This window comes from Danio rerio, chromosome 7, assembly GCF_049306965.1.
Source record: "Danio rerio strain Tuebingen ecotype United States chromosome 7, GRCz12tu, whole genome shotgun sequence".
NCBI lineage: Eukaryota > Metazoa > Chordata > Actinopteri > Cypriniformes > Danionidae > Danio > Danio rerio.
The window spans coordinates 3,069,929-3,198,101 of record NC_133182.1 but is presented as its reverse complement, the minus strand read 5'-3'; the positions used below and the strand labels follow the sequence as shown (position 1 = coordinate 3,198,101).

At 38.6% G+C, this 128,173-nt stretch overlaps 3 protein-coding genes and 1 long non-coding RNA gene across 21 annotated transcripts; 3 read left to right on the top strand and 1 right to left on the bottom strand.

Annotated features, from left to right (window-relative positions):
- The first annotated feature begins 10,319 nt into the window (after nt 1–10,319).
- On the top strand, nt 10,320–17,715 carry si:ch211-285c6.6. The gene is made up of 5 exons (XR_011016225.2): nt 10,320–10,421; nt 11,775–11,944; nt 13,896–13,990; nt 15,217–15,280; nt 16,602–17,715. It is a non-coding gene; the product is annotated as a si:ch211-285c6.6 (long non-coding RNA).
- An 8,223-nt stretch (nt 17,716–25,938) lies between these two features.
- Nucleotides 25,939–122,730, bottom strand: si:ch211-285c6.2. Of its 18 annotated transcripts, none has more exons than XM_073907853.1 (12): nt 92,981–93,047; nt 40,322–40,416; nt 37,638–37,719; nt 35,958–36,092; nt 35,778–35,847; nt 35,563–35,666; nt 34,270–34,353; nt 32,134–32,186; nt 31,953–32,039; nt 31,810–31,864; nt 28,366–28,554; nt 25,939–27,046 (listed from the first exon to the last, which is right to left on the bottom strand). In XM_073907853.1, the coding sequence occupies exons 4-12, from the start codon at nt 36,078–36,080 to the stop codon at nt 26,072–26,074; spliced, it is 1,740 nt and encodes a 579-aa protein (XP_073763954.1). In that variant the 5' UTR covers nt 36,081–36,092; nt 37,638–37,719; nt 40,322–40,416; nt 92,981–93,047; the 3' UTR covers nt 25,939–26,071. The 18 variants fall into 18 exon arrangements, 14 of the variants coding, with proteins under 14 accessions (XP_073763954.1, XP_073763955.1, XP_073763960.1 ...); XM_073907854.1 differs by lacking the exon at nt 92,981–93,047 and adding an exon at nt 40,567–40,653; XM_073907859.1 differs by lacking the exon at nt 92,981–93,047 and adding an exon at nt 40,540–40,594 and having other exon boundaries at nt 40,327–40,448.
- si:ch211-285c6.1 lies at nt 50,533–53,481 on the top strand. The gene is made up of 2 exons (XM_679860.8): nt 50,533–50,783; nt 51,157–53,481. The coding sequence occupies exons 1-2, from the start codon at nt 50,608–50,610 to the stop codon at nt 52,745–52,747; spliced, it is 1,767 nt and encodes a 588-aa protein (XP_684952.3). The 5' UTR covers nt 50,533–50,607; the 3' UTR covers nt 52,748–53,481.
- Nucleotides 98,543–105,343, top strand: si:ch211-285c6.4. Its single transcript, XM_021477654.3, has 3 exons — nt 98,543–98,958; nt 99,886–99,950; nt 103,531–105,343. Exons 2-3 carry the CDS (start codon nt 99,934–99,936, stop codon nt 105,149–105,151), a joined length of 1,638 nt encoding a protein of 545 aa, XP_021333329.1. The 5' UTR covers nt 98,543–98,958; nt 99,886–99,933; the 3' UTR covers nt 105,152–105,343.
- Nucleotides 122,731–128,173: the final 5,443 nt, after the last annotated feature.

Here is a 128,173-nt window from a genome sequence, read left to right as displayed (position 1 = left end):
GGCTCCAAACCACACAGTGATGCAGCTGATCATGATGCTCTCAATAGTGCCTCTGTAGAAGGTGTACATGATTGGGGCTGGTGCTCTTGCTCTTTTAAGTTTGCGGAGGAAGTAGAGACGCTGCTGTGATTTTTTGGCAAGTGCAGTGGAGTTTTTAGTCCAGGAGAGATCCTCAGTGATGTGAATACCAAGGAACTTGGTGCTGCTCATACACTCCACACACGCACCATTGATGGTCAGAGGAGGATTCAGAGTGTGCGCTTTCCTGAAGTCTACAACAATCTCCGTTGTCTTCTCTACATTCAGAAAGAGATTGTTGTCTGTTCACCACTCGGCCAGACGGCTCACCTCGCTTCTGTAGTTTGTCTCATTGCTTTTGTTGATGAGACCCACCACAGTTGTGTCATCCGCAAACTTGATAAAAAGATTGGAGTTGTGAGATGGTGCACAGTCATGAGTCAGCAAAGTGAGGACACCTGTTCAAATTAATCAAGCTGTTCAAGACTACTAGAAACTATTAAGTGTGTGTGTGTGTGTGTGTGTGTTAGAGCTAAACTGTACAGAGCTGTGGCCCTCCAGGAATTGAGTTTGAGACTCTTGCTTTTAAACGGTGAAGGTTCTGTGGGCATGCTCTATAAACTCTGATCTTCAGAAGAAGTTCATTGATTGGCTGGGCCATACTAGGAGCTTCATTTTCTTTTTCCAAAACCAGTTGAGTCGTTTTTGCTGTAATTGGGATCTTTGTCTAATTGAAATCACCATCTTGGTTTCATCCTAATTGAAGCAGATTTTTATCATTACTTTCTGTGTACATTTTACCATTCGTTCTTCCTTCAAATGAGGGACACCTGCAGCTTCTCAATGATGGACGTCCAGCATTCTCCAGCTCTGCACAAGAGATTTGGCCAGAGGAGAAATGATCATGCCTAACTGATCCTGGTTTCTCTCTGCATTTTTTCCTATACTTTCGTCAATTGGTGAAGTTCGTTCCTCATTACTGGCTGGCTTGGTTTGGAGCTTGTGGAGCTTCACATCATTAGATTAAATTGCTCATTGCTCACAACCAATGATCTGGGGCCTCATGTATCAACGCTGCGTACGCACAAAAACTTTGCGTACGCCAAGTTTCACGCTCAGAATTGCTCACGTTTGGATTTACTAACAATGAACTGAACGTGGGAATGTGCGCAGGTTCACGGCAGCTTTCTGGCTGGCGTACGCACATTTTTTGTGCGTGTCTGTTTTATTTCCATTGGCGACTCCTAGAGGCAGTTGTGTTAAATTGCACTCTACAAAGTGTCTGAGCCTTGCAATGGCAGCTGTATGAGACGGGTTCATATAGTAGGTATGTAAGATTTCCATACCATACAGTTGACCAGCCAAACATTAAAGCACAATTTGCAGCGGTCGCCTGTTTTCCCAATGTAATCTGAGCGATCTACCGCACACACATTGCTATAAAGACACTATCTGAAGATGAATTTGCATGCGTGAATCAGAAACATTTCCATTCAATAAATGTGCAAATAAAATATGATGCACAAACTTAATAATGATTCATACTTGTCTTTCTCGTGATAAATAGTTGGCAAAATCTGATATGTAGCGGGGAAAAAAAGAAGAAAAAGTTCATCAGACTCTGGATTCGAGCCGAGTTTATGCTCGAACGTGTCAGTACATGATCACATGCTTCTTATGAGGTGCGCCACTGACACTGTTAAGGGTACTACAACATTTTTCAGTTATAAACCACACTATTTCTTTTTTAAATGCACTCAGTGCGATGTTCAGACCCAACTGTGTTAACCGTATCAGCTAAACTCTCCCACTCGGGGGAGGAGGCAGGGAGGGGTTTTGTGCTCGTGCATGTTGCGCTCAGTTTCACGTTCATTCGGATGTACAAAAGAATATGCGTGAGATTCGGCGTACGCAGTGTTTCATACATCTGAATTTTTTTCTGCGTACCCACATTTACAGCTTTGTGCGTACGCAATGTTTTAGTAAGATTTCCACGCAAGTCTTCGTACATGAGGCCCCTGGTACGCAGGAAAAAAATTTTCAATTAATCGGATAAAAAAAGCCAAGAAAAGCATTTATTTACAACCCTTTATTCAAAAAAGCTCATCTCTGAGATGTTAGAATAATAATAATAATAATAAAATAATAAACTAACTAGTTTTGTCCTGTTTTCAATCTAAGTATCTAAATGTTTTTAAATGAAGATACATTCTAGACACATGAAATAGCATAAGAAGTCACTTAACCTCAAAATTAAGTGATAGTTTGCTTAAAACAAGCCAAATTATTTGCCAATGGGGTAAGAAAAATGATCTTAATAAGATATAATCTGAAACAGAAGTTTTCAGCATCACTTCATTTTCTCATGCCATTTTTCTTGTCTGGTCTTGATGGAAGAATTTTAGATATTTTCGATGCTCATCGATGCGAGCTCTCTCTGCCTCAGCGCATATTGTGACTGCTTAAACAGAGCAGTGCTCGTAATATCGAGCAAAAAAAAAGAAAAAGACAGCTGTGAAACATAGCCTGCTTTGTCTTTTGTAGGGAACACAGTTTAGATCTTTTTAGGGCAAGAGGTTTTTGAGTTAATGCCGTTTATCACTGAATGTGTCAGGAATAACGAAAACAAAACCAACTTAACCCCGCTGTCTTTCTCTGGCTCAGCGCCAAACACAAAACACCAGCATCAGGGACTTTACGGTTCTCACTTCAAAATGGAACAAAAGTAAGATTCTGTATTGATTCTTCCGCATCATCCCTGTCTTTTTGAGGCGCTGAACTCTGTATTAGTGCGCGAAAGAGGGAGAGGGGCCTTGTTTACTCCGCTCCGCACTGAACTAAAGTGTTCTTTTTTTAATCAAATGTCTCTGTGTCGCACGACACAACGAATCGGTAATGAAATTCATTGCCAATGCTTTTAGTAATCGATTTTAATTGATTTAATCGATTGGTTGTTGCAGCCCTAATGTTAAGATTTCCACAAGTTCTGATTGGACCCTTTTTGTTTCCTTTTGTTTCTCAAGGATCTCAACAAGGGACATCAGTATGGTTTCTTTTTTTGTGTGGATAGCAATACCAATAAATGAATTGATTAATTAACTTAACTCGCCTAGAATCTGCTCATCAAATCAAGACCCAAACTATGTGCAATATGTTTATGCACAACAGTGAAGAGTGTGAACGGTCGGCGTTGAATCCTGCTTTTTAGTTATTGCTAAAGTATTCCATCTCTCCTGTCAGTCAAATACTGTAGGCCTCATCTACAAAGTGAAAATGTTGAAAAGCTGTATTTTTCATCAGAACAAGAAACATGAACATCATGCGCAAAAGATAGTCCTGTTTTATCATAAATCATATGTTTTGTCTATTTGTATCTTTTTGCATTGAAAATTTTATTATTTATTATTGAATTGAAATGTGTTTTAGAATGTTAAAATGCTTTCCCCTTCAGGATCGTTCTGTACATTAAGCAGTCAGGTGACATTAGTGATGATGTTATATAACTAGATGCAATGAATATGATTACTTTAATTTTTTTAATTATTATTTTCATTATGCAATTTTGTTACTGTTCATTAACATTATTGTTCTGACTAATCAGCTGTTTCTCTGAAGCTTTGGATTAGGATAGAATAGAATAGAGTTGGATTGAACAATTTAACTAGATATCACTTATGATTATAAAAAGCCATCTTAGAGTCTTTGATGAAGCAGAAACAGATGAAAAGGTCAGTCAAAATCTCAATGGGTCAACTGTGGCTTCCATTATTCACTGTTTTCAACATTATGTAATTTTTTTATGAAATCTAAAAGTTTTTATGTATGTGACTTTTCCATCAAATACATCATTAAAGCCACAAACGAACTGACATAGTCATGATTACCTAATGTTCTGATCATCTGTATAGCTTTAATAAATGTTGTCTGTCTGGATGAGCTACATAGCAAACGCTAAAAACAAACACACACACACACACACACACACACACACACACACACACACACCTCATGTCCACATTTCATAGATGACATTCCAGATTATAAAATAGGAGTCTTACTGCTTGCACAAAGCATCACTTAGCATAGAACGCATAAGAAATTAGGCCACAGATTCTGTCTGCCATCTAGCCTAATCTTTATTGACTGCAGCAGAATATGTTTGCTTTCTCAGCATCAGCTATGAGATGGTTATAATTCTGAAGTTCAGCTAAAGAAAAAAACATTTCAAAATAATTGCATTATTTTATAGGAAGGAATTCATATTTTTCATGCAAATATTTTTCAGATCATTTTTATTTCTGTTATGAAAAGTTGAAACTGTCAGCATCATTTCTGTAGAATAAGGTGGTACTGCAGATGCTTCTACAACTGAGTAGACTGCTATTATATGCGTTATTTCTGTCACCTAATTATTCTCAATTGAAGTAAAGTAAGCCAAGTTCTGGCCTGAAAAATAAAAAAAATCAAATAATCCCTACTAAGTCAGAAGACAGAAGACTTGTGGTATGATCAAACTCCAAACGTTAAAATTCACAAATCAAAACTTTTCTTTTTATTGGATTCACTTCTATTTATTATGCTAAACCAAAATGTAAAGACAAATAGTACTGCACAAATGAAGTACAGAATCAACAATACTCAGTGTTTCAGCCAAAGGTGTCATGACTTGTAAGCGTTGAGGTAATAACAGTCTCATTATCCTCTTTAGTCTTTTATACTCATGTTGATGTTGTTTTTGTTATTGTAATTCCACAAATAATGTCCTGAACTCCAGTAAACTCAACCACAATGGTTGCTATCCACTTAAAGGGATAGTTCACTCAAAAATGAAAATTTATTCATTATCTATGCACCCTCAAGTGGATATAACCTTTGTGTTTTTAAGATGTATAAATCTCAAAGCTTTGAGTTTCTTCTGTTAAACACTGAAAATGATATTTTGAAGAACGCTGAACATATAACCATTGACTGTTCTAGTATTTGTATTTCCTACTATGAAAGTCAATTGTTACTTGTTTTCACCTTTGTCAAAGTATCTTCTAAAATCTTTAAAACTCATAAAGCTTTGAAATCAGAAAAGTAATGGGTGAGAAAATGATGACAGAATTTTTAGTTTTGCTGTCAACTTGCTGTGGAAGCACGTATTCTACACTGAACACACACTTCAGTGTGATGGCAGTCCAGGGTTCACTTTACCTCCTCGGGTAGTCATATAGTTAAATGACTAACAGTACTGTACATCTCTGCCCACGCAATAAGGCATTTCTTAGAAACAAAACCAGTATATTGTAATCATTATATCATATTTGTTATCCAAACACTGTGTGTAAAATTATCCAAAGTAAGTAAATAAAGAAGCATGACAAATGCATTTCCTAAACAGTATAGGTCAAATGCAGAGAAAAAAAAAGAAAAGCGTATGTATCATATGTAATCTATAAAAACCTAAAAAACTAAAAAAACAAAACTTTGAGCTATATTCTAGCTCTAAAATGGGTGGCTAACCTGTTTCTGGAGAGCCACCTTCCTGCACCTGAACTAATAAATTAGGACCTGAACACCACGTGATAATTAGGCAGGTGTGTTTGATATGGGTTGCAACTGAAATTTGCAGGAAGGTGGCTCTCCAGGAACAGGGTTGGCCACCCCTGACCTAAAACATTTATACATTTCGGTTTTGTCAAGGTGCATCATCATGATTTCACATGTTGTTTTTTGTTTTTCTGATTTCTTCCAGGGTTTCTTCTAAATCAGAAATAACTTTCCTCATTTTGACGATGAATTCTCCAGCTTTTGACTTCATCTCACTTTCATTTATTTGGCCTTGTTTTCCTGCAAGTTTGTTCATGTCATCGAGTGCCTTGTCATCTTCGAGAAAAGACAGAATGTCAATCACAAGTCCAATCCCAGCAAAAATTCCTGAAAGAGTTGTAGTCAGTGGCACAGTCTTTGACATTTGCGCCGCCACTTCAACAATGTCTTGTATTCGTATAAGACGTATTAATTCACTGCTACTGGTACAAAGTTTACTTAATAAGCTGTAGTCATTCTCTGATTGATCAAAGTTTCTCAATACATTTTTAGACCATTGATTAAGTTTTTGTAGTTCGTCAGTTAAAGCAGGGGTTCCCAAACTTTTCAGGCCGCGACCCCCAAAATGACAATGCCAGTGAGTCGCGACCCCCAATATACTCTGAGGTGGTTATAAATACAGAAACATTGCATGCAATGGCGCACACACACCAATGGACCCAAGTCCATTCAGGCTTCTTTTAATTTTTTTAATGTATGAGAGCTGGAAATGGGCCACAAAGTTTAACCGGGTGTTATGAAATCTGCTGCATCTGACGCTATTGCTGTGTCTTTAATACAATGTAATTACCCCAGGGGTTGCAATCCAATAGAAGTAGTATAAGCTACTATAGTAACTATATATGGTATAAACAACTATTTTTTTCTCTTCAGAAGGTTATGAATAAAATATGGTAATTCTTATGGTTTAATAAAAATAGATAGATTTTTGGAAACCACCAGGCGACCCCCCTTCATTGTCCCGCGACCCCTTGGGGGGTCCCGACCCCCACTTTGAGAACCATTGAGTTAAAGGACTGATTATTAACTTAAACTTCTTCAGTTCTTCTTCCATGGTTTTTCTTAATGCTCTTTGCTATAGTATTTTCTTCACGTGAAACATTCCACCACCAACAGCTCCACCTGTAGACACAGCTAGTCCTGCTACTGAGAGAGTAACAGAAGCCCCCAGAGTAAACGGAGCTAAAGCACTTCCTGCAATCACAATGGCTCCTCCAGCGATTCCTACTATTGCTCCAAGTCGAGAGCCTTTAGTAGCACTTCTGAAGTCTTCTTCAAACGTATTCATGATTTCATGCAGTTTGTCTATGGACCGCTGCAGTTCAGCATAATGTTGATCATAAAGAGAAATAAATTCCTCTTTGAGACGAATAAATTCAGATCTAGAGGAATAAAATTGTTAATATTGTACAATTTATAATAATAAAATTTTTACAAAATTATTGGTTACTTTATTAAAATTAGTTAAAGGTGTAGTAGGTGATTATCTTAAGAAGCATTTGTTGATTTGTTGAAGACAAGTGCGCCTTATGTCACTAGGAAATACTGAATCAGCTGGTCTATTGTGCACGTTGCTGTCCATGTTCTTATAATTGTAATATCTAACAACATTGTAATATTCAAGATTTGTAAAGTCATACGGCCCTGGAAAACTTAAAACAGCAACCACAAGTCTGACCTCCATTATTAAAAGTTATCCATAACTGACAACACAAACACTGCAAACACCTCAGCAGAAACTCCGCCTCTGCTTTCATTTGATTGAAGAATGAAGGGTTATGATCCCACACAGATCTATTGGGTCTAATATCATTTCAAGTCTTTGTTTCTTTTAAAATCAGAGAATTATCATCAGTCCTCACCACAAATTATTCAACTTCCAAAAATGCCACAAAGGAGTGGTATTCCTGCAGTAAACTCAATATCACTGTATATCATCTGACATTTTTTTATTTATTTGAAACATTCATTAATGTATAAAATGAACAGAATTGATAAACTCACAAACTAAGAATAACTCTTTAGATACAGTTCTACTCCCTCTGCAAAAGTTATTTTTCATAAAAGGTTATGAAAGATGTACAAACCATTACCATTGGCAAAGCCATTCTAGAACTGTTGATTACTTATTAAATCAGGTTATTTTTAATTATCCCCTTGACTTCAGTAGTACCATATTGTTGATATATATATATATATATATATATATATATATATATATATATATATATATATATATATATATATATATAGAGAGAGAGAGAGAGAGAGAGAGAGAGAGACAGATAGATAGATAGATAGATAGATAGATAGATAGATAGATAGATAGATAGATAGATAGATAGATAGATAGATAGATGGATAGATAGATAGATAGATAGATAGATAGATAGATAGATAGATAGATGGATAGATAGATAGATAGATAGATAGATAGATAGATAGATAGATAGATAGATAGATAGATAGATAGATAGATAGATATCATCCAGCATGCACCAACATCTTTTGAGATATGTAGTATGTCTGTCTAGATTCAGTGAAATCAAAATGTGCTCAGTGCCAAGTGACTAACGTGTCAAGTAAACGACTTTCAACATATAATTATGACAAATTAATAAAACATATTAATAATAAAAGAACTGATTAAAAGAATTATACACTGTACACTGTAAAAGAAATCTTGCAGCTTATATTTTATTAAATCAAATTACATTTAATTTACTCATTTCAACTTAAATCAGTTGAACAGACAAAAAAGTGTTAAGTTAAACTTTGTGTTACTTAAAAAATGTTTAAATCGGATTAACTTAATAAAATAAGTTAAAGCAGCATAAACAACTTTTGTTGTCATCACTGTCATATATATATATATATATATATATATATATATATATATATATATATATTTTCAGTGTATATTAGTACTTTTTCTACCTGTATGCATGTTGTGTTTTTCATATTCTTTGAACAATTTAATAGCATAACTGTAAAAATAATTACATGCACGGAATAATACTTTTCTGCTATGCATGAATTTATGATGATTTCTGTGTGTAATTTTGTTCACAATGGACAAGTTTATTTATGTAGCACATTTCATACACAGTGGCAAGAAACAAAGAAATAAAAACAAATAATAACAGTGATTAAAAACATTATAAAATAATGAAAAAAAGAAAGACATATTTGTGATCTGTGGGCTGTAGCTCAGTGCTCATTTAGTAACAGCACAGCTAAATGAATGTGTTTTCAGTCTTGATGTGAATGTGAATGGAACACATTGAATAACGTTTGTTGTATTGTCTGCATTTAAGTACTGTGCTCTGGTTTCCCCCACAGTCCAAAGACATGTGGTACAGGTGAATTGTAAAAAAGTAAAAGTAAAAATGTCCGTAGTGCATGAATGAATGTGAGAGTGCATGCTTGTTTTCCAGGACTGGGTTGTGGCTTGAAGGGCATCTGCTGTGTAAAACATATGCTGGAATAGCTGGCGGTTCATTCCACTGTGGCTACCCCTGATGAATAAGGGACTAAGCCGAATAGAAAATGAATGAATGACATTGGATTTGTATGATTGTGTTACCCATTATAATCTGTTTTCTACTGCACACAGACATCTTCAAATGGAGAAAAACAAAACCTTTATAAACCCAAGAGAAGCTTGAGAAACACTTTACAATATGGGTGCACTAATATGAGTAAATGAGGAACTCGTGAAGAGCTAAATCATTTATTATTCAACACTGCATGAGCAACGAATTAACATTGTTTTATACATTTAGTAATCTGTTAGTAGGTAAATGAGTATACATAAAAATACTGAATAATAAACAGTTTCAGCAAATTGATTTTTGTTTTTTATTTACACCCTTTATTTACATATTTTTCTTTTTAGATTTATATAGTTTCGTTTTTTATGTCTGTAATTTAATATTTTTATTTAAGTTATTTATTTATTTTAGTACACTTGTTCCAGTTATGTTATATATTTAATATTAATAAAACATAGTGCTAATATTTATATTTCAAAACAAAACAACCTAACAGAAAAAAGGAGTCAGTAACACTTTAGTTTAGGTCACAATGCATGATATTAACTATTGGCTTATTACCTGCCTATTTATATATTAAGATATTAACTGTTCTTTTGTAGTTATAAAGTATAACCTTTTCTGCATCTCTAATTCAACCAAAACCTAAACCCAGCTCTCTACTACCTAACTATTATTGAGTAGCTAATTTATAGTGTGTTAAGCTAGTGGTGTATGTTAAAGGTTTGTTAATATAAATTGTCAAAAAACTAAAGTCTTGCCAAGAATTTTTCTGTTGCCTATATATCCCACACTCCATCAGTAGGTGGCAGTATGTGCACCAAAAGCAGGTTTGTCAACCACCAGGAAAAGTCAAAGAAGAAGGTAGACAGGAAAGCAGTTTTTTTGTTGCAGCAGGTTTTGTTCTACATTTGCTTTTGTTGCTCGTTAATTTGTGTTGTCTCTGGATAATAACACAACCACAAATGTTGATGCTTCTGGATTTGAGACAGTTCAGCTGTTTGACTTGAGTCTATCTGCTGTACCTGTCTGCTTGTGTACGGCATGCACTAAATTCCAGGGGTTTCATTACCACGACGTAAAATGGGCGTGGCTCGGTCGGTGTTTGGGAAACGCCCCCTTAAAAAAAAAAACAATACTGAGAGGTCACCGATCATGCGCAGTACAGGTTCTTTTTTAGCGCGGTCATTTCAAACAGGATGATTATGGATAAAGAACCTACCGCGGTGGATAACGAAGGAAAAAACAATCATACAGGTTATTTTTTTGTTGTTATAATGTTATATTTTAAAGATTTCATTAGCAAGAACAGCTGCCCTAGTTTTAATCCGTTTTACTCCGTTTTACTGTCTCTGGGCTTTTGTACTTCCATTTTAAACCAAATAATAATGGTTGTGGTAAGATTAACCGTGTTTTTGTAGTTTAAAATATGGTATTCAGTCATGTTTAAACAAATAAATACCACATTTTCTGTAATAAATCGTGGTTAATTTTTCTTTCTCGATCTTAGTTAATTAACATAACTCATATTTATTTTCTATTTTTATTTAAAGTCATCATACACAAAACACCTGGGATCAGGACAGGTATCTGATGTCAACTAATATAAAAGTGATCATACATGTAACCCCTGGGATCAGGACAGGTATCTGATGTTAATGTATATAATATAAAAGTGATCATACATGAAACCCCTGGGATCAGGACAGGTATCTGATGTTACTGTATATAATATAAAAGTGATCATACATGAAACCCCTGAGATCAGGACAGGTATCTGATGTTACTGTATATAAAAGTGATCATACATGAAACCCCTGGGATCAGGACAGGTATTTGATGTTACTGTATATAAAAGTGATCATACATGAAACCCCTGGGATCAGGACAGGTATCTGATGTTAATATATATAAAAGTGATCATACATGAAACCCCTGGGATCAGGACAGGTATCTGATGTTAATGTATATAAAAGTGATCATACATGAAACCCCTGGGATCAGGACAGGTATCTGATGTTAATGTATATAATATAAAAGTGATCATACATGAAACCCCTGGGATCAGGACAGGTATCTGATGTTACTGTATATAAAAGTGATCATACATGAAACCCCTGAGATCAGGACAGGTATCTGATGTTACTGTATGTAATATAAAAGTGATCATACATGAAACCCCTGGGATCAGGACAGGTATCTGATGTTAATGTATATAATATAAAAGTGATCATACATGAAACACCTGGGATCAGGTCAGGTATCTGATGTTAACTAATATAAAAGTAATTATACATGAAACCCCTGGCATCAGGACAGGTATCTGATGCTACTGTATATGATATATAAAGTATTTGACACAAAAGCTGTAGGATCGGGACAGGTATCTTAAGTTATAACAGTATTAATGTAATCTAAGAGGTATCTTAAGTTAATTTGTTTAATATAACATACACTGACTTCACATGAAACACCTGCGATCAGGACAGCTATTTAGTACTGCATATAAAAGGCATTTGACACGAAACCCCTGCGAATACGTACAGGTATCTGAATCTAACGGCTGTTTTCACAATCTGCGCATGATCCGTGACCTATGCAAATTCACAGATAGGCCACGCCCACTCGATGACGTAGTAGCGGTTACGCTGTACTGAAACCCCTGGAAAAAAGTGCCTGCCGCTTGTGTACCTGCTCGACTGCCTGCATGCCTTTGCACCATGACGGAAACAGGTATCAATCATTGCTAACACAGCACTGCTAACTAAAGAAGGGTTGAGGTAAGAGTGATTTGTTATATTGATAAATAAGTTTTTACATATCTTACAGCCATTTCTGAATTTGCAAATGTGTGTACATGCTTTTGTGTTCACATAGAATGAGTTTTTCTTTCCGGAAAATAAAGCTGCACTGTTTCCTGTGAGGGTTGGGTTTAGGGAAACAATATGGAGACTGCTAAATGAACGAATATGCATACATAAAACCAACTTTGACTCTATGTATGGTAATAGTGTTTGTACTAGACATGGTACAATAACCAATTTCAAGGTTTAACATGGTTTGGAAAAGTCAAGGTTTTAAACGTAAGATTTTTATGTGTTTTTCTTTATTTTTATTTTTTTATAAATAAATCTGTGCTTTATAAAGTAATGAAGACAGCAGAAGTCATTGATTTATTTTATATAATATATGGGGTAGGGGGAGTTTTTGTTTATTACCCAAACATTTAAAAACAACTTACTGTACCGCAACAATTACAATATGGTGAAACAGTGATGTTTTTATCCATGGCTCTCTTACTGTAAGAAACTTTCACTGGCACATGCCTAGATTCTACCATATAATAACATTGGAAATCTGTTCCCACAATTCACAAAAACAAAAGTGTTTCTGAGGGGTTTAAGGGCAGGAGGAGTTTGTTCTGGTCACTGTTTCATTAATATTTTATTTAAATATGCTTGTATATATGTGCAGTTGAAGTCAGAATTATTAGCCCCCTTGAATTATTTTTTACTCCCAATTTCTGTTTAACGGAGAGCAGATTTTTTTTCAGCACATTTCTAGACATTATAGTTTGTTCTGTAGACCATTGAAAAATTAGATGGCTAAAAGGGGCTCATAATATTGACCTTAAATGGTGCTTAAAAAATTAAAAACTGCTTTTGTTTTGGCTGAAATAAAACAAATAAGACTTTCTCCAGAAGAAAAAAAAATATTATCAGACATACTGTGAAAAATTCCTTGCCCTGTTAAACATCATTTGGGAAATATTTTAAAAAAGACACAAAAAAATATATATCAAAGGGGGTTAATAATTCTGACTTCAACTGTATTTATAAATCATTTAATAATTGTAAACAAAAGCACAATTATTTTGAAATTATCTAAAACCCTGAATATTACCTTTGGTCATTTAACATTTTCTAGAAATACAGCAGATGAACATGCCACGTTTTCACTAAATCGAAAGCATCAGACTTGCAAGGACTCATGCAAATGATGCCCTCAGGGTTGTTTGTTCTCCAGGATCTACTGGAGTAAGTAAATAGTTGTGAGCACAATAGTGACGTGCTGACAGGAGGCCTGACCATCAGGTTTTATGTGACAAACAGACAAAATGTTGCCTGTGATGTCATTCAAACTTTGTTTTACTAGTGTGTTATAAATTTGAATGCTTGATTCTTATTGATGAGCATTCTACACACTGATGAGCATCAACACGCAGTTAATGAAGCCGTTTCGGCAGGTTTTGAGCACTTTACAGCTTCATATCACTACGCTGAATGATTTCACAGTCAGCTATTCCTTGCTTTTAATCAGTTATTTGCTTTCATTTTGAGCCTTTGTGGAGAAACCAGACTATTAAGGACAGTTTTGACTGTTTTCTTATAGTACAACATAATAAATGGGATGGCTCATTCATTATTTTATTTATTTATATATTTTTATTCATGCTCTACTTGTTTCAGACCAGAATGAGTTTCTTTCCTCTGCTGAATGCACAAGATATTTCACACTTAACACAGTTAAAATGAGCAAAAAGACAAAGTAAAAAGAAATTCAAGCATAGTCATGTGATTTAAGTTTAAGCCAAAAGAAACTAAAACTAACTAACTAACTAACTAACTAACTAACTAACTAACTAACTAACTAAAACTAACTAACTAAATAATATAATTTTTTTTTTCCAAATAATAATAATTTAATGTCAGATTGTTGTACTGTTGACAGGTTATGAGAAGCTTAAAGAAGACTGACTGATGCCCAGTGTAAGCCCCATTGACACTGCACTGTGGGGTTCAGGTCAATTAATACACACATTACAGGTAAAAATTTGATTCAGATAAATAAACTTTTTGTAAACAGACTTGTCAACCAGCCATCTAGCCTTTATATGAGAGACTTATTTATTTATTTATTTTTATTTATTGTTGTATTATATGAAATTCAATGATCATAGTGTGACTTATCAATAATTCTAACATAAAATGTTGATGTAGATTACATTCTTTTGTGCAAACATTAAATTTGATGTGTGCATACACTGTATTTTTTCTAATTTTTTCCAGTATTTGCAATAATTTAATGTGCCAACACTCAAATCTGTGTTCTCTGGTAATGTGGGATAGAGGGAATAAGCAGTCAAACCTACTTTGTTCATCTTTAAACATATTTGAGGGACTTGGAGCCAGCCAGCCAGTTAGTTCAATCTTTTATGGCAGTTTTACTGACATTTGCCCAGTACTGTTTTACTTTAACCAACAGTTTCTACTAGAACAATTCCAACCTTTCCTAGCATAACAAATAAATTGTGCTTCTAAAAATGAATTATTAAAGAAGAGATGTTTAAAATAGGTAGTCAATTTGTTAAGGAAGCAAGATATAATATAATATAATATAATATAATATAATATAATATAATATAATATAATAATAGTAATTATAATATAATATAATATAATATAATAAAAGTAATTATAATATAATATAATATAATATAATAAAAGTAATTATAATATAATATAATATAATATAATACAATAATAGTACTTATAATATAATATAATAAAAGTAATTATAATATAATATAATATAATAAAAGTAATTATAATATAATATAATAATAGTAATTATAATATAATATAATAATAGTAATTATAATATAATATAATATAATATAATATAATAATAGTACTTATAATATAATATAATAAAAGTAATTATAATATAATATAATATAATAAAAGTAATTATAATATAATATAATATAATATAATATAATATAATATAATATAATATAATATAATAATTATAATATAATATAATAAAAGTAATTATAATATAATATAATATAATAAAAGTAATTATAATATAATATAATCAAATGATCTTCAGCTTGCTGTTATGGAACCAATTTAAGCGTGGACGTTTAGTTCGGCTCATTGAAGTCGGGTTTTCAACTTTAATCTCCGCTTTCTTAACCACTTTTATGAATCAGCCCCCAGGAGTGATACACACATAATAAGTAAAACTTGTGTTGTTTTAATAACAGCAACAATGGCTTCACCTAGACCCCGCCGTCGACGCAACAGCATGGACCTACCAACAAACCTGTCGTGAGAGATTCATTTAGATTCATTTCATTAAATTGTTGTTTCTCAAGAGTTGTCAGGAAATTAGATGACATTATTTGAGTGAGTGTTTAAGTGTTTAACACAATTTTATACACACACTCACAGGCCACTTTATTACGTACACCTTACTAGGACCGGGTTGGACGTTCTTTTGCCTTCAGAACTGCCTTAATCCTTGTGGCAGAGATTCAACAAGCTACTGGTAATATTCCTCGTAGATTTTGCTCCATATTGACATGATAGCATCACACAGTTGCTGCAGATTTGTCGGCTGCGGATCCATGATGCCAATCTCCCCTTCCACCACATCCCAAAGCTGCTCTATTGGATTGAGCTCTGGGGACTGTGGAGGCCATTTGAGTACAGTGAACTCATTGTCATGTTCAAGAAACCAGTCTGAGATGATTGAGCTTCATGACAGGCTGTTATCCTGCTGGAAGTAGCCATCAGAAGATGAAGACACTGTGCTCATAAAGGGATGGACCAGCATGAACCATTGAAAGGCAGGATGATCCATGCTTTCATGTTGTTGAGGCCAAATTCTGACCATCTGAATGTGTCAGCAGAAATGGAGACTCATCAGAGCAGCAACGTTTCTCCAATCTTCTATTGTCCAGTTTTGGTGAGTCTGTGTGAATTGTAGCCTCAGTTTCCTGTTCTTAGCTGACAGGAGCGGCACCCGGTGTGGTCTTCTGCTGCTGTAGCCCATCCGCCTCAAGGTTGGACGTGTTGTGTGTTCAGAGATGCTCTTCAGCAGACCTCGGTTGTAACGAGTGCTTATTTGAGTTACTGTTGCCTTTCTATTAGCTGGAACCAGTCTGGCCATTCTCCTCTGACCTCGTTCAACAAGGCATTTGCGCCCACAGAACTGCCGCTCACTGGATATTTCCTCTTTGTCTGAGCATTCTCTGTAATCCCTAGAGATGGTTGTGCGCGAAAATCCCAGTAGATCAGCAGTTTCTGAAATACTCAGAGCAGCCCGTCTGGCAGCAACAACCATGCCACGATCAAAGTCTTATAAATCCCCTTTCTCCCCCACTCTGATGCTCGCTTTGAACTGCAGCAGATCCTCTTGACCATGTCGACATGCCTAAATGCATTGAGCTGCTGTGCTGTCATGTGATTGGCTGAAAATTGCGCTAATGAGCAGTTGGGCAGGTGTACATAATAAAGTGGCCGGTGTGTGTGTGTGTATGTATAAACAGTAATGATTGTATAAGTATAGAAATGTTCACATAAAAATAATAAATGCTGTATAAAATTGTATAGTGTAAGAATCTCAAATGTTTTTTTTTTCTTTTAGATCTGATCTTGTTCATCTCAATGAGGAATTGAATAGACTTAATAAGGACATTTCTCCTCAGTGTGATCAACATATGAAAAATGTCCTCGATCACATCGACCAGTTTAAAAATGATAGCAGAATTTTTATTAATGCCTTTAAAGGAGGAGCAGTAGCAGGAATAATTGCATTTGTGCTATCAATTTCATCTTTATTTTTAAATGATGACGATGATTCTGTCATGGCTATCGCAGCAGGAGCAGCTCTGACTGTAGTTTCTGGATTATTAGTTGTTTTTGGGAAATTCCAGAAAAAAAGGAAAGTGAAAAACTTAAAACGAGTCATTGAAGAGGAACTGAAGGAATTTCAGGATAAAATTACACCTCTTATTGACATTCTGGAAACAATGTGTCAGCGCACTGAGGAAATAATGAGTGAACTCTTGCTAAAATACCAGAAAGCCCAGGTATTACGTGAACGTCTTGCCTTCTTTGATAAAATGCGCCTCTTTCAGGAAGTGGACTTCAGTAAAGAGGGAGACCAGATGTCTAAAATGAAGCATTTGTCTGGAAACCTTTCACATATGATCGCCAAGGTTACCTCTGTGTCTGATATCATCAAAGAGATCACAGAAGAACGCAGGAGGCAATATGACAAACCCGTCGATGCCACTTATAAAGAAGTAAATGTAAGGGACATTAAGAAACAAACAGAGCAAATGATTAATGAAATGAAGAAGACTATTTGTCAGCTGAGAAATATAGTGAAAGAAAGCTCAAAAATAACTGACAGAATGTAAACTATTTGAATTCTACCTGACCTTTATTTTATCTCCCTGATCGAGGACAACCAGCAACTATCATATTATATAAAATAATTACATTTTCTCGCTTTATAAAGAAAAGTGGATATACTTTGTTAAATGCTGAAATCCAGATGTAAATTGATGTTGAATATTATGTGTAAACATAAGTAAACATTCACAAAATGTACTAGGGAAAAAACAAGTATTCAACACGTCACCATTTTTCTCAGAAAACATTTTTCTAATTGTGATGTTGACTTGAAAAATTTCCCGGATGTCGATAATAACCAAAGAAATCCACATGTGCAAAAAAAAAAAAAAAAAAACAGATCGAATTAGTTTACAAATGAAGTTGTGTGTAATAAAGTGAAATGACAGATAGAAGTATTGAATGCATTAAGAAAGGGAGATGTAGTTCGACAGTGAAAGCCTAGACAGCTGCTGAAATCTCTCAGTAGTTCCTCAGCTACCCTCTGCCCTTCCTTAGTGTGAAGATCAGCTGCTTCAGTCCAACATCTACATTAGCAGGAGGATGAAGATGAAACCAGAGTGGACATTTCAGCAAGACGATGATCCAAAACACAGCCAAGGAGACAATCAGATGCTTTCAGGGAAAGAAAATCAAGCTGTAGAATGGCCCAGCCGATCACCTGAACCTAATCCAATGGAAAACACAAAGTAAAGATCAAATTCGAAAGACTGAACCCAAAGAACCATCAAGATTTTGACACTCTGTTAAAGTCTGTGAGAAACTCACACCTGAGCAATGCATGCGACTTCATTCTCCACATGAGAGGCGTCTTTAAGCTGCCGTCATTAAAAAAAAAAAGCATTTCATATAAAGTATTCAACACATTTTAGTAGTTTTTAATGTGTTTTTAGTACTTTTTCTCCTTGTCATACCATTCTTATTACACACAACTCACTGTTCAGATTTGTTTTGTTTTTATGTTTGTATTATTTGGGTTTTTACCAAAATCTGCTTCAATTTCATGTCAACAGCTCCTCTAGGAATATTAATCCCCGGACAAAACATGACAATGTGTTCAATACTTATTTCCCCCACTGTAAGCTAAAAATGAAAACATTATTTAAAATGAACAGTTATAGGATCAACCCCTATAAACATATAATGCTAAAAATATGCACAGTTTAAGTTTGAAAAATAGTTTATGGTTGTATGCAAACTTACGGCAGTGTTCTGTATTGCATAGATGGGTGTAACATTTGACTACTGAATGAGTCAAATATAAGTATTACATTCTACTATTACAAACACATTTCAATGCTTGTGTAGTTTGTTAAACTGAATTTATAATTCAACGAAAAATGTGAATTTACAATGTGTCATTTCAAAAACATCTCTGGACATACATCTCTACGTAACTGTATTTCTTGATCTGGGTCATTAACATTTTAATTTAAAACAACACTTTCTATCTCCGTTGATCACTGATATGCATTTAAATTGAGTGCATTGCCTGAGTTTGTCTGTCGCTGTCTTTATTCATTTCTGTTCAGAACTGTATGCTATATTGAAACATGGACGTTAATAGTTTAACTGATTGGCTTAGCATCTTTTTATTGTTGTTTTGTTAAATATTCCTGTTCAATAAATGCTTTTTTTCTGTAATATTAGCATTTAATAAAAGTATTTTGTATAACAGCACAGTCTTTGTATGCATAAGTGATTTAGACTCCTCCTTACGTTGTTCCACCATAAGATGGAGACAGAGACTAATGAGTGTCTTGCAAAGACTTTCATATTGAAAGAAAGCAAAGATGAGAACTAGCAGTGTCCTGAACTAGTAGAAACAGACATCACTTAACAGACCTGTTAACTGATGACGATTACTTCAGATTAAAGTGATGAGTTTGACTTGAATGAATTCAGAATATTCTTGCGTAATATTGCAGTGTTTGCTTTTCCTTGGTGTTTATGGGTTTACTGTTGGTGAATTCCCTAATATGGTAGAGCTGTGTTTATGCTAATGTGATGTTGTTTTAAAACTTCATTTTAGAATGAAAACACTTCTCATAATGGCATTTTCCCTGTGTTTCAAAGCAACAATCACTGTCAACACAATAAAACTTTACATTTTTTCACATGACCTTTCAATCACACTGGGAATACGTTCAGAAGTGCTTATTATTGTCATCTTTCTAAAGTGTAACGGTCATAGGAGAGGAGCTTGAAGAGTCAGATAATGGCATGCAATAGTACAGAAGAGACAATCAAGGAGCAATTGTGGATAGATACGCCTCCATTTTTAAAATTGTCTACTTTGGTCTGTCTGAATTGAACATGTCAACCCACCTTTATATGTTTTAATCTGGGTCCTTCTAAATGTTACCAATCTATTCATCTATATTCCTGTTTAAATGTTTTTGCCTTGTTTTTCTTGAAATTTCAATCAAACATCTAAATATTTGTGGACCCAATAGTTTATTTTTGCATTGAAGTTACTGAGTTAGGTACAATTATTTGTCTTCAAGAGAACCATGTTCATTAAGATCTGTGTTTCTGATGTAAAGTTAATGTTTATTTATGAAATATGTAGAGAAAAAAAAAAACTAAATAAAAAATATCCACAATATGCATACATATTTATAACTATGGGCGCCACCATTAATTTCAGTGATGTCACTGTAAAGCACAGGTCATACTGAAAGAGCTGACAGGTGGAGACAGATGTAGTATAAGCCATACAGTACATATAAAACTAAAGCTGTACCATCAGTGTTTCTATAGAGTCTGAATTAGAGGTCTGCATTCCCGCGGGCGCCGCGGGACCCGGACAGATTTCTGCGGCGCAGGAATAAATTTCCGAATTAATCGCAGGAGCGGTCATTAACGGGTTTAATGTGGGATGGGAGCGGGCTGTCTAGCAATATCACGGATATTGCTATGCGAATGAGAGAGAGAGAGCTTTGCCTGTGTGTGTGTGTGTGTGTGTGTGTGTGTGTGTGTGTGTGTGTGTGTGTGTGTGTGTGTGTGTGTGTGTGTGTGTGTGTGTGTTTGTGTTTGTGTTTGTGTTTGTGTTTTAGTGCGCGCACGCGTGAATGAGAGAGAGAGAGCTTTGCCAGATAGCAAAATACACTTGGGCCGGTTCCGGCTAGATTCTCACCTGTCGGAGACTTACCACTCGGCCCGGCTCCGGCTGCCGGACTCACTGCCCGATTCCGGACCGAATCAATCGGGCCAGATGCGGCGGCCCGGAGCTGGTGCGACTCAGTATTTATATACCTTTATATAAAACCTTTTGGTATTACATTGGTACTTGATACTGTACATGGTATTACAACCCTTTGACTTGAAATAACAGCAAACGCCTGTGTGTCTGCTTGGTGCTTGTGTGTGTGTTAGTGCGTGCGCGTATGAGAGAGACAGCTTTGTCTGTGTGTGTGTGCTTGGTGCTGTGTGTGTGTGTGTTTATACAGACAGCTTGGCTGTCTGGACTGTATAGCTGGGTGATTTTCGGTTTTGTTCTCCCCCCGCTCTTTAGCGGGATCGGGTGCGGCGGGCAGAAAACGGGGCGGGTTGGGCAGCGGGACAACAAATTCTTAATATAAGCGGGAGCGGTCGGGTTCGGGCTAAAACCTAGCGGGTGTGGGCGGGAGCGGGATTCAAAATTTAGTCCCGCGCAGATCTCTAGTCTGAATGCTCTCCATATTGAGGGAAATTTGTTGTGCTTCTTTATTTTGTTGTTTTTTTAGTTACCAGCCACCACCAGCATGTCAGATGATTTTCACCATATTTTGACATTCATGTTAGTTCAAAATATTTTTTGATATGAATCTATGAGATTATTATATATCAGAATAGTGAAAGTGTATGCCAGGGTACTGAAAAGGAGGATGCAGCCGATAGTTTAATCTAGGATCCAGGAGGAACAATGTTGTTTTTGTCCAGGCCGTGATACACTGCACCAGCTCTATATCCTCAGCAGGGTGCTCGAGGGTTCATGGGAGTATGCCCAACCAGTCCACATGTGTTTTGTGGATTTGGAGAAGGCATTCGATCATGTCTCTCATGGCACTTTGTGTAGGGTGCTCTGGGACTATAAAGTCAGAGGCGCTCTGTTAAGGGTCGTCTCGTCCCTGTATGAACAAAGTAGGAGTTTGGTTCGCATTGCCGACAATAAGTCAGACTTGTTTTCAGAGCAAGTTGGACTCCAGCAAGGCTGCCCTTTGTCACCAATTTTGTTCATGATTTTTATGGACCGAATTTCAAAGCATTGGGCTGGAGGGGGTCCTGTTCGGGGACCACAGGATTTCATCTCTGTTCTTCACAGACAATGTTGTTCTGTTGGTTTTCTTTAAACATTGAACTGCAGCATGCACTGAGGTGGTTTGCTGCCGAGAGTTTCACGGCTGGCATCAGAATCAACACCTCCAAGTCCAAGGCCGGAAACGGTGGTTTGCCATCTGCAGGTTGGGGGAAGCCCTTATCCCAGGTGGACGAGTTCAAGTGTCTCTGGGTTTTGTTCATGAGTGAGGGAAGGATGGAACATGAGAGTGACAGACGGATTAGTGCAGCGGCATCAGTAATGTGGTTGATGTACCTGTCCGGTGTGGTGAAGAAGGAGCTGAGCTGAAAGGCAAAGCTCTCGATTTACCGGTCAATCTACGTTCCTACTCTCACCTATGATCATGAGCTATGCTCATATAATATATAATTTCAAGCTTTGGGTCTTGACCGAAAGTTCAAAATCTTGGATACATGCGGCCATACGAGTTTAAATCGAGGAGCTCTGTCATCCAAGAGGAGCTCGGAGTAGAGCTGCTGCTTCTCCACATCCTGAGAAGTAAGCTGAGGTGGCTCAAGCATCTGTTTTGGACGCCTACCTTGGGAGGTGTACCAGGCATGTCGCACCAGGAGGAAGCCTCAGAGAGGACGCTGGAGAGACTTTGTCTCTTGGCTGGCCTGGGAATGCCTTGGGATCCCCCAGGAGGAGCTGGAGGAGCTGACTGGGGAGAGGGAAGTCTGGAGTTCTCTCCTAAGACTGTTGCTTTTGCAAACCAGCCCCAAAAAAGCAGTTGAAAGTGAATGAATGAATGAATGAATGAATGAACAGAGTCTCTGCTTTTAAACACAAAAAGTATTTTATTCTGTCTTCATGTGCTTTATGATGTGTTTTATCATCACTTAAATGCAAAAAGGTTTAATCAAAAATTTTATCTGAATTGTGTTTAAAACAGCTTTTTTAGCAATTTTTTATGATCCTACAATGTACATTTTTATTTTGCAATTAATCATTTATCTTACTTACAATATTGACAATTAACAAAAATGCTGTTTCCCTAATAGCAGTTAGACTTTAAAAGGAAAAATCATTCTCTCTCTCTCTCTCTCTCTCTCTCTCTCTCTCTCTCTCTCTCTCTCAATCAACTCTTTAAATCCGAACAATGAAATGTTATAGAATTTAATAACGCACTGCTAATGGAAAGACAAAAAAACTTGTGTGTCGGGATGTGTGTGTGTGTGTGTGTGGTCCTTTACTGACAGCCACCTGTGTGTATCTTGTCGGAAAATATGTTGAAAGTCCTACATGATGGAAATAGTTTGATTGCTGTGTTTACTTCAGTAATGCCACTAATATCTGCACTCCACATGTCCTAATTTAATTTTTGTTCAGTTCAGTTCAGTTATGACTTGAGTCGGATCAAGGTAATCAAAAATGGCTGTTTACATGGTGACTCTTAATCAGAGTACTGTTTAAGCATTTTCTGTATGTATATACATCAAAAGCAAGTATCACTGTTTGGAGCTTATATAGGCCTACAGCTCAAAATTGATGTTTAACTGAATAAACAGTTAGTAAGCACAAGCACATCTTATTGAACATCATTTATTTTCATTACCAATTATCATATCAGAACAGTTTCTCAAGCAGTTTGTGATGCATTTTGGAATCAGGAGATAAGCCCCTGGTCTAATGCGACACCTGGCTTGAGAAACCCGTTCTCAAAGACTTATTATTTGGTTAGCACACATATAATGAATGCCTTCAGTAGAATTCAAATGGGACGTTTTATTCTTCATCAATTACGAGATTAATCTAGATTTTTAAAAAAATGAATCTATGTCCACCTGTAAAAAATGGCCGTGATTTCAACGGTAAAGAAACTGTAAAAATGCTACAGTAAAAATCCGTAACCTGGTTAACGGTATGTTTCCTTAATATATACGCTGAATAACCGTAACCTGACTTTCCCAGAATTCCCTGCATGGCACATCACTTTATATGCTTTTTTTTGACATTACTATGGATCTTTTTAGTTGTTTCCTCATCTGCTATGTACATTAGAGATTTATGGTACATCTAATGTTGATAAACAATGTTTATTTCTTGACTTTAATTTTATGCGTGTTACCATACTGGTGTTTAGTAGCTGTGAGAATGAAAATGAGCATCTTCTATACACCGATATATATTTCTGCTTGTGGGAAAAGTTGTTTGTGATGAGCGTTGGTTCACTATCTATCTTTCTCATCTCCACCAGAAAATGGCTGTTAATGTGTGTAACTGTGTAACGAAAGATGTGTAGATTTTGCTAATTCAACATATAGACATATAACATCTATAAATTAATGAAATACAGTAGTTTACTGTAAAAATGAGAAATTACTATTACAGCTTGTGCCGTATTTTTAACGGTAAAATACTGGCAACCACAGCTGCTGTTTTTTTACCGTAAATTTTACGGATTTATTTTTTACATTAGTTACCTTTAGCACCGGTACCATTGTAACCAGTATGTATTGGACCGAATCAGCATATGAATAATTTTGGTGCCACTGATGCTGTGACAAGGACGTAAGAAGCATCCAGGGGTGCATTAAAGGCATATATAGGTACGCATTGTCACACCATCTCTAAACATTTAATTCTAAAAAAACAATGAGGAATACGGACAGGTGATGTCAGACGTTTATCCTTGTTGCTTAGCAAGCAGTGCAGCACATTCGGTGAGAGAGAGCAATTCTATTCAGATCAACACGCATGATCGCGTTCATCAAAAGCATATTTTACAAGCAAGGATTCTGACACAATAAGACGTTTTACAAAAGTTCTGTGTAAGGGGGAAACACGTCAAACTTAATGACACATTTGAGGGCTCATTGAATCACCTTGAAGACAGAAGAATGCACCATCTCTAAAAGCTTGCAACATCTTCTGGCACTTTTAATGAGTACGTACATGGACACCAATGCACCGATTTTAATATGATTAAGTCAATACTAAAGATTACCTTAAAGGACCACAGTCGACTGCTTTGCAAAATATAAGGTTTATTTTTATTTAATGTGCGGTATCAGATTCCATTAAAAGAGCCAGTCCTTACTTAATGCTTGCATTAAATACCTGTTTGTCATGGGGGCATGAATGAAATATTCCTGAATGAAAGTAAAACTGTCTAAAAATCACAATTAAACACCTGAAATTACATAAACTCTGGAGGAAACATGAATATCGTCGTTAAGCAATGACAGTAATCGATCTATGTACTATAACATGTAAGACGGGATCATGAAAGGAACATTCAAAAAGCAGCTAATTTAAACGCCTTAATCATATTATTGATTTATTCAGATTAAAGCAAATTATTTGATTACTGATAACCATGTAAACATAGTCACAAGCCCCAACCCTAGAAAAAAAAGGAGTTCAGTATTTTGATGACAGCCTTTCCACAGGATAGTAATAAACGAATGTAATGTCATGATGCTAATCTTGAATTCATGCTAACCAACAAATGATCAAAGGAAAAAAATTAATGCTATTTAAATATATAAAATATGAACTGATGTTTACTTTAAACAGTAATTATATTGTTCAATTAAAAGGATTTTTTAAACAATTTTGTCAATTTTTTTTTTTTTTTTTAGAGTCATCCACCATAATTTTGTGGCGGTTCAGGCATCCTTTTGCCACCAGTACCGTTTTAAAAGTACCAATTTAGCACCTATATTGAAATAACCCCAAACGATATATATATATATTCTTCTCTGTTTTTGCTATTTATTGAAACATAAATAAATAATAACATTATATTATAAGTGAAATGAGCAAAATTTCCCCTCTCACATAAAATCACTGAGATATTGGACGTACAGCAATAGAAATGCTTTGTTTCTTTTTGAAATGTTTTGCCCTGAGAACTGGTGACTAGCAACTACTTTCATCTCGAAAGACATTTATATTCACATAGAACTGTTGCCCCACAGCAAGGTCACAGGTTTGAGTCTCAACTGGGCGGTTGACATTTGTGTGTGGAGTTTGCATGTTATCCCTGTGTTGGCGTTGGTTTCCTCCGGGTGTTCTGGTTTCCCCCACAGTCCCAAATTATGTGCTATAGGTAAATTGGATGAACTTAATTGGCTGTAGCGTGTGAGTGTGTGTGTAAATGTGAGAGTGTAGGATGTTACCCAGTATGATGCTGGATTGTAGCTGGAAGGGCATTTACTGTGTAAACACATGCCAGAGTAGTTGGCCGTTCATTACGCTGTGGCAACCCCTGATAAATTAGGGACTAAGCCAAAAGATAGTGAGGGAGTGAAAGTACACATTTTAATAGTTCTTGCTTTCCGGGACAACAAACTCACAATATTGGCATTGCTAGTATTATGCAGTAAATGTGATCTACGGGAAGCTAAAAGCCCAAGATACATGGTAACCCTTTACTGAAAGGACAGGCGACTCCTGTTCATCATCATCATCAGCTCATCATCATCATCATATGAGTTTGGTATTTTTGGTTGTAGTTCTTGCAGCTCTTCTCTTAATTCATCAAGAATGTTGCTCAGCTCTTTCTCTGTCTCCCTTATTGTTTTCACAAATTTCATAATCTCAGTCCGCAGCTCTTGCTCTTTTTTCTTTGTGTTTGTCAGATTCTTTGTCTTGCTCTGTTCAGACGTGTCATTAGTTGTCTCTGGGCTTTGACCTCTATTTGATGCTGCATTTTCTGGTTCTTGTTGAGTCTCACTTGAAGCTGTATCTTGGCGGAGGTCGTGAATTTCTTTGGCGTCGAGAGCAATAAAGAAGACGTCAACAGCTATGAACAGTCCAGATAAAACTCCAGTAGCCACTTCAGCTACACGAGCAACTCTTGCAGTCTGAGCTGCAACTTTCCCAACTGATGCGACTTCAACTAAACGGGCAAGCTCTGAGATTCCTGCCAGTCCTCGTCCAAGTCGAGCTCCACTTGCCAAAGTCTGTTTATCACTGTTTTCAGACTGTGCATTTGACTGTGGTTGATCGCTTTCAGGAAACTCTTTTAGTTTGGTGCCAACTGCTATCTGGATGTTTTGGATGCAGCAGCTTGTGGACGTAATTTTTTCTTGTATCATTGTTATTAGCATTTTGACATTTTGTCGGTTTGAACGCTGATTAACTATCTTTGTCACATTGCTCACTCCAGCTGTTACTCCACCAGCAGTTGCTACGCCGACTCCCACTCCTGTCACTATCAGAGATGCTCCGAGTGTGAATGGAGTCAAAATAAGTCCCACCACAGATAATATACCTCCAACCAGTCCTATCACTCCTCCTGCAAGACTGCCGACTGTTGTGTTGAAGTGGATCTTTTCTAAGTCATTAGCCAGTGTTCTCAGTTCATCTAGACTTTTATTAAGCTCTTCTATAGTTTGTTTGCTCTGAAAAAAAAAATAAAAATATAAAATTAACATGCATTTGGTAAAATCAGTGCTAGTGTCTAAAAATGTATCCTCTCGTTTAAAAACAATAATAATGATTTTAATAATAATAATTTTGTACTCATTCATTTATTCATTCATTAATTTTCTTTTCGACTCAGTCCCTTTATTAATCTGGGGTTGCCACAGTGGAATAAACCGCCAACTTATCCAGCAAATGTTTTACGCAGCAGATGTCCTTTCAGCTGCAACCCATCACTGGGAAACATCCATGCACATTCATTCTCACACAAACACACACACACACACACACACACACACACACACACACACACACACACACAATGGTCAATTTTAACATACTCAATTCACCTGTACCACATGTCTTTGGGCTTGTGGGGAAAACGGAGCACCTGAAGGAACCCAAACAGAAATGCGAACTGACCCAGCCGAGGGTTGAACCAGCAACGTTCTTTTCTGTGAGACGAACATGCTACCCACTGCGCCACAACATCACCATAATTTTGTACTTCATAACCTAAATCAGCGCTCTGCACATTTCATGATTCTTTTACCGCTAAACAGGTTTTTTTTTTCATTCAACTGTAAGACCGCCGGTCCTACACCACCCAACCCGCTCCGAGCTGAAATCGAACCGGCGACCTTCCGCATGGGAGTTGGTTGCTCTACCAAGGAGGCTTAAGACCATGGCCTCTAGCGTCTGTCGCGAGAGCACCTTTAGAGGTCAGAGGAGTGAGGTTTATCTGCACAGCACTTACTAGCTGGCCTCTGTCACACTCACCCCCCTAAACCTCACTCCCATCCAGGTCACGGCACCAATGTAACCCCGCCGGTCCTACGCCACCCAACCCGACTCCCTTGCGGAAGGTTGCCCGTTCGATACCAGCTTGGAGCAGGTTGGGTGGCGTAGGACCGGTGGGGTCACACAAACATAAATGTCCAAAGTCGTCATCATCACAGGTTATTCTGCCATGATTCAGTTTGAAAGAAACATATTCAATTCAAAGTGGTAAAGATGTGACTATGCACATCTCATGATTATGTTTACATAACTCTTCACACTTCTGCTTCCACTGCAAACTGTGTTTTTTTTTTGTAATGAAGTATCCTACAAGTTCAAGCAGATAGTGAGCAGAATAGGGAACACTATGTAGGGAACATAAACAAGGGTTCTTCTAGCTCTCCTGCTTTCTAAATTAGATGTGTTAAACAAGCGAGATATGCAGAATATGCAGAGCGGTGGGTTGTGAATACTAGGATTGAGAACCACTGATCTAAACATTAGTAATCAGATTTACCATTTTGTTAAGGTGTTTGATGATAAAAGGCCTCTTTAGGATCTCACTGACAGACGGACGGTCCGCTGGCCTAACCTGAAGGGTGTCTTTTATCAGCTCATGCAGATCCTCAGAGAAGTTCTCAGGAAGATGTTCATAGGAGCTTCTGCGTATCTTTTTAACAATCTCATCTGAGTTTCTTGATGAAAACTAGAATGAATGAAAATACGCAGTTTGTAGGACTTTAAAACAATGACTTGTGAATTCTTGCAAAACAAACAAACAACCATGGATCTCACTATGAGTTAAAACAAAAAACTCGGTATTAATTGCTGGTCAGCCTTGTCTCCTGTCCAAAGATTGTAGGTTGTCTGCATCCCTCGGGGTCAGAACCTACACTGCTGCGGGCCAGGCTGCTTCCGTCTTGCATGCTATGGGGACGTACCAGTGCTACCATCAGGTGCATGTGTTGGCCCAGCTGCACGAGGGGATTGCTCCTCACCAAAGATGCCTGTCTGCAACTCCAAGACCTGCTCTGACCTGCTCTGCCCCCCAGCCCGCTCCACAAGTGGCAGCATCGAAAACCTCGCAGACGACCAGCGACCCTGCCCCAGGGTGTTTCTAAGTCCGGTAAATGGACCACAAATCGTTGCTGAGACGGGCAACTTTGAGAAGAGTAGGCTTGCTCATTCCTCGGTAGACGACCGGGGACATCTATATCATTACAAAACCAGGCTGCTGGCTTTAATAAAAGAGCAGTGCCTTTTTTTTTCTCCAGGTGTGACAGCCCGAACACTGCCAGCATTGGACACAAGGCCTTCCAGCTCGCAGAATCAGTGCTCTTTGCAACACCTCCCGAGATGAGCGCTTCCATCTCGTGCTGCCCCACCGCTGGTGCATCAGCGATTGTCCCGAATGATGTCACTCACAGTCAGACTTAGCTATGAGATTCAGTTCACTAAACGGACCCTCAAGTTCACAGGTTTCTATTTATCAGTTTCAACCCTGTGTCCGCCCCTGTCTTGCGCAAGTAGATTGCTGTCCTCCTGGCGAAGGATGCAATCGAGCCGGTACATGAACTTGAATTACATGAGGGCATGCCTCTCCTGAGAGCGTGAAGAGCTGATGCTAACCTGTCTAAGATAGTTTGACAGGAAAACTGTGGTCCCACTGAAATTATTCCAGAGTCTCCTGGGGCATATGGTATCCATAGCTGCGATCACGGCACTCAGATTGCTCCATATGAGATAGATTCAGGATTGGCTTTATGTTCGGGTCCCCAGATGCACATGGCACGCAGGCACACACTGGGTGGAGAACAGCATGGCGATGGGGGTGTATTTCACCCGCATGCATCGCTGCATGTCTCAGCTCACTCGCCGTCTGGTTCTCTGGAGTCATATGCGGCAAAAATTGGTGCATGTCATACAACATACCCGCAAGTTCAATCATGAAGTCTATTTGCTCTCATGGCAGCTTAGACAGCTGGGAGAATAAAGGCTCCACCCTGGTTCTGTTCAGTTGATATAAACGCACTTCTGAGAAGTCAAGGTCAACCTATTTGCATCTTTCAAGTCCACCCATTGCCAGTGGTTTTACTCCCCTTCTGCACCAATGCACTGGCCCATAGCTGACCCCAGGTCATGCACAAATGCGTATTTTCCTCAGTGAGCCTACTCGCACAGACACTGTGCAAGGTTAGAAAGGACGAGGAGCAGGTCTTGTAATTTGTACCTCTCTGGCCCAACTGGACCTGGATATCAGAACTCTCTCTCCTTGCGACTGCCCCTCCCTGGCAGATCCTTTTGAGGAAGAACCTTCTCTCCCAGGGATAGGGCACCATTTGACTCCTGCACCCAGATAGATGGAGCACGGATTTGCAGAGAGATTTGTTCAAATCACTTAACTCAGTATCCTTGAGATTTCTGTCCCTGAAGACAGCTCTGCTGGTTGCGTTGGCATCATTCAAGAGGGTCTGGGACCTGGAGGCATTTTCGGCCAGTGATTTGTGCCTACAGTTTAGGCCAACCTACTTTCACGTTATTCTGAGACCCCGGCCTGGATATGTGCACAAGGTTCCTGCCTCACCCTTTAGAGACCAGGTAGTGAACCTGCAAGTGCTGCCCATGGAGGAGGCAGACCCAGCCCTATCTTTGCGGTGTCCTTTTCATGCTCTGCAATTTTTATGTGCACCGCACTCAAAATTGCAGATCTTCTGAGCAGCTCTTTGTCAGTTATGGTGGTCGACAGAAGAGAAGTGGCATATCCAAACGGAGTTTGACCCAGTGGATAGTGGATGCCATCATTCTCGCTTATCAGTGCCAGGGTGAGCCGCGTCCCCCGGGGGTGACAGTGCACTCTACAAGGAGTGTCACCTTCTATTGGGCATTAGCACGCAGCACCTTTCTAACAGACGTCTGTAGAGCTTTGGGCTGGGTGACACCTAACACATTTGGGAGATTTTATGATCTTTGAGTGGCACCAGTTTCCTCAGGTGTGCTGAATAACCCCAGTGAATAAGGAAACTCAGTTTGGGTTAAAAAAAAAAACCTTTCTGTGCCTTTCTCTCTAACACAGAGATGCATGCGCTTTTCTTACTCTGCTCAACTGAGTTCCCCACCTGACTCAGTGGTGGTGTGATCCCATATCTTTCACTCAGCCACTGTGTAGTCCCCTCTTCTCATGCGAGCTCATGTCTTCTCTCCCCGCTAACCATCTCTCATATGTGTACTCCCCCTTGCCAGAGATAAGCCCATATGTCTTCTGCCACCAGGTCTCCCCATCTGGGTAGCAACTGGCTTCCGCACCGTCCTGCCACTTCGGGATAGGTATGCTTTGCCAACATATTGTTGTATACCATTAATTGTTTTGTATGTCAGATTTATGTGCCCTCCAGAAACTTGCGCCCTGTGAATGAACGTCGCCTCGTGGTTCCATCCCAAAGAGGGAAGAATTCACTTTCCCAAACTCTCGTGCTCTCCTTCCTAATCTGCAATTGCCTCTCTGGCTCCACCGCTAACTGTACTCAAAAAAAAAAAAAAAAAAAAAAAAAAACTTTACTAATGCTTTGCTTCTTATACTTTACACACCTGAAACTTGCCTACAGCACTTCTTCATTGTTGCTCTTATAGTTGTGTAAATTGCTTCCTTGTCCTCATTTGTAAGTCGCTTTGGATAAAAGCGTCTGCTAAATGACTAAATGTAAATGTATGTAAAGGTAAGTTAGGGCCTGGGGACACGTTGGAGGGCTGCTTCTTTGGTGATGATGGTGCACTCACGCTGGAGCCTGGCAAACTTATAAAAAAAAGTGGCAAGGTTTAACCACTCTGGCGTTGTCCATATATTTCCACATAGTGGATGTTTTCATGCTATGTTCCTTCATCACTGTGGTTGCACCTTAGCTGACGGGTATAGTTCTTATATAAATAACAAACATAAAATAAAAAATAAATAAATAAATCTTACAGCCCTCCTTAGTGTGCACATCTCATTTATAACACATCCCAACCTCCAGATTTCACTGCAAAGGAAAATAAACATTTATAAAAAAATTTTTGATTGGAATAAAAAAATATACATCAGTTAAACAACGGGATCTAGTTTATTACCTTTTCTTATTATAAGATTTGCCACTTAATATCTCAGGTGCAACATTTGCAAGAGATTCAGATTCTGCTGTTGGTGCATCAGTGAACCTGATAGAAAGAAATACATGATATAGCAGGTTCATCATGTGGAAAAGATAAATTATAGTTTGAACTAAAGATAACAGAATCTGGATTTCAGTACTTTTTATCAAACTCTCCCAAACGAATGGTCCCACATGCAGTGAATAATAAGCTCTGCCATAAGAAAACACACACATTTGATAAATACTGGGAATGTAGAGGATTACAAAACCACTTCAATTCTTATGTGACAAAATCTGAAAGAATACTTCAGGAAAACGATTTTGATTATGACAGATAACTTTCATCAGCACTTGATCCCATATATATATATATATATATATATATATATATATATATATATATATATATATATATATATATGTGTGTGTGTGTGTGTGTGTGTGTGTGTGTATTTATATTAGTGCTTTTAATCGATTTAAAAAAATAACTAATTAATCACACTTTTTTTAAAAATGAATCGCGATTAATCACATTTAAAAGACTGAAACTTGTAATTTTGTTGATTCAAATGTAAAATTAATGTAAACGCAAGACAAAAACTATTTAAATCCATAATATAATTGTTTATTTGAATTTTTGTTTAACTTGTAACACAGATTTATTTATGTAAACAACATACCCACAATAAACCATCAAGATCCTGCTTGACAGCCATATTTATTACAGAAATCAAAACACAGGCCTGTTAATGCCATTTGAATTTTAAACAATCAATGCCAATAAAGAAAACATTGATTTCCATGTTGGATTCTAAGTGGACTGCAAAAAAATGCCAAAATACAGGAATTGCAGATATGGAAATTGGAAAACAATAATAATAATAAAGTACTGAATACAAACAAATGCACTCATTTTAAAGTTTTATTGCTGTGAGTTGAGAACATTTATTATAAAGTAGAAACAATTTTGCTTAGAGGGAATGCAAGACAAATTGTGAGTCTGCATATAATCTCACTGAGCGAGCAGTGTACTGAGAGCACGCAAGAGAATCTGTGAGTGAGCAGTGCATATTTTTAGAGAGCGTGAGAAAATTTGCACATGAGCAGCGTGTATTTGAGAGCTCACAATCAGTTTTGTCCACAGAGGAAATCGGAGCACGGGCATTATATTGTGGAAGCTGTTTATCATGCTCACTTTGTGCATGACAGTTTTGTGTTGTAAATCACTTGAATTTAAAGTGATAGAAATAATGCCAACAATAATAATAAAAAAAAAACATCTGCATTTTATCATGGCATTGGAGTTTACATATAGGCCTGTTGTGTCTAATATGAATACAGCCAAGCTATTCACAGATATTAACAGATATTGAATTGAATATTACCAGATAATTACTTTACCTCTACCATACTTTTAACAGACTTAGATCAGTTGTGATTCTGGCTCTTATCTTTTCCTGCATTGTCTTGTGCATTCACGTTGCCAATAATATACTGTATTGTTAGTAGCCTGGATAGGTCACAGTCATTCTGCTACATCATCTCTCTTTCTACTGGATGTAAAATTCTCTGCAGTACATTTTAGAGTCATTTTAGAATGTAAAGTGAAATGGAGTTGCTGTTTAATGTAGCTATAGTAAATCAGACTAATTCAAAGTAGCGTCGCTGCACAAACAAATGCTATGAATGCATGCTACACTTCCGACAGTACAGTTTATTTTCTTTTCCTTATAATGCACAGAGTTTTGAGGTAAGGGACATTTTCATTTGCCATTCACTAACAGTCCGACAGCCTCATCCAGTTCATCAAACTCCGTCTTAAAATCGAAAGCAGAATAAAGCAGTCTCCTCATAAAGCCGGCGTATCAGCGCACTGTTACATTGAAAACATGATTCGATTCTGATTGGTTCTCGGGATATAGCGGCTTTTTGCTGTCAAAGGCAGGTGGCGTTTAGCTGTTTTTGCCAACAAAATTATTTCTGAATGTGCTGACGCTGCGATTTAGATTATTTGAAGCAAATCTATTTGTTGATTGTGTACTTTGTTCCTAAAGCATTCACTCAATGCCATTATTTCAGTTTTGGCGGAAATGGCGTTTAGCAGCTTTTGCATCTGAACTCTTCATATATATATATATATATATATATATATATATATATATATATAATTTTTTTTTTTTTTAGATATGTTTTAATATTGTTTTATTTGGTTGTGTAGAAGGATTTTTCATGACCATTTCACTGTTAGAATTAGTATTGAAAGGCAAGAAGCATGAACTGAGTTTGTTTTGTACTTTGGGCTGCAGGTCTTTATGTAGGATCTGTTGATCATGCAGGTATTTTAAAGCCATACAGATCTGCACAGTCCAGTCCAAAATCTGAAAATAGATGAAATGTGAATTTAGTTTCTGACATGCAACTTCAGCATCAGGAAACATACAGATAAAGTATCTATCTATCTATCTATCTATCTATCTATCTATCTATCTATCTATCTATCTATCTATCTATCTATCTATCTATCTATCTATCATCTATCTATCTATCTATCTATCTATCTATCTATCTATCTATCATCTATCTATCTATCTATCTATCTATCTATCTATCTATCTATCTATCTATCTATCTATCTATCTATCTAAATGGTAGTCCTCTGAAAAGTAGGGCTTGATGATAAGTATGGCCTGTGTAAGAGAGGCTTGGGTAGTAAATAATATTGTCAGTGGCCTGAATGGAAAACAGAACGAGTAAATAATGAATGTGATTTGATGCAAGTGTTAAAAAACTTGCAACCTCCTCTTTCCTCACACAAAGCAACCAGTGTAACTTGTGCGTTCGGTTCTCTTTGTAATAGACTTAAAAAATAAAAATAAAATCCTTGTGCGATTCTTGCACTCCTTTGCAGATAATTTTATCTTTAAAATGTTTAATTTTCTTACTTTATGATGAAAATGCTTTAATAAGAGATTAAATCTCCATATACAGTTGAAGTCAGAATTATTAATCCCCATTTTATTTTGGCCAGAATAAAAGCAGTTTTTATTTCTTTATGAACCATTTTAAGGTCAATATTATTAGCCCCTTTAAGCTATTTTTGTTTTCGATAGTCTACAGAACAAATCATCGCTATACAATAATTTGCCTAGTTACCCTAATTACCCTAGTTAAGCCTTTAAATGTCACTTTAAGCTGTATAGAAGTGTCTTGAAGAATATTTAGTCTAATATTATTTACTGTCATCATGGCAAAAATAAAATAAATTAGTTATTAGAAATGAGTTATTAAAACTATTATATGTAGAAATGTGTTAAAGAAATATGCTCTCCGTTAAAAAAAAAAATTGGGGAAAAAAAAATAAATAAGGGGCGAATAATTCTGACTTCAACTGTATGTATGGTTAACTGGGGATCATGGGTCCTTTAACCTGGACAGAAGTGAGCACAACGGTCACACATCTGTCAAATGCACAATGCAAAGGAAAAACACATTCTGCGTGAACTGCCCCTTATAGTGCACTAGGACTGCCATGGGTGGATGAACGTTACCTACCTTTAAATATTTTCAATTTTACAACCATTCTGTACCTCTTTCTCAGAAAATTGTCCTGCTGTCTGTGTTTTGTGTTTTATTTTCTCAGCGAGATCTTCAGCCTCAAAGTAGTCCAGTACTAGATATATACAGTCACCATCTAAAGAGGATTCATCCATTACTGTATTTTACATCATTAACACAATCAAACTGTGTGCAAATGTCTACAGCTGACCTAAAACATATTAAAATAGTATGAATGTTTTGGTACCTCTGATGATCTCCTTGTGATGGACGATGTGTGGATGATTAAGATGCAGCAGAAAGTTCACATCCTTTTCCTGAACACAGACAGACATAAAGTATATCAGAGTTTATTTCTTTACAATAAAAGTACACTTCTGGTTTGCATAATGTAACTCCATGTCCAGTTTGCAAATTCATCCCTCACCTGTCCAGCTCTGAGCTTTTTAACCGCAAACTGATCACCACTTTCATTTTTCGCCAGGATCTTCTCATCGTTACTCTTTACTAATGTGTAGCCAGGGTTTGAGGTTGACTGTTTGTTGCCCATGTTAGAGTTCTTCTGTCAGGTAAAGTTGGAGAGAGCTTTACATGTGTGTGTATTTGGTACATGTATGTGTGGAGACCAATTGTTCATCCCACATGAAAAATAGTATTGTAATTGCATGTAAACACATGGGAACCTATCATACATCTGTCAAAATATTGCGTCAGGCACGACACAAGTGTTTTTCAAAAAGTTTAGCTAACACATGTATCCTTTTCACATCTTGTTTAAATTGCAAATGCATGTATGCACCATAGGTGTGCTGGTGTAAAAAAAAATAGTGTGTTAAGGCACATTGTTGGCATGTTAGTGTTTTGAGGCAAATGAAATAGACCACACCATTGACTAACAAAAAGCTTCTCTAAAGTTTTTTTTTTTTTTTTTTCAAAATTTACAAATTACACACACAGGGATGCACAGCAGCACACAGATATCTTAAAAATTCATTTTTATTTTTAAATTATAAAAGATTATTATTTTCTTCATTAAAAAAAAAAAAAAAAAAAAAAAAAAACCTCAACCTTCTCCTCCTCCTCACGGGGCCTTGGTGAATCCGGCTCTGGTGTAGCCAGTTTATTTATTTACTGTCACAACCCTAGATTTAGTAGTACCTATTTACGAGGCTAGAGGACACTGCAAATAGACTTTATTTATTTGGTTGAACCTCCACGTCCCATGTTCCTTTAATTGTATATGGATTTCAGGTGTTCTCATTTGCCTTTGTTTTGCTTCTCTATTATGTCACTCCTGCCCCTCTTTTTTGTTTCATGCCAGTTCAAATATTTTTAGAGTTTTGCTTTGTGTTTTTCGAGAATTACGTTTTGTTTGTTTTCACGTGGATTTCTAATTTAAGTTTTATAAAGTCAGCAATTGGTTCCTTTAGTAATTTTACCTGTTCTACAACAGTTTATTTATGCTGATTTACATTTGTTTATTGTTGTATTCCCTGCGTAAAATACATGCCATAGTAGTTGATTGTTCATTCCCCTGTGGTGATCCTAGATTCTGTAGGACTATAGGGTATATTAGACTACAATACACCACAGTTTACCATAGTAAAAACTAAGGTCACACTTTATTTTGATGGTCTGTTTGTTGAATATAAGTTACATTGCGACTAATTCTCATTAAATTATAAGTAGACTGTTAGGTTAGGGTTAGTGTAAGTTGACATGTACTTGTAAAGTTTATTATAGTCAGTTAAATGTCTGTTGAAGGAGCAGAATCAGCAGATATTAAGCAAACAGTCTACTAATACTCAAATAAACCCTTCAACATAAAGTGTTCCCAAAACTAGTACACTAGGTAGTATACTAGGTAAAGTACACTACAGTGTTTTAGGTTCACTAGTTAATAATACAGTATGCTATAGCATTCATTAACACAGAGTTAATGTAAATATTCTAATATATTTTCAGTATGCTACACTTTGCTATAGTTAATAACACTTATTAATATAAAATACTATAGTATTTATTTCACATGGGGGACATTAAGTCATTTTTTTACTATTAATTAATCTCACCATGTGGAAGACAAATGGAAAGAAAAGCTTTTCACCTGAGAAACGTCTGATAATTCCACTTCACAGGAGACGTGTGAGATGTTTTATTCATGTGATGTTTTCACATGAAGCACATGCCTGTAAGAGTCAGAGAGTCTGGCTTATTATTACAATAACTGCCTTTAATTTACACATCACTGTTAAATTTTGAACCTGGATGGAAATATAAAAGTTGTGTAAATATGCAAATGAAAATGAAACTGAATTTATTAATTGACTTTGTCACTGTCACCTAAATTCACCTCCACACAACTCTCAGAAAGATGAAGATCTGTGTTTATCTCTGAAGCTCAGTTTGTTTAGTTAGTGATGTTGGAGAGAAAAAGAAACTGCTATGCTCTATTTATAATCAGCAAATAATCCTGATCAGGACATACAGAACGAGGAGAACTAGGACTTCTTTCCAAAGTGTATTGGATATTTATCTAAAAATAGCATAACATTAGACAACATCTCCCCACCAAGTTCTTAGCACTTTGGTACGGCCACCCGAAACACTCATAGTAGTTCCGACATCTCACTGATCCTGGATCCACTGATCCATGTACTGATAAAGTTCCTGTCGAGCTTTGACAAAGTCCCACACATCAATAGACTTGTCTAATTCTTTTCTGAATACAATGCGTGTCTTCCTCATTTTTTTTTTTTTGCTACAGTGTTTGTGGGCGGGGCCACAGGTTTAAATTTTCCCGAGTTTGCATGTGCAACAACTGGGTGGAGCTTAAGTTTCATATTGACGTCACACCGAAACGGCTAAGGACTCGTTATCAAGACGATTCATTTGAACCATTATGAGTCAACTCTTTTATAGATGAATCAATAGTTTTAAACACTGTCCACTTACAGATTTAGGCCTCAGCTGGATATTTTACTTCACTTAGAGCTGTGTTACACACTACATGGAAGGTCATTCTCAAAAACCCATAATAGGGGCTCTGTAAATATGTACATGTACACAAAATAACCAGTCACTGTTTATTTAGAAATGCTAACATTAGCTCTAGCATTGAAAAAGCTCTATTTGAAAGATGCACAAATAAAAATAATCCACCTGTTACTTATGCCTTAATCAAAACTGCTTATACCACAGCCTGTAACCTTAAAAAAAAACTAGCAAAAAAATTGTCAATAAGAATCTAAATTATGAAATACATGTAATACAAAATAGACAATTTTAGATAGAAATATGTTATAGTTATAGTAAATGAAACAAAATATGAAAAATAGTTCAAATAAATATTAGCTATACAAACACACACACACACACACACACACACACACACACACACACACACACACACACAGAGAGAAAACATAGAAGTGTGTCTAATAAAGTGATTGGTGCATAAGGAGAGCAAAGAGTGTACTCTACTGGTGGTTTGTCAAGCCCACTCACCTGCATTGAATACACTCAGATCTACACAATATAAGACTAAGGTGTGTGCATTCACCCTACATAAACATGACCTTGATCCCAGTGAGTCAGAAGACACTCAGTAGATAAATATTTCTATGTTAACAATAGTCTTCAGAGCTTTGACTCAAGTGAGGCAGAAAATCTTTTTGTGTTTGAAAATTTGCTTGTGTTTTGAGGCCTGTTACTGCACACATTTCAGATTATGAGTAAGGAAGATTATTAATTGATTCATTTTCTTAGTCCCTTTAGTAATCTGGGGTTAGTCCGATTATTATTCTGGGGTTGCCACAGCGGAATGAACCGCCAACTTATCCAGCATATGTTTTACGCAGTGGATGTCCTTCCAGCTGCAACCCATTATCCAAACACACTCATTCACACTCATGAACTACGGACAATTTAACTCACCCAATTCATCTATACCACATGTTTTTGGACTGTGGGGGAAACTGGAGCACCCACGCAAACACGGGTAAAACATGCAAACTCCACACAGAAATGCCAACTGACCCAGCCGAGGCTCGAACCTGTGACCTACTTGCTGTGAGGCGATTATGCAACCCACTGCCCCACTGGTTATTTTACTTTTTTTATTTTGTGAAATCTTCCCTTTTTAAGAATTTAACACTGCCCAAACACAAACTAACTCCTAGATAACAATTTACATATAAACTGATTTATTAATGCACAATGTTGTAAAAAATCGTCTGACATACTAAGATAAAAAAAAGAAATGCTATTAGTCAAATGCTACAGTCAAACAACTCAGTGAAGAAATGTCAATAATATCTGAAACACTAACAGATTCTAACGTTGGCCATCAGCAACAGTGAGCGTCAAAGAAAAGTCTAATAATCAGCATTTTTCTACTTCAAACTTTTGTTGAGCACTCATGTTTATATGTATAATTTTGTTTATAGGTTTTGTAAAGGCTTTGCTTTTAGCCAAATTGTATGAACAGATCAGTGTTCAGCATTAAGCAGATACAATGATACGACACACTATAATAAATCACATCAAAGCAACAAACACATTACAATCAATATATTGTTACTGCTTGTTCAAGCTAATTATTTTAAATTAGCTGAGAAACAGTTCTTGAGGTTTTATAGCGACAACTTTGTTGTTTTTGTTCAATCAACTTAATTGTAAACACCATGTCTGGTTTCAGTTTCACTTACGCTGGCTTATTCAGATACAACTTACTACAACTTGCTGCAAACTGTACAAATGCGCATTTGTATCCTATTAACATGGATCCACCTTACCTGTAGTCTTGATTGAGGGTCTTGATAGTTTTACATCTTAATAAACGATGTGATGAAACTTAAAGTCCTGTAAACATTATAATCTATACACTGAAACGGAGAAACTTACAGCAACACAGACACTAAATTAAACATAAAAATGAACAGAAACAGGCCATTTGATTTAGTGTTAAAATATTTGCAGATCTCCAAATTAAAGATAAAGAGCTCTACCTCATTTAAAGCACACCGACAGCTCACTTTCAGTACCTCACTTCAATCCTCTTCCTCATTCCTTCTGTCTTTGTCGTTCTCCAGAACAGGTTAGACAGGAATTGCTGTGTGCAAGATGTGTGCATAGACTCTAAAGGTAATACACCTGCTCTGGTGTGTCTCTCACAGTTTTATTTCTGTGTATTATTTCTGAATGTTATGTATCATGAGTGTTTGTTGGGGTCTGCGAGGATAGGTGTGTCTGTTTAGCTTTTGCTCTAGCAGAATATGCATGGATCAGCTGATTTAATCAGCACACTTTAGCCAGATTTGCTGGGTATTCAGTCGGTTCCGTTTTATGTTTTTCACTACTCTGGTTTTCTCTCAAGTCAAGTTTGTTTGGTGACATGCTCATTGCCCAACCCAGGCTCATTGTGGAAACGTAGTCCCGCGGCTGAAGTTTTCGATTTTGCGAATCTGCGAGAGGCCGCTGTTGTGCGCTTTTTCACACCTCAGACGCTTCTCGCGAGTGCGGTTCACGCCCGTTTTGTTCTCGCGTGAACCCACCAGAGGCCACTGTCCGACTGACCGGATGATTGACTGCGCGACCGGCCAATCGGCTGACCCGCCCGCTCGCTTCCCTAAACCCGAGCAACCGTTTACAAAAGCCATCCAAAAAATAAAAGCCCAGTTTTTTTTTTTTTTTTTTACCGCGTTTTCGGATTTCACCACGTTCTCACTGTTACGAAACTCATTCACTTAATTTTTGGGATTCTGTTTTTGTCTGATTGCTGGAACTGCTCTTCACCCGACTCGAAACCGGTCGCTGTGGTCAACTCCTCTCTACATCTCGAGCGTGGCGACGTACACGATGAGCTGAGTGGACAAACGGGTTGCAGCGGGAAAGCCCTCCACAAGGAGTTAAGCGGTCGGCCGGCAAGCGTGAAAGGAAATAGCGTCACACCGTCCTGCAGCGTTCGCTTGAAAAGAATAAATGCAGCCGTACGTACCTCCCGGGACGTATTCCGCTGTCTCCAGAAACGTCAGCGGGACTACGTTTTCAGAATGAGCTTGGGTTGTCATTGGCTGATGAAGAGCACTTTTTATTTGGACATTGTGCTATTGTCTCTGGCTTAAGCTGTGGTCATACTAGAGTTTGATAATGCAAAATTCTGTCAAGATTAATAGTCATTAAAAAAAGCGAGCCATTGCTCCATGTTTTAAATTTCTGTCCAGAGAGGTCGTGTTTTGATCCTCGATTGGTCTGATGCAGTCAAGTGATGCGATTTCACAGGACAGTTTAACAAGCTTGAACTTTGCACTGCAGCAACCTGCGAAACTTAACGCATGACCCTGCGGTTCCAGTCTAACACATTCGCGTGCGTATGAATGGGAGTCTATGGGAAGAAAAGTCCAGTGTGTTCGCAGCTTTACTGCATTTTTTTTCAACTCAAGGGGAGAATCTAAAGGTCTTGTAAAGGCTTTGCTTTTTAGCAAAATTTTATGGACAGATCTGATTTATCTGTGATATGTGATACTACATGCACTACAATAAATCACATCAAAGCTACATACAAACACATTTGCCTAAATCTAATCTAAATGTAGATTTGAAATGTAGTAAATGTTTATTTTTAACAAACAAAATTAATTATTTATAGGCTAATTGATGTCTGTGCGTACAAGGTTTCCTCATCCACGAGAGCGAAAGTGAATGTTAATAATTTATCTCTCATTTTCGCGCTGCAAATGCTCTGTTTAGCTGTTTTCTTGCTAGTGAAATGCTCAGTTTTTCCACTTACACTTACTTTGTCATGTAAATAGTAAATGCATCATGGCGTGAGCAACTGACACTTAAAGGGAATGGGAGATGAGACTCAGAGTCTGATTGACTCTGACTCTGGTTTATTCTCAAAACACACCAATAACTCGTTAAGAAAATAAGATCAACCCTTTTTGATCATGGCGCAAAGCAGATTTTTCCGTCCTTATATTAGCAAAAGTGGATTCTGACATGCCCTGAATGTGTTTTGTATATATATATGTGTATGTGTGTATATATTTATTTTTTTAAACTGTGCTGTCGCTGCTTAATTATGCCTACAACGGTACTGTATTTCAATACTTGTCATTCTGGAAGTACTTGGTGAAAAAAGTTTGAGAACCACTGACATAGATTATATAAGATTCTTAAATTCTGCAACAGTTTCCAGGGTCTGATATTGATAAAAAACTGATTAAAATAATACTGTACATTTTTTTTTTATTTCAAAATGTCTTCTATTTTATTTTCTTCAACAGTATTTTAGTGGACATTTTAAATGTCAAAAAATAAGTTAAAAGGTGTTATGATTATGTAAAAGTTGGACATTTTATCAGTTTATTTCTTGTTGCTTGTGAACAGAAGTTTTGTTTGTGTAGTGCTTTGTTGATTGAGCTGCAGGTACTTCTCACGAAATTAAACACTCAATGTTTGATCATCATATGATCAGGATGTAAACCAGGATCTCTTAATTTTTCTATTGACTGTCTTTGGTTTCATTTTTCTTATGCTACGTGTTCTGTGGGAATTTCGCCAATGAAACACAATTGACAGCCAAAATGTCAAAATATCTTTACACAGTATTATTAATGATTAATTAAAATGCTGCCTTTTCAGGGCTCAAGGATGCTTGACTATATTAAACTACATACAACCAATTTGTCACACACACACTACCAGAGCAAAAGCCAATGCATGTAGCATTTACCTCAAGTTGTTCAAACTAACAACTCCACAACAAAGAACACATAGTGCAACAATATAAAGAAAACTTAGAAACCATGATTAATTTCAGCAAAAGATTTGACATTGAATACAAAATTAAAAGTAAGGATTAAGTAAAGTAAAAGAAAGACACACAAATGCACAACACAACACATAAAAAAGAAAGTAGTGATTTCCAAATTTACTTGACAACTTGAACACAAAATATTTGACGTTGTGTCTTTTCAACTTTATTTTATTTGTGAATATACTTACTTTCCTATCATTCAGATCTGCAACACATTCCAGACAAAATAATGATGCGATTCGAGACAGGTGATGTCAACAGATGATTTTAATTATGATTTGGAAAAAAAGCAGCACCCAAGTAAGGTCTAGTCCTTTAAGAGCAAAAATGGGCAGAGGATTGCCAGTTTGACAACAAATACATGAGAAAATGATTGAAACATTGTTCCTCAAAGAAAGATAGGAAGACATTTAGATATTTCACCTTCAACAGTACAGATCATCATTAAAGGTTCAAGGAATCTGGAGGACAAGCTCATTCTGGAAACGTAGCCCCGCGGACGTTTCTGGAAGCCGCGATTTACGTGGCCGGAGGTATGTACGGCCGCATTTAGTTTTTTTCGAGCGAACGCTACGGGGCGGTGGGGCGCCGCTCCACTCCGCTCCTCCTCTTCGCGCTCACCGGCCGACGGCTCGCCTCCGAGTGGAAAGCTTTCCCGATACAACCAGTTTGTCCGCTTAGCTCAAAGTGTTGCGTTGGCGGAGCGGAGGCCCCGGAGGAGGAGGAGCTGGCCGCGAGGACGACGACCGGGATCGAGTCGGGGGAACAGCGGTTCCAGAAATCAGGTAAGATGAAAAACAGAATACGAAAAATAAGGGCGAGAATGTGGCGTGATCCGAAAACGCGGTTGAAATCGAAGATGAGGGCTTTTGCTTTTTTTTTTCTGGACGGCTTTTGCAAACCGTCGCTTGGGTTTAGGGAAGGAGGAGGAAGAGGAGGGCGGTCGGGTCGGCCGATGCGGCGGCTTTTCATGCGAGAACAGAGCGGGTGCGAACGGCGCGTGCTCCTGTGGATCCACGAAAACAAAACCCGCTCGAATATGTACCTCCCAGGACGTATCTTGCGGTCCGCAGAAATGTCCGCGGGGCTACGTTTCTACAATGAGCCCGGGTTGGGAATTTCAGTGTGTAAAGGACAAGAGCAAAAGCCTAAGCTGAATAACCATGATCTCCGATCCCTCAGGCAGCGCTGCATCTAGAATCCTCATTCATCTATAAGGCCCCGTTTACACTGCCAGCTAAATGTGACCGAATTTTGCTCATATGTGACACTAATCGGAGAAGTCCTATGACCGTGTGAACACGGAGAAAAAAAACACATGCATTTGGATATTCAGAGATCGGTTTCATATGTGGAAATAAATCGGATATATATCGGAAATGTGATAATGCGACTGTCATGTAAACAGGCAGATCAGATTTATTGAAGCATTTCGTTCTGTAAATCATTCAACTTGCGACGTGCAAGTTGCTTCTCCGCGGTTTAATGACATAAAAGAAAGTGTGTTTGGAGATGCCGATGCGGTAAACAACAACAACAACAGAGGAAACACAGAGGAGAAAAGGGGTCAGTCGCCACAATTTGCTCCCACCAGACCTGAGATCTCTCTCGTACCCACACATTCCTCTGAAAGGAGGAGGACATGATACAGCGTATAAACCATTGGCACAAGCTGCGATGACGACCCTTTCCTACCTTTCATACCGCCTAAAATTCATTTTAAAGTTGGGCGAACTCCGTGTTGTAACTTTTGCTTTTTGCCGCTATTAATACACGCACTGCAGGCTACATATAGAACAACTTTATTTTCTCTCCAACAACACCAGTGCGAACACAGGCAAAGGCTACATCTTCAACTACACACACATCAGGGCCATACCATTAAATAAACTGCATGGGGGTAAATCTTGACTGAACCATTTACTGCTTATAGTACACTTTGCATATTTCATGCTAGGACCCGCCTTTATACATGCGCGACATCGTAAATTGTATGGCAAGTGTAAACACATGAATTGGATTTGGGTCACAATTAAAAGAACGTGTAAATGGACAGGCAACAAAATCAGATATAGGCAACAAATCGGAATTGGGCATCAAGACCTGACAGTGGCCTAAGTGATATCACCACATGGGCTCGGGACTACTGCGGCAAACCTTTGTCAAGTACCACAATATGTAGTTACATCCACAATAGCTAGTTAAAACTGTACTGTGCCAAAGAAGCCATATGTTAACAGTGTCCAGAAGTGCTATTGACTTTTTTTAGCCTCAGGGGCATCTGGAATGGACCATCACACAGTGAAAATGTGTACTGTACTCAGATTAATCAGTATTTCAGTTATTTTTTGGGAGAATTAAAACATCGTGTGCACCGGACAAAAGAAGAAAAGGATCATGACTGTTATCAGAAACAAGTCCAAAAGCCAGGATCTGTCAAGGTATGGGGTTGTGTTAGTGCCCTGCAAAGGTAACTTGTACTTCTGTGATGCACCAAAAGTACAGAGATTTTTGAGCACAATGTGCTGCTTTCAAGAAGACATCTTCTATTTATTTTAACAAGAAAATGCAAAAGCATATTCTGCACACATCATGAAGTCCTGACTGAGGAGGAAGAGGATACAGGCACTGGACTGGCCTGCCTGAAGTCTCCACCTGTCTCCAATAGAGAATGTGACATCATTTTGAAGCTCAAAATGTGACAACAAAATGCAACTGTTGTCCACCATAAGACTTGTTTACAGGAAAAATAGGACGAAATGACTCCTGAGACATTTTATTACTTGGCGTCTTCAGTCCCTTGTGTTGTGAAAAGTATTGGAAACATTACAAAGTGGTAAATGCTTTACTCTTCCAACTGTTTTGAAATGTATTGCAAGAACCAAAATTGGAATGTGTTTTTTTTTTTTTTATAAACAAATTCATGAAAAAAATCATTAAATAATGTTTGTTGTATTGTCTGCACTGAAATACAAGTCAAAGTTGTAATGTAGAAATATTTTTTATTTGCATTTTCCCTAATGTCCCAACTTTTTCTGAGGGGTTGTAGACAACATCTAGGCACAGTAAGTAGTTTAGATCACTCCAGGGGGCTATTTCATAAAAGTGGTTTAAAAAAGCAGGGATCAAAGCCTGACTTCAATGAGCTGAACTAAACGTCCAAACTTAAAATTGTTTTATAACAGCAAGTTGAAGATCATTTGATCTAACTAATCTGAGTTCAGTTTAAATAATCTAGATAACTGCTCGTGCACGTTACTGTTGCGTTTTTTTTTTTTTTTTTTTTTTAATATTAAGTGACTACAAAGTTGTAATCATTATCAAGAGGTTAAGTGAATTAAAATGGCAGGCATCAGATTACGGCAGGTGAATGTTAACATTACTTTGATTGGGCTTGAACTTAAGACTTAGCCTGAGAGTTATCCTGCCCCAGACCGGGCTAATTTCCCAGCATAATTTGCCAGAGTAACTGAGTTTGAACTTTCGGAAATTTGATTTATGGAACTGAATCTGCCATTAATAAACCTGACTTACCTAAATAAGCCTGGCTTTTTCTCTAAGCCTGTTTTATGGAGCAGCCCCCTGCTCACTATATATTTTTGTTTGCAGCAGCTTGTTGACTTGATTTGTTATTGATTTCTGTGCTTGCTTGAATCTGTTTATATCCTCATTTTGGTTCAGTTTTGTTGTGATACATTGTCTGTCTTCACTTTTATTTACACTGTGTTGTAAGTTTGTTCTTACCTGTGTAAAGACTGGTAGGTCAGTAGGTCACAGGACATGTATTTCAACACATAGGACTTCAAATGTCTAGAAATACACTTGGGAAGGGGGTGAGCACCAACCTCTGTATTTTTGTTTGTGTGGATAGTTGATAGTTATTGTAGTTTAGGTAAGACGAGTTGTACATTGAAGATTTATTTTTCACATTTTTGTTAATTATACTAGATTAGAGGGGATTTGATATTAGTAAGTGGTTTGGATTGTTTCTTTGCTTTAGCGCCACCCATAACCAGTCTTTCTGGTTAGTTTTAGTTGTGATTTGTAAATGTTGTAAATAGCTCACTCACTGCTTTACTTATCACCACTTGTAATAAATTACTTTATTTGCACAGCAATTCTTGTTTAGTCGTTACTTTGAGTACAATTTTCCTTGAGTGTTTGTTTGAACCAGATCCTTGGTCAAGTGTGCAACCCCACTCCTCTACTCTAGACTGCCCAGTGGTTGTAACCGCTTACTAAATTCATGCACCAGGAGAGCCCAAATGTGGTGCGTTAGCTCGTCAAGATGTGTGCCTAATATATTCAACCGTCTACCTTAATCATAATCAAGATCTATCAAATTTTGACTATACATTAATTTCAAGATATCTCTTAAACTAAACTGAATGAAAGAGCTGTACAAATTATGATATGTGGTTGTATGTTATTGTCAATCTCCACCAGCTCCTTCGATGAGTGTTGTTGCCAGCTTGCAAACCTGGGGGCTATTCCATAAACCAAGCTTTCAGAAAAAGCCAGGCTTACTTTGGTAAGTCAGGTTTATTAATGGCGGATTCTGTTTCATAAATCAAATTTACGATAGTTAAAATTTAGTTACCATGGCAACTTATGCTGGGACCTAGCCTGGTCCGGGGCAGGATAACTCTCAGGCTAAGTCTTTAGGTCAAGCCTAATCAATGTAATGTTAACATTCACCTGCCATATTCTGATGCCATAATAATTCACTTAACCTCTTAATAATGATTAAAACTTTATCGTCACTTAATAGCAAAAAAAAAAAACTATATATATATATATATATATATATATATATATATATATATATATATATATATATTACAAACTTTGCATTGGTACTGAATAATCTAATGTATATACACAAATATATTATTGTAAAGCATTCTGTAGAAAATATTAATTTAAAAGAGAAATCTGTGATGGGTGTTCTTAGCTCTCTCTCTCGCTCTCTCGATATATATATATATATATATATATATATATATATCATACATTTTTTTTCGGCTTAGTGCCTTTATTAATCTGGGGTTCCCACAGCGCAATGAACGGCCAACTTATACAGCATATGATTTATGCAGTGGACGCCTTCACTGGGAAACATCTATGCACACTCATTCACCTTCCTACACTATGGCCAATTTAGCTTATTCAGTTCATCTATAGCGCATACCTCATGTCTTTGGATTTGGGGGAAAACGGAGCACGTGAAGAAAACCGTCGTCACGAGCACGGGGGTAAGAAAGACCAAAGAGAGGTAAGAAAGACTATTTAAAGAAGAAGACTAGATTTCTTAAATAATGACTTTAAAGCTATAAAATGAGTGGGATAATCAGGAGATGATCCGTGCTGAGCAGCAGCGTCACTTTAATGTAAAGATATTTTCCAACGGGCTGCGGGAAATAAGTGGCAAAGGGAAAGCAACGATTTGCAGCAGATTCCGGAGCAAATTCAAAAAACCCACCGCTTGTGCGTGCACGGCTCTTTGTTTATCTTAAACCTATGTGCTTACATTTAGAACATTTTGTAAGTTACAGTGAGCCTGCAATGCATTAAAACTTGCAAGCAACAATTGGCAGTAAGCGCAAATCTCTCTCTCACGCACATGCGCTGTCAATCACAATTACTATGTATAATAACAAATATTAAATTTCATGTTAATAGGTCTAAATAATAGCCTATATTTAAAAAATATATTGCTACTAATGTACCCTATTGTACAATCTGCAGTTTCGCGGCTCACTCGCTGTGAACCGCTGTGTCTCATTTCAGAGCTCTTTCAGTTCTCGAAGTTGCCATGGTTGCACACAACATCATCGATGTATCTTTGCTCGACTTTTAAGGTTTCACGACAGAAATGTGCACGAGCAGTTATCTGGATTATTTAAACTAACCTCAGACTAGTCAGATCAAATGATCTTCAACTTGTAGTTATGGAACCAATTTAAGTGTGGACGTTTAGTTTGGCTCGTTGAAGTCAGGCTTTTGACTTTAATCCCTGTTTTTCTTAACCACTTTTATGAAATAGCCCCCTGGTCAGACAGACTCAGTGGGTTGCTCGCCATCTGTGGCAGGCTCTGAAAGGTGATGGTTGGGTGGTCTCTTGTCTGGAGTGGCAATTGTGAGTCTGTAGAACAAATAGAGAACAGGGATCCATGCTTGCCAGTGTCCATTTAAAAAAAGAATCACTGGCATGTAGATTGCACTGGGGTCAAGAACAGTCTTGTGGGATTCTCGAGCATGATCTTATCCTGCTCCTGCAAAAAGGAAATCGGAGCAGGAGGTAGGGTTCATGACTGATCAGGGATGCAAGTATAAAACTCTGGGAACAACATGGAAGACAAACACCACAAGAAGAAGAAGTTGCAGAGAATTTACCTGCCCTATTTCAGAACAGTGATGGAGTTTGAGAAGTCGATGCTGTGTGTTTTGTAAATAAAGCGTCTCAGAATCTTTTTCCTGACAGACAAAACTACATTATAAGGTCAGTTCTATCTTTGTTTTGGAAAGACATTGTGAACAACATTGTGTTTTTAATCACACACACTAAAAATGTCCTAATGGTGCCATTGATAAAGCTCAAATACCCTGCAGACAAGACAGAAGTCTCATGCGTGTTCAGGCATTTGAGTGACAAAAATTAGGCACAAAACTAGTACATAATGATTCTTTCCACAACAGTACCATAGATCACATTGAGTGGAACGCCTTTGGCCCTCTATGATCAACATTCCCCACCCCTTCTCTAAAAATTGGGTGCTTTGCAAGGTTATCGAGTCATCTCTCATTTAAATAAAATGCCTCCTGATTGGCTTCTGCGTTCAGACACACTTAAACATCCATGATTGTCTGCATTACTCAATCCTGCAAAACTAGTTGAAAATAGAAACCTTTGGCACTCATAAAAAATATACACAAGTATAGACTGCAGATTGTACTCCAGAAAGGCTAGTTTACTAATATGCAATGCATTTTTACTCGTGCACCAGCATTTTTGACAACACTGAACACATACAAGTAACATATATTTTTTATTATTTTATTAAGAAAGCTTCCATTTTATTATATACCATTTTATATATATATATATATATATATATATATATATATATATATATATATATATATATATATATAGAGAGAGAGAGAGAGAGAGAGAGAGAGAGAGAGAGCAGTTTTTCATATCCATTAGTTGCAAGATGGGATAAACCCACAGACATGTTGGCATTGATGTTTTATGACAGTTTGTTCAGGCAAAATGAAAACACCTTTGACTGGGAGGGACTTGAGACAGGTTGGCTTGTTTGTTAAACCAGTATTTCTGTCAGTGCACGCAGATGTTCCGGCTAGAAGCAGATTGAAGGTTTGCTGTGAGGTGGACAGGGTCAATCAAACAGTCATCATGAATTCACGGTAAGTTTGTGCTTTTTACAGGAGATAATTTTTACAAAAGTGATAATCATTAGTTCTGCGGGCTTAACCCCTGTTTCACCTTATGAATAATATATGTTTGATGACCTTTTAAATTTGCCTTCTACTGTCTTTGATGGAGTAAAAAACTATGGCAAACATTTGCCAATCTTTAAATTTTTATATATTACACAATGCTGTTATTCTCTGTTTAGATAAACATAGCATAACAGGATTGTGTGAAATATTATGTAATATATTATTAAATATTATGCCTTAATTGATAAATGTATTGTGCATTTTTATAACTTTGCTCATGGTACAAATGAAAGTGTTAAATTCTGACATAAATATTGAGAGCTTCTTTATGTTACAGAAAGCCACGTTATTTCCCACGCTGGTCAACTTTAATCGATCAAGGTCCTCCAAAACGATTCCTTTTACAAACAGAGAGGAAAATACTTGATGATAATGGGAAAGTCAGAAAATGGTGTTATGGAACAAAAGACACCAGTAAACAAAACAAAATCCTTCTGCTGGTGGGAGAGACCGGTGCTGGAAAGACAACACTCATCAACTCTTTCATCAACTACCTAATGGGAGTGAAGTTTGAGGATGAAATATGGAATGAAATCACAGAAGAAGCAGTCAGAGATCAGTCAGAATCCCAAACCTCTGAAATCACCATGTACGAGGTCTTTCCTGTAGAGAGTGCAATTTCTGTCACCATCATTGATACTCCAGGTTACGGAGACACTAGAGGACTGGAGAAAGATCTGGAAGTTGCTGAAAATTTATCTGCTCTGTTTCAGAGCAATGATGGAGTTCGAGAAATTGATGCTGTGTGTTTTGTGATTCAAGCATCAAAGAATCGTCTCTCAGACAGACAACACTACATTATCAGCTCAATTCTGTCTCTGTTTGGGAAAGACATTGTGAACAACATTGTGTTTTTAATCACACACTCTGATGGTCTTCCTCCTAAAAATGTCCTCGGTGCCATTAATAAAGCTAAAATCCCCTGCAGACGAGACAGAGAAGGCCAACCTGTTCATTTCATATTCAACAATAATCAAGCTGATGCTCGTCAAACTAAAGAACGTTACATTCGTGCTCAAAGAGACGCCTGGGAAGACAGTATGAATGGTATAAAACGCTTTCTTCGGTCTCTGGATGAAAAGAACAGAAAAAGTTTAGAGTTGACTTCATATGTCTTGATTGAGCGCATTCAGTTTGAAGCATTTATCTGCAACTTGCAGCTGAGAATTCAGGAGAAAGAGCTGAAGAAGGCTGAGAAACTTCAGATTCAGGAGGCAATGAAACAGAACAAGGAAAAGATTGAACAGTGTAAAAACTTCTCCATTAAAGTCCGAAAGACAGCCAAAAAGAAGGTTCCCATTGAGCATGCATCATGGAAAAACAGAAAGGCGACAACCTGCACGGTCTGTGAGGAGAACTGCCATGAGTTTGACTGCTGGTGGGTTTCTGGTCCCAAGAAATGTGAAGTCATGAAAGATGACTACTGCACTGTGTGCACAGGGAAGTGCCACTACACTAAACACGTCAAAGAAAACAAGAAATATGTTATTACCACTTCAAACTATGTCTTAGAGTTTGATGAATTTACAAAGGAATATAAAAAAGCCCAAGACCAGACAAAGAGGTTTTCAATTATAATGGAAGATCTTGACAAAGAGCTGAAAGAGATTGAAGACCAAAAATTAATATTACTGTTCAATGCTTACAAGACCCTCAAGCATCTGTCTCAGATCGCTCTAAAACCAGACTCTGCCTTCACCCTCCAGCATCTGGACTTCTTCATCCCCAGAGTGAGGGAGGCTGGGAAAGAAGACTGGGTTCGGGAACTGGAGGAGATGCGGAGAATGGCAGTAGCTGAAGAAGCCAATAAAGACGCTCTGAGTTACCTGAAAGCTGGACTCACAAAACTCTTCATCAATGGGAATTGAACAAGCAGACAAGTCAACAAATGAAATAGTAAAAAAAAAGACTGCCTACAGTGAGAATGCAGGTGGCATTCTGTAATACAGTAATCTGCTTTAACGTTATTTAAATGGTAATTCACTTCAGTAACATCTGCTTATAAAGTGCTAGACTGAATAAATACAGGGGTAACTGGTGGTTGATTTAACATAAACGTGTGCATCTGTAAACACTGAACTGTTAATTTGTGTTGCTGTTGCTTGAACATTTCTACATTGTATCTTCATTAAGTGCTGGTACATAGGCCAGCAAACTTTCAGCTAATTTAATCATAAAGTAAACATAAAAATAAATTAAACTATTGGAAAATATAATGTGTGTGTGTGTGTGTGGCTACAGAGAATGCGTGAGTGAATGGATATGACCACACACAATGCTGCAATACTGTGCAGCACAGCACAACAGGGTCTAACACAAGAAAGGCATGACCAGCAGGGGGCAGTTATCTAACATAATGAACACATATACTGTCGTAGCCAGAGTATGCGAGCAGAAGCCGAGAGGTGTGATGCTCCGCTAAACATTCGTCGTTTATCGTGCGAACCACCCAAAGCAAGCACTCCATAAACAACCTGCTCACGCTCACCAGTAAAATTTCTCTAATAGGCTAAATCTTAAATTATTTTTTGGAACTAAAAATCTTAAATAACTGTCTGAAATTAAAGCGTGTCAATAAAATAAGTTTCTGTTTCAAAGCAGCATTCTTCCTTGTGCTTTTTTTTTCCGTACAGTTTTTTTAAAGGGCACCTATGGTGAAAAATCTACCTTTCAAGTTATTTGGACAAACAAATGTGTATATATAGTGTATAGACCATCATATTGGGGTGATACAAACACACCCAGTCCTTTTTTTCAATTTAACAACATAATAACGGTGGACCAATTAGAGCAGTTTTCAGACCAACCGCAACTTCACGTAGGAGTATGAATTGATTGACAGCTACGCGCATTAACATGTTCCGGCAGTCGCATGTATATGTCAACAAGACCAGGCAGACATACGCAAAGCAACCGGGAATAAAAGGTCTGTTCCCTAAAGGGAACGAGACGCTGCGTCTCTTCAGGAGACACAGTGGGATACAATCCCTCTCTTATAACCTCCTGAAGCACAGGTGAAATCAATCCAATTTAATTGGCAGGACCGTGTGTGACGTCAGACCGGGAGGTATAAAAGCAGCAAGGAAGCATACAACTTCAGCTTTTTCTCTCTTCACTCAGACGCATGAGTCTTTTTCCTCCTACTTACAATTACTGAAAACGCACTACATTAAAACAATGACTCACTCGCGCACACACACGCTCTCTTTTTGCATCACTATTAAAAATAATAGGCTATTAGAGAAATATAATTTAAATCCTGCGGTGTCCTTTTGTAATCAGAGATCAGGACACGCAAGATTTATGTGTGTGCGCAGTGCCTTTGACCATGAGCAAGTACAATCAGTCCTCGAGAGGGGTGTTTGTGCTCATTTTAAAAAGCCCTGGTCGAGTGCTGTGAAAGTGTTTCCTGCGGCTCATTCCCGCTTGCGCTGCGGCCGAGCGGCGCGTGATTTCGCGGAGAATCAGCTCGATCTGAAGGGTAAGAAGGAGACAAAACTCGAGGGTTTTCTTCTTCTTTTTGTTCTCCAGATCGGCATCCTTTCAGCGCAAGCCGGACGCCTGCTACGGCTGCCTTTCTTCTCGCACTGTGGGATTACGGCTTCGCCTCTGCCTCCGAGGGAGTTGAGAGTATGGAAGGCCGTTGGGACCAAAATGGTTGTTCCCCCCATTATGCCCCGAATATGATTATAAATATAAGGGGTCTAATTTTTAATGAGTACCTGCACAGGGAAGTATTAACCAGAAGCAGGTCTCACATTGTTTGTATGATTAGCCATTTATTCAGCTATGGCTTGCTTAGATTACTCTGTTGCAGAGTGAGGCTTCATATCAAGGAAGTTATCATCTGCAAAGACTGCTTTGCCATCAATGCCGGTGAAAATAATAACATCGGCTCTGATTGGTAAAGTGTATGTGGCAATAGGTCAACTGGCCAGTTGTTCATATACTCTGTAATTATACAATCATACCAAATAGACCGTCCGAAGGACGCCATTGGGAAGGGGGAGGCCTGTTATCGTTCAAAAGGAATTGCTTCGGGCTTTAAATCTGTCTCTCTGTGCCATAAAAATTGATGTTCACAGGGATATTTGTGGCCAAATCCGTCCGATATCAAGAAAGAGGACAAATGTCTCTTCCTTGACGCCCCTATTTTGCCCGCTGGTTCATTAGAGAATCTGTTGAGTGGGCAGAGGGGGGTGGGGCTCCTACGGGAGCTTTCTTCCCTAAGAAACCGTTCTTCTGGGGCGGCTAGGTGGGACCAGCCACAAGCCAGTTATCCGCTCAGCATTGTGTGGGGCAAGAGAGTGCGTTGCATCCATTCAGCCCCCAAAAACAACTGGGGTGGGAAGCAGCGCTCTCAGGAGACAAAGTCTGTCTTGTACTATGGTCAAGAACCACTGTCGTGAAACGAGCATCGTCTCAGAAGTTCTAGTATTAGGAAATTCTTCGGCAGCCCCTGCGAGGAGCAAGGGCTGCCTTATCATGCCCCACAGGGGGTCCATCCGCCAACCCTCCCACCACTGGTGCCTCAGGGTGCGGAGAGATTTCCCCTATATTAGGCACCAGATTCAGCAAAGTTCAGCAGGTCGACCTGGAGACATGAGAAGAGACCAAACTGTAGTTAGAATGGTTTATTCTGCAAGCCTGACAACACAGGATGGACAGGGATATTTATACACAGGGGCTGATAGCAGAAAGGCACTCCAAATATGGGCTAGTCATACAGCATTTTGTCTTAACATGAATCAGCATATTTCATATCTGAGCATAGTGGAATTTTCCAGCGTGGGTGAAGCTGCGAAATGAAACCAGACCATGGTCTCATATTTCTAACACCTGCAAGACTGAAACCAGACCATGGCCTCATATTTCTGACATATACACACATATACACAAAACCACAAGCACTTCTGCACGTAGCTGCAAGCACACTAAAAAGAGGACAATATGTTCTCTCAGTCCCCTCTTTTAGGCCAAAGGCCTAACGCAGAGGAATCTATCATATCGTTGACCCATCATACTGTCCATTGTAGCATAAACACGATTCATCAAACATTGTAAGAGAAAAGGGCCACAGCAACAAATCAACAAAAGAATAATACATACAGGAATCATCATAGTGAGAAAAGGAGTCACCCAGCCGAACAGACCCATCATCCAACCCCAAGTTGTGTCGGGAACATAATCTGAAGTCATGGCAGTTTTTAACCCTTGGAGAGTAGACATAGCAGTACTCATTTACATACCTCCCCCTGGGATGCTGTTAAGAGATCTAGAGCCATTCTATTTTGCAAAACCATGGTACGGAGATTACCCAGCTCCTTATTCTGGGCCTCATTAATTATTTTTTTTGAGGCATTCAGAAATAGGCCCATGCGATAGTCCAGGGTCTCGATTCTTAGTAGAGCTTTTCCCACACCTATTTGCGGAAATAGAGCCAATACCATTTTGTTACCAGTGGTCCATAATTTGAAATCCTCGGGCACGTCAGTACCCCATGCAGAGTCATGGGGCTTCATTTCAGGGACACTGCGTTTAACTCTTTGCTGCGCTGACAGGACCTGGGCTGTCACAATAAAAGTGTGATCAGTCACATGCACAGGGGCACACTGCCCCGTCCAGTTGGCCGGTAGGGACATGTAGGCGTTTTTCCCACACAACCACCACCCACCCTGGACCACATAAGTGCCGTTTGAGGGTCCTGAGATGTCGACTGGGGCCCCCTCTCCCGAGGAGGCAATTTGTTGACAGTTAACAGTGCTTCCCATGAAATGAGAGCCCATGGTCTGGTTATAACACACAGGGTGTGTAATAGAGTGGTTAATAAAAAACCTTGTGGCTAATAGGTGAGGGTTTAGCGTGGCCAAATTTTACCCAAAATAGAGCATCACATGTACCATTTCTAATGCCAATCCGGTATGGATCGTAGTCATCGACAATTATATATGGGTCCTGGTACCCTGATCCTGCAAAACTGGCAAAACATTTAGCAGAGGTCTTATTCATGGGTTTGGCATAAAGAGGGGTTTGTTTGGCTGAATGAGGCATAACAGAACATACATAACAACCAGATACATTTTATGACCTAGCTAAAACATTCACATATTGATACCACATATTATTTCAATAGGATTGTCAGCCCCATCCTCTGCCCATCCAAATTCATGATCATGTGTCCAGCGTTTCAGCCTGGCTGCATTAGCTTGAGCAACAAGAAAGAGAAACAGTCCCAATGTCCATAGCCACTTCATGCTGATCCTTTTAGTAGTTATGCTGCGTGGAGGTGCTAGCTGATGTGGGGGCCCCCGAAGTATCTGTAAAACAAAGAGAGTCTGCAGACAGATTATCATAGTACAAAACTTATACATTTTTATTATTCAATAGGTGCTCGTTTTATCCTGGTTGCATGGATCCACTGTGGAGAAGAGGAGGTTAAAACGGCGGTTCTGGTTACAGCCACGACATCCGTCGGGGGGCCAAATTTGGGGTCCCCCAGTTCTGTGCTCATTTTATTGAACTGTCTAATCATTACTTTGTCACCAACCTTAAATGGGTGTGTTGGGTCTACCGGCATCGGGGCTGAACCAGAATGTATGTTAGTCCAGTATGCATGCAATGTTGTTAGTAGCTGTTGTGCACATTCACTCATATGAATATCCAAAGAACCGTCACCCAGTGTGGTACCCCTTTGCCTCCATGGTGAGGGAAAGGGTCGTCCCATCACAGTCTCATAAGGAGAGAGACTGTGAAGACTTTTGTGAGGAGACATCCTCATGTCTGCTAAAACGAGAGGTAGCAAGGCGAGCCAATTTGAGTGCCCTGCATGTTACATAGCCTTTCTTAATTTGTCCTTAATAGTCCTATTAGTTCGTTCTATTATGCCAGATGATTGTGGATGACAGGGAATATGTAGCTGCCAATTAATTTGGAGTTCTTTAGCTAGATTTTGTATTACTTTCGCAGTAAATGAGGTTCCCTTATCTGAGTCTATGGCACATGGTATACCGTATCTTGGAATGATTTCTCTTGTCAAACATCTGACAACTATATTAGCATCTTCTTTACTGCATGGGAAGGCTTCAACCCATTTTGAAAATTTGTCCACAAAAACCAGTAAATATTTATTGGGACCCCTCTTTGGCAGATGTGTGAAATCTACCTGCCATTCCTGAAAAGGTGTTTCAGGAAGGGGCAATTGTTGATGTTTAGCTTGAGGTTTAGTGATATTATTTTGAGCACATATCAGACATCTATCTAGCGTGTTATTAACATGATGTTGTAAATTATTAATGCATAAAAAGGAACTCATTGTGTCTATTAACTCATTGTGTCTATTACCTCATTGTGTCTATTACCCCTCTTCGGCCGCGGTGTGTAACACCGTGAAACTCGCGGACGAGAAAAGGTGCACAGGATGATGGCAGGCATAAACGGCCTTTGCCATCTAGCATTATTCCATTAGGATCAGTCGTGGCGTCACATTCAGACCAGTAAGTATGGTACTAAGTATTTAGTAAGCTGCTGTTTTAGATGTGTCAGGAGCTCCTCCTGATCATCTTTCCACGCGAGGCGTGTTTTTATACGAGTACGTGTCTTTTTATCATCTGTTTCTTCCTTAACAGTTTCTGTTTGTACTATATCAAGCTTGGGATCAAGAGCAGGTATTTTTTCTATTATTTCGTCATCGTCATAGGACAAACCCATTTTGATTTGAAGGATAAATCGATAACCTGCCCCAATTAGTTGGCAGTGACGCGAACTGCGCAACAGCATGTCTACAAATTGCAGTGGTTTGTCCACTTCTGGTAAAAGAGATATGAGATCTTTAAGAACAGAGGGTGAAGGCGGAATTATCTCTATCCCTCGTGGTTTAGCAACCCACACGGCAGCCACATTAGAAGCTGAAGTAGTGCCCTCCGTGCTGTCGGAGGGGAGTCTGGTTTAGTTTTAATCATTTCTGTCAGGGACGGATAAACAGAAGATATTATAGGGGGAGCGCTAGCAGCAGAGCATGAAACTGCAGGCTGAGGCCCCGTATAAGGGGGTGGTGACGTCATAGTTGTCTTAGCAGCTGCGAGAGAACCCCTCTTATCTGCCTCACGGGCAGTATTGCTTCTGCTTTTGGGTTTGGGGACAGATTTCAAAACGGTTTTAGGTGTGAAAATGCCCTTTTTATCTCTCCATATAGAGCTCATTGTACACCATGTGTCATATCCATTCATCATATACTGATCATCCCATTCTGGATCCCCATATCAATTTGTAAGCTAACTGAAGGAAACCTGGGTCAAATGTTCCTTCCCTAGGAAAGTCTCTCCATTGAGATTGTCCCTCTGTCCACCCAGCTAAATTGGACAGCCAGGGTTCAGTGTAAAATCCCCACCCACATCTATCCATCCATTGCTTTGGACTCTCACTGGGTTCTGGTTTTGGATATCCTTGTCCCATATTGCTGAAGCTGGTGCGTAATACTTATTTACTAAAATTTATTAAACCCCTGATTTGTGGAACCCAAATTTAATCGGGTACAACAACACAAATCCTTCTGTGCAATTTACTGTTTGAAGTAAACTTGACAGGCTATCAAGTGTCAAATTAATAAATTTCCCTGATTTGTGGAACCCAAATTTAATCGGGTACGACGACACAAATCCTTCTGTGCAATTTACTGTGGAAAGTAAACTTGACAGGATGTTCTGTGCTCTAGAACACAGACCTCTCTTGCTTGCGCAACCCAATTTTTAATTAAAATCTTACGATTTCCTGAGATACACCGGAGCAGGCAGTGTGAATAAAAATTCTCTTACCTGATCAGATGTATCCCGGACGAAGCCCCCAAGTCTGCAAGATTTCCCCTATATTAGGCACCAGATTCAGCAAAGTTCAGCAGGTCGACCTGGAGACATGAGAAGAGACCAAACTGTAGTTAGAATGGTTTATTCTGCAAGCCTGACAACACAGGATGGACAGGGATATTTATACACAGGGGCTGATAGCAGAAAGGCACTCCAAATATGGGCTAGTCATACAGCATTTTGTCTTAACATGAATCAGCATATTTCATATCTGAGCATAGTGGAATTTTCCAGCGTGGGTGAAGCTGCGAAATGAAACCAGACCATGGTCTCATATTTCTAACACCTGCAAGACTGAAACCAGACCATGGCCTCATATTTCTGACATATACACACATATACACAAAACCACAAGCACTTCTGCACGTAGCTGCAAGCACACTAAAAAGAGGACAATATGTTCTCTCAGTTGTCTACCAGTGTTTTATCCCAAAAGTGGTGACGCTAGTGAGGCAGTGCCCTCAGGAGAGAAAGTCCATCATGTACTGTGGCCAAGAACCATTGTCATGAAACGACTATAGTCTCCGAAGAAGTTCTAGTATTAGGAAATTCTTCGGGCAGCCCCTGCGAGGAGCAAAAGCCTCCTCCTCGTGCCCCACAGGGGGTCCATCCGCCAACCCTCCCACCGTTGGTGCCTCAGGGCGCGGAGACCCCCGGTGTTGTCCACTAGCATTTTATCCCAAAAGTGGTGGCGCTATTGGACTCACCCCCTCTATGGAGGGTCCGAAAGCAGTTAACTTAGTGGCCTCCTGTCGTGAGTTCACTTCAGTGCCCTGAGTTAGGCATCTAGGGGAGCATAGAAGCCAGTCTTGAGGGACTGGTACCCCTGCGTTATTTCTGGCAAAACGGAAGCGGCTGCCAAACGTTTTGCAGTTGGGTCCTGCTAACCTGAAAGAGGAGCTAAATAATGCAGTTTGGTTCAAACCCCTCTTGCTTCAATAATTTGCTTTACAATTGTAGTAAAGTTAAAGCAGGCTCTAGAAATGGAAATGAAGTAGACTCCCTTATGAGGAAGGAAGTCATAAAACAGGTCCTCCTTCAGACATGGAGACGGGGTTTTTATAGTATTACTTCATTGTTCCAAAGAAGGATGGACGTTATATCCTATATATATATATATATATATATATATATATATATATATATATATATATATATATATATATATATATATATGTGTGTGTATATATATATATATATATATATATATATATATATATATATATATATATATATATATATATATACATATATATACATATATATATATATACAGTATATATGTATGTATGTATTAAGATGACTAAATCGCTCTGATCAAACGCTGAAGTTCAAAACAATGACTATCAGCACCATAGTGTCACAAATACAGGCTGAGGGCTGGTTTGTCCCATATCCATCCTTTAAAGTCACAGAAAGTTCCTGAGTTTCGCCTTCAGGGGGAAGGCGTACAGGGTTCTTTCATTTGGTCTGGCATTCTCACCCCACACGTTCACCAAAGTAGTTAACGTACCATTGGTTTCACTTTGGCTACAAAGGACTTGTATTCTCTATTTTCTCGACGGCTGGCTAATTTAATTCCAGTTTAGGGAGTTAGCAATTCACATAGAGATGTTGTTCTTGCTTACATAGAGAAGTTGGGGTTGCGGCGAATCCTACAGTAAAGTATTATTGTGCCAGTTCATGTTGAGACAGAAGTTGGCAAATACTTTTTAGGTTTATTATGGAACTCTACAATGATGTTCGTGTGTCTGTTACTTTACTCAAATAGAGTTAATCCAGATCGCCGTAAAGAGTGTCAGGCTGGGCCTAGCTATCACTGTCAAACTGTTTAGAGGCTGGTTAGCAGCAGCCATAAACATAGTTGGGTCTGCTAACATGACATTGTTACAGCGGTGGCTCAAATCCAGGGATTTCGCATAATCAAAGCCTTGTGACATTATCTACAAGCTTTATCGATATGGTGACAGCCCTGGTTTCATTTACCCATTTAAACCCATTTAATCAATTATAAATAAATACTTTGTAGTGTGCAATGTAACACACACAAACACACACAAGAAATGCACATACGCCAGACATGAAGTTGGTGCAGACCAACGCACATTCTCACGTTAATTTCATCGTTAGTAAATCCAAACGTGAGCGTGAAACTTGGCGTACGGACAGTTTTTGTGCGTATGCAGAGTTGATACATGAAGCCCCTGTTGGTTTCTGACAATAACTTAGTATGATATAATCTAGGGGCTGAATCAAACTTTCTTTAAATATCAGCAAGCATGGGGCGCCCTACTATTACTTAAAGGAAAATAGTTCTGACTAAGAACCAGAACTGGTGAGGATGTGTCCGTGAGCAGATGGATCTGGCCAACATACTGACTCTAAGTGACCGGGTAAACATTAAGTGAAAATAAAGATTTAATAGGTAAATCGACCGAAATTTGACCAAATCACAACCTATAAGGTAATCAGCTTGAATTAGTTCAATCTAAGTTTTAATTATTATAAATTAGAGTCAGATTAAAATTCAGAGTTGGAAACAAATGAAAATAAATTTCACCAAGATATTTCTTTTCACATGTGCTGAAAAGGCTTACACACATTTAACCTTCACCCATACTGTTAGTTCTGTCATATGACTAATAGATGGACTTTTACAACATTGAATAATTTATTCCTCCATTATTCCTTATAAAACCCTGACACGAAGGAATTAACTTACAAATTAATTCATGGCACTTAAGCCTGAACAAAAGAACACATACAACATTTAAATGTATTAGATTCTAAAATTATTATTATTTTTTTTTAATTAAAGTCATATTATGTAACTTAAAAAACTGTTCTAAATTCGGGCCCATGATTTTGTCTGGATGTCATCAGGGCTCTGTAGTCCGTAGCCTACAGCAGATATGCGGAGCGTTTGTAATACCAGGGAAGGCTACCGAATGTACCTTAAAAAATCATACAGCATATTTTCATTTTAATCTAAATTTGTTATAAAGTGAAAAATATATTGGGCAGGCCTATTTATATTATTATTTTTAGAATTATTTCATTCTGTGCTGCTTGAAATGCAGGTGCTGTCAAGAACAGGGGTTGGAGAAAAAGGAGCAAGGACCCAAGTACAAGGAAAGATTGTATTTATTTATAATAAATTAAAAGGCAAAACAAACTACCCCGAGGGGAAAAACATTAACAAAACGAATAAACGAATAAACAATCAAAACACTTATTGCATGAAACCTTCAAAATTAAAACGACATTTAGAAACTAGAAGCAACACCCCAGTTACAAGGACAAACCTGTGGACTATAATAAACAGCTAAGGGCATCACAAAAGTGCCTAACATCTTCATGTTCAAAACAAGTACAGGCACTCCGCGAATCTTACTGTTGCTTATCTTGCTGATGTGTTCGACCACCTGAACACATTGAACACATCAATGCAAGGGTGTCACGATCACCAGCGATCTAACCACCGGAGATCTCTTGAAAACATTTACACTTACATGAACTACAAATCCGCCATGTTATAGTCTACAACACCCAGTAATGCAACACACACTCACACACAACCGGTTCCAGATCCTGACTGATTACACTCTCACAGCTAAAGCTGCTCAGACTGATTACTTGGAGTATAAGAACAGCACAAACACACAGAATATGGGTAATGTCTACTGTTTTATTGACACTACAACGCATTTTCCTTTGTCTTGTTTTGCCGTGTTTTTGATCCTTACCTCGTTTATGGCACATCTGAAAGACTCTCTGCCATCCACACTGGACCCACATCAGTTTGCCTACTGTGGCAACAGGAGCACAGAAGATGTCGTCTCCATAGCACTGCACTCTGTACTCACACACCTGGACAGTAAAAACACTTATGCCTAGTTTAGACTGCGTGATTTTAGCCACGATTTTGGCTCGCCGACAGGTTTTGAGAAATCGCCGACAAATGCCTGAAATCATGGGTAAATCGGTGCTCGTGCACGTGAGTGACAATCACACAGTATGAACTATCAAAGACGCGATCTGAGAGAATCGCAGATGAGTCGCCGATGCCTGAGAGATATTTGGCATGCTGAATATCTGGAGCTGTCGGCGATTCAAATCATGCCGTGTGAATTGAGTTTTGACTGAAAATAACACCAGCCATCGCCTACAGCCAATGAGAGAGCGGCATTCACTTGCGTGCAAGTATGTATACCTGCTGTAGGCCATGGGGAGGCTGGGGGAGAAGTTAAAAGCGCTCTTTTTTGGTTAATTTGGACCAACGAAATGGAAGAAAAACAAGTGGAGGTTTGACAGGACTCAAGAGCAACCGTGTCTGTTTGACGTTTCATACAGAAATAAATTAATTTATTATTACCTTAGTTTGAGGAGAAATGGCTAATTCCCTTCAAACCCAGGTGAGCAAATATGTACATTTTCTACCCCATTAAAGGCTTCTTTCTCATTATGTAGTTACTAACAAAAGATATACGACGTGTTTTTGGCTGTGAGACGTAGTTTGGACGAAGTTGTTGGCGATTCTTCCTATTGTAAAGTCATGCAATGTGAATGTCCCTGTCGCCGATCTATCTTGCAGTGTAAACAAAGCAGCGACGAAACGCTAGCCCAGATAGTCATGCAGTGTGAAAACATCTGTGACACGACTACTTTGAAAATCATGCAGTCTGAACTCGTCATTATGCACGAATGCTGTTTGTGGCTCAGCATTCAACACTGTCACAGTTAATGATCAAACTCATAGACCTGGATATTGACACGTCTCTCTGCAACTGGATTATGGACTTTTTGACTAACAGACCTCAGTATGTTAGATCAGGCCACATCTGCTCCACCACCGTCACCCTGGATGGTGGAGCTGCCAGGGGGTATGAGGCGAACCCCCTGGTGGAGCGTGCCATTGCGGTCAATCTTTGTCCGCATGGCGCCCCTACTTGGCGCGGTCCGCCCCGTCTCATGTCCAAAGCCTGTAGGTTATCTGCCTCCCTCGGAGCTAGAGCTTACAAGGCTGCGGGCCAGGCTGCTTCCGTCTTGCACGCGATGGCCACCTACCAGCGCCACCAAGCGCAGGCGCTGGCCGAGCTGCACGAGGGTGGGTCTACGCCCATATCCCAGGCTGGCCTGTTCGGTGACACCGTCGGTGAATTCACCCAGGAGTTCAAGGCGGTAAAGGAGCAGTCGGATGCGATAGGCAATGTCATCTATCGGCGGGACCGTAAGCCCGCTCCGTCCGCCGAGCTATGCGCGGGCCAGTCCCTCCCGGTGGCTCACACGCACGATCAGACTCGGTTACGAGCTTCAGTTCTCGAAACGGCCTCCCAAGTTCACGGGCGTGTATTTCACCAGGGTCAATCCCCTGTCCGCCCCTGCCTTGCAAGAGGAGATTGCTGCCCTCCTGGCGAAGGGTGCAATCGAGCCAGTACCTCCAGCCAAGATGGAGAGCGGGTTCTACAGCCCGTACTTCATCGACCCAAAAAGAGTGGTGGGTCACGGCCAATCCTAGATCTGCTTGTTTTGAACCGATGCCTTCGCAAGCTGTCATTCAGAATGCTCACGCAGAAGTGCATCCTCCGATGCGTTCGTCCTCAGGATTGGTTTGCAGCTATAGACCTGAAGGACGCGTATTTTCATGTCTCCATTCTTCCGCGCCACCGTCAGTTCCTGCGGTTTGTGTTCGAGGGTCGAGCATGGCAATACAAGGTCCTCCCCTTCGGGCTCTCTCTGTCTCCGCAGGTCTTCACCAAACTCGCGGAGGGTGCCCTAGTGCCTCTTCAGCTCGCGGGTATTCGCGTACTCAATTATCTCGACGACTGGCTGATTTAGCCCACTCACGGGAGCAATTGACTGCGCACAGAGACAAGGTGCTCCAGCATCTTCGCCTATTGGGGTTACAGGTCAACTGGGAAAAGAGCAAACTCGCCCCGGTGCAGAGGATCTCTTTTCTCTGGATGGAGCTAGACTCGGTCACCATGATAACGCGCCTCTCCGGAGAGCACGCTCGCCTGTTGCTGAACTGTCTGAGGGAGCTCGACAGCAAAGTAGAGGTCCCACTGAAATATTTTCAGAGGCTCCTGGGGCATATGGCATCCGCTGTGGCTATCACACTGCTCGGACTGCTCCATATGAGACCACTTCAGCACTGGATTCGAGATCGTGTTCCAAGACGCGCATGGCACACTGAGTCTCTGTTACTGCGCTGTGTCGCCACACCCTCAGCCCCTGGAACGACCCCTCGTTCCTGCAGGCCGGTGTGCCTCTAGGACAGGCGTTCAGTCATGTTGTTGTCTCAACAGATGCTTCCAACACGGGCTGCGGAGCCGTGTGTCGCGCATTGGCATATCAATCGCCTAGAGCTGTTGGCAGTGTTCCTCACTCTCCACCGTTTTTCTCCGGTGTTGGAGCAGCAACTTGTGCTGGTCAGGACGGATAGTACGGCGGCAGCAGCGTATATCAACCGCATGGGGGGTATGCGCTCTCGCCGCATGTCTCAGCTCAGCATGTCTGCTCCTCTGGAGTCACCCGCGGCTAAAATCGCTGCGCGCCATTCACATCCCAGGTATGCTCAACCGTGCAGCCGATGTGCTCTCACAGCAGCAGATTCACTCTGGAGAATGGAGACTCCACCCCGAGTCTGTTCAGCTGATATGGGCACGATTCGGGGAGGCCCAGATCGATCTGTTTGCTTCCCCTGAGATCGCTCATTGCCAGTTGTTCTATTCTCTGACCGAGGGCACTCTCAGCACGGATGCACTGGCCCACAGCTGGCCTCGGGGCATACGCAAGTATGCGTTTCCCCAGTGAGCCTAATCACGCAGCTACTGTGCAAGGTCAGGAAGGACGAGGAGCAGGTTCTGCTAGTTGCGCCCCTCTGGTCCAACCAGACCTGGATATCAGAGCTCTCCCTCCTCGCGACGGCCCTCCCCTGGCAGATCCCTTAGAGAGAGGACCTACTTTCTCAGGGACAGGGCACCATCTGGCACCCTCGCCCCGATCTCTGGAACCTCCACGTGTGGTCCCTAGACGCGAGGAAGACTTAGGTAACATGCCGTCTGTGGTGGTTGATACCATCACTCAGGCTAGAGCCCCCTCCACGAGGCGCGCCTACGCCCTGAAGTGGAGTCTATTCACTGAATGGTGTGTCTCTCGCTGAGAAAACCCCGAACTTGCCAGATCAGTGTTGTGCTCTCTTTCCTTCAAGAGAAGCTGGAGAGCAGGCTGTCGCCCTCCATTCTCAAGGTTTACGTTGCCGCCATCTCAGCTCACCACGATGTGGTGGCTGGCGGCACCATGCGAAAGCATAACCTCATCATTCAATTCCTCAGAGGTGCTAGGCGAATTAATCCAGCTCGCCCCCCTCTCATGCCCTCTTGGGATCTCGCCCTCGTCCTCACGAGCCTGCGTTCAGATCCCTTCGAGCCACTCGATTCAGTATCCTTAAGATTTCTGTCCTTAAAGACAGCTCTGCTGGTCGCGTTGGCCTCCATTAAGAGGGCCGGGGACCTCGAGGCATTTTTGGTCAGTGACTCGTGCCTGGAATTCGGGCCGGGTTTTCTCACGTTGTCTGTAATCTGCGAGTGGAGCCAGTTTCCTCAAGGGTATTAGGTAACCCTTGGTGATTGAGGAAACAATTCAGTGGGGTGTTGTAACACGCTTGCGGTGCCTTTTTTCCCTAACACGGAGAGATGTGCACCTTCCTGTCTGTCAGTAAAGTTCCCCGTTCGGTGAGCCCTGCAGATTCCTCCGAGGCCCCCAGCACTGAATCAGCGGAGGAGTCACTTGCTGGCCCACTACGTTAGGTCTGCCCGCTGGTCAGCCCGCGTTTTTGGGTATAGGTGCCGGCTATGTGTGATCCCCTCTGGCGATCCCATATGCTTATTCCGCCATGGTTAAGTCCCCCCCCCCCGGGTGGACCCGTGCCTTCCCCATCCGCTAACCACCTTCTTATGCGCACTCCCCCTCCTTAGGGTTAGTCCATATGTAATTTCATTTTGTCTCCCTATTGGGTGCGGATGGTCTCCGCAGCGTCCTCCCTACCGGGATTGCACGCTTCCCAACGTACTGTCGTATTTCCTAGAATTATCTAGACGCTAGCGACTCCCAAAAAAAAAAAACCTATTCCGTAAAGCTTCTTTTGAATTGGGGATAAGTTAGGGCCAAGGGCACGTTGGAGGACCGCGAATTTCATGATTTCGGTACGTCACGCTTGCCTGACTGCCCTCTCATCGGAGGCGTTGGTAAGGTGCAGTCATTATGGCGCTTTCAATGGCTCCCATACGTGGATTTTAACATCAAATCCACTTATAGGACTGGAGTTCCCCAACCGAAGGGGAACGTTCGGGGTTACAGAAGTAACCCTTCGTTTCCCGAGGAGGGAAACGGAAGTGCTATACTCCGTCGCCATAATGACTGTCCCTTTGCTGTTTAAAAGTCTCTTCAGCTTAAAAAGGATGGTGTTTGCTGGTGCCAGGTGTGCTTATATGCTCAGTTAATTGGCAATGCGGCACACCTGCGCAAGCTTACGCTACCAATTCATTGCTTTCATTGGCCCGTTCAATACTCTTTCAGACAAGCGGCTTCTGAACCGAATCCTCCCATACGTGGATTTTAACATCAAATCCACTTATAGCACTTCCGTTCCCCTCCTCGGGGAACGAAGGGTTACTTCTGTAACCTTGAACGTTCTTAGGAGTGCTGTTTCTGTGCTTAGACAAAGTGCATCTAGCTTTAGGTTGGTTATCAAATCATTACCAAAAAGAGTTTTAGAGGAGAGTGATCTAATGTTCAATAATCCAAGTTTTATCTTTTGATTAGCTTTATTTTTTACTCAATGAACATCGATTAGATTGTTACCTTTGAATCAAATCAAATCATTTTTACTGTAACATCATCAGCAGCACGTGTGCTATGATGAGTGAAAAGCTTAGGTACTGGCTTCAGACGGTACAAAATACAGACAGAGCAAGTACAATAGCAGTGCAAAATACAGTCAACGACAATGTTAAATTGACAGGGGTATGTACAGTGAATAGGTGTCCACATAAGTGCAGTGCATGCTACAAATTGATAGCGTGCAGTGAGGGTATGGAAGAGTCTTTGTGTGGTGTGTTAAGTGTTCATCAGCCTGATACTCTGAGGGAAGAAGCTTTATTTTAGTCGGCTGGTGTGTGACCGGATGCTGCGGAACCGTCTGTCTGAGGGTAGCAGAAATAAAAGTCTATGGCTTGGTTGGCTGGAGTCACTGATAATTCTCTTGGCTTTCCTCTTGCAACACCTGGTGTACATGTACTGGAGGGAGGGAAGCTCACCTCCTACTAGGCGTCCAGCAGGTTGCACAATCTGATGTAGGCCTTTGCGATTGCTGCTGGTGCTATTTCCATACCAGGTGGTGATACTGCCAGAAAGGATGTGCTCCACAGTGCAGGTGTAGAACGAGCGGAGGATGTGGGGGCTCATTCCAAACCTCCTAAGTGGCCTGAGGAAGAAGAGTCGTTGTTGTGCCTTCTTCAGCACTGCGTCTTTGTGAGCAGTTCCTGTCAAATCCTCAGCGATGTGGACTCCGAGAAACTTGAAAGTGCTGACTCTCTCCACTGGTGTCCTGTTGATGGTGATGGAGTGTGTTCTCTCTTCTCTTTCCTGAAATCCACCACCAGCTCCTTGGTTTTGCTGATGTTGAGTGAGAGGTGGTTTTCCTGACACCACTGCATCAGAATGTGCACCTCCTCTCAGTAGGCCGTCTCATCATTATTGGTGATTAGGCCCACCAACATTGTGTCATCAGCAAATTTAATGATCACGTTGGAGCTGTGTTTGGCTGTACAGTCATGTGTGTACAGATAATCCAGGAGAGGGCTGAGAACACAGCCCTGTGGGGCACCAGTGTTAAGGATCAGTGTCGATGATGTAATGTGGTTCATTTGGACCACTTGACGGCTGCTTGACAGGAAGTCCAGGATCCAGTTGCACAATGACCTGTAAAGACCAAGAGCCTGGAGCTTCCCCGTGGTGTTGAATGGTGAGCTGTAGTCCACAAACAGCATTCTCACAAATGTGTGCAAGGTGAAAGCAATTGCATCATCAGTGGAGCGGTTGTTTCTGTATGCAATTTGCAGAGGGTAAGTGTGAGCGGGCAGTACAGAGCAGATGTGCTTTTTAATCAGCTTCTCAAAGCACTTGCTGAAGATGGGTGTCAGAGCAATCAGGTGCCAGTCATTTAAGCATGTGGTTTTAGCTGATTTCGGTATGGGCACAATAGTAGCTGTCTACTAGGGGTTTGGGAGGCTTTTTATATTTAGAGATTCGGGGAACAGACACAGTCTCTATGTTATTATTACTAGGTGGCTCTATGTGGTGAAGATTATTTGAGTTAGCTAAACAGTGGAGACTACCAGACGGTTGGTTAAGCCATTCTGTCTGCTCCCTAAGTTGGGCCATAGTTAGTCAAATGCCAACACTAAGATTATATGCCAGATTACTAGAAAGGAGAGAGTGGTATGAAGACCATCTCTCTTCAACAGGTCTGTTCTACCCTCAACACTTGGCCAATTGTCTACAAAACCAATGTTATTCAGTGGTCATCACTGTATTAGCAGTTTATAAGCAGGCAGTGTACCGGAGCATATTATGGTGTCTGACATCGTATTTGCAAGATCTCACACCTCTTTAACATAACTTTTAGTGATCTCTGACTGATGTAGCCGAACATCATTAGTGTGGATCAATGTGGATAACGATCTTACTGAACTTACGTTTCGATTTAGCCAGCACTTTTAAATTTGACATTATGTCAGGCATTCAGGCTCACGGCAGACATTTGATTATGGTGGCTAGTGTCTCTATTTGCAAGTTCCGTACTATGGAGTCACCAATTACTAAGGCACTTTCATCAGGTTTCTCAGTGGGTGAATCACTGAGGAGACTAAGGCCGTACTCACACTATGTACAGTTGCCTCGTACCAGGCCAAAGCACGCTTGTCCCCCCTACCGTCTCCCGCGACGGCCCGCACTTACATTACAATCGGGCCTCGGCAAGCTTACGTCATCGATGCTGCGCTGTTCAGTGAGCGCTCCCGCTTAGCACAGCGAAGATTGCTCTAGTTATATCCTTTCAGTCGTTTGATATGCAGTGACATGCAGTCAAATATTTTGCCAAACAGTCCTTAGGGATGCGGTGACACGCAGTCAGATATTTCACCGAACAGATCCACCAATTTTGACACTCACAAACAATCATAAAGCCCTCGTGCTGCAAGAATGAGGAGGTCTGCTGGAGGTGCGCAGCTGTCATGCAGTGATAGGTTTGCGTATTTAATAAACTACGGCAGTTTGCGTTTACTGAATAGCAAACATACTGCATGATAATGGTAAACATTACTTTTAGGCACAAGCAGGCTAAACACAGAAAACCTGAGAGGTAAACAACAAGCAATGACAGTATAATAAGTTACTCACCATCAGAAAAACTGAAAGTAAGGCTTCATCCACGTCGTGTAAGTATTAGCTCTCCTCAGAAATATTCTCCTTTGTTTACTTTTTGCAAACGAGCCGCTACGCGGTTAGCTTGAGTTGTTAGCAGCTGTGCGGGCACTCCATGCAGGAGGCAGGTGCATCGAGTGATGATTGACAGTTCACTGCAGCCAGTAAGAGCTAAAAGTGTCCAGTAACATGAAAATCACTCAGCCATTGGCTAAATTGTCTGCCAGTCAAACTTCTGGGAAGTAACGTTAAGAAGTGACTGATTGATAGCAATGCCTGAGAGACATGCAGACTGTCAAAACACTCGGCTTTTGTTTAGATTTTAGTAACTATAACTTGGACTTTTTATTTAGTTTGTGGTCTCATTGTATCTGTAACACTGTAAGCTATGACATCGACTGGTCTTTTACTCCAAAGACGGCGTTTTCACATGTAAGTAAACAATAGGTCTCTGGCAGAAACGGTGACATAAACAAATGAATAACCATCCATAATTCCACACTATTGTGTCAGTGGACTAAATGTGCTTGATGGGATGTTTTTCTGTGGACTCTTACCTTTCAAAATAAACCGTGATGTACAGCGATGAATCCGTGTGTGTGTGTTATTACATGATATGTACGCCATATCTATTAAGTGTTTTCTGCAAAACTTACACAAATTTAGCAAATACATTCTTTATAAGCTTTCCATTGAAAAACAACTAGCTGCAATGGGGATGTAGCTTTAAACTAATGTAGAGTTTTTCAAGATTACTCTTGTCCATTTTGATGTAATCTATTCATAAAGATTGACATGTGGAAAAAACAGCGCCTCAGCACGTCCTCATCGGGGCGCTGTGGAAGACAAATCTCTGCCTCTGTTTGTATGTGTGAATGCACACAGCATAAATTTCTCCTAAAAAAAGTCCTAAAACACTGATACATTTGACCACAGCACATATCTCCACTGTGGGATGGTCCATCCTAGATGCCTCTGAGCCCAGAGAATTTGACTGTGCTTCTGGCTACTGTTAACATAGGGCATCCTTTTGGCACAGTACAGGTTGTACAGTACAGTAACTGGCATTTGTGGATGTAACTATGTATTGAGGTACTTTACAAAGGTATACTGCAGTAGTGTGGTGATGTGGCTTATAGGGCCATCTTATAGATAAAAATGTCTTCTTCTTTTTCTTTGAGGAACATTGTTTTCAATCATTGCTATAGTTTTGTCATGTATTTGTTGGCAAACTAGCGATGCTTGGCCCATCTTAGCTCCTAAAGGACTAGACCTTTTTTGAATGTTGCAAGAATCAAAATTGGTGTTTATTTGAGTACATAATTAAAAACAAAATAAAATAAATAATTAAAAACCATGAGAAACACATTTAAGAATGTGTGTTGTATTGCTAGGAAATACAAGCCAAAGTAAATTTAGAAATTATTCTTTCTGTATTTCTGTCTTCCATACTGTCCCAACTTTTTCCGATTTGGGGATGTACATATGTTATGTTCCTACAGAAGTTTTAGTTAACATGATTTAATAACCAGCAGTTATATATTACAGATATTTTACTTTTTTTTTTCTTTATTACAGATTTAATCTGTTTTATAAAGGTTTTAAACTTGTAAAACTCGTCTATAAAGGTGCAGCTGATCACAGAGAGGTGTAAATCCTGTTTCCTGTCTTTTTAATACTTACAACTTTTGATTTCAGTGTCATTAAACATTAGCTAAGATTATTAGATGCTTTATGAATAGTTGCGGTTGTCAGTTTAGCTAAGCTAACTGATTTTAACAAATGAAGTCTTATTGTAAAGCGTTAACAAATAATAATCCACTAAAGAATCAGAACATTTACAGCATGTCACTGTATATGGCAGAGTTCTACTAATTAAGAACTAACTTTGTCACCAACATGTCACATGAATTATGTGTGAATAACTTCTACCTTGACTACTTTATTATTACACGTTTGTTACCTAATGTATTAATTAACACTTTAGATTAAACTGAATGTAACTCACTCTACAAGATAGAATCTTTATTAAAATGGTACCTTTTGCATTACCAACAATGACACATTACAAACAGTGTACATTACAAACACTAAATATTGACTTTCAAATGCTTCTTGATTTTGGCCTATGAGTAGTTAAACGTCCACGCTTAAACTGGTTTCATAACTGGAAGTTGAAGATCATTTGGTCTAACTAGTCTGAGTTCAGTTTAAATAATCTAGATAACTGCTCGTGCACGTTACTGTCGCAAAACCCTGAAGGTCGAGCATAGATACATCGATTATGTTGTGTGCTACCATGGCAACTACGAGAAATGAGAGAGCTCTAAAATAAGACACAACTGTTCACAGCGAGTGAGGCGCATTTGTTTAAATATATAATAACTTACACATAATATTGCAACAAAGTTAGAGAGCAGCTGACATGAAATTGCAGATCGTGTGCTTATGCTTGACTGTGTGTGCGCACAGGCGAGAGAGAGCTAAAACGAATATGCGCTTACTGCCAATTGTTGCTTGCAAGGAAAAGTTTTAATGCATTGCAGGCTCGCTGTAGCATACAAAATGAAAATGTGCCTGTTAGCACATTAAGTTTAAAATAATGGCAAGAGCTGTGCACGCACAAGCTGTGGGATTTTTTATTTGCTGCTGAGACCACTGCAGAATGCTTCTTTCCCTTTGACACGTTTCCCGGACCCCGTGGAAAATATCTTTATATTAAAGTGAGGCTACTACTCAGGCCGGATCATCTCCTGATTACAAACACATTACAAACAGTGTACATTACAAACACTAAATATTGACTTTCAAATGCTTCTTGATTTTGGCCTATGAGTAGTTAAGCATAAGTAAATAAAAATGAGCCCTTGAGGCAAATGAGGCAAAGCCATGACATTAAAATACATTCAAAACCCTAAATTCAGATATTAAGCCAATGTGCAAAACCAAACCAGTGTAAAAGTGCTCACTCTACGAATGCACAAAACTCATGGATTATCAAAATAGTATGTATTTATTAACAGGACATTCTCTACAGACACTGAAACATTGACATGCAGGAATTAAGGGGTGATGACAATACAGAGGCAGGGATGACAAGGAGATGTTGACTACACACACAGCAATGACAAGAAGATGTTGACAATACACAAGCAGGAATGACAAGGAAATGTTGACAATACAATACCGTATACTAAACTGAACTATAATAAGAGTATTAAACCACAGAAAATGATTACACAAATTACTAACAAGGGTGACAGCAGGTGGAACTTATGATCATTAGAACAAAGGGGGTCCCATGACTAACACAGACACACCAGACATGTGACATTATCCCCTGACCGCCCTCTCATCATTGGAAGGCCAAGGCGGAGTCCACAGCTTGGAGGCCGGAGGAGATGACGTAGGGCGACACCTTCTCGAAGGCGAAGCAGGCAGGCAGGCCCTTAGCAAGACCTCCCCTCCTGGAGCATGGGGGTGAGCTGGGAAACTGACTAACTGCAGCAGCACTGGGCTGCAGCCATTGGCATATGTGTAGAGAGGGTGGGTTGGGTGTGATGCTGCTCATGACAAACACAGCTTACTTTCAGCAGTGGGGAAGTGGGCGCAACTCTTACTCGGTCCCTCGACGTCCACCAGCACTCTTAATTTCAGCGATGTTGCCAGCTCACACACCTGGGGGCTATTTCATAAAAGTGGTTAAGAAAAGCGGGGATTAAAGTCAAAAGCCTGACTTCAATGAGCTGAACTAAACGTCCACGCTTAAACTGGTTTCATAACTGGAAGTTGAAGATCATTTGGTCTAACTAGTCTGAGTTCAGTTTAAATAATCTAGATAACTGCTCGTGCACGTTACTGTCGCAAAACCCTGAAGGTCAAGCATAGATACATCGATTATGTTGTGTGCTACCATGGCAACTACGAGAAATGAGAGAGCTCTAAAATAAGACACAACTGTTCACAGCGAGTGAGGCGTATTTGTTTAAATATATAATAACTTACACATAATATTGCAACAAAGTTAGAGAGCAGCTGACATGAAATTGCAGATCGTGTGCTTATGCTTGACTGTGTGTGCGCACAGGCGAGAGAGAGCTAAAACGAATATGCGCTTACAGCCAATTGTTGCTTGCAAGGAAAAGTTTTAATGCATTGCAGGCTCACTGTAGCATACAAAATGAAAATGTGCCTGTTAGCACATTAAGTTTAAAATAATGGCAAGAGCTGTGCACGCACAAGCTGTGGGATTTTTTATTTGCTGCTGAGACCACTGCAGAATGCTTCTTTCCCTTTGACACGTTTCCCGGACCCCGTGGAAAATATCTTTATATTAAAGTGAGGCTACTACTCAGCCCAGATCATCTCCTGATTATTCCACTCAGGGTTTGCAGCTTTAAAGTCATTTTTTAGAAAATGTATTACCTCTTTATATCAGTCAGTGCTTTCTTAATATATTTTCTTTAATAAAAGGGCACATAGTTTACCCCTTTTTATGATTTAATATTAATATTATGGTTGTTCTGAGTGTGCCAGTTTAGGTTCAGTTCAACACACAGTTCAGATGTTTTTATTATCATGTGTTCAAAAGTGTCATGTTGGGGGTGTGTACACAGCTCTCTGTTTTAGGGGCGTGTTGCTTCACATGATAATTAGTTTCGACTTCCCACCCAATGTAACAAGGAGGCGGAGCCAAGAGCTTGCCCGCGCTGTGTTTGCAACAGACAGGCAAACAGAGAGAAGCAACCAGAGTGAAAGGACTAGCATTCAGCCCTACATGTACGACTCGAACACAGACGAAGCAGAGAGTACACAATTATTAGTGTCTTTGTGTAGTTTTACAGCCGACTGTGAGCTAGTTTAAAGTGCCGAGCTTGTATACCGAGACTAATAACCGCGCACACTGAATTGACTTTGACTGAGGCATTAGAGTCGTGACACGGCACACTCAGACACGTACATTTGCATGTTATTTAAAATTAAACTATTCAGATGGAGCTCTGTGGCGCGGCAGAAACATGAAGTGTTCTGAATTGTGACTGGGCGCCATGGACAGCCGTCGACTTGAAGCTGTGTGTGTACCCTGATAGAAACCTATGTTTAGAATTCCAAAATGCCTAGCGCTGCGTGGCGCGACGGTGCTTCTGGTGTGCGACCTGCAGTGGGTTCGGTTTTTTGTTTCCAATTGAGAAACGCGGATGTGAGGCAACGCGCATGCACTTTGCAGCTGCACCTAGTTAACTTCACAGTGAGGTTCTGTGAATGCAAGAAATTCGAACAGCTGAAGTTTAATGTAGACGCAATAAAAAGTAAACATGTTTGCAAAACCACCTAAAGCTACAAACGATAATTTCAATTAGAGCGATAATGTGGGGAATATTGATCTTGTGTTGAGCCCTATGAGCCTTTTATCTAAAAATAGAGCAATTGTGTTCCTCCAGTAGTATCGCTTTGACTCACACTGAAAATGGCAGATGTGAATCAACAAACTGAGGATATGGTGACGCGCCTGTCAATCAATATTGGTGAGCGGAGGGCCGCAGTCCTCAGTCAAGTTGCTGTTGCTCTGAAAACCGCTCCAATTGGTCCACCGTTTTATATGTTGTTAAATTGAAAAAAAAGGACTGGGTGTGTTTATATCACGCCAATAGGAAGCTCTATACACTATGTCTACACACATGTCTGTATAAACAGAAAATCAGTCTACACCCCTCACAGATTATTATTTTAAATTAGTATTTTCTACAGAAAGCTTTATAATAATATATTTGTGCATATACATTAGATTATTCAGTACCAAAGCAACATTTGGAACTAATCTAACAACAAAAAAATGTAAGTCCAAACAAAAGTCTCAGTCCAAAAATTATTACACCCAAATTGATATGTTGAGGATAAATATCAAGTAAAATTTTAACAAACATGAAAAAAAAAATTGTTAAAATGTTGTAGTTTGTATGTTTCGTATGCAATAACTTATTTGAATTTAAATATAATATTGTTCTATTCTTTAAGATGTTTGGTATATATATATATATATATATATATATATATATATATATATATATACTATTAAGTGACTATAATTTGGTAATCAGTTTTAAAAGTTTAAGTTAATTAAAATGGCATCAAATTACAGCAGGTGAATGTTAACATTACTTTGATTAAGCTTGAACTTGACTTAGCCTGAGAGTTAACCTACCCCGGTCCAGGCTAATTTCCCTGCATATGTTCCCACAGTAACTGATCCTAAAGTATTGTACATTTGATTTATGAGACCAAATCCACCATTAATAAACCTGACTTACAAAAAATAAGCCTGGCTTTTTCTCTAAGCTTGGTTTATGCAACAGCTCCCTAAAAAATGGGGGAAACGCATGCCTTAAATTTTTCTTTTGGGGTCTGGTATTCGGTCACGTTCACTCACTCTACAAACACAAAAAAGTTATGGATTATCAAAAGAATATGTATTTATTAACAAGACACTCACTACAGACATACAGTAATTAATGGGAGATGACAATACACACTGGAATGGCAAAGAGATGTTAACAATACACACACAGGAATGACAAGGAAATGTTGACAATACACAAGCAGGAATGATGAAATGTTGTTGACAATACAATAACGGACGATAAACTATACTAAAGAAAGGGTATAAATAGACAGGACATGATTACACAAATTACTAAAATGGGTGACAGCAGGTGGAACTTATGATCATTTAACACAATGTCACAGCAATTTGTAACTGTTTAATTTAGCGGCTAATTCGTATGAATTCATACGATCTAATTCATACAATTTAGTATGATTTGCTCATCCCCCAATGACGGTTGGGGCTAGTGGTGGGGTTGGGGGCCACCCCTCCTTTTTAAAATTGTACAATATCGTACGACTGAACTTGTACGAATTCGACACTAAGTGAGATCAGGCTGGATCATTAGAAGCAGGAGGCTATTTGACCCAGGTGATGTGACAGCACGTCAACACATATTAAAAATGTAGATGCACTCAGATGAAATCATTATGAAAATAAAAATGTCTGCCAAGCACTTATTTAGCTGTGTTATGAATTTTATAGTGTTTCTTCAACCTTGACGACGATAGAGTAACCACTGTAGCCACTTTAACCACTCACACTGGGGTAAATTTGAAATGTATGAATAACAATGAAGAACAGGGGCCTTATGTACGAAGACTTGTGTTGAATTAATACTAAAACATTGCGTGCGCACAAAACTGTAAATGTGCGTACACAGTAAAAAATTCAGATGTATGAAACACCTCGTACGCCGAATCCCATGCATATTCTCTTTGTACACCCGAATTAACATGAAACTGAGCGCACTTGCACGAGTGCAAAACCCCTCCCTGCCTCCTCCCCGTATAAATATGCTAATGACTCTACCTTGGCAAAACCAAAGGAAAAAGCAATGGCAAAAGCAAGCAAGAAGAGAAACTTTGAACAGAATGTAAATTGGAGGTGCTCCTGAAAAACTGTGTTATTTAATGCAAGTTTGATGTTGAAATGAGCGATTTGAGTGATTTCCGCCCGTTTGATCGGCAGAGTTAACAAAGCTGAAGAGGGAGGACAGCAGCAGTGTGAGTAGTGTAGCGGCTAATGCTCATGGCAACCTGTTTTGACACTGTCATTCATGAACTCGGTTCCAATCCAGCATCTGATGTACTCCTACTTCTTTTTTCCCTGACTACATATCAGATTTTGCCTACTCTTCATCACGAGGAACACAAGTAGGAATCATTAATAAGCGTGTGTATTATGTTAAGCGCATTTACATTGGGCAAACCGTCGATCGCTGCAAGTTGCGCTTTAATGTTTGGCTGGTCAACTGCATGGTATGGAAACCTTATTTAACTGCTAGACATGCGGATAATCTCATCCCATACAGCTGCCATTGCACAGCTCAAAGACACTTTGTAGTGTGCAATTTAATCCAACTGCTTCTAGGATTCACCAATGCAAATAAAACAAACACACACAAGAAATGCACGTACACCAGATAGTATGGACCAACGTACATTCTCACGTTCATTTCATCGTTAGTAAATCCAAACATGAGCCTGAAACCTGGCGTATGATTCCTAAAAATTACCAGGTTTTATGGCATAAATCAATGTGGAATAAAATATTACACTAACAAACAATTATTTCAGTGTTTGGTTTGATCAAAATTAGCGCCAAAAGATAGAATTATTTTATGATATTTACAGCTTGCTCTTATTTTTGGTGTTATTTTACCATTCTGGGACACTTTTCTAGCATTTTTTTTTTTTTTTTGGCAAAACGTTAAAGTAAAAATGTCAACATAAAATGTTCAATATATAACGCAATTATTTTTTAAAAGATATATTAGTGCTATGTAGGTCTACAGTACATATTACTTTATTACATATATCTAAAAGTGGTACCAAAGACGATAACAGTAACATAATAACAGTTTTAAGTTAATAAGTTATGTAATAAATAAATAAGTTTTTTGGAAATCAAAATCTCTGCATATAATTTACAATATGAGCTTTTAGGTTAAAGTAATAATAATTTGCTTGTGACTCATGTATTTTTCTCCCCAGATTGATATTACAATTTAAAAATGGAGGTCTCTGCCAACACTAATACAGTGCACCAAATGCTGCAGATATTTCAACTGTTTTTTGCTCGAGAAATGAACAATCTCCCCAAGAATATTTTATTTGATGTTATTTTCTACGTAAAAAAAAATTATATATATATATATATATATATATATATATATATATATATATATATATATATATATATATATATATATATATATATATTATTATTATTATTATTATTATTATTACTCCAATTGGTATTTTTCACCATTTTTTTCTATGCATTGTTTAAAGCTTGATGACTTGTAAGATCTCATAAAATACACAAAAAAAGTGTGTTGTGATAAAATTACTCATAGTACTATATTGTATTGTATATGAAGAAATTTGTTGTATATGAAGATAATATACTTTGCCTCAACTCAATACAAAACAGTGATAAATGCTTAATGATTATAAAAAATAAAATAAATGTCTGAAAATATTGAAGTAACTGAACAATATATATTTAGAAACACAATGAATAAAAGGCAACATAATTATGCATGAAATGAAAATTTTGTATGTTTATTACTTCATATAATAATGTATTCAATCATACCGTAATATTTTATTTTAGAAAAACAGTTTGTTACAGTTTAGAAGCAATTGAAATCAAGTTGATCTTTTAAACAGCAAGTGGCACTGCGAAGCTCTGGAAATGCAAGTCTAGCCATCTGAGTGAGCAGGTCTGAGCATGTGGTTGTCTCCGGGCCTGCAGCTTCATAATGTTGGTGAATGATGCAGTTAAGAAAACGGAAGTAACAATCTTTAATGTTTCTGTTGACCAGGGCTTAAAAACAAAGAAAAAAAAATCCAATCTGTTCACTCTGAGCAGAACTTATTTTTTTTAGTTCTGTTCTTGCGTTCCTTATTAAACAAAATTTTCTGAAAACGGTTTTCTAGAAAAAACAAAAAACAAAAAAAAAAAGGTCAAGAATGTCATTTTATTACAAAGTATTGCAGGGCTCTAGAGTGACCTGATTTCTTAATGGTGCAACTAAAAATTCTATTTGAGGGGTAAAATTTAATGAATTTTCGATAAGTATCATTAAAGAAATATTTACAATATGAACTTGCTTTTGGTTATATCTATACTGGCTTTGCGCACTTAAGAGCGCTCTTGCTCACCAGCAGCAGTTGATTGACACCAGCTGGGTGCTGGTGTAAGGGTGCTAAACAGCCCCACTTTTTGGTATCCAGCAGCAAGTGTTGTTCCTTCTTTAAAGTGTCTTTTATTTTTTAAATCTCTCAAATTAGGCTAAAATAATCTCCCTTTGAGATACTAGTTCAATTATGTGCTGTAGGATATTGATCAACACCCCCAGTATACATATTACACCCTGCAGGTCTACAGTTCTGATGTGTTATGAATTACTTGTTTTAAATGACAGTGAGACATGCAATATTTACTTTTTATTGTAAAAAAAATATATATATATATATATAATCCAGTACAAAGTAAAATAATATTTATTAATGGCCTATTGGCAGCGTATAGCCATTAAGCTTAAATAGCCTAATTTTATTTTATTTTTTTTTATATTAAAACAAATTACTAGACACCATTTGATTTTATTTTGTTTCCATATATTTTTCTCAAACGAAAAATGCAATGAGTTGTATTTTGGTTTTAATTTTATTAGAAATTTAATAGCCCTTTAGGCAAAGCTACTTCTACATAACATTGGCTCTACTTGCGTTTTTACAGATATTTTACAGATCAGTGGTGCTTGCAGCCGTAGGCCTAAGGCTGTACGTACTATCTACCATGAGAGGGCGGGAATTAATGCAGCTTTTTCATTTATTTAGTCATGACATCATTTAAATTGATTATTGAACAGTATACTTCAACTTCAGCGGACATTCGTGCCGCGTTAACCAATCAGAAGCTTGCTCTTGTGGGGGCGTGATTGTGACGTAGAACCTGTTGATGGTCTCCCGGGGGAAATCCTTCAGGCGACAACAAGTCATCAAACTGGGCTGGGCTCAGTCAGAAGCACCGTTGAAACCCTCCATGATCCAGGTTCAGTTTCTGGAGGAGTTTATGAGCTCACAGAGCTGGATGCACCTCTGAAAGCATGTAGTGGACTCAGACACAACCCCAAACGTATCGACACTGTTTTTCAGCCTTCATAAAGCACATAAACACTGTTAGTTTCTTCATAAAATCCATGTTAGCATTTTAGCAACGAAGCTACAGTCACCGGGCAGACAGAAGCCCTGCCCATCACGCATATCCGCGTCTGTTCTGAAGTGAATTTGACACTCGAATGAAGCGTGGTTTGACGCGCGTATGAAGCGAATAAACTCAAATGTTCACGCGGCTATTTACGCACGAATATCGCGATTTATCTGCGCGTTCCGCGTCTGGTGTGAACACAGCATAACAGCGAGAGCGAGATGAAACCTCAGTATGTGGCTGCACAGTTTATTTACACAGTTTCTGCAAATTTTGACTATAGGCTCATCTAAATTGGTTTTTCATTTGATTGAAAGCCGAAATATTGCCAGACAGGCAAAATATCTTTTGAGAGCATCTTCTCCGCGATATATATATATATATATATATATATATATATATATATATATATATATATATATATATATATATATATATATATATATATGCTATTAAATGACTATAAAGTTTTAATAATTATTAAGGCGTTAAGTGAATTTAAATGGCATCAAATTATGGCAGGTGAATGTTAACATTACTTTGATTAGGTCTGAACTCAAGACTTAGGGTCCGTTTTTCGTACGTGGATTACTCAGTTAGCTGAATTTGTATAGTGACGATTTGATACGATCCAGGATCGTTTCGTTCTTTAAAGCTGATCTGAAAGTTGTTGTCATAGCAACAGTTCTGCTAGGTCTAAACTGATCGGGAGCAGGTTCAATTCATATAAACAGGATAAGATCAGCTCAGTTCAAGCAAAGATAATACAGAAAGTATGTTCTGAATTCTGATATTCTCTTACAGTAGTAGTTAAATACACTTGGGAAAATGGTAACTATTTTTCAACTATATAAAGTTATAGTTCTTAATAACATAAATAAGGTTATACATATTAATAAAACTTATGCAATCTACACCCTCGAAATGAAAGTACAAAGACTGCCACCTGGTGGTGCAAAGAGAAAACTTATTGATATGAACGTTTTAGATCGCTTTAGTACAAATTGTGTATAATAGAAATGCACAATATGTGACTTTTTTTTTTAAAGCAATAATACATTTATGCAGTCATAAACATATTTTGATAGTTAATATGTCAGTGATTTGATGCTTCACAAAAGTTGCAGACGCCTTTACCAATATGAAAATGCTTTTGTAAACAACCAGTTATTCTTTACACCGATCGATTAAAAAACAGCTACTGTAATAAAGAAAATCTTTTCTAAATGTAGAACTAAATACATTGATTTGCATTGAAATACATGATGAATACTCTTGACACATGAAAGTGTAAAGCCTGCAGCTCACAACAAATGTGGAAGGTTATTGCGTGTCATATTTAACAAACCGTTTACTGCTAATTTGATGTAATTTAGCTCACATGGATAATTGAATATTAATCAGATGATGTCATTACGCTGCTGTGCCGTCAGCCAATCGCTGCATTGCTTATCATGATTTCGAGGATCGATAGATCTGTCCTTCACAACACACACAGCGATCTCAGATCAGTTTATCCAGACATTCTAATCTGATTCACGAACTTGTTTGAAGAACCAAATTAGCGAGAGATCAGTTATCAAGATTAAAAGATCCAGGATCTGCCAAATCATCTTAGATCATTTAAGCGAAGTACGAAGAACAGACCCCTGGGGTCCATTCTTCGTACCTGGATTACTCAGTTAGCTGGATTTAGTTATTGACGATCCTACGCTATCACTCTCGTAGGAGAATTTTGCTTTCACAATCCAAAATAAATAAAGTTATCCAACATGTGCGTCCGATAGCTTCACCTCTTTCGCAACATGAGCAAACCTGCGGTCATTGAGTGCATGAAGTGTCCATCATTACACACTTCATTTTACCGGCTGAATGAGTGCATCATCCAGGTAATTAAAATGCACTTGTAATGAAGTTTATGGCCCTTTGGCCGCCGGGAAGAAGGAGGCGAAGAACCGACGCAGTTTTAAAATGATTTATTAATAACAGTGACGGCAGCTCCTCATGGAGACTGCCGTCTAAACCAAAACAAACGTACGACAGCTCCTCACGGAGACTGCCGTCAAACTGAAAGCAAAAGTAAAATGCCCGGGCCCGGTCCTCTGTTGGCTTCCTTTGCCATCGCTCCTCCTTTTATCGTCCAGAGCTCCTTCCGTGGTGTATCCACTTACGCGGTGGCCTCACTCCGTTCCCACGGCTCTCGGCCACGCCCCCTCGCCACATACCCCCATCTCCCATCACAGGCCGGGGGCACCCCGTGGCTGTGCATACTCCGGGGAGGGGGGGTTTGGCGCCACAGCACCCGCGAGACCTATATGAGACGGCCGAGAGAAAAGGAGATGGAAAAAAAAGAGGAGGAAAGACAGAGTAGACCAAAAGGGGAGAAAATTGGGGTTCGGTTCTCCAGACACGCTGCCACTCGGTCCTCCACCAGCTGAGAGATGCGACGACATGCTGGGAGCCCTGTGGAGGAATCTATCCACCCGTCTGTCTTCTGGTGTCCGGCGGCGGTTCTCCTGGCTGGCTGGCGGCATCTCTGGTCTCCTGCTCCGCTCCCGCTTCGGTGGACGGATGCAGGCTCTGGCATCATGGCGGATCGCGGCGACGCCCCCGGGTTCTGTGGGATGGCTCCCTTCAGCACTTTCCCCTCCGGTGATGAGCCCCGCGTCCCCTGCTCCTCCCCATGCTGTGAGACGGCAGCAGGCAGATACTTTCCTCGCCAGCCTCAGGCCGCCCCGGCACTCTGGGCAGACGAACGGGTTTCTCCCCCACTCGGGTTAACTCCCGAACACTCGCCCCCTCTCTCAGCGGCGAGGGCATCTGGACAACGCGTCCCTCCTTCTCCCGGGCTTCGGCACCACTGTAATGAAATTTACGGCCCTTTGGCGGCCGGGAAGAAGGAGGCGGAGAACCGGCGGAGTTTTAAAATGAATTATTAATAACAGGGACGGCAGCTCCTCACGGAGGCTGCCGTCTAAACCAAAACAAACGGACGGCAGCTAGAGAGACACATAGGAAGAGTGGAAGAAAAACACAAGCACACAACATAAGCACTCTCAATGGGCAGTAAACACACAATAAATAAACAATAATAATAATAAGTACATCTAAGAGATGTAACAGAGTGAAATGTTTACACTGTCAAGCCCTGACAATTATTAAATTAAACAAAATCTATTATGAGCTTAATCACATGGGTAGCAGTGTGATATGGTTGCATATCGGCACTCTAGGGAGGTCTGCGTTCGCTAAGTGCCTTATGGACCATTTGCACTGAGTGGTATGGTAAGGTTCAGTACGCTTTTATGGCCGCTTATACTGTCAAAGCGTACATAAAAGCAAAATGCTCGCAGGAGCAGGAGAATGAAAGCAAAGAAAGCGCCATTTTTTAAATACACAACCAAGACATTACACCATTATAATATAGTGTTTACATATATTAATGAGCCATGGTCGACCCAGGCTCAAACAAACCTTTTTGTCATCTTGATGAACAGCTATAAAGCCAAGAAGAACAGAATTACACTTTGCCCTGTAGTTTTTCACAAGGCCATCTAAAGCGCGAGCAGTTTCACTTTCTCACGATCGCTCGTCAGGCGTCTATATTTGAAATGACAAACTTTTTGAGCTTTGATATTGATAACCTGCTTGTGATTGTTGAAGCGCTCTGAAATTCAAGCCTTTCAGATGCAGACAAACACGAGAGTGAAGCTTTAAAAAACTAAGAAGAAGCTGTAAAAAAACAGCAGCAAATGTTGCATCAAAAACCTAAAACATGAGCAAACTGTCATGTTTAACTATTATCATCACCTTCTGGACTATTATGAACTCAGAATGACAGAATTACTTTCTAACAGAGGTTACACACGCTGCTAAAGATTACAGACACAGATGAGAGGTCTTCTCGGACTGTGGGCTATATTTTGTGTTGTTTTTGAACTCAAATAAGCACTAAATGTCTGCTGTGTGTAGTTTTTTCTGTAATTGGTAACATATCATAGACTGTAAAAGGTGGTATGTGTTCATATATGTTATTTATTTCATATATTTGCAGACGTTACAGTAGGCTATTTATAGGTCATTGATCTGCAGTTTTAAACAAATCATGTTCATAGAAAAGTTAGTAATAAACATTTATACACAGTATGTATGTGTATAAAGCATATGTTTTGTTAGAAGAGCTTCTTATATGACATGTGAACGACCTGTGAAGCTTTTCTGTGACATTTCCTTGAGTAAAAATGACATCTTCTGAAACTTTCTGTCATACACCACACCTACCAAAAGGGTTCCCTTTTGGCAGTGGAAACTCAAGCTTGATAAAGGTGACCAGTATGGAAATGGGCTATTAGGGTCCCAACAGTGACAATATACAGCCATATCGCATTGCTACAAGTGTGTTGCATTCATACAATAGTTTGACAGCATCATCTTGTGCATAAAAAAGAAAAACAAACAGGGAGAGTCTCAAACCCTTTTGTATGAGGAACTACTTTCTTCCACCATTTATTCACATCTGCAGCTGACATCAGAACAGCAGAAGCCGTTACTAATTCACCAACGTCAATTTAGAGCTAGTGTTTGAAGCACTCTCCAGCGTAATGGTAAATAAGGTGATTTTGCTGTCATTTTAAGATTATAAGGCTGAACGGCATGAAATGTCATCAGTCTACAGAGATTTCCCAATATTAGTAGGTTGCAATCAGGAGATCACAATAATTAACCCTGAAAAAGCAAAAGCAGACACTACTAGATCACTGTTGTGTTTGCGCTAAGAACATGCGGGCATTTTTTCTTTTTACTGAACTAGCCTGCTGTAACAGGAAAACAGGAAACTCATTAGAAACAAACAGAAGGCCAACCTACTTAGTGTCACTTGCCAGTTTTGTAAAGATTTATTCAGCTGTAAAATTACACCGAGTTTATCTCATCAAAGGACTTATTATGCAGTGTCTGTCGCCATCTTATGACAGAATGTCAACCCTCTTTGCTCTGCTCAGTATGACAGGCTGATGGATGCCGATACACTGAATCATATCATAATAACTGAATTATAAATATTTTAAAAAAGGCACTGTCCTTATAAATAAACTTTAGTTGCAATCTAGACAACTACATTCTCGACTAAAAAAGCCTCAACCATATGTTGTCCAACAGCTGCAATATTTGTCATACTCTAGTGAGTTTATTGATTTGCTGTGACTCCATGTGGGCGGAGTAATACACAAGGGTGAGGAGGCTCTACAAGTGCTGTTATTACGGGAATATAGCATGGCTATCAGCCAATCAGATTCGAGAACCAGACAGAAATTTTGTATATAATAAAATATGATAAGCAAATATGTTTATCTTTGTACATTTGTGAAATGAGATAATTAAATGGAAAATCACATGTTAATGCAGTTTGGGGGAAACTCCTGTTTCTTTTTAATCATGATTTATTTTTTATCATTATATTATTATTTGTAACAACTGCAGCAGCAGTAGCAGTATTATCAGAATCGGCCAAGAAATTTGCAGTCGACGGATTTTTAGTTTTGACAGTTTCTCTTTTGTCTTTCTGATTTCTTCAATGATGGTTTCTAAATCAGTAATGACTCTCCTCATTTTAACAATGAATTCTCCAGCTTTTGACTTCATTTCAGTCTCATCTATTAGGCCACGAATTAAGGTAGGTCTGTTCATGTCATCGAATGTCTTGTCATATTCAAGAAATGTAAGGAGGTCAAATAGAAGTCCAGTCCCTTCAAAAATTCCTGTAAGAGCTGTAGTCAGTCGCACAGTCTTCGACACTTCCGCAGCCACTTTACTAATGTCCCTTGCCGGTGCAATGCGAACTACTTCAATGCCAGAGAAACACAATTTACCCAATAAGCCAAAGTCATTCTCTGATTTAGCAAACTTTCTCGATATTTCCACAGTACAATGATTAAGGTTCTCTAGTACATCAGTTATTGGAGTTATGGTTAGCTCAAATTTCTTCAATTCTGCATCCATATTTTTTCTTATATTTTTTTGCTGCAGTATTTTTTTCACATTGAACACTGCACCTCTGACTGCACCAGCTGCAGCCACAGCTAGTGCTGCTACTGAGAGAGCAACAGATGCCCCCAGAGTAAATGGAGCTAAAGCAATTCCAGCAATCACAGTGGCTCCTACAGCTATTAATGCCATTGCTTCAAGTCTAAGGCCTTCAGTAGCGCTTCTGAAGTCTTCTTCAAACGTACTCATGATTCTGCGCAGTTTCTTTGTGGACCGCTCCAGTTCAGCAAAATCACGATTATAAAGAGAAAGAAATTTCTCCTTGAGATGAATAAATTCAGATCTAGAAGAAAACAAATAATAACAATAGTGTAAAAGTAATAATAATAAAATTGTAAAAAATAATAGTGTAAAAATATATTTGTTACTTAGTTAAACATACTTTATGAAACTAAATACATCTTGAGATGGTTTAGGTGAGTTTAATGTAAGTTGAAATGACTTGTACAGTTAATCTGATTCAAAACAATATTTGTGGCATGTTTATTCACAATTACCAGGATGTGCTTTTAAAAATACATTCATTTAAAATCTACTTTTTAAATAAATTGTGACATGGGTAGTAGCCCATATCGACTACAAAAGCAGATCATAAAAAATGATAACAAATATATGAAATAATCATTTACTAATAAGTAGATAAATGCCAATTTAGAAGTAATAAAAAAATGAATAAATAGATATGGAAGTGGGGATACAAAGGAAATAGTGAACTTAAATTTTGATTGCATAATAGTAAAGGTTGAAATTAGCAACTAAGATGATTAAATGCTGTAAAAAACATTTGAAAGTCATTTTATCTAGTTTAGTTCATGTTGATTTATTTAGTGAACTGGAACCTGAATGTTGTCGTAAAATGATATGATCAACAAATAATAACAATGTTTTGTTACTTTGTTATTAAAAAAAAGTACATATACAGAGAGTAAATGCATATGAACATCAACTTACTCCATTGTTGCTGGAGACTCTTTTGCTTTTGCTCAGATGGAAATTGAATGATGAACTTGTTGCTGTGATTAAGAAAAAAAAAAACACTAATGGATATATTATCTGTTTTTATATTTCACACAACATACATTATTGCAATCTGTGACAATTGTTAAATTAACCTGAACTGACGTACATGAACAATGATTATTTACTTAATGTAAACAAAATTTGTGATGATTTGATGTTTTTTAATGCAGAAAGTGCAAAAAAATTAAAGTTCTGCTATCATTTACTTGCCCTGGGCTTGTTCCAAACCATTTTTTTTTTTTTTATTCTGTTAAACACTTAAGAAAATATTTATTTTGAACAATGTTTGAAACCTGTAACCACTGACTTCTGGTGCATTTTCCTAATGTATTTAGAATTTATCAGTGATATTTATTTAAAACAATTATGTTGTCATCCAACTAAGAAAAATACTAATATGGCCAATAAATACATTTCATATTATGACTCGGTACTCGTTAAAGTGGCTGATCTCCTGAAGTGTTTATGAGTTTAAAAAGAGAGGAAGATGCAGAAGTGTTTTTGACCATCTTGCAAGTTCACTAAAACCTGGCTGGATATATTAGAGAAATTAATTATTTGTTTAACTTGAATATTTAATAATGTAACTTAAGAAATGAATTATATAATTTATAGGAGGACATTTTAACTCATCCATTAAATACAGTATGTCACCATTGTGTGTAGCACATGGGCATGTTCATGGTTTTGTGTTTGCCTCTTTCTCCTGTCTATTGTCTTGTTTCATCTATCTTGTTTTCCCATTATTAGTTTGTTCTGTTCACCAGTTTGTCTCTTGATTTGTTCTTGTTTATAGCTTCCTCATATCTGTTGTAATGTGCCAGTTCATCGTTATCCTGTCCTGATGATCTGGTCTTGCTTTCTCCTGTCCTTTTCTGCCAGCCCGTTAAAGTTTGTTTAGTTAATGTTTTCCCCCTCATGGTAGTTTTTGTTTTCTTTTTCTTTTATTTTTAATAATAATAAACCCATCTTTATTCATGCATTTGAGCCCTCTGTTTTCCCACACCTGAACTCTGACATTGTTGCCTGACTGAACCACCGATGCGCTCAATTTGTACACTTATTGGTGTACTTGTCTGTAAAGTAGGTGTGTTTTTTGGGTTAGTAGTATACAATATTAATATGATATAATAAATGTTATCCCACTTGCTTTCTTTGCATTGTCCAGCAAGCTTTTAAACACATTAGATGTCATTGTGTTCCCGCACTCAACAGAAAGGTCTGTGATTGGCTCCAACGGTCAGCATTGCTTTGGTATTATTTACAGATGAGTGTCACAGATACAGATAAACGGCCGCTGTTATAGTATATTGGCATAATAATGTGCGGTTATCACAGCTGAGCCATGATATATGCAGTGGAGAAAAATGTGTTGCAGAGTTACACGCTTGTGTGTGTGTGTGTGTGTGTGTTTGTCCATAAGTATCGCTGTAAAAGCCAAGAGACAAGCAGTTCAAAGGTCCACACACACACACACACACACACACACATAGCGAGAGAGAGAGGAGTAGAGATGGAGTTTACAGTTTTCATTTCGTCTCCATCGCAGTGAAATAGGGGCTTGTTGGTTCTGCTGTGACAGTTGTCTGCTTTTTAAATAATGTTAATTGGATCGCTTTAATTACTCACTCTCATCTCCCTCACCATAATAATAATTGAAATAATCGCAGCTTTTGCAACTCTTCAAATTGCAATTTCGATTTAAAATCGATTACTGCCGCAGTCACACTAGAGTTCGTTTTTGTGAACTTCTGCCGTACAGAGCTGTGAAAAGAGATGGGATTAAACAAAATGATTAGACATTTTAAAAAGTGAGTGATTAGTCTATATTTTTAATTCCTGTCCAAGGAGGTCATGTTTTGATCCTCGATTAATCTCACTCAGTCAAGTGATGCGATTTCGCAGGTGAGAGTTCACCAAGCTTAAAACTTGCAACATATTGAACGGCAAAACTTGTGGCACAAGCTTGCATTTCCGCTCTGATGCATTCGTGTGCATATGAATGGAAGTCTATAGGGAGAAAAGTCCAGTGTGACCGCAACTTAATCATGCAGTTCTTATTTTGGCTGCTATAAGTGATTGTGTTAATCACATTATTTGTATAGCATGAAAAGCCAAAAGAAAAAAAAACAATAGTAAAGCTGCGGTCACATTAGAGTTTGAGCATGCGATATTCTGTTGTGCCGCACTGCGAAAAGGGGCGGAATTAAACTTTAATTAAAAAGCTTACTAGACATTCAAAAAAGCGAGCGATTGCTCCATGTTTTAAATTTCTGTCCAGAGAGGATGTGTTTTGATCCTCAATTGTTCTTACGCAGTCAAGTGATGCAATTTTGCAGGTCAGAGTTCACCAAGCTTGAACTTTGCACCGCAGCAACCTGCGAAATTTGACGCACGACCCCGCGTTTCCGGTCTGACGCATTCGCGTGCGTATGAATGGAAGATATATATATATATATATATATTAATGTTAAAAAAGTAATATTGAATGATAAATGGTCTTAACGAACAGTGTTTATGACCACAAACAGCTTTGATATTTCCCTTTCATATTATAAAAATTAATTAAAATTATAAAATCAATTATTAAATAAAGAGTTTGTTAGTCAAGATTAATTTTGAAAATACTGTACATTTTCTGCTATATTTATTTATTTATTTATTTATTTATATTTTCTTTGTAAATTCTTTCCTTCTTAATAATTTAATGCTGCCCAATAAACCGATTGATCAACACACAATGTAATAATGCTCTGACATACTAAGATAAAAATAAATGCTATTATTGATGTCAATTGATGAGTCAAACAGCTCAGTGGAGACGTGTCAATAATATCTGAGACAATACCAGATTCTAACATTAATTGGCCATCAGCAACTGTGAGCGTCAAATGAAATTCTAATAATCTGCATTTTTCTACTTCAAATACTTTTTTTTTTTTTACTTCCATTAATTTTGTGCATTAATTGTCATGTTTAATTTTGTTTGTAGGATTGATAAGGGTTTTGCTTTTGGCAAAATCTTATAAATCTATCAGTGTTCAGTATTAAGCAGATACAGTGATACGACACACTATAATATCACATCAAAACAACAAACACATTACAATCAATATATTGTTGCTGCTTATTCAAGCTAATTATTTTAAATGAGCTGAAAAACAGTTCTTGAGATATTTAACGGACAGCTTAATTGTTTTTTTTTCAATCAACTTAAAATTGTAAACACCTTTAAGTTAACTTTAATTTGTGTTGAGATGAGATGAAGGGGTTGTGTAGAGCCCAGCATTTTACAGTGCAGACTAAAACAATGTAAATTTGAAATGTAGTAAATGTGTTTATTTATTGAGTCTGGTTTCAGTTTCACTTACTGCAAACTGTACATATGTAAGTTTCATTAGTACATTAGTACAGTTTCACTTACTGCAAACTGTTCAGATGTAAGTTTCATTTATACAGTTTCACTACCTGCAAACTGTTCAGATGTAAGTTTCATTAGTACATTAGTACAGTTTCACTACCTGCAAACTGTTCAGATGTAAGTTTCATTAGTACATTAGTACAGTTTCACTTACTGCAAACTGTTCAGATGTAAGTTTCATTAGTACATGAACCCACCTTTTAGTCTCGATCGAGCGTCTTGATAGTTTTAAGTCTTAATGAACGATGTGATGAAACTTGAAGTCCTACAAACCATACAATGCATGCACTGAAATAGAGAAACTATGAGTTTTACAGCAAATCAGCAGACATTACATCAAACTTAGCAGGAACAGAAACAGACGATTTGTTTCAGTTTTTAAGCATTTGCGGATCTCCAAATGAAAGACAACGAGCTCCAACCTATTTAAAGCAAGCTGACAACTCACTTTCAGTAACTCGATATATTCCTCCTCCTCATTCCATCCCTTTGTCCTTCTCCAGAGCGGGTTAGACAGGAATTGCTGTGAAAAAGATGTGTACATGACACACACTTAACCATTCACGCATATACCTAAATTTTAGATCACGTCTGCAAAACTACAAGCAGATTACACGCTTTAAACATTTAAAACTCTTCTCGGGAGATCCGTCAGTTTGTGGGTCTGTGTATTTTTTCTGTATGATATGAGTCATGTCGTGTGTGTGAGGGTGGGTGTGTCTGCCTTTAGCTCTGGCAGTGTACGCACAGAGCAGCTGACTTATTTGGTGTGCTCCTGCTGCTGCCTGTTTTGCTGGGTATATATTCAGTCAGTGGTTCACTGCTAGTTATCAGTATATTGTTGTTTCTCGTTCCTGTCTTTGTGTATGTTCAGTTTTTCGGTAACACTTTACAATAACAGTACATGAATTATGATGTATTAATATGTAAACTAAACATTAGTTTATTATGAAGTAATGATGAGTTAAAGTATGCACTAATTATGAATTGCCTTTAACTACAACGTAATTCACATGAGTTCATGTGTGAATGGCGGCTACCTTAATTCACACATGAACTCATGTGAATCATGTTTAAGTTAAACTTAGTTAATGATTAGTGCGCGCCTTAACTCATCAATAATTCATAATAAGTTTACAAAACAGTACATCATTATTCATGTACTGTTATTGTAAAGTGTTACCAGTTTTTCTCTCAAATCTGGACATTAACAAAAATGTTTCTGAACATTTTGCTATTTATTTATTTATTTATTTTTGTCTCTGGCTTACTTCCATGACAGTGTATTTTGCTCTTCAGTGGAGTTAAGGAGTTTGTCACACATTTATAGACACAATTAAAGGGAACACATTAGAGTTATTATGTTATTTTATTTTTTATTTAACTGTTTTTACTTTAGATTAAAATCTGCTAAATTAATAAATGTATAAACAATTAATGTTTATGTAGTGTTTATTCAGTCATTTTATCTTCGGCTTACTCTCTGTATTGATCTGGGGTCACCACAGTGCAATGAACCAACCTATCCAGCATATGTTTTACAAAACGGATGCCCTTCCAGCTGCAACCCAACACTGGGAAACACCACTACACTTGCATTCACACACATACACTCAGGCCAATTTAGCTTAATTAATTCACCTACACCACGTGTTTGGACTGTGAGGGAAAATGGTGCACCTGGAGGAAACCAACGCCAACACGGAGAGAACATGCAAACTCCACACAGAAACACCAACTGACCCAGCTGGGGCTCGAACCAGCGATCTTCTTAATGTGAGGTGATAGTGCTACCCACTGAGCTACCGCGACGCCCCGTATTGTTTATACAGTGTTAATTGCTAAACTAATTTGGATTTATGTTAAGTTAAATTATGTTTCATGTAATCAGGTTATTCATTAAGACCTAGGGCTCTATTTTGACGGTCCATGCGCAGAGCGCAAAACGCAGGACGCAAACACTTTCAGGGCGTGTCAGAACGCGTTTTTGCTCATTTAAGGACGGGAAATTTGCTTTGCGCCAAGGCGCATGGTCTAAAAGGGCTGAGTTTATTTTCTTAATGAGTTATAGGTGTGTTTTGAGAATAAACCAATCAGAGTCTCATCTCCCATTCCCTTTAAGAGTCAAGAGCCAAGAGCACATTCGCTATTTACAAGACGTAAAGTAAGTCTAAGTGGAAAAAATGAGCATTTCTCAAGCAAACAGTTCACAGTTGACAGTTTTTTAACAGAAAACAGTTAAACAGAGCATCTACTGCGTGAGAATGAGAGATAATGGATCTACTTTCACTTTCGCTCTTGGATAGGGAAACCTTTATGCACAGACATCAATTAGCCTATAAATAATTAATTGCGTTTGTTAAGCGCGAATATTCATTTCAAAACTGTTTCTAAATTCAGTTCTAATTTCCAGCAAACGAATAAATGAACAATAATAACAAAATGAGCTCAAAAACCGAGAGGGTGCTCGCTGCAGAGCCATTTGAGCAGAGCTGAGCTCCAGCGAGGGGGAGCATGAGCTCTCGTTCTGCCTCCTGTAAGCTGTTTTAATGCGTACACCAACCCCACCCCTAACCCTACCCCCAGTGACATCACTCGTAGAAGAAGTGCAAAAAAGGTGGAGCTGAAGCTGAAGCTCCCCCTCGCTGGAGCTCAGCTCGCCCAAATGGCTCTGCAGCGAGCACCACTTGCAAAAACCTGAGTTATATCCTAAAACACATGCTGTGCCCCATATGGTCTAAAACCTGACAGGTGGGCAAATCTAAGCTTGTTTTAATAAAACAAATATAAATATGGATATAATAAATAATACTGCTAATAATAATAACATTATACAAAAGCAAATAGTAATGAATGAACTGAAAAAGCCTCCCGAGATGAAGAAGACATAAAAGCAGTGATTTTTCATATTTATGTAGGCTAGAAAATAATATGTTTTGTAATATTTTAATCCTTTATATTTATATCCTATATCTATTCTTATTATATCCTACATATATCCTTAATATTTACATTTTTTTTTCATATGTAAAGATATTTGCCTATTGCTCTCTTGTGTGTATTAAGCAGTGTGTAAGCGAGGCGCAACTCTGCGCCGGAGTTTAGACCGGGTTAATTTTTGTCTAATAAAAAATCTATTATAGTTTCTCAAAATAGCAACGCGCCAGCGGTCCGCCTCAGAACGCTTCCTTTTTAGAGCAGAACGTCTATGTGTGCACAAATAAGCGCTAATGCATTTGCTGTTTCAACAGCGTAGCGCAACGCCTCAAAACCACTCTTGCGCCAAGCTGAAACTACCAAAAGACTATTGCGCCACGCCTTGCGCCACACTGCGCCGGGTGTATGATAGGGCCCCTAGTGTGTATAGAAAAGAGTGCATTGGTATCGTCACCTCCACATGCACAGCAACAAAAGTCATTTTTGACCCCATTGAGACATTTGTTTGAGACCCATTTGGAAAATGAATGTGAGGGTTTGGGTTGTTCGAAGGAGCATACAGAATACAGTCAATGTACTGTGTACAGTATAAACAGCATTATGTCTATGAGAAATCCCCATAAAACATGAAAATGTCTCTCTTTCAGCGTGTACTCACACTATGTACTAGGGATGCAACAATACAGTTAGCCCACGGTTCAGTACATACCTCGGTTTTTTAACACGGTTTTCGGGTTGGTTCAGTTCTCAGGGCTTGACTTATTTTTTTTATTCTATAGGGAACAGGAACAGTAAGAGGTTAAGGAGAAAAAAATAAAAACGATTTATTGCAATACTCGTTTTGTTTTACTTATAATCCAACAAAACTACATTAGTTCCTAGCAGTGCCGGCCCGTGGCATAGGCAATATAGGCAAATGCTAAGGGCGCTGTATTTCCAGGGGGCACCAGAAATGAGCGCGGTTAAGTTGGTTTTGTTTTTGATAGACCGGACACATTCACTGATAGACAGCAATAACTCAAAAACCTCTTACCCTAAAAAGATCTAAAGTGTGTTTCCTACACAAAGACACAGCTGGTTGTGTTTCACAGCTGTCTTTTTCTTTTTTTTGCTCGACATTACGACAACTGCTCTGTTTAAGCCCTCGCAATAAGCGTTTAGCCAGGAGAGCTCGTGTAGAACGGAGCTCTTTCTAAGGAACCATCGGAAGAGTGCTTCTTTTTTTTTTTTTTTTGCTTCGTCCTGCGTTTTTTATTTTAAACACAACAAATTTTCTCTTAAATGTGCACAAACAGTTACTAAAGTAGTCGAATGCTTCATTATAGATCTTTGCATTCTTACTTTAAGACCTCTGATATCGAACAAAACCCAATGAGAGATTCACTAGCTGCTCTTCACTAAATAACTATAGGAACTTTAATCAATAAGCAAATACAATCAAAAGTGAAGTAGATTTTATTGCTTTATTTAAATTCTGTATAGGCCATTTATTTTAATAGGTTAAACCTTTTATTTTATTGTCAATATTTTCTAATGTTTGCTGTGTATTCTATCATTTAAAGCTATTTGTTGTCCCATATTTTTAATATTCAACGTTGAAAGATATGGCATAACATTGCTAATCAATAAATAGCTATAGTGCTATCTGTTAGCTTTAACGTAAGCTGATGTTATGGAAGGGCATAGATGTTATGGAAAATAGTAATAGTAATGTAACTACCCCCATCATTACTTCCTCAAGCAAATGTGTAAATATTAGATCTATTCAGCAATAATGTTAATTGCAGTGGCATATTCATCTGACGTTTTCTCAGCTTGTAGTAGTCAGGAGTTAGGAGGTTTGCTGAAGGTGCAGCTGTTGTGCAGTGAGGGGTTTGCGTCTTTAATAATCCACGACAGCTTGCGTTCAGTGAACAGTAAGAATGATTAATAAATCCATATGAAATAGCCCAGCAAAAGTCTCGTCTCATCTTTAGTTTCGGGCTCAGGTGCGCTTTGTTTCACACTTCACGCTTTGGCACAACTCTTCCAACCGGGCCAGGACCAGCCAAGTGAACCGTGCCTGAGCCCAATTCAGAGTGCTTACACTTCTCAAGTGATCCAGGAAACGGGCCTGGGCACGGTTCGGATAGCGCAGTGTGAGTACGCCCTCATTTCACATTTGACATTTTAGGTGCTTTATTGACATGACAAATAACGGTACATTTGAATTGCCGAAGCAGTGCAGAGTTGCTGTCTACAAACAAGACAAAAAGGGCAGTATTGCAAACAAATATAAATATGAAATATAATACACAGAGAAAACACATATTTAAATTAAATAAATATAGATTAATAAAAATAAAAATAGATTAATGGTAATATATAAAAAAGAATAAAGGTAATGACAGTAGAATCAAAAGTAAGTCCACAAGTGAAAAGTTTCATTTCCATAACCCTCTCTCTCTTAATTCAATTCAATTCAATAATTGCTTTATTGGCATGACAAATGTTATAAACGTATTGCCAAAGCCGTTATAAAGTTTACATAAAACAGAACATACTCCTATAATAAAAAAGGCAGCACAGTGGCACAGTGGGTAGCACAATCACCTCAGCGCAAGAAGGTCACTGGTTAAAGTCCCGGCTGGGTTAGTTGGTGTGGAGTTTGCATGTTTTTCTCGTGTTAGCGTGGATTTTTTCCGGGTGCTCCGGTTTCCCCCTCATTATGCCCATAACCAACTTTGTCTGTCTCTTCCAGAAGATTATCTAAACTTCCCATGATTGTACTGTAAAATGATACATTACATCCACTATCTTCTTTGGCAGCTGTATTTAGTCTTATTTCCTCTTTTCACTTTACTCATTTGTATGACTGTCAATATGTTTTATGTTTCAGATTTCATAACCCCTTTCTCTTACTGTACATCTGGATTGTTGCTAGGTTAACTTTGGACTCTCTATAAAAGTGAAATGATTCAAAGCTCTTATAAATCTGTTGAATATCTTCCAGAATGAACCTTTGATTCTTTGCACATTTCTATTTTTCCTTTATGATTCTGTTTATGATTCTGTAGTTCAATTAGCTTGGGTAGAGCTTAGGCTTAGAAAAAGGTGTTTGCAGCTGTACCTGCAGATCAGGGAAAGATTGTTCTGTTGCCAATTATTAAATATGAAGAACACTGAAATTATTTTAGAACAAGTTTTCTAAATAAACTGAATAAAAGTTATATCAGAACCAGTAAAGACTGAGCAAATTTGTTTAATCTTATCTGTCAAACACTACTCAGAATTCATACACTGAGTGCAAAGGTTGAGTTCATAAAATACTAATAAAATTCCTCAACATTTCCGGGGTTAAAATCACTAAGCATGAACATGGTTTCGTACTTGTAGAAGCATCTTCAAGTGCAGTTATTATTTGACAAATTTAAGCAGATTTACTATTAGTAAACACAATCAGTACCTCTGCACTTCTGGATTATTCACAGTCCTGTTTTCTCTGTGAAGGTAAGAAAAACATCAGCATTTTCTTCTCTTTATGTTATGAGCAGTTGAATACTATTTACTCTTTAAAAGTTTGGCACTGATTTTATAAAATAGCTTGGGTTTGCAGGTTTGTTATGACTTTGCTCTTTTAAGCACTCTGACATGCTCAAATATGCATTATATATTAAATTAATCATGCATTTTAAAACTTACAATATGTACTCATTGTAGGTTTTAAAATTCTACGAGACTACGAATTTTATTTGCTTTGACACATTTTATAACTTGCAGTAGTAAAGTAGTGATCTAATAGTACATTAAATTTAACATTTGAATTCATGCTTTTCAGAAAAGTTTGTAGGAAACTCATGTGTTTAATTTGACATTTAGGAAGAGGTTAAAATATTGTTACTGATTTGGCTGTGAATGAATCCCTAAATAAATCATAAACACTATTACTCTTTTCCAGTTTGTCAATTTGACCAAACAAACAAATAAAAAGCACAAAAAAAAAAAAAAACAAAAAAAAAAAACATGCTGACGAATAATTTGTGATCGGTCAATGTTTTAGTTTCAGCGCAGACAAAACACATTTCCTGCAAAGCAGTACAATTTATGAAAAGTTTTAACAATTGACTATTTAAAACACTGGTGGATGGGGGACTTTTATTATTTATTTATAAGATTACATTAATATATGAGTTGTCTTTCAGCATGCAAAACAATAATCAATCTAAGGCACTTATAAAATAAGTGAAAAAAATGTAAAAGCCTTTATTAACATGGCTATTATAAAAAATAAAATAAAAAAACTAATGTGCAACTGTTTGTAATCATGTGCAAACATCCCAAAAATGCATATTTAATAATGCTTAAAGGCATTTAAAATAAAAGGCAAGATACAGTTATTTCCCATGTATCATGATTTCACTGTTTTGCTGTAAGCAGGCTGGAGAGAGAGACTAAAGATTTGTTGTGAGGACATTCATTCCAGCGATGAGCATGAGTGTAACGTAAGTTGATGTACTTCATTTGTAATATTTGCTTTTTGAAAATGTATGATTTATCTTATAATTATCTTTTTGAAATCTTTATAACTTTAAGTTCATCTGTCCATAGTAACTGTCAATCTAATTGTGATTTACTGCAGTTCCTACTGGCACACAGACAACAATAAAACACAGCAGCTACAACATGCAGCCACTAAACAACTGAAAAGTACATCAAATCTCTCATTAAAGGTCTCAGCAGAGGATGATTAAACTGATCTACAAAAAAAAAACATTAGCCGATTTAAGCATTAATGTTTGGTCTAGTCACTATTGTAGATATCAGTGTTTGTTGGACTCCTGACCCTTGCCTTTATAATATACTTTTGTTTCTGTGGCTGTTGTAACTGTGCTTTAAAAAAAAAACTCACTAGTAACAAATCAATCAGAGAAAAAGTGATTGTGATGTTGACAGTGTTTTGACTATGGCATTTATTCACCCATCTCATCCAGTATTTAATCTCAGGTTTATTTCACATTATTCATCATCCGATTCAACAGTGTATGTGAATAATAGAGTAAAATAATCTAGAGAGGCATTTTTCAGCAAAAAAAAAATTGATCTAAAGTTTGACATCAATGAAACACTGCATTCTGGGTAAACTAATCAAACACAAGCATGAACCCAATATGCAGTATACATTCATTCATTTTCTTTTTGGCTTAGTCCATTTGTCAATCAGGGGTCGCCACAGCGGAATGAAAAGCCAACTTGTCCAGCAAATGTTTTACACAGCGGATGCCCTTTCAGACACAACCCATCACTGTGAAACATCCATACACACTCATTCACACACATACACTACGGACAATGCGAGCGGTGGCAGTTGAGCTAGGTCTATTCTCCCATTGCTGGGCATTTCACTGGGTTGTCATAAAACAGCAGTTTCAATAAAGAGTAAATTTACCCTAAAATAGCTCATTTCTTAGGGACAGGGCACCATCTGGCACCCACACCCAGAGCCTCTACGTGTGGTCCTTAGACGGGGGCGGAGCACTTAACGATGGTTAACACCATCACTCAGGCTTAAACACCCTCTATGAGGCATTCCTACACTCTAAAGTGGAGTCTGTTTGACGAATGGTGTACATCTCACAGAGAAGACCCCCGGGTTGTGCTTTTCTTTCTTTATGATGAACTGGAGTGAAGGCTGTCCCCTTTACACTAAAAGTTTAAGTTACTGCCATCTCCACTCATCATAACGCGATAGATGGTGGCATGCTGGGCATAGTAGATGCCATCACCCTCGCTTATCAATGCCAGGGTGAGCTGTTTCCCCCAAGAGTAAAAGCACACTGTACAAGGAGTTTCGCCTCCTCTTGGGTGTTAGCACACAGTAGCCCCTTTCACACAGTGATACCGGTAAATATCTGGAAAATTTCCGGAACGACATTACCGGTATATTGAAAAAAGCGCTGTTCACACAGGCGAGGACGTTACGGAAATATTCTGGAAAAGAGCATTCACACATCCATTCCAAAATACCGGTAAATTCTGACATCATTCACCACAAATGAGCTTTAAACGGCTGCGCTTGTGTTTGTAAACATTTGACTAAATTACAAACTCTGTGGATGATCAATATTGTGAACAACTTTCGCAGGATCACTTTCGCATGTCGAGATGTTCATAATATGTGCGTGTGCTGGCGCTCATAGGCTGTATCACAGGCACACGCAAAGCTTGAAAATAAACAAACAACGGCTTATCATAAGCATCTCATCGATGATTATTTACACAGTTGGCATTAAGATGAACATATAAATGTGATCTGACTAACTTCTAGCAGCTAAATGTGTCTGGAAAAATTGTCAAAGGCTTTTATCTTTACAAACCGCGCGGACGTAAATGCGTCTGACTGTTGTGATTGGCTAAAGCAAACGTCTCACGTCAGCACGTTCTTGACATGCACGCGCTTATTACGGCAATCTTCCTTCTGCATTCACACAGCGCAGCATTCCGGCAAATTGCCGGTAATTTTACAACTTCTCTTTCCGGTAAAAAGCCAGAACGAATTTACCGGTATTTTCAAAAAGGACCTGTTCACACATACAACCTTTCCGGAAAATTGCCGGCAATTTTCCGGAAAGGTCTGTATGTGTGAAAGGGGCTAGTGCCTCTCTAGCAGACATCTGTAGAGCCATGGGCTGTGAGACACCTAATACATTTGCAAGATTGTATAATCTCTAGGTGGAAAAATTAATAAACCTGGCTAGGAGTGGAAATACGCTTGCTGCACCTTTCATCCTAACACGGAGATGCAAGCACTTTCCTTTGCTCTGCTAGATGAGTTACCCATTTGGTATTTTTTTCTAGAAAAAGCTACATACAATTCTGCTAGTGAGAGAGTTTGAGTTTGAATGGTGGTGGATGATTTAAAGGGTGAGAGTGAATTCTCCGAAATCGACCTGTCGTTCTGCCGTAGGGGGTGTGATTGGTGAAAGGAGTGTGGTGAGGTCAATGTCAGCACCTGATAATATGAGGTTTTTGATTGCATTTGAGACTGGGGGTGGTTCCAGAGAAACGGGAGGGGTGGGGTGTGGCAGTGGACAGGGTGAAAGGGTGAAAGGGGGGCGTGCGGTAGAAATTTGTGTAGAAACAGTGGAATGTTGGGCTGGATCAGTGCTGGAAGTGAGTGCTTGGTAAAGGGAGGAAAAGGGAAAAAAGAGGTGATGCTAGAGGGAGGACAGTGGGCGGGTACGGGATAAACATTAGAGTTGGAGCTGGTAGTAGGCTGAAGAAATTGTGTTGATGTATGAGGGGGTTAATGGGATTATGGGTGATAGAAGTGTGGAGGGGGGCTGGGCGTTATGCAGGTGAAGGTAGTCGATGGCTTGAGGTTGTTGGAGATGTTGAATTCTGACGGTGTTGAGCTGTGGTAATGCACATGGGCCTGCAGCCTCTCACTGGAGCCTCGGTTACTTGTCCAATTCCTGGCAGGGCTGTGTGGCATTGTCCCGCTGCTGCCATGTCTGGAAGAGCAGAGCTCATGCTGGTGGTGTTGTGTAGTCTCCATTGGTTGGCATTCTGGTGATGAGTAGATATTGCTTTTAATGGCTCGGTATCTTCCTAGTATATGGTCTTCCAAAATTAACATAAGTCAGAAGGCGAAATACATCTATTTATTCTAAGCTTGAATTAATCTGATTGGACTATTGCTGATTGTGGATGAGAGGCCAAAAAAATTGTTTGTAAAACTTGTTTTATTGCTGCATGTGGCCACTATGAATTTAATAATATTATTTAGACAGAAATGATTAGAATGCTATTTAGTAGACATTTCTACCCTACCCACACTTCAGAATATTGCAAAAAGATTAATCTGGTTATCCTGATCATTTTTTTTCATTACTCTTTTAGGAGTGTTACTTTTTGTTGTGTTCTACTTGAAAGTAAGACGTCGTTTTCGGATGCTGCCTAAGTGTCTGTTGATAATTATTTTTTATGTTAAAATGCAACATAAAGCGGCTGTATTTTTTATGATAAATGTAATAATTATTGCTATAAATAATATTCTGAAAAATGTTTCTCCTTATTTTACAGAGAGCCCCGCCCTTCACCACGCAGACTAACATTGATTCAGCAAGGTCCTCCAAAGCTCTTCCGTCTACACACAGAAAGAAAAATACTTGATGAAAATGGGAAAGTCCGAAAATGGACTTTTGAAAAAAAAGATGTCACTAGGCAAAGCAAAATCATCCTGCTGGTGGGAGAGACTGGCGCTGGTAAGACCACCATCATCAACACCATGGTTAACTACTTGCTGGGAGTGACATTTGAGGAAGAAACGTGGTATGAAATCACTGAAGAAGAAGTCAGAGATCAGTCAGAGTCCCAAACCTCTGAAATCACCATGTATGAGGTCTTTCCTGTAGAGAGTGCCATTTCTCTCACCATCATTGATACTCCAGGTTACGGAGACACTAGAGGACTGGAGAAAGATCTGGAAGTTGCAGAGAATTTATCTGCTCTGTTTCAGAGCAGTGATGGAGTTCGAGAAATCGATGCTGTGTGTTTTGTGATTCAAGCATCTAAGAATCGTCTCTCAGACAGACAACACTACATTATCAGCTCAATTCTGTCTCTGTTTGGGAAAGACATTGTGAACAACATTGTGTTTTTAATCACACACTCTGATGGTATGCATCCTAAAAATGTCCTCGGTGCCATTAATAAAGCTAAAATCCCCTGCAGACGAGAAAGAAATGGTGAACCTGTTCATTTCCTGTTCAACAATCGTCAAGGTGATGCTCGTCAAACTAAAGAACGTTACATTCGTGCTCAAAGAGATGCCTGGGAAGACAGTATGGATGGTATAAAACTATTTCTTCGGTCTCTGGATGAAAAGAACAGAAGAAGTTTAGAGTTGACTTCATATGTCCTGAATGAGCGCATTCAGTTAGAAGCATCTATTTGCAACTTGCAGCAGAGAATCCAGGAGAAAGAGCTGAAAAAGTCTGAGAAACTTCAGATTCAGGAGGCAATGACACAGAACAAGGACAAGATTGAACAATGTAGAAACTTCCCCATTAAAGTCAAAAAGACAGTCAAAACAAAGGTGCCCATTGAGAATGCATCATGGAAGAACAGAAAGGCGACGACCTGCACGGTCTGTGAGGAGAACTGCCATGAGTTTGACTGCTGGTGGGTTTCCAGTCCCAAAAAATGTGAAGTCATGAGAAACGACTACTGCACAGTGTGCACAGGGAAGTGCCACTACAGCAAACACGTCAAAGAGAACAAGAAATATGTAATCAGCACTTCAAACTATGTCTTAGAGTTTGATGAATTTACAAAGGAATATAAAAAAGTCCAAGACCAGACAAAGAGATTTTCAGTTATAATGGATAATCTTGACAAAGATCTACGGGACATTGATGACCAAAAATTAATTCTACTATTTAATGCTTACAAGACCATCAAGCATCTGTCTCAGTTCGCACTAAAACCAGACTCCGCCTCAACCCTCCAGCATCTGGACTTCTTCATTTCCAGAGTCAGGGAAGCTGGGAAGGCAGACTGGGTTCGAGAACTGGAGGAGATGAGAAGAATCGCAGTGGCTGAAGAAGCCAATAAAGACGCTCTGAGTTACCTAAAAGCTGGACTGGCTAAATCGTCATCAATGGGAAATAAACAAACACAGTCAAGTCAACAAATAAAATAGTGGAAAGGAGGCTGCCTACAGTGAGAATGCAGGTGGTATTCTCTAATACTGTAATCTGCTTCAACATTAATTTAAACAGTAATACACTTCAGTAAAATCTGCTTATAAAGTACTAGAATGAATAAATTAATATAGGGGTAATTGATGATTGATTAAACAAACGTGTGCATCTATAAACATGAAACTGTTTAATTGTGTTGTTGCTCAATCATTTCTACATTGTATATGCATTAAGTGCTGGTCCATGGTGAATGCTGGTGCATTGTTTTATATGCTTTTATAATGAGATTACAATCAAATTTTATTGCCTGTTTTTATTTACATGAATTAAATTAATCTGAATTTTTTTAATTTAAGGAAATAAGAGGCAGGAGCCGGCAAACTTATAATTTATAATATTTTTTCTCATAAAACTTATAATAAACAGCAAATTTATTTATAAAATAAACAAATAAACACAAAACTAAATATTTTTTAATATATTTTTTGTTTGTTTATCAATGAAACTGTTGAAAAACAATGCAAATTACAATGTTTTCCTTTCTATATATATATATATATATATATATATATATATATATATATATATATATATATATATATATCAATATATTATAATTTTAAACTTAGTCCCTTTATTCATCTAGTGTCTCCACAGCGGGGTGTTAGTGTTGGTGAAGAGCTGGTGGTGGGGAGTTTGGTCCAATGTTAAGTCAATGGTATTTTAAGTCTCTACATTTTAAATATAACTTGTCATTGTAAGTCGATTGGCACATTTGGGGTGCTATTGCACCCCAGGGGTAAAATTTACACCCCAGTTTAATATATAATTTTACTCAGCTGACAGCCTCTTCAATTGTTAAAAATCACATGTTTTTAAGAATTTGTCTTTCGTAATTATTGTGTAAAGTTAAGTCAATAGGATTTTTCAGAGCTTTCCGGCACAGTTTTTGGAATACCGAAAGTTCGATTAGTTGGAAAAAAGAGCAACTCGAGTCAGACTAGTCTAAAGGTCTGACAGAAATTTGTTGGTCATTACATTAAGGGCGTACTCTCACTATGTACAGTTGCCTTGAACCGGGCCAAAGCATGCTTGTCGGCCCGCACTCACATTACATTTGGGCCTGGGCACGCTTACGTCATTGATGATGAGCTGGTCAGAAGCGCAGCTTGCTCAGCACAGTGGAGATTTCTTCAGTTATATCGTTCGGAATGCAATGACAAGCAGTCAAATGTTTCGCAGAACAGATCAGCCACTTTTGACGCTCATAAACAATCATAAAGTCCTCGTGATGCAGGAATTAGGAGGTTAGCTGAAGGCGCGCATGTCGTGCAGTGAGGGGTTTGTGTCTTTAATAAGCTATGGCAGTTTGCGTTCACTGAACAGTAAGAATGATTAATAAATCCATTTAAAACAGTCCCTTAAAAGTCACGTCTCGCTTTCAGTTTCGGGCTTTGCCATGTTTTGCACTCACACACAAGTGTACCGCGCCAAAGCCCAAGTGAACCGCACTCAGGCACACCTTTTCCAATTGGGCCAGTGCCGGCCAAGTGAACCGTACCTGAACCCGATTCAGCGCATGCACACTTCTCAAATGATCCGGGAAATGGGCCTGGGCACGGTTCGGATAGCATAGTGTGAGTACGCCCTAAAGCCCTAGGAGGAGAAAAAGGAATAATAATATGTTTGCATAGCATACCAATACTATATGTTGGCTTTCTCAAGCCAACATAATTAATCCAAAAATTAACTTTAACTCAGCTAACACTTCTTACACAAACAGGAGTCTGCTGAAAGCTTAGAAAGTCTGCTTTTAAATAGTTACTCAACTCAAACACAATTTTTTTCATTTTATTTAATATTTGGGAAAGCAAAATTTTTTGTTTATTATTTTCTGTTTACTTTATTACCTTTGATTAGCTGCACACAATCCACCCCTTGCTGCTTTCACATGCAAAAGAGCACACGTGGATAAAACATGGAGCATGTTGTTATGCCAAATGTAAAAGTTTGTTTATTAAATACACAGAATGGCATGAAGAACAGAAATAATCCATATATTGTTACAATTAAATTCTATTTTGTTCATATTTGAGCAATTTATCTATTTCTATGTTTTTTGTTTGAAAAAGAGTAGGGGTTTAACCCCAGAATCCTGGACAAATCTGCCCATTGGCCTCTGTCCATCATGGCCTCCCAACCCTCCCAATATCATAATTGACTTCATCACTCCACTTTCATTCGTCTCCTCTCCACCAATCAGCTGGTGTTTGGTGTGTGGTCTGGCGCAAAATGGCTGCCGTCGCATCATCCAGGAGGATGCTGCACACTTGGAGTGGATGAGGAGATTCCCCTCTATGTGTAAAACACTTTGGCTACATTCACACTGCAGGCAAATGTGGCCCGAATCTGATGTTTTCCCCCTCATGTGACTCAGGTGATGACAGTGTGAACAGCCCAAACTGCATGGAATCTGATATTTTCAGATCAGATCTGTGCCACTTTCATATGTAGTCTTAAATCAGATATGGATCTGATGTTTTGCAATGTGACCGCAGTGTGAACGTTTATGTCGGATTTCATGTGACTTTTACGTAATCTTTGAGTGACATGCGTCATCATTCGGTTCTGCAAACATCCTCTACTCCTCAGCAGCACAGTAGAATGGCACACAAGACAACAATTTTACCACAGAAAGTTGGTTGTTCATGTTGAAAAAGATTTTTAAGGCATAACTGGTGCTTGTTTACTAATCTGGTTAATGATTGAGGCACAGATTGATCGCAAAGCCGAAGAGCGTTGTGGGTGTTGCTCATAGGGGATCTGTGTGCAAAGATGGAAGAACTTTCTCTCCGAGAGAAAAAAAGGGCAGGTGCTCGAGCACCCAAACCGCCCTTCTGCACGTGTCTGTTGTTCACAACGAAGTAAAATTAAATAACTTTGCAAAGAGAGATAAACCAACTCCGCCGTCAAAGTTTAATCTGCGGCTGCTCATTAACCCTTGATGAGTTTACTACATCGGTGGTCAGCGTGCCACGCACCGTAGTTGTCATAAATCACAGTGGCGTAGCGGACGGGCCCACAGGGCACGCACCGTGGGGGGGCCCCGCGTGATTAGGGGGCCCCGCGTCGTCGCGATTTTCAATAATTGATAATCCGGCAACCGCAATAATCAAACTCTTGGGAACAACTGTGGTCGGAACCAAAGTTCACAGGTCTGTGATCTCTGAACACCTCTCAAGCGGTGGACTACTTGATTCTGATTGCTTGCCGCCAATGTTGCCAACTTAGCGATTTTTTTCACTTTTCAGACCCCCCTAGCGACAAATCTGGCAACTTTTTTGTGTGTTTGTTATTGGAGATTTTTTTTTAGTCTGTTATTTGTCCATACTGTACCGTCCCTACTCTTCTCAACGAGCTGCGTGTGATGCTGCCGGCCCCTCCCCCGCCTCACAGCACTGACAGGCGGCCCAGTCAGTCCTCGTACAGCAGCCTCTCCCACCTGCAGCCCGAGAGCAGATCACCCCTCTGCATGCCAACAACAAATGATTTAGCACAGGCAGTGTGAAGGTATTTCCCTTGTACAGTCAAACCGATCTGCTTCTCCTTTATTTTAACAATTTAATTGGACCGTTTATTCTTTTCTTGTTCACAATCAAAGATATTTTAGTGACAGTTTCTGAACTTGTCTGAGTTTATTACATATGAGAGATTACTGCACATTCACTACATATCTATAATGACATACTGTATTTAAACAGCAATACATTTAGTTAAATAAACATGCTTATATAAAGTGTAGTGCAATTATAAATACCCCCTTATTAATCATAGGCTGTTAAACAAACAGAAACGGTAGAACGTGATGACATCAGTGATATGCAAATTGATGTATGACGTACCCCCCCAGGGGGGCCTCCGCATTTAGGTTTAGGTTTAGGTTTAGGTTTAACTTTATTTGTCCCCGAGAGGAAATTTGTCTTGGGCATAAAAGGTGCTACAACATTGTCTAAACAGACAGTAAAAATGAATAAAACAAAACAATTAAGAACAAACAGTTAAGAACATACATTGTTTACAGAATAAGACCGTATATAAATATAAATAAATAAAACACAGAACCCAGTCAAGTGTTAGCGTACTGCAGGAGCAGTGTTATTGGTAGAGTTCAACAGTTTTATGGAGGTAGGAACAAACGAAAGCTTCAGTCTATTAGTTTTACACATTGGCATTCTCAGTCTTTTTCCTGATGGTAACCGCTGATATTCACTGAAAAGGGGATGTTTAGAATCAGTGCTAATACGTATTGCTCTTTTTATAGCCGCCTGTTCGTATAGAGTCTGGATGGGCTCATATTGTTTTATCCCTATAATTTTCATGGCTGTTTTTTGTATATGAACCAATTTATTTTTCAGCTGAACAGACAGGTTTCCAAACCAGACTGTGATTCCATAGCGAATAAGACTCTCAAACATAGCTCGGTAAAAAACAAGCAAGATATGGCTACCCACCCCTTACAATCTCAGCCTTCTTAAAAAATAAAGCCTCTGTTGTAGTTGTGTGCATAAACTCTCAATGTGTGTTCTCCAACAAAAAACACTGTCCATATAAAACCCCAGGTATTTGTAAGATGTGACTTGCTGTATCACTGTGTCTTTAATGATCACAGGCCTGTGTTTAGAAACACTTCGTGGGTCATTTTGTGCTACGCCACTGATAAATCATAAATGATCAGTGTTTTCAATCACAAGAGATTTATTTTAGGTTTCAAATGCTGATATACACATTAGTAGTAGCAGAACAATCATTTGCAGTTCATGAAATACTCCACGGTTGTCTGTGAAAAGGGTAATATTCATATAAGCATGATCTGACAACATGCTTACTTCATACAGTATACATTGTGTGCATAATTAGACACGTTGTGATGTACGTAATGTACTTTTGCACATGCGGGTCAGTTTAGGACCATGATCTGTCCACACTGCAAATCTGATATAGGCCACATTTATAAGAGCAATGTGAACAGCCATGCAAAAAACTCAGATCTGAGAAAAAATCCGATTAGAGCACTAAACCTTGCAGTGTGAATGTAGCCTTTGAGTGCCCAGAAAAAGTGCTATTTAAATGTAAGGAACTATTATTATTATTATTATTATTATTATTATTATTATTATTATATATTATTGTTATTATTAAAGCATAAGAGTCACAGATGACTCTTCTACCCTTGTGTAGGTGTTTGTGCAAGCTCGCCCCCTAGAGTCCAGTATGAAGGAAGTGTAGAAGTGTTTTTAACACTTCTGCTTGTGTATTTTATATGATCCTGAAAAGCATTAGTGTGTTTGATTTACAGTTGAGCTCTGCTGAATAGCAGGGATTCAGGAGCAGGGTTAAAGTGTTCTGCGCTATAAAAAAAAAAAAAAAAAAAAATATATATATATATATATATATATATAAATGTGTGTGTGTGTGTGTGTGTGTGTGTGTGTGTGTGTGTGTGTATGAAATTAGTAAATTCTAAAAATAAAAATTGGTTTACAATTCTCTCCCTGTATACATATAAATGATCTGCATTAATATGTAAAATGTAAAATGTACCAGTTTTTTGGCCTCATATTTTACTTGGCCATGATGGTGACATTTATCAGTTATTGTTTGCACTCATAAGGAGGTCACACATCGCATACATTGCACCACACATTTTAGAATTATAAACAGAGATTTCTATCAGGGTATGCACACCAGCTGCAAGTCGGCCACTGTCTGTGGTGCTTAGCCACTACTAAGGTTAATTGTTCTGCTGCGCCACAGCGTGCCATCTGCATAGTTTCATATTAAATAACATTCAAATGTGCGTAACTGGTGTGTGATATTTCTAACTGTCATATGCGTGGCGCATCCAGTGTGTGACCCCCTTCACTCTCATTGTCCCCTAAAGTATCTACACTGTAAACTGTTTTTAACATTTACAATAAAACTAGCTAATCATTGAATCTTCTCGCAATTCATTTTTTTTTTTTTTTTGTCAAGCTAGTGCTCACAGTATTTTTTTAATGCAAGCATATACATTCATCTTTGTTGCATATCATTGTCACCCAGTTTGTCCTGAATTAAATAAACTATTACACGTATTCATATTGTGTAATATCTGCAAAATAAGTTAAGTATATTTATAAACAAATTTCGAGAGGATCACGTGCTTATGATTGTTCACAGCTGTTCCAACTTTAGCTAACGACTGATTATCCTATCAGACGATCCTTAACTCACTATAAAATCAAAACAAAATGGCCGCCGGGCTTTTTGCACCTTTTGCATGGCCTGACTGAAACTCCTAAGCCAATAGCTGTAAGGAGAAGCGTCACCATCCAATGAGCTCTGAATAACTGGAGATGGTCCCGCCCTTTCTCTCGACTCTCTTGCTAAGACCTTATGAATGAATTTTGCCATACACGCTTGTGAATTAAGTAAAGTTAAGATTACAACAAAATGTTATTCATAGATTAAAGTAAAGCCATTACTAACATTCCATTTACAGTTTTACTAAGTGGTGACATCGCTTTTAAGTCTTATAAAGTTTGATGTTGGCAATTGACATATTAAATAAAAAAATAATAATAACAATAATAATAATAATATTAATTAATTCATTAATTAAATATATATATATATATATATATATATATATATATATATATATATATATATATATATATATATTAATTAATGATAATAATAATAATAATAATAATTTTTAAAAAATTCAATAGCCATTTAACTTCTAAAAAAAAAATAATAATAAAAAAAAAAAGATTATTACCCAACCAGTAAATATTAGCCAGCTATTGGAAAACATTATGCCATCAAGCACAGAAGTCCAATTGTAATATGCCAGTGACTCATGTGTTGATATACAAGATTATATAGCAAGTCAGTTGGATGTGGAAAAATAAATAAATAAACCGGTAAAGAAACAAATTCCCACTTGACTGTTATAAATAGAAGTTTAAACTCCACTTCGCTATCACTTCACCTGCTCAGTCTTCAAGAGGTAACAGTTTTCCAGGACTACCAGACAAGCCACAACCCATATCCTCAGCTCTCCATCCATCTGCCATGCCGTAAGGGGACTAATGCCCACCCCTACCATCCTTACACAACGTGTCAACGAAGCTATCAGGCCATGCATATAAGGGGCTTCCATTTACAGTCGCCCATGCCCTTTTTAAGATGCCTCGCATGGATATCAGCTAAAACAATTTCATGCCTGCCATACATGTATTATGTTGTAAAGATTTGATTTCTAATTCTGTTTGTTTTTTAATTTCAGAGATCACGACTGCCGGCTCCAGAAGCTGACCCTCTCCAACCTATTACACTACACACCCATTCCAAATACATTCACACTCTTTATTAAGGATACATTCCACTCACACAGCCAAACCTGACATGTTCACACTAGCCTTTTGATTTTTGAGATGTTCTGAACTAACCTCAAATTTCAATCTCTCAATCCACCCCACAATATTTGAACTAATTTCTTTATTGAGCCCCTTCAGTTGGTTTCGGGGGATATTACCAAGGGCGCGGGTTCACTTCACTATGCCCCCCCCCCAAATGCTCAATCCTGAGAACCAACAATCATCCCCTTTTGAACTATATCCCATCATCGCCGCCGCTATCTTGCGGGGCGTCGAATGGGCTGCATCTAGCATCCCTGTACACTGCGACACTGAAGCGGCTGTCCAATGCTTCATTAAGGGGCGTTCTCATGCCATTAAGGCGCTAAACTTGGACTACAGCCAATAAACAGTTTTGTATAGTTGCTGAACATGTATCAGGTCATGTATCATGTATCTCAAAAAAAAAAAATTCAATGGCTGACTCTGTCTCTTTTCTTTTTCCAGAAATTTTGGCGACTGGCTCCAGAGGCCGATTCCCATCCAACACCAGTCCCACAATATCCAGAAATGATATTGCCCAAAGCCACCGGCTTTATCACACTACGCTACTGATACCTTTCCACACACACAGCCCGCACCCTCAACGCTATGTACACCCTGTCTTTTTGGCCTCCTAAGATGTTCTGAACTAACCATAACATCCAACTTTAACCCCTCCATCCACCCCACCATATCTGATCTGACTTTGACGAACAAAGAAACTCTTTCATTCTTTGTCAAGCAAAGCAAAACAGACCAGATCCGGAGGGGGCACTACATTTACATTTTGACTCATTGCGCTTTCCAACCCCTTTTTAGCCTTTACATTTAGGAGAACCGAAGAGCCCAACTTTATCGCCCCCCTCTTTACTGATGACGCTAAGCGTCCAGTAACACGTTTTTTGGTTTCAAAAACACCTAAAAGAAGTACTCCGCCTCATGATTCCCCCCAGAACCATTCTCCAGCAGCTCATTCAGAACTGGGGCAGCCACCACAGCAGCCCATCATGGGTTCTCCCAACGACAGATTCAGATCCCCGGATGCTGGTCTTTCAAAGCCTTCAAATCATACATCCGCCTCAACCACTACCATCTCAAGGGAGCCCAGCTGATCTTCTCCAGCTGACACCCAACCACCGGAGCTCAAGGGCACGAGCACGACTCTGCCATTTCCTCCTATTTTCCCTCTGAGTAGCCTCTTAGCTACCTTTCATATTCTCCTCTCTCGAGCTATACTCCGCTTCCCCCTCATTCCCTACCCTCCTCTGCTCCAACTCTCTGGAGTTACTCTCAACCTCTACCCCCGCAGGGGTCCTGCCAAGCCCATACCCAGCCCAACCCTTAGCAGCCACTCTGTAGCAAGAGCCCTTACCGCCCCCTCCTTCCTCCCATCTCTTGCTAGACCCTGCCCCCCCCCCCCCCTTCCCCACGGCTCTGTTCCCCACAGGGATCGCCCTGAGCTTCGACCCCCGCAGGGGTCTCAGTGCCCCCTCCGCCCACTAGTTTCCCCCCCTCCCCCCTTTACCTTTTCCGGCCTCAAGATCTTCAGCCCCTCTTTCTATCTCCCTTCCGGCATTTAAAAGCCTCTTCTTTTTCTACTTTCAGCGTTAAGTAATTCCGCTCTCCGTCCCCCTTTTTTCTGATCCCCTTTTCCGTTTCCCATCTCTCCCCCTCCCACCCCTGCTTATCTTTTCAGCGCGAGTTCCTCCGCTTCTTTTCTCTTTAGCGACCAGTTCAGTCGCAATACTATCTTTCTTCTAGCATTGAGTTCCTCTGCTACTCTCTCTCTCTTTTCCATAGGCCATCATTCCCCAGCTCTAACTCCCGCAGGAGTGACTAAAACGAGCTTCGATTCCCGCAGGAATCATGCCACGGCCACTTCTTGCTAAAGTCTTCACCAACCCCCCCCCATTCTCCCGCAAGAGCCCCCCAGAGTCTCGACTCCCGCAGGAGTCACTCCCAGCCCCTCCTATGCCACTGCCTAGACTCCCCCGGAGTCGCTTTCAAAACTCTGCTCTAGCAAGAGCATCTCTCCTCTATCTCCTTCCACAAAGTTATATCCAGCAGCCGGATATAGCATTGTCTTATGCCTCTTGGGGGGTTTTCTTCGATACGTGGCTGCTGTCTCATGCGCAAAAGGCTTCTTTGGGGAGTCATCGAGATCTACCTGAGCTCAAACTCCCCTCTCGCCTTGCAACGGGAGGAAGCCCAGGGCTCGAGGATCTTTTAAGCTCAGGGCTCTCTCCCGGGACAGCACGCCAAACTAGCTTTACTATCAATCATCAGCTAAGTGTGAACTCTTGAAGTGAAGTTTATTTATAAACAAATTTCGAGAGGATCACTTGCTTATGATTGTTCACAGCTGTTCCAACTTAAGCTAATGAGTGATTATCCTATCAGACGATCCTTAACTCACTATAAATAACCAGACTTTTCTCATCTCAATATCTTCGTCTTGAAGAACCCCCCCCCCCCCACCCAACCCTACTTTCCCTCCTTTCAAACAGGCGTCACGGTGGCCAGCGATTAGCGCTGTTGCCTCACAGCAAGAATGCCCCTGGTTTAATTCCTTTCCAAAACAGTCGGCATTTCTGTGCGGAGTTTGCTTGTTCTCCCCGTGGTCGCGTGGGTTTTCCCCGGGTCCTCCGGTTTCCTCCCACAGTTCAAAAACAAGCTCTTTAAACAATTAATCAAAAAACATTAGCTAAACTCTGAGTACACATTTCAGCATACATATCCGAGTCTTAGCTACAACAAGCAAGAAGGGGAGTCATCAAGCTCTACCTGAGCTCAAACTCCCCTCTCGCCTTGCAACGGGAGGGAGCCCAGGGCTCGAGGATCTTTTAAGCTCAGGGCTCTCTCCCGGGACAGCACGCCAAACTAGCTTTATTATCAATCATCAGCTAACTGTGAACTCTTGAATGCTTTTTTTAAACAAGCAAATTTATTTCTTTTTCTACTTGTGTGTGAAAATAAACAGTCGATAAATATTATGCGGCTCACTTTGCGTGCAGATATGCCCATTTATTTAATTACTTTATTCAAACATGAGAGTGTTTACATTAGGTGGCAGTTGGTCAAATATTTGTAACATAGCCTGTAATAAATAATAAATAGCCTACTGATAAAGTAAGTTCAGGTGATCACAAGTTCACAATCAGGTGATGTGCTCCACCGGCACGATATTCTTAATATTATTTTGCTGTTTTTCATATGCGCACATTAAGATTTTAATAACATCGCCATGATGGTCAAAGAAATCGAAACATTATTTTCACCCCAACACAATTTAATAGGGTACTAAAGGGCACTTTTTTTTCTTCACATTCCTATCAGTGAAGTTTTTTTTTTCCTCTCCGCTGTCGCCACTGGCTTGCATGGTTCAGGATCTGTAGAGATACGCATTGATGAATTTGCTCTTCAGTGTTTGGACTCTCAGTAATGATTTAAACCACACTGAACTGAGCTAAACTGAACTGAACTTTTATGTGAAGCTGCTTTGACACAATCTACATTGTAAAAGCGCAATACAAATAAAGCTGAATTGAATTGAATAAAGGCTAAAGAACTTAATTCTTATATTTGCTTTTTGCAGCCTAGGGCTATACTATTCTCACCATGTATCTTTTCTAAAACATATACAGTAAAGTGTAAGATCGTGTTTATTACTAAGAAAACTGATAATGATATTTTAATTGAACACATCACCTCACATAAGGTACTCATACAGAACCATCTGTTTAGTATTGTGAAAAGGCAAAGCTGAATATCTGTGGTTAAAGTGCCACCCAGCGGTCAAAAGCTGCTAGTGCACCAATTACCGCCGTCGCCACGGTATGAATGGCGGCAAAAGGAACACATTGAAGTAATAACATCTGTACCTTCTTGCAGAATTCAGTCCCAACCCTGATCAAACACACCTGAAACAATTAATAGTACCTAAAGCAGCACTTGATAATTACAAACAGGTGTGTTTGATCAGGGTTGCAACTGAAATGTGCAGGAAGGTAGCTCTCCAGGAACAGGGTTGGTGACCCCTGCTCTAGTGAGTTTATTGATTTGCTGTCACTCCATGTGGGCGGAGTAATACACAAGGATGAGGAGGCTCTACAAGTGCTGTTATTAGGGGAATATAGCATGGCTATCAGCCAATCAGATTCGAGAACCAGACAGAAATTTAGAATATAATAAAATATGATAAGCAAATATGTTTATCTTTGGACATTTGTGAAATGAGATAATTAAATGGAAAATCACATGTTAATCCAATTTGGAGGAAACTCCTGTTTCTTTTTAATCATGATTTATTTTTTATCATTATATTATTATTTGTAACAACTGCAGCAGCAGTAGCAGTATTATCAGAATCGGCCAAGAAATTTGCAGTCGATGGATTTTTAGTTTTGACAGTTTCTCTTTTGTCTTTCTGATTTCTTCAATGATGGTTTCTAAATCAGTAATGACTCTCCTCATTTTAACAATGAATTCTCCAGCTTTTGACTTCATTTCAGTCTCATCTATTAGGCCACGAATTAAGGTAGGTCTGTTCATGTCATCGAATGCCTTGTCATATTCAAGAAATGTAAGGAGGTCAAATAGAAGTCCAGTCCCTTCAAAAATTCCTGTAAGAGCTGTAGTCAGTCGCACAGTCTTCGACACTTCCGCAGCCACTTTACTAATGTCCCTTGCCGGTGCAATGCGAACTACTTCAATGCCAGAGAAACACAATTTACCCAATAAGCCAAAGTCATTCTCTGATTTAGCAAACTTTCTCGATATTTCCACAGTACAATGATTAAGGTTCTCTAGTACATCAGTTATTGGAGTTATGGTTAGCTCAAATTTCTTCAATTCTGCATCCATATTTTTTCTTATATTTTTTTGCTGCAGTATTTTTTTCACATTGAACACTGCACCTCTGACTGCACCAGCTGCAGCCACAGCTAGTGCTGCTACTGAGAGAGCAACAGATGCCCCCAGAGTAAATGGAGCTAAAGCAATTCCAGCAATCACAGTGGCTCCTACAGCTATTAATGCCATTGCTTCAAGTCTAAGGCCTTCAGTAGCACTTCTGAAGTCTTCTTCAAACGTACTCATGATTCTGCGCAGTTTCTTTGTGGACCGCTCCAGTTCAGCAAAATCACGATTATAAAGAGAAAGAAATTTCTCTTTGAGATGATTAAATTCAGATCTAGAAGAAAACAAATAATAACAATAGTGTAAAAGTAATAATAATAACATTAAAAATAATTAATAGTGTATAAATATATTTGTTACTTAGTTAAACATACTTTATGAAACTAAATACATCTTGAGATGGTTTAGGTGAGTTTAATGTAAGTAAAATGAGTTAATCTGATTCGACTGATTTTTTGTGGCATGTTTATTCACAATTACCAGGATGTGCTTTTAAAAATGCAATCATTTAAAATCTACTTTAAAGAAATTGTGACATGGGTAGTAGTCCATATCGACTACAAAAGTGGATCATAAAAATGATAACAAATATATGAAAGTAATTTACTAATAAGTAGATAAATGCCAATTTAGAAGTAAAAAAAAAAAAAATATATATATATATATATATATATATATATATATATATATATATATATATATATATATATATATATATATATATATATATATGAATAAATAGATATGGGAGTGGGGATACAAAGAAAACAAGTGAACTCAAATTTTGATTGCATAATAGTAAAGGTTGAAATTAGCAACTAAGATGATTAAATGCTGTAAAAAACATTTGAAAGTCATTTTATCTAGTTTAGTTCATGTTGATTTATTTAGTGAACTGGAACCTGAATGTTGTGGTAAAATGATATGATCAACAAATAATAACAATGTTTTGTTACTTTGTTAATAAAAAAAGTACATATACAGAGAGTAAATGCATATAAACATCAACTTACTCCATTGTTGCTGGAGACTCTTTTGCTTTTGTTCAGATGGAAATTGAATGATGAACTTGTTGCTGTGATTAAGAAAAAAAAAACACTAATGGATATATAATCTGTTTTTATATTTCACACAACATACATTATTGCAATCTGTGACAATTGTTAAATTAACCTGAACTGACGTACATGAACAATGATTATTTACTTCATGTAAACAAAATTTGTGATGATTTGATGTTTTTTAATGCAGAAAGTGCAAAAAAATTAAAGTTCTGCTATCATTTACTTGCCCTGGGCTTGTTCCAAACCATTTCTTTTTTAAATTCTGTTAAACACTTAAGAAAATATTTATTTTGAACAATGTTTGAAACCTGTAACCACTGACTTCTGGTGCATTTTCCTAATGTATTTAGAATTTATCAGTGATATTTATTTAAAACAATTATGTTGTCATCCAACTAAGAAAAATACTAATATGGCCAATAAATACATTTCATATTATGACTCGGTACTCGTTAAAGTGGCTGATCTCCTGAACTGGTTGCAGAAGTTGCAGAAGTGTTTTTGACCATCTTGTAAGTTCATTAAAACCTGGCTGGATATATTAGAGAAATTAATTATTTGTTTAACTTGAATATTTAATAATGTAACTTAAGAAATGAATTATATAATTTATAGGAGGACATTTTAACTCATCCATTAAATACAGTATGTCACCATTGTGTGTAGCACATGGGCATGTTCATGGTTTTGTGTTTGCCTCTTTCTCCTGTCTATTGTCTTGTTTCATCCATCTTGTTTTCCCATTATTAGTTTGTTCTGTTCACCAATTTGTCTCTTGATTTGTTCTTGTTTATAGCTTCCTCATATCTGTTGTAATGTGCCAGTTCATCGTTATCCTGTCCTGATGATCTGGTCTTGCTTTCTCCTGTCCTTTTCTGCCAGCCCGTTTAAGTTTGTTTAGTTAATGTTTTCCCCCTCAGGGTAGTTTTTGTTTTCTTTTTCTTTTATTTTTAATAATAATAAACCCATCTTTATTCATGCATTTGAGCCCTCTGTTTTCCCACACCTGAACTCTGACATTGTTGCCTGACTGAACCACCGATGCGCTCAATTTGTACACTTATTGGTGTACTTGTCTGTAAAGTAGGTGTGTTTTTGGGTTAGTAGTATACAATATTAATATGATATAATAAATGTTATCCCACTTGCTTTCTTTGCATTGTCCAGCAAGCTTTTAAACACATTAGATGTCATTGTGTTCCCGCACTCAACAGAAAGGTCTGTGATTGGCTCCAACGGTCAGCATTGCTTTGGTATTATTTACAGATGAGTGTCACAGATACAGATAAACGGCCGCTGTTATAGTATATTGGCATAATAATGTGCGGTTATCACAGCTGAGCCATGATATATGCAGTGGAGAAAAATGTGTTGCAGAGTTACACGCTTGTGTGTGTGTGTGTGTGTGTGTGTGTGTTTGTCCATAAGTATCGCTGTAAAAGCCAAGAGACAAGCAGTTCAAAGGTCCACACACACACACACACACACACACACACACACACACACACACACACACACACACACACACATAGTGAGAGAGAGAGGAGTAGAGATGGAGTTTACAGTTTTCATTTCGTCTCCATCGTAGTGAAATAGGGGCTTGTTGGTTCTGCTGTGACAGTTGTTTGCTTTTTAAATAATGTTAATTGGATCGTTTTAATTACTCACTCTCATCTCCCTCACCATAATAATAATTGAAATAATCGCAGCTTTTGCAACTCTTCAAATTGCAATTTCGATTTAAAATCGATTACTGCCGCAGTCACACTAGAGTTAGTTTTTGTGAACTTCTGTCGTACAGAGCTGTGAAAAGAGATGGGATTAAACAAAATGATTAGACATTTTAAAAAGTGAGTGATTAGTCTATATTTTTAATTCCTGTCCAAGGAGGTCATGTTTTGATCCTCGATTAATCTCACTCAGTCAAGTGATGCGATTTCGCAGGTGAGAGTTCACCAAGCTTAAAATTTGCAACATATTGAACAGCAAAACTTGTGGCACAAGCTTGCATTTCCGCTCTGATGCATTCGTGTGCATATGAATGGAAGTCTATAGGGAGAAAAGTCCAGTGTGACCGCAACTTAATCATGCAGTTTTTATTTTGGCTGCTATAAGTGATTGTGTTAATCACATTATTTGTATAGCATAAAAAGCCAAAAGAAAAAAAAACAATAGTAAAGCTGCGGTCACATTAGAGTTTGAGCATGCGATATTCTGTTGTGCCGCACTGCGAAAAGGGGCGGGATTAAACTTTAATTAAAAAGCTTACTAGACATTCAAAAAAGCGAGCGATTGCTCCATGTTTTAAATTTCTGTCCAGAGAGGATGTGTTTTGATCCTCAATTGTTCTTACGCAGTCAAGTGATGCAATTTTGCAGGTCAGAGTTCACCAAGCTTGAACTTTGCACCGCAGCAACCTGCGAAATTTGATGCACGACCCCACGTTTCCGGTCTGACGCATTCGCGTGCGTATGAATGGAAGATATTTATATATATATATATATATATTAATGTTAAAAAAGTAATATTGAATGATAAATGGTCTTAACGAACAGTGTTTATGACCACAAACAGCTTTGATATTTCCCTTTCATATTATAAAAATTTATTAAAATTATAAAATCAATTATTAAATAAAGAGTTTGTTAGTCAATATTAATTTTGAAAATACTGTACATTTTCTGCTATATTTATTTATTTATTTATATTTTCTTTGTAAATTCTTTCCTTCTTAATAATTGAATGCTGCCCAATAAACCGATTGATCAACACACAATGTAATAATGCTCTGACATACTAAGATAAAAAGAAATGCTATTATTGATGTCAATTGATGAGTCAAACAGCTCAGTGGAGACGTGTCAATAATAGCTGAGACAATACCAGATTCTAACATTAATTGGCCATCAGCAACTGTGAGCGTCAAATGAAATTCTAATAATATGCATTTTTCTACTTCACATGCTTTTTTTTTTTTTACTTCCATTAATTTTGTGCATTAATTGTCATGTTTAATTTTGTTTGTAGGATTGGTAAGGGTTTAGCTTTTGGCAAAATCTTATAAATCGATCAGTGTTCAGCATTAAGCAGATACAGTGATACGACACACTATAATATCACATCAAAACAACAAACACATTACAATCAATATATTGTTGCTGCTTATTCAAGCTAATTATTTTAAATGAGCTGAAAAACAGTTCTTGAGATATTTAACGGACAGCTTAATTGTTTTTTTATTCAATCAACTTAAAATTGTAAACACCTTTAAGTTAACTTTAATTTGTGTTGAGATGAGATGAAGGGGTTGTGTAGAGCCCAGCGTTTTACAGTGCAGACTAAAACAATGTAAATTTGAAATGTAGTAAATGTGTTTATTTATTGAGTCTGGTTTCAGTTTCACTTACTGCAAACTGTACATAAGTACGTTTCATTAGTACATTAGTACTGTTTCACTTACTGCAAACTGTACATAAGTACGTTTCATTAGTACATTAGTACAGTTTCACTTACTGCAAACTGTACATATGTAAGTTTCATTAGTACATTAGTACAGTTTCACTTACTGCAAACTGTTCAGATGTAAGTTTCATTAGTACATTAGTACAGTTTCACTTACTGCAAACTGTACATATGTAAGTTTCATTAGTACATGAACCCACCTTTTAGTCTCGATCGAGCGTCTTGATAGTTTTAAGTCTTAATGAACGATGTGATGAAACTTGAAGTCCTACAAACCATACAATGCATGCACTGAAACAGAGAAACTATGAGTTTTACAGCAAATCAGCAGACATTAAATCAAACTTAGCAGGAACAGAAACAGACGATTTGTTTCAGTTTTTAAGCATTTGCGGATCTCCAAATGAAAGACAACGAGCTCCAACCTATTTAAAACAAGCTGACAACTCACTTTCAGTAACTCGATATATTCCTCCTCCTCATTCCATCCCTTTGTCCTTCTCCAGAGCGGGTTAGACAGGAATTGCTGTGAAAAAGATGTGTACATGACACACACTTAACCATTCACGCATATACCTAAATTTTAGATCACGTCTGCAAAACTACAAGCAGATTACACGCTTTAAACATTTAAAACTCTTCTCGGGAGATCCGTCAGTTGTGGGTCTGTGTATTCTTTCTGTATGATATGAGTCATGTCGTGTGTGTGAGGGTGGGTGTGTCTGCCTTTAGCTCTGGCAGTGTACGCACAGAGCAGCTGACTTATTTGGTGTGCTCCTGCTGCTGCCTGTTTTGCTGGGTATATATTCAGTCAGTGGTTCACTGCTAGTTATCAGTATATTGTTGTTTCTCGTTCCTGTCTTTGTGTATGTTCAGTTTTTCGGTAACACTTTACAATAACAGTACATGAATTATGATGTATTAATATGTAAACTAAACATTAGTTTATTATGAAGTAATGATGAGTTAAGGTACGCACTAATTATGAATTGCCTTTAACTACAACGTAATTCACATGAGTTCATGTGTGAATGGCGGCTACCTTAATTCACACATGAACTCATGTGAATCATGTTTAAGTTAAACTTAGTTAATGATTAGTGCGCGCCTTAACTCATCAATAATTCATAATAAGTTTACAAAACAGTACATCATTATTCATGTACTGTATTGTAAAGTGTTACCAGTTTTTTCTCTCAAATCTGGACATTAACAAAAATGTTTCAGAACATTTTGCTATATATATATATATTTTTTTTTGTCTCTGGCTTACTTCCATGACAGTGTATTTTGCTCTTCAGTGGAGTTTAGGAGTTTGTCACACATTTATAGACACAATTAAAGGGAACACATTAGAGTTATTATGTTATTTTATTTTTTATTTAACTGTTTTTACTTTAGATTAAAATCTGCTAAATTAATAAATGTATAAACAATTAATGTTTATGTAGTGTTTATTCAGTCATTTTATCTTCGGCTTACTCTCTGTATTGATCTGGGGTCACCACAGTGCAATGAACCAACCTATCCAGCATATGTTTTACAAAACGGATGCCCTTCCAGCTGCAACCCAACACTGGGAAACACCACTACACTTGCATTCACACACATACACTCAGGCCAATTTAGCTTAATTAATTCACCTACACCACATGTTTGGACTGTGAGGGAAAATGGTGCACCTGGAGGAAACCCACGCCAACACGGAGAGAACATGCAAACTCCACACAGAAACACCAACTGACCCAGCTGGGGCTCGAACCAGCGACCTTCTTGCTGTGAGGTGATAGTGCTACCCACTGAGCCACCGCGACGCCCCGTATTGTTTATACAGTGTTAATTGCTAAACTAATTTGGATTTATGTTAAGTTAAATTATGTTTCATGTAATCAGGTTATTCATTAAGACCTAGGGCTCTATTTTGACGGTCCATGCGCAGAGCGCAAAACGCAGGACGCAAACACTTTCAGGGTGTGTCAGAACGCGTTTTTGCTCATTTAAGGACGGGAAATCTGCTTTGCGCCAAGGCGCATGGTCTTAAAGTTTTGAGTTTATTTTCTTAATGAGTTATTGCTGTGTTTTGAGAATAAACCAATCAGAGTCTCATCTCCCATTCCCTTTAAGAGTCAAGAGCCAAGAGCACATTCGCTATTTACAAGACGAAAAGTAAGTCTAAGTGGAAAAAATCTGCATTTCTCAAGCAAACAGTTCACAGTTGACAGTTTTTTAACAGAAAACAGTTAAACAGAGCATCTACTGCGTGAGAATGAGAGATAATGGATCTACTTTCACTTTCGCTCTTGGATAGGGAAACCTTTACGCACAGACATCAATTAGTCTATAAATAATTAATTGCGTTTGTTAAGCGCAAATATTCATTTCAAAACTGTTTCTAAATTCAGTTCTAATTTCCAGCAAACCAATAAATGAACAATAATAACAAAATGAGCTCAAAAACCGAGAGGGTGCTCGCTGCAGAGCCATTTGAGCAGAGCTGAGCTCCAGCGAGGGGGAGCATGAGCTCTCGTTCTGCCTCCTGTAAGCTGTTTTAATGCGTACACCAACCCCACCCCTAACCCTACCCCCAGTGACATCACTCGTAGAAGAAGTGCAAAAAAGGTGGAGCTGAAGCTCCCCCTCGCTGGAGCTCAGCTCTCCTCAAATGGCTCTGCAACGAGCACCACTTGCAAAAACCTGAGTTATACACTAAAACACATGCTGTGCCCCATATGGTCTAAAACCTGACAGGTGGACAAATCTAAGCTTGTTTTAATAAAACAAATATAAATATGGATATAATAAATAATACTGCTAATAATAATAACATTATACAAAAGCAAATAGTAATGAACAAACTGAAAAGCCTCCCGAGATATAGAAGACATAAAAGCAGTGGTTTTTCATATTTATGTAGGCTAGAAAATAATATGTTTTGTAATATTTTAATCCTTTATATTTGTATTCTGTATCTATTCTTATTATATCCTATATATATCCTTAATATTTACATTTTTTTCATATGTAAAGATATTTGCCTATTGCTCTCTTGTGTGTATTAAGCAGTGTGTAAGCGAGGTGCAATTTTTGTCTAATAAAAAATCTATTATAGTTTCTCAAAATAGCAGCGCGCCAGCGGTCCGCCTCAGAACGCCTTCCTTTTTAGACCAGAACGCCTATGGGCGCGCATATGAGCGCTAATGCATTTGCTATTTAAACAGCGTAGCGCAACGCCTCAAAACCACTCTTGCGCCAAGCTGAAACTACCAAAAGACTATTGCGTCACGCCTTGCGCCACACTGCGCCGGGTGTATGATAGGGCCCCTAGTGTGTATAGAAAAGAGTGCATTGGTATCGTCACCTCCACATGCACAGCAACAAAAGTCATTTTTGACCCCATTGCGACATTTGTTTGAGACCCATTTGGAAAATGAATGTGAGGGTTTGGGTTGTTCGAAGGAGCATACAGAATACAGTCAATGTACTGTGTACAGTATAAACAGCATTATGTCTGTGAGAAATCCCCATAAAACATGAAAATGTCTCTCTTTCAGCGTGTACTCACACTATGTACTAGGGATGCAACAATACAGTTAGCCCACGGTTCAGTACATACCTCGGTTTTTTAACACGGTTTTCGGGTTGGTTCAGTTCTCAGGGCTTGACACATTTTTTTATTCTATAGGGAATAGGAACAGTAAGAGGTTAAGGAGAAAAAAATTAAAACGATTTATTGCAATACTCATTTTGTTTTACTTATAAGCCAACAAAATTACATTAGTTCCTAGCAGTGCCGGCCCGTGGCATAGGCAATATAGGCAAATGCTAAGGGCGCTGTATATCCAGGGGGGCGCCAGAAATGAGCGCGGTTAAGTTGGTTTTGTTTTTGATAGACCGGACACATTCACTGATAGACAGCAATAACTCAAAAACCTCTAACGCTGGTTGTGTTTCACAGCTGGCTTTTTCTTTTTTTTTTTGCTCGACATTACGACAACTGCTCTGTTTAAGCCCTTGCAATATGCGTTTAGCCGGGAGAGCTCGTGTAGAACGGAGCTCTTTCTAAGGAACCATCGGAAGAGTGCTTCTTTTTTTTTTTTTTTGCTTCGTCCTGCGTTTTTTATTTTAAACACAACAAATTTTCTCTTAAATGTGCACAAACAGTTACTAAAGTAGTCAAATGCTTCATTATAGATCTTTGCATTCTTACATGAACACCTCTGTTATCGAACAAAACCCAATGAGAGATTAACTAGCTGCTCTTCACTAAATCACTATAGTAACTTTAATCAATAAGCAAATACAATCAAAAGTGAAGTAGATTTTATTGCTTTATTTAAATTCTGTATAGGCCATTTATTTTAATAGGTTAAACCTTTTATTTTATTGTCAATATTTTCTAATGTTTGCTGTGTATTCTATCATTTAAAGCTATTTGTTGTCCCATATTTTTAACATTCAACGTTGAAAGATATGGCATAACATTGCTAATCAATAAATAGCTATAGTGCTATCTGTTAGTTTTAACGTCAGCTAATGTTATAGAAGGGCATAGATGTTATGGAAAATAATAATAGTAATGTAACTACCCCCATCATTACTTCCTCAAGCAAATGTGTAAATATTAGATCTATTCAGCAATAATGTTAATTGCAGTGGCATATTCATCTGACGTTTTCTCAGCTTGTAGTAGTCAGGAGTTAGGAGGTTTGCTGAAGGTGCAGCTGTTGTGCAGTGAGGGGTTTGCGTCTTTAATAATCCATGACAGCTTGCGTTCAGTGAACAGTAAGAATGATTAATAAATCCATATGAAATAGCCCAGCAAAAGTCTCGTCTCATCTTTAGTTTCGGGCTCAGGTGCGCTTTGTTTCACACTTCAGCCTCTGGCACAACTCTTCCAACCGGGCCAGGACCAGCCAAGTGAACCGTGCCTGAGCCCATTTCAGAGCGCTCACACTTCTCAAGTGATCCAGGAAACGGGCCTGGGCACGGTTCGGATAGCACAGTGTGAGTACGCCCTCATTTCACATTTGACATTTTAGGTGCTTTATTGACATGACAAATAACGGTACATTTGAATTGCTGAAGCAGTGCAGAGTTGCTGTCTACAAACAAGACAAAAAGGGCAGTATTGCAAACAAATATGAATATGAAATATAATACACAGAGAAAACACAGATTTAAATTAAATAAATATAGATTAATAAAAATAGATTAATGGTAATACATAAAAAAGAATAAAGGTAATGACAGTAGAATCAAAAGTAAGTCCACAAGTGAAAAGTTTCATTTCCATAACCCTCTCTCTCTTAATTCAATTCAATTCAATAATTGCTTTATTGGCATGACAAATGTTATAAACGTATTGCCAAAGCCGTTATAAAGTTTACATAAAACAGAACATACTCCTATAATAAAAAAGGCAGCACAGTGGCACAGTGGGTAGCACAATCACCTCAGCGCAAGAAGGTCACTGGTTAAAGTCCCGGCTGGGTTAGTTGGTGTGGAGTTTGCATGTTTTTCTCGTGTTAGCGTGGATTTTTTCCGGGTGCTCCGGTTTCCCCCTCATTATGCCCATAACCAACTTTGTCTGTCTCTTCCAGAAGATTATCTAAACTTCCCATGATTGTACTGTAAAATGATACAGTACATTTACTATCTTCTTTGGCAGCTGTATTTAGCCTTATTTACTCTTTTCACTTTACTCATTTGTATGACTGTCAATATGTTTTATGTTTCAGATTTCATAACCCCTTTCTCTTACTGTACATCTGGATTGTTGCTAGGTTAACTTTGGACTCTCTATAAAAGTGAAATGATTCAAAGCTCTTATAAATCTGTTGAATATCTTCCAGAATGAACCTTTGGTTCTTTGCACATTTCTATTTTTCCTTTATGATTCTGTTTATGATTCTGTAGTTCAATTAGCTTGGGTAGAGCTTAGGCTTAGAAAAAGGTGTTTGCAGCTGTACCTGCAGATCAGGGAAAGATTGTCCTGTTGCCAATTATTAAATATGAAGAACACTGAAATTATTTTAGAACAAGTTTTCTAAATAAACTGAATAAAAGTTATATCAAAACCAGTAAAGACTGAGCAAATTTGTTTAATCTTATCTATCAAACAATTCTCAGAATT

Coding starts and splice junctions, on each gene's coding strand:
- si:ch211-285c6.2 (XM_073907851.1), bottom strand. CDS start 36,080: ATGGGCAACAAACAGTCAACCTCAAACCCTGGCTACACATTAGTAAAG. Junction 35,848..35,957: donor AAAAGCTCAGAGCTGGACAG/GTGAGGGATGAA, acceptor GTCTGTGTTCAG/GAAAAGGATGTGAACTTTCT. Junction 27,047..28,365: donor TCAAACACCTTAACAAAATG/GTAAATCTGATT, acceptor TTTTTTTTTCAG/AGCAAACAAACTATAGAAGA.
- si:ch211-285c6.1 (XM_679860.8), top strand. CDS start 50,608: ATGACAGTTTGTTCAGGCAAAATGAAAACACCTTTGACTGGGAGGGAC. Junction 50,784..51,156: donor ACAGTCATCATGAATTCACG/GTAAGTTTGTGC, acceptor TTTATGTTACAG/AAAGCCACGTTATTTCCCAC.